This window comes from Ornithorhynchus anatinus, chromosome 2, assembly GCF_004115215.2.
Source record: "Ornithorhynchus anatinus isolate Pmale09 chromosome 2, mOrnAna1.pri.v4, whole genome shotgun sequence".
Taxonomy (NCBI): Eukaryota; Metazoa; Chordata; class Mammalia; order Monotremata; family Ornithorhynchidae; genus Ornithorhynchus; species Ornithorhynchus anatinus.
The window spans coordinates 49,176,863-49,301,737 of record NC_041729.1 but is presented as its reverse complement, the minus strand read 5'-3'; the positions used below and the strand labels follow the sequence as shown (position 1 = coordinate 49,301,737).

The window sequence follows — 124,875 nt, the reverse complement described above, 5'->3', positions numbered from 1 at the left end:
ACCTCATCATCCTGTATCTTCCCGGGGCCTTAGAAAAGTGCTCTGCACCTAGTAAGTGCTTAACAATTATTATTATTGTTGCCCTGTCCGATCTTATCTGGCTGGTTTCCTACTACAACACAACGTAATCATTCCACTCATCTAATGTCAACTTACGCACTGTACCCAAGTGTTGTCTATCTTGCCACCAACCCCTCGTTCATGACCTGTCGCTGCACTGGAACTCCCTCCCCCTTCATATTGGAAAGACCACCGCTCTCCCCCCCTTCAAAGCCTGATTAAAATCACATCTCCTTCAAGTGGCTTCCCGGCTCTGCCCTGATTCCTCAATAAATACAATTGATTGATTGATTGATTACTACTGGTACTGTTATATGGGCATAAAATGACATATATCTGCCTCCCCTGGAAGTTGTAAACTCCCTGACAGGATGAGATCTTTTATTTCATTAAATTCTCTCGAGAGCATATTCATTCTGTCGTATTTATGGAGCGTTTACTGCGTGCAGAGGACTGTACTAAGCGCTTGGGAAGTACAATTCAGCAATAAAGAGCGACCATCCCTGCCCAACAGCGGGCTCACAGTCTATCCCGCCTCCGCCGCTTGTGTGGCCTTGGGCAAGTCACTTAACTTCTCTGTGCCTCAGTTACCTCATCTGTAACCTGGGGATAAGACTGTGAGCCCCAAGTGAGACAACCTAATTACCTTGTATCTACCCCAGTGCTTAGAACAGTGCTCGGCACATAGTAAGCGCTGAACAAATACCAGCATTATTATCGAGCGCTTAGTACAGTGCTGTGCACATAGTAAGTGCTCAATAAATACGATTGAATGAACGAATAGAAGGGGGAGGCAGACAAGAAGAGAAAACAAGTAGAAAGGCATCGCTAGTGCAATTGATTAACTGATTCGTCGATTGATTCCTCTTTGAATCAGGGAGGTGATCTGGAGAAAGGGAGGGAAACACTGCAGCTTTGGGGCTAATTTATCATTATAATAATAATTATTATTGATTAATAATGTTGATATAAGGGTTAAGGCCAGAGAAGAGAGGCAAGTGTTTATAGCTGGGATTCATTCATTCAATAGTATTTATTAATAATAATGTTGGTATTTGTTAAGCGCTTACTATGTGCCGAGCACTGTTCTAAGCGCTGGGGTAGACACAGGGGAATCAGGATGTCCCACGTGGGGCTCATACTCTTAATCCCCATTTTACAGATGAGCTAACTGAGGCACAGAGAAGTTAAGTGACTTGCCCACAGTCACACAGCTGACAAGTGGCAGAGCTGGGATTCGAACTCATGACCTCTGACTCCAAAGCCCGGGCTCTTTCCACTGAGCCACGCTGCTCCTCTAATTTATTGAGCGCTTACTATGTGCAGAGCACTGTACTAAGTACTTGGAATGGACAATTTGGCAACAGAAAGAGACAATCCCTGCCCATTGACGGGCTTACAGTCTAATCGGGGGAGACAGACAAAAACAATAGTAATAAATAGAATCAAGGGGATGGACATCTCATTAACAAAATGAATAGGGCAATAAAAATATATACAAATGAGCGGATGAGCAGAGTGTTGAGGGGAGGGGAAGGGAGAAGGGGAGGAGCAGAGGGAAAGGGGGGAAAAGGGGACTCAGCTGAGGGGAGGTGAAGGGGGGGCAGAGAGGCAGCAGAGGGAGCAGAGGGAAAAGGGGAAGCTCAGTGTGGGAAGGCCTCTTGGAGGAGGTGAGCTTTCAGTAGGGCTTTGAAGAGGGGAAGGGTTTTTATTGAGCGCTTACTATGTGCAGAGGACTGTACTAAGCCCTTGGAAGATCCCTGCCCATTGACGGGCTTATAGTCTCCGCTGAGCTCACTCTCAGGCCTCAGAAACCTGTTTGATTTAGATTGGGTGAGAGTAGGGGTGGGAAAGTCTGTGTCCCAGGAATTTGCCCTGGCATGGATTCTCCAAAGCAAACAAACTTTGCGAAAGCCATTTCTGGGGGGGAAGCTCTCATGGCCACAGACGGCCAACCCCGGAGATTTCTGAAAACAGAAGAGTTGCTGCCTTATCTTCCTAATGTGGTCCTGTCTGGAGCCAGGGGAAGGTGTGAGATGACCCCCTGAACTTTCTGGGATGGGATTATCCAGTCTGTCCCATTCGACAATTACTCCCCCCACCTCCTGGCTTTCCAGGTCAGAGGCAGGTTGCAGGCCAGATGGGTGACTAGATAGATGAGATAATGTCTATCTCCCCTCCCGAACTCTAAACTCGATGTGGGCAGGGAATATGTCTATTTTGTTATATTGTACCCTCCCAAGCGCTTAGAACAATGCTCGGCACACAGTAAGCGCTCAATAAATATGACTGTCTGCCCTCTTAGGAACATCTGGGTTTAGAGAAGCAGCGTGGCTCAATGAAAAGAACATGGGCTTGGAAGTCAGAGGTCAGGGGTTCAAATCCCCACTCCGCTGCTTAATAATGTTGGTATTTGTTAAGCGCTTACTATGTGCCGAGCACTGTTCTAAGCGCTGGGGTAGACACAGGGGAATCAGGTTGTCCCACGTGGGGCTCACAGTCTTAATCCCCATTTTACAGATGAGGGAACTGAGGCCCAGAGAAGTTAAGTGACTTGCCCACAGTTAAGTCACAAGTTAAGTCACAGTTAAGTGACTTGCTTGTCAGCTGTGTGACTTTGGGCAAGTCACTTAACTTCTCTGGGCCTCAGTTACCTCATCTGTAAAATGGGGATTAAGACTGTGAGCCCCACGTGGGACAGCCTGATCACCTTGTATCACCTTGTATCCTCTCCAGCGCTTAGAACAGTGCCTTACACACAGTATGCACTTAAATGCCATCATTATTATTTTACATTCTGACAGTTTGCTCCAGAGGAAGATAATAATAATAATGTTGGTATTTGTTAATTCATTCATTCAATAGTATTTATTGAGCGCTTACTATGTGCAGAGCACTGTACTAAGCACTTGGAATGTACAAATCGGTAACAGATAGAGACAGTCCCTGCCCTTTGACGGGCTTACGGTCTAATCGGGGGAGACGGCCGGACAAGAACAGTAGTAATAAATAGAATCAAGGGGATGAACATCTCATTAAAACAATAGCAAATCAATAGAATCAAGGTGATGTACATCTCATTAACAAAACGAATAGGGTAATAAATAGGGTTAAGCGCTTACAATGTGCAGAGCACCGTTCTAAGTGCTGGGAGAGCTACAGGGTAATCAGGTTGCCCCACGTGAGTCTAGATCCACATTTTCAGATGACGGAACTGAGGCACAGAGAAGTTAAGTGACTGGCCCACAGTCACACAGCTGACAAGTGGGATTTATTCATTCATTCAGTCAATAGTATTTATTGAGCGCTTACTATGTGCAGAACACTGTACTAAGCGCTTGGAATGGACGAGTCGGCAACAGATAGAGACGGTCCCTGCCCACTGACGGGCTCACAGTCTAATCGGGGGAGACGGGCGGACGAGAACGATGGCGATAAATAGAGTCGAGGGGAAGAACATCTCATAAAAACAATGGCAACTAAATAGAATCAGGGTGATGTACATCTCATTAAATGAAATAAACAAAATAAATAGGGTGATGAAGATATATACAGTCGAGCGGACGAGTACGGTGCTGAGGGGGTGGGATGGGAGAGGGGGAGGAGGAGAGGGAAGGGGGGAGAAGAGGGTTTAGCTGCGGAGAGGTGAAGGGAAGGGGGTAGAGGGAGCAGAGGGAAAAAGGGGGGAGCTCAGTCTGGGAAGGCCTCTTGGAGGAGGTGGGATTGGAACCCATGGCCTCTGACTCCCAAGACCGTGCTCTTTCCACTGAGCCACACTGCTCCCTGTCCCACCTGGGGCTCGCAGTCTTGATCCCCATTTTACAGATGGGGGAACTGAGGCCCAGAGAGGGGAAGGAACTTGCCCAAAGTCCCCCAGCACAAAAGTGGAGAGAGCAGAATGAGAACCCTCGTCTTCTGACTTTATGAATGCGGTGGGGGGAAAATACTGAACAGATCCAGAACTCCCTGCTCCTAGTCACTGTTTCTCAGTACAATAAACTCTTTACCCTACTTGGCATTTCACCTTAGCAAATTCAAGATAATCGCCCTAACAGTGTGGCGCGGCCATTTGCGCATGCGCCCCCTGAGGAACAGCGCGTCCTCTTGGCCTGCAGAGGGCAGTGTGATTGCCGAGGTTTGCACATGCGCACGGGCGTCTGGGGGCGCCGGGCAGGGAGCGAGGCCGTCCCTAGCGCGCAAGCGCAGGGGGAGGGTGAGGGTGGGACTCGGCTTGCAGAAGGCCGCGCGATAGTCGAGGTGTGCGCATGCGCGAGGGCGGGAGGGGGGGGGGGCCCTTAGTGCGCAAGCGCAAGGGGAGGGGAAGGGGGCGGGAGTCTTCTTGGCCGGCAGAGGGCCGCGCATGCGCGTGGGCTTCCACGGGAGGGAGGCGGGCCGCAGTGCGCAAGCGCAGGGAGATGCGGGGGGGGGGGGGGGGGGGCGGGAGTCTTCTTGGCTTGCAGAGGGACGCGCATGCGCGCGGGCTTCCACGGGCGGGAGGGAGGCGACCCCCAGTGCGCAAGCGCAAGGGGGATATGGGGGACTCGGCCCGCAGAGGGCCGCGCCATGGTCGAAGTGTGCGCATGGGGGAGCCCAGTGCGCAAGCGCAGGGGGATGGGCGGGGGCGGGAATCTTCTGGGCTTGTAGACGACCGCGCATGCGCAGGGGGAAAAGGGGCGGGGCGGCCCTCAGAGGCGCGCGCACGCGCGCGGACGGGCGGGAGGCGGCGCCCCTCGCAGGGCGCAAGCGCAGTGAGAGGGGGGCGGGGCCCGGGCGGTGGGCGGCCTGAGGAAGAAGGAGCGGTGGCGGGCGGCGCGGGGAGGAGGCGGCCGGCGGGGCCATGAGGGCGGGCCGCGCCGCGGGGCCGGCCCTGCTGCTGCTGGCGGCCGCCGCCGCCCTGCTCCTCTTGGGCGGGGAACCGGCGCGGGGCTCGGAGGACATCGTGGTGGGCTGCGGGGGCTTCGTCAAGTCGGAGGTGGAGATCAACTACTCCCTCATCGAGGTCAGCGGGCCCCCCCCCCCCTCCGTGCGCATGCGCCCCGCGCCAGCTGGCAGGGGCCTCCCTCAGCCCCACCTCGTTGTCATCCTCCCTTATTATCAATTCTGATCAAGGATGATGATGATGATGATGATGAATGATCAACGATGATGGCGTTTTATTCTTCCCTCTCTTATACTAATGATGATGGGGTTTGTGAAGCGCTGACTGTGTGCGGAGCACTGTTCTAAGCGCTGGGGGAGATGCAGGGTCCTCAGGTGGGCCCACGGGAGGCTCACAGTCTTCAGCCCCGTTTTAATCATCATCATAATATTGGGATTTATTAAGCTCTTACTCTGTGCAGAGCACTGTTCTAAGCGCTGGGGGAGATCCAGGGTCATCAGGTGGTCCCACGGGAGGCTCACAGTCTTCATCCCCATTTTAATCATCATCATCATAATATTGGAATTTGTTAAGCTCTTACTCTGTGCAGAGCACTTTTCTAAGCGCTGGGGGAGATGCAGGGTCCTCAGGTGGGCCCACGGGAGGCTCACAGTCTTCATCCCCATTTTAATCATCATAATCATCATAATATTGGAATTTGTTAAGCTCTTACTCTGTGCAGAGCACTTTTCTAAGCGCTGGGGGAGATGCAGGGTCCTCAGGTGGTCCCACGGGAGGGTCACAGTCTTCATCCCCATTTGAATCATCATCATCATCATAATATGGGGATTTATTAAGCTCTTACTCTGTGCAGAGCACTGTTTTAAGCGCTGGGGGAGATCCAGGGTCATCAGGTGGTCCCACGGGAGGCTCAGAGTCTTCATCCCCATTTGACAGATGAGGGAACTGAGGCCCAGAGAAGTGAAGGGACTCTCCCACAGTCTCCCAGCTGACAAGTGGCAGCTGCGGGATTCGAACCCATGACCTCTGCCTCCCAAGCCCGGGCTCTTTAGTAATAATAATGTTGGTATTTGTTAAGCGCCAGCTGTGTGCAGAACACTGTTCTAAGCGCCGGGGGAGATCCGGGGTCATCGGGTTGTCCCACGTGAGGCTCACGGTCTTCATCCCCATTTTAATCATCGTCATCATCATAATATTGGGATTTATTAAGCTCTTACTATGTGCAGAGCACTGTTCTAAGCGCCGGGGGAGATCCGGGGTCGTCGGGTTGTCCCACGTGAGGCTCACAGTCTTCATCCCCATTTTAATCATCGTCATCATCATAATATTGGGATTTATTAAGCTCTTACTATGTGCAGAGCACTGTTCTAAGCGCTGGGGGAGATCCGGGGTCATCGGGTTGTCCCACGTGAGGCTCACAGTCTTCATCCCCATTTTAATCATCATCATCATCATAATATTGGGATTTATTAAGCTCTTACTATGTGCAGAGCACTGTTCTAAGCGCTGGGGGAGATACGGGGTCATCGGGTTGTCCCACGTGGGGCTCACAGTCTTCATCCCCATTTTAATCGTAACAGTAATAATAATATTGGGATTTGTTAAGCTCTTACTATGTGCAGAGCACTGTTCTAAGCGCTGGGGGAGATCCAGGGTCATCAGGTTGTCTCACGTGAGGCTCACAGGCCTCATCCGTATTTTAATCATCATAATGTTGGTATTTGTTAAACGCTTACTATGTGCAGAGCACTGTTCTAAGCGCTGGGGGAGATCCAGGGTCATGAGCTTGTCCCCCGTGAGGCTCACGGTGTTCATCCCCATTTTACAGATGAGGTCACTGAGGCGCAGAGAAGTGACTCGCCCACAGTCCCACAGCTGACAAGTGGCAGAGCCGGGATTCGAAGCCATGACCTCTGACTTCTAGAGAGGCAGCGTGGCTCAGGGGCAAGAGACCGGGCTGGGGAGTCAGGGGTCGTGCGTTCAAATCCCGCCTCCGCCCCTTGTCTGCTGGGTGACTGTGGGCAGGTCTCTTCGCTTCTCTGGGCCGCAGTGACCTCATCTGCAAAATGGGGATGAACACCGTGAGCCTCACGGGGGACAAGCTCATGACCCTGGATCTCCCCCAGCGCTTAGAACAGTGCTCTGCACAGAGTAAGCGCTTCACAAATACCAACATTATTATGATGTGCCAAGCCCCGTCTCTGTGCCTCAGTTCCCCCATCTGTAAAATGGGGATGAAGACTGGGAGCCCCACATGGGACAATCTGATCACCTCGTATCCTCCTCCCAACGTCCTTCGTTCTTCAGTGAACGAAGAGCAGAAAATCCTCTTTTGTCCTCCTTTGGGCCAGAAGGGCAGCATTTAATAGGGATATCAGAGCCCGGGTGGTGGTGGGGTAATAATAATAACGGTGATGGTATTTGTTAAGCGCTTGCTATGTGCCCAACACTGTTCTAAGCTTATGGCATTGTTCAGCGTTTAAGGATTGGGATGTTCCGTATGTGCCCGGCACTGTTCAGCGCGCCGGGGTAGATGATCAATAATCATAATTGTGACATTTGGTAGGAGAAGCAGCGTGGTTTGGTGGAAAGAGCCCGGGCTTGGGAGTCAGAGGTCGTGGGTTCTAAACCCCGGCTCCGCCACTCGGCAGCTGTGGGACTCTGGGCAAGTCACTTCACTTCTCTGTGCCTCAGTTCCCTCATCTGGAAAATGGGGACTAAGACCGTGAGCCTCACGTGGGACAACCCGATTATATCTACCCCGGTGCTTGGCACATAGTAAGCGCTTAAATACTGTCAATATTATTACAAGCGCTTACTATATAGCAGGCACTGTATTCGTCACCGGGGTACATAATAATAATTACGGTATTTGTTGAGCGCTTATTGTGTTTCAAACACTGTACTAAGCGCTGGAGTGGATACAAGCAAAGCGGGTTGGTGCCAGTCCGTGTTCCCCATGGGGCTCACGGTCTCGATCCCCATTTTACAGATGAGGTCACGGAGGCCCAGAGAGGTCGTGACTTGCCCGAGGTCACACAGCAGTTGAGCGGCAGAGTGGATTAGAAACCGTGACCTTCTGACGCCCGGGCCCTTGCTCTCCACTATGCCATGCCGCTTCAGAAAATCAGGTTGGACACCGTCCCTGTCCCACATGGGGCTCACATTCTTAATCCCCATGTTATAAACGAGGAAACCGAGGCACAGAGACGTGCCCAAGGTCACGCAGCACCCAAGGGGCGGAGCCGAGATTAAGCCCGTCGATTAGACCGTAAGCCCGTCATTGGGCAGGGACCGTCTCTATCTGTTGCGGATTAGTACATTCCAAGCGCTTAGTACAGTGCTCTGCACATAGTAAGCGCCCAATAAATACTATTGAATGAATGAATAATAATAATTAGAGCAGAACCCAGCTCCTCCTGACTCACAGGCCTGTGCTCGACCCACTAGGCCTCGCTGCTCCTCTGGGGGAGATACACAATAATCAGATCAGACACAGGCATATGGGGCTCACAGTTAAGGGTGGGAAGCAGAGCAGGAATCATCGCCATTTGAGGAAACTGAGGCGCAGAAATTTGGCCCAGGCGACAGCGGGCGCGGTGGCGGCCGTGGGATTAGAAGCCAGGTCTCCCGACTCCCAGGCCCGTGCTCTCTTCACCAGGCCACGCTGCTTCCTCCCGGGGCCCTGGGAATAAAGATTTTGGGGGAGTCGGAGGGGAAGGGGGAAGAAGTACGAAAGTTAAAGGATTATTCGGGAAAGGGAGCTTGGGGAGATGGTGAAGGCGGGGAGGCGGGGGGCCGGACAGGGATATAAGCGAAAGAGAGTTCCTCTCGTCGAGTCTGAGGCCCAAGCTGGGAGAGATTACACTTCGGGAAAGAGTTCTGGGCTGGGAGTTGTAGGTTCTAGGCCCAACACCATCTCCGGTGAATTACGTGACCTTGGACGGGGCCCTTAACCTCTCTCAAAGTCTGGGTTATCTCATCTATAAAACAGAGAAATGCCGCTCCCCACCCACTTCAGGGATAGGTGAGGTTATTCTCAGAGATCTGGTGAAATAAGGGAGGTTAAACACCACCCCCTACTACTCTAAAGAAAGATAGGGGTTGGAGGTATTAATTATTCACCCTTGGAGCGTGTGACCTCTGCCCTCAGCCTGTGACATCGCATCCTTATCTGTTTTGGGGAGGTGCCTTTCTGCTTTTAACGGGCTAGCCACCCCCTCTCGTAAGATCAGTCGGGAGGTTGTGTGTATTGAACGCTTGATAATAATAATGTTGGTTTTTGTTAAGCGCTTATTGTGTGCAGAGCACTGTTCTAAGCGCTGGGGGAGATACAGGGTCATCAGGTTGTCCCACGGGAGGCTCACAGTCTCCCCATTTGACAGATGAGGTCACTGAGGCACAGAGAGGTTAGAGTGACTTGGCCACAGTCACACGGCTGACAAGTGGGGGAGCCCGGGATTCGAACCCATGACCTCTGACTCCCAGACCCGGGCTCTTCCCACTGAGCCACGCTGCTTACAGTGTGCAGAGCACTGTACTAAGCGATTGGGAGAGTACGGAGAAACGGTGTTGGCTTGGGAGTCAGAGGTCGTGGGTTCGAATTCCGACTCTGCCCCTTGTCAGCTGTGTGACTGTGGGCAAGTCACTTCTCTTCTCTGTGCCTCAGTTCCCTCATCGGGAAAATGGGGATGAAGACTGTGAGCCTCACGTGGGACGACCTCATTCCCCTGTATCTACCCCAGCGCTTAGAATAGTGCTCTGCACGTAGTGAGCGCTTAACAAATGCCAACATTATTATTATTTTATTCCTCTTTGCTTCTCACTGCAGGTTGTTCTTTGAGGTTTGGGAGGAAGATGAAGGCCTCCACTGCTCGAAATGCGATAAATGCGCCGTCAGTTGTTGACTCTTCTAGGGATCTTACAAGAAATTTTTGGAAGTCATGTTCCCCAAGAGCTCCAAGTCCCGAAAGATGACATATTTTGCTGTTGATATCTTTAGAGAAGCAGCGTGGCTCTGTGAAAAGAGCCCGGGCTTGGGAGTCGGAGGTCGTGGGTTCTAATCCCGGCGCCGCCGCTCGTCAGCTGTGTGACTTTGGGCAAGTCGCTTCACTTCTCTGGGCCTCAGTTACCTCATCTGTAAGATGGGGAATAAGACTGGGAGCCCCACGTGGGACAACCTGATCACTTTGTATCCCTCCCTCAGCGTTTATAACAGTGCTTTGCACATATTAAGTGCTTACCAAATACCATCGTTATCATTATGAAACTTGTTTTCGTTATTTTGGCATGCTTTTTTTTATGCACGTGTCAACCCTCACTTAGACTTTTGAGTCTTTTGTGGGACCAGGGACCCTGTCTCTGTGATTTTTCTTGTAATTAGCCCCGTGTAGGGCTTTGCACAGCGTAGGCACTTAATGTTAGTAAGAATAATCAGGTAGGGGACTCAGTCCATCTAACATATAAATGTAACTTTCGGGAGTACTGAATAGAGAAAAAATATCTTACAGTAATAACACTAAATTTGTCCACTCAGTCCAAGGATCAAAATATATCCCTTGCGTGGTGGAACCGAAGCCCCTCAGCATAGGAATTCTGGCCTTCCTACCTCAGAACCTGGTGTAGCAGGGTCTTATTTAGCTAAGGACATCGGAGAAAATGTCCCTTCCTTTGTTTGCTCGTTCATTACTTAGTGCTCTTCTCTTCCCACTCTCACATTTTCCTCCTTTCCAGCTGTCACTCCAGAGGAGGCCTCCCACTTGCCTACTCTTAAAATCACATCCCTAATTCCTGTGCTGAGGATCCCAACCCCGCTCACCATTTTACAAAATACTTGGTCCCCTACTCCTCATTGCTATCACAATTTCTCTCACCTGGCTCTTGCCTTTCTGCCTTCAAAGGTGCTCGTGTCTCCCCCATTCCGAAAAAAAGCCTCGATCTAATCTTGCCTTCCATTTTGCACACCTCTTCCTTCACAACTTTTCCACCTCCCCTTCTTGACCCCGCTCAATCTGGTTTTTGCCCCCTTTAGTCTACTGAAACTGCCCTGGCCAAAATGGTTTCCCGGACCTTTCGAACAAGTCATGGCCCAATGAAAAGAGCACGGAATTGGTTTCCGATCCCGGCTCCGCCACTTGTCCGTTGCGTGACCTTGGCGAAGTCACCTAACTTCTCGGTGCCTCCGTTATGTCGTCTGCCAAATGGGGATTAGAGCTGTGAGCCCAGTGTGGGACCTGATTATCTTGCATTCACCCCAGGGCTTAGTATGGTGCCCGGCACGGAGTAAGAACTTAGCAAGTACCATTAAAAAAAAAAGATACCCGTTTTCACTTCCCCTTAAACCGTGAGCCCCATATGAGTCAAAAACTGTGTCCGACCTGATTATCTTTTTTAGTCAACCCCAGTGTTCAGTACAGTCCTCGGCACCTAGTAAGTCCCTAATAAATGCGACAAGTCTTACTAATTCTTGTTGGCTGTACTTAGTCCTAATCTTCCTTGACCTCTCGACTATTTTTTTACACTGTTGACATTTCCCTTTTCTTAGACCTTCTCTCTGGCCTTGATTTTACTCTCCTGGTTCTCTTCCCAGGCCTCTGTCTGCTACTTCTTGATCTCCTTTGCTGGCTCTTATTAACCATCTCACTCTTCAGTTGCAGGTGCCCCAAAGGGCCCCGAAAGGTTCTTGTTCTCCACTCCTTTCGGGGAAGCTCATCTGCTTCTGTGGCTTCAACTATCACCTCTAAGTGATTCCCACGTCCAGTTTGCCAACCCTCACTTCTCACCTGTTTTCCAAACTCGCCTTTCCTCCTACCATCAAAACATCACCACACAGATGATCTGCCAGCACCTTAAACTGAATTGGCAGAAACTGAGCGCTTCAACTTTCCTAAATTTACTTCATCTACATTTCTCGTGATGATACACAGAAATCACTGTCTTCTCAGAAGCTTGCTACCTTAGTCATCTTTTACGTCTCACCTCCCTCGTTCGGCCCCATTCCCACCATATTACCTCCGCTAAACGTGTTTCACCCTTCACTTTGGGCATCTGGGGACTGCTTTGTTCTGCCTGATGATTCAGAATTTCGAAGCACGTCGTAAAGATTATTTCTGCCGAGAAAGTCGATATTTTCCCAATTGTCCAAGAGAAATAATTGACACGGAGAGTGTAAAGAGTTCATTCGCCACTTGTTTTTTCTTCAGTTTACAAATAAATCATGTGTGATGGAGCCAGGTCACAAGGTTGAGAAAATCCCTCAGCCGCAATGATTACTGATGGGGGGGAAAAAACGTAGTGTCCTCATGATCTCGGCTCTCAGCTAGCTGCCGTACAGTAAGACTAAAAGATTTTTTTCCCATCTCACGTGAATTCTAAAATTAAGTTGATTTTGAAGGTTTTTTTTCTTATTTTGTCAGACTTCTTGTTTTCTCTTCTTGAAAAATGCTAGACTCTAAGCTCCTTGTGGGTAATAATAATAATAATAATAATGTTGGTATTTAAGCGCTTACTATGTGCAGAGCACTGTTCTAAGCGCTGGGGGAGACACAGGGGAATCAGGTTGTCCCACGTGGGGCTCACAGTCTTAATCCCCATTTTACAGATGAGGGAACTGAGGCACAGAGAAGTTAAGTGACCTGCCCACAGTCACACAGCTGACAAGTGGCAGAGCTGGGATTCGAACTCGCGAGCCCTGACTCCAAAGCCCGTGCTCTTTCCACTGCGCCACGCAAGGGACTGTGTCTGCCAACTCTGTGGTATTGTACAGTGCTCTGCACATAGTAATCACTCAGTAAATCCTCTTGATCAACTGATTGTTCCGATGCATGTGTATCATTTTAATTCTCAAATATTACAGTTGATAGTTTGCATTTACAAATGTATATATGTATTGTTTTTCTTTGTAGATTAAGCTGTATACTAAACATGGAACATTGAAATACCAAACAGACTGTGCCCCCAACAATGGCTACTTCATGATTCCCCTCTATGACAAGGTAAGAGGCCAAAGCGTGTGGTTCCTACTGCTTAGAATTACGATGGGGGTGAACAAGTTATCCAAAGACCTTTTTTCAAGCCCAGACCACCCAGGGATGGAATCTCACCAACAGTGGCATCCTCTTCAAACACGGACAGCAAAATATATGTAAATATAACACAAATATTGTATTTGATGTGTTTGCGGATACATACCAAATGGGATAGTCAGTTCTGCCGGTACACGTTTTTTAATGCCCCACTTTGATTAAAAAGCTAGCGAAAAAGTAGGACACTCTCTCCGCACAACGGGTGCCTATCTGGTTGTACTGTGATTTGTAAGTTGCTGTAAGTAGATCCATTCATTCAGTACTATTTATTGAGCGCTTACTATGTGCAGAGCACTGTAGTAGGCGCTTGGTATGTACATTTCGGCAAGAGATAGAGACGACCCCTGCCCAATGACGGGCAGTGTTGGGAGAAACAGTAGAGCGCATGTGCATGACGTTGGTCGAAGGGTAAGGATTATAATGTGGTTATAATGTGATTTTTTTTCCATTATCCATGGTTCTGTAACTACCTTGTTACAGAATTGACTTTCTCTCCGCCCCCTGCAAGCAGTGAGGCACCGAGAACTGAGTACATGAGTCAAAGCTGTTGTTCCAGCATTATTCCTTATTTATGTGACATTTGTCAATTATCAGTTGACGTTTTCTAAATTGTAACCAGAGTACAATGAGACCGACCAAACCAAAAGATCCTGATAACTTTGGATAGTGGCAAAATCATTATGAAATATCAAGGCACTCCTAATATTCTTATTATTTTATGAAATATTGAGCTTCGAGTTGCCTTTATGAAGTCAGATGATGAAAGCAATTATGTAGTAAATCTGTATCCCAGGATTCTAATGCTTCTTCTTCCTTTTTTGACAAATGTCTGTTTAGTCAGTGAGCCTTGAGTGATTTCTTATCTTTATTTTTGGCAATGCCTTTGGTTTTAATATTGCATCTGAAGATCACCAGTTAGCAGTTTCTTTTAGAATTTTGAATGAGGTTGAGAGGTGCACAGTTTTATTTGCTAAATTTTTGAATTCTGTTCATAAGCCTATAACTTGATGCCATTCAGTAGGGCATTTCATTTTCTGAATTTAATGAGAGTATTAAACAAAATAAATCCAATTGAAATGCCATCGATCTCTATTCTCTTTAATGTTTTAGGGGGATTTCATTCTTAAAATTGAGCCTCCCCTAGGGTGGAGTTTCGGTAAGTATAACATCTTTAAGGCTTTTAAATGAATAGTACGTAAGAAAAAGGGATAAATGGAATATATGTAAAATATCAGTAATTCCACAGAATTCTCGTCTACTGACTCTGTTGTACTTTCTCAAGCCCACAGTACATAGATCTTCACACAGTAAACGCTCGGTAAAGACCACTGATGGATTAATTGACATCCCTCTAAACGCTCAGCTTGTTATGGGCAGGGAACGTGTCTGCTAATTCTGTTGCATTGTACTCTCCCAAGCACTTAATACAGTGCTCTGCGCATAGTAAGCACTCAATCAATACCACTGATCGATTGATGCCATCTGGTGTGGAGCCTCAAGACTGTGAATCAGTTTGCCTACCATTCCCAATTCTCCCTCCTACTTAAGCTACCATTCCCGTGAGGACAGGGACTGTATTCGGACTGATGAATTTGCCTCTGACCCAGTGTTTTACACCTAATAACTGCTTAACAAATAACAATAATGAGGATTAAAAAAACAACTTTCTCTTGTATCTCCTTGTTCCTTTGCCTGGTCCCTTTCTTTATGTCCTATTGAATCCTCATTCCCGTCATTTTTACCTAATTTTCCCTTTCCGAGTTCCACGTCTCTGCCTTGTCAGCAAGATCTGTAATCCCACCTCCTCAAGAACTTTCACCAAATGGGAACTAAATTTTTGTTTTCCCCCGACACTCTGCTTCGAATTAGAAAGCTACAGAAAATATGTCCTGACACACGAACCGCCGCTTTCTAAAGTTTGGACAGAGTGTCAGTATTACGTCATGCGCTTTCCTTTGCATTGCCTCTTTTAATCTGTTGCAGTCGCATGTCTATGAGCGTTTTCTTTTTTGTACAAGACCGAGTCATTGTTGTTTTAAATTATAAGCTCCCATAGGACATGAATAATGCTCTGTTTACCTGCGTGTTCTGTTTAGGGCAGTTCTGTGAGCCCGGAAATGTTTAAATACTATTTGATGGCCGTGATAATAATAATGTAATTACTCCTCTCTTGTGGGTTGTTTTATTTTCTGGTGGGTTGCCAGTAAGAAATCAGGCTTCCTGATTCATTCCTGAAAAGAGCAGCATTATTAACAACATGTTTAGTTATCTGTGGCAATGGATGGGGCTCCGAGCTTATATAATTGACCTCGTGAATAGGAAAAAGCAGTTTCGCGCGCTTCTTTCGTTTTTGGAATCCCGAAGGCTCCTCCTGGGGGAGCCTCCAAAAGATAGGAAGGTTTTCCCCCAGCAGCAGAACTGGGAAGGAATGTAACAGACATTCCGTGATTTATTTCACTAAGTCTGTTTGTAAATTTATGTTTTACGTCTGCCTCCCCCGTTAGAAGGAAAGCTCCTTGTGGGCAGGGGACGGTCCCACGTGGATGGCTCAGTGGAAAGAGCCCGGGCTTGGGAGTCAGAAGTCATGGGTTCGAATCCCGCCTCTGCCACTTGTCAGCTGTGTGACCGTGGGCAAGTCACTTCACTTCGCTGTGCCTCAGTTACCCTATCTGTAAAATGGGGATGAAGACTGTGAGCCCCACGTGGGACAAGCTGGTGACCTTGTGTCTATCCCACCGCTTAGAACAGTGCTCTGCACATAGTAAGCGCTTAACAAATATTATTATTATTATTATTATTATTATTATTATTCCATTCTTTCTTTCATATTGCCAAGTCCTAGAAATGAAACATTGCACCCAGTGGGTGCTCAGAAAATTCTCTTTCTGCTACTGAACCAGAGCCATTTTGTAGATTGGTCAGTCCCAGTACTGTAGTGTGGCTTCTGGGGAAATCCACGTAGTTGCTAAAAATTGGTGGGGGAATTCTGAGAACTTCAGCTTGAGTTTCTGGGGTTTTTTTTTTTTTTCTTTCTCTCTCAGAGACACGAACAGATGTCCTCAAGTGCAGCGTGTGTCGTGGGAGGAGATGGAGAGAGAGTCTGAGCATAGTGGCGGACAGTTGGGAAAACAGCTCAGTAATTGATAGCGCAGAGGCAGCAGCCTGTCTTCAACAGGCAAAGGAAGACAAGTGGGTAGTTCACAGTTGGGTAATCGACCCTGGAACTAAGCCCTGGTGAAAGGGAGTTTGAAAACACAATATGGTGAGGTTAGGCAAATGACAGGTTACAGTATTTTTGTACAAATGAGATGTGGAAAATAGCTCAGAAAAATTCTGTTCCCTGAAAAACAGCCCGTCGATACTATATCTGTGATCTGGGTAGTCGGCCTTAGGCGTCCATCTCCTGTTTTCTTTTCTCTTTCCATTTGACTTTTCCCATTTCCACTTTAACTTTTAATGCTTTCTTCTCCCACTTGTTAGTATTATTTTTGGCATTTTTAAACAGTATGTCAATCAATCAGTGGTACTTATTGAGGACCTATTGTGCAGAGCACTATACTAAACACTTGGGAGAGTACACAGTAACGGAGTTGGTAGACATGTTTCTTGCCCACAGCGGATTTCACAGCCTAGAGGGGAAGACAGACATAAATATAAGTAAATAGATTTACGGAGATGTACGTAAGTGCGGTGGGGCTGAGGGAGGAGTGAATAAAGGGAGCAAATCCAAGCGCGAAGGTGATTCAGAAGGGAGATGGAGAAAAAGAAATAAGGGCTTAGTCAAGGAAGGCCTCTTGGAGGAGATGTGCCTTCAATAAAACTTTGAAGAGAAGGAGAGTAATTGTCGGATTTGAAGAGGGAGGACGTTCCAGGCCAGAGGCAGAACATGGAGAGAGGTCAGCGGTGAGATAGATGAGATGGAGGTACAGTGAGTAGGTTGGCATTAGAGGAGCGAAGTGCATGGGTTGGTTTGTAGTAGGAACGCGGCAATTAAGCTGCCAGGTACTGTACTGAGCACTGGGGTAGATTCATTCACTCGTATTTATTGAGCGCTTACTATGTGCAGAGCACTGTACTAACCGCTTGGAATGTACAATTCGGCAACAGATAGAGACAGTCCCTGCCCAGTGACGGGCTCACAGTTGTAATCGGTACAAGCCCACAGTCTTAATTCCCATTTTCCAGATGAGTTAACTCAGGCTCAGAGAAGTTAAACGACTGGCCCAAAGTCACACAGCAGACTAGTGGCAGAGCTGGGATTAAGATCTGGGTCCTTCTGACTCCCAGACCCATGCTCTGTCTCCCTGTATCCACTAGGCCGCCTGCTTCTCCTTAGCAGACGGTGTTTGAGAAGGTTTTGTGGCGGGGGAGGAAACGTCTGAAAATGGGATGTGTGATGGTGCCCCATATATAGAAGAAATGTGGAGAAGCAACGTGGCTCAGTGGAAAGAGCACGGGCTTAGGAGTCAGAAGTCAAAGGTTCCAATCCAGGCTCCACCACCTGTCAGCTGTGCTTCTTGGTGCCTCAGTTACCTCATCTGTGAAAATGGGGATTAAGACTGTGAACCTCACGTGGGGCAACCTGATTACCCTGTATCTATCCCAGCGCTTCGAACAGTGCTCGGCACATGGTAAGCGCTTGACAAATACCAACATTATTATTATTATCGTGGCTCACTGGAAAGAGCACGGGCTTTGGAGTCAGAGGTCATGGGTTCGAACCCCGGCTCTGCCACTTGCCAGCTGTGTGACTTTGGGCAAGTCACTTAACTTCTCGGTGCCTCAGTTCCCTCATCTGTAAAATGGGGATTAAGACTGTGAGCCCCACGTGGGACAACCTGATTCCCCTATGTCTACCCCAGCGCTTAGAACAGTGCTCGGCACATAGTAAGCGCTTAACAAATACCAACATTATTATTATTATATACAAAACTGGAGTCTTAGGTACATTTTCCAGGAGGGGAAACTGAAGCCAGAGGAGCCAAAGTAATATTCTGGCAATTGCCAGGGACTTGATCTAGTTAATTGAATTCAGTAATTTAATTTGTTACCTAACTTCCCATATTATGATTGTCAACTTATGACTTATTTTTGGAAATTTTGTCTGAAAGAAATTCCTAGGCGCCCAGGTCGTTGCTCTCCATGGAGGTTAAGCTTTGGGCAGTGGATAAAGTACTGAGGGTCCGCTTGGGGTGAGACCAGATCCGTGTTTTCCTCCTGAGTATTTTAGACATCTCTGCATTTGGAATCTCTGCGTTTGCTTAGGATCAGGACAGCTCTGCCTTGGCCTGTAGGGACTCTTCCGAGTCATTTAAGCTCAGAACAGGACATTTGTATGTGAAACCTTTTATCTTCTCTAGGGGTTGAAAAAAAAATCATCTTCATTGAGAGCCGCTAAGACAGAATTCAAGTTTTATCACTTGGGAACTTAGAAACCTAGAGGTTTGGAAGCTGTAAAAGGAGTATTGTTCTTTCAGAAGCCTTGAGAAGGTTTCATTCTGTCACAGTGAGTGGAAAATGGTTCAAATAACCACTCTCCCCTTTCTCCCCTCCCCGTCTCTGTTTCCAGAACCAACAAGTGTAGATCTTCATGTTGATGGCGTTAATGACATCTGCACAAAAGGAGGCGATATCAACTTTGTGTTTACCGGGTTTTCAGTCAATGGCAAGGTTAGATTTTTCTTTTTTCCTTTTTTTCTTTGTTTTTATGGTTGGCCCTGAAATGTCTAGCCAGTCCTTTCTCCAGCTCGGAGCATGCTTCGGAGAAGTCGTACGGCTTAACAAGAGCGCTTTGCTCTGAGTTACTAACTCTGTTCTCTGTGGCAGGTACTCAGTAAAGGGCAGGTTTTGGGGCCTGCAGGAGTTCGGGTTGCCCTGAGAAACGTGGGGAATGAAGCTAACATGCAGTCTACTGTGACTCAGCCTGGTGGAAAGTGAGTTATGTCATGTTTTATCCAATTTTTTTTTGCCCAGAAACTTTCCTGTAGATCTGAGGTAAAGAACCTTTTGAAACTGGAGCTGGGAAGCTGAGTGAATTATCTCCTGCCATCAGGAACTCAGAGTTGGGTTTCTTTCCTGTTCAGTGGACCTCTCAGAAGCTTTTCTCTAAGTGAAATCAGCTTAATCCTGCCAGTTTTCTTCCCTGAGGTGTTGTGACTTCAGTAATTTTGCAGCACTAAATGTTATATAAACATGGGGTGGTTTCATTACGTTAATTGCGAACATAAATGGCAATTTTGCCATCCAAAACAGATTCCTGTGCCATTAAATGTCTTTTTCTGACATTCCCCTGGAAATCCTTGAGGGATCAGGAGAAAAATAACCGCGTTTTTTGGTTTCCTAGGTTTGCATTTTTTAAGGTGCTCCCCGGAGAGTACGAAATCTTTGCATCCCATCCAACCTGGGCTATGAAAGAAGTGAGTATCATACCTGAACCGAAGTAATCCTGCTTTGCGTTGAGGTGAACGAGGGAGACAGATGTATTTAGGTGTTTAGGGTGGGAGGAGAGTGTTCCATTGGTGAGAAAGTGATGTGAAAATGGAGCCAAACTGAAAGCGCCACTACCTCCGAAGTAGCAGCTGATGGTACCGGGGGGCTGGTCTTGTCTTGCCGTAGGAGACCGTGAGACCACGGAAGGCAAGGAGATCCTTTAAGGCTGTTCTGGCCAACGCTCCCCTTTCTTCAGCAGCCCTGATCTATAGCTATTTGATCTTTGCCTGTCCAACATGAGAACACTTCTCTTTCTTCCCTGAATTTAACTTGGGTTTTAAACCGGGCCCTTGGGCACGTGAAAATCGGTAGCGTTCGCATTTCATTTCTTCGACAGAAATAGAAACCGAGAAAGGCGCAGGGGCGAAGATTTGGTAGCTGCTCTAAGAAAAGAGTAACGAAGGAGAGCTCAGGTGTCTTTGAGCATCTGCATTTCTTAAAATGGGAACTAGGAAATTTCAGACGCTCTGTTGTCAATTAATTCTGATAAAACATATACCTTTCCACCTCGAGGGGAAAAAATCCAAGTCACTACAGTTGAAAAATGTGGTGCTGCCCGCACTTAATGAGACATTTTTCAGCTGTTCTTTCAGGATTTAGAAGTTTGAATGTGAACCTTTCATTGGGTGACATTTGCAGATTTTTGAGCAGGCGTTATAAATACTTTCATCAATAGAAATGACAACATCCGAACATGGATTAAGCCAGGTCCAAACATGGCATCAGGGTCTCTGTGGTTGCCCGTGATTCCCTCTACCCTCAGAGAAATGTAGGACCTTTGGGGTGCCTTCGTTCCTCTTATCTGGGCTCCGGCTCTGAGCCCCGGCTCCCCAGCCCCTAATTCCACCGTAAAAATGGTGAGTGAAGGAACCAGATCGTCTCCCATTCCCAGGTCGGCTCTGAGCGGGGCAGGGACAGGAGCGTGCACATAACGCATGGTAACTCCAGGGCACTATTTTTAGAAGTTGGCCCCAAACCAGAGAGCAACGCTCAGTGATGGGATTCCTCAAGGGAGGATCCGCCCTTTACCTTAGCTTCAAGCGATGAGAAGGCAGGGTTGACTCAGAACCCTTTTTTGGTGGATCAAGAAAAAGCAGCATGACCTAGTGGAAAGAGCACAGGCCTGGGAGTTAGAGGACCTGGGTTCTAATCCCCGCTCTGTTAAGAGCTGGCTGTGTGGCCGGGGGCAAGTCACTTCACTTCTCTGTGCTTGTTACCTCATCTGTAAAATGAGGATTAAATCCTCCTCCTTCCAGTTTAGACTGCGAGCCCAGTGTGAGACAGGGACAGTTTCCATCCTGATAAACATGCATCGACCCCAGCGATTAGAACACTGCTTGACCCGTAGTAAGCACTTGGCAAATACCGTCATGATGAAGATGATGACGATAACAGAGATGGATGAAGATACGGCCTAGCGGAATGAGCCAAGGACTTGGAGTCAGGCAATCTGGATTTTCATCCTGGCTCCATCTCTTGCCTGTTGGGTGACCTTGAGCAAGTCGCTTAACTTGGTTGTGCCTCAGTTTCCTCATCTGTAAAATGGAAATTAAATACCTGCCCTCCCTTTCCCTTAGATTGTGAATCTCACGGGGGACGGGAACTGGGACCGATCCGATGGTATCTGGCCCAATGCTTAGGTATTAGTGGTATTTAGTGAGTAATTACTATATTCAGAGCACTGTACTAAGCGTTAGGGAAAGTACAATGCAAGAGAATTAGCAGACCCGTTCCCTGCCCACGACAAGCATTCAGTCTAGAATATCATCTAGAGTACAGTCTAGTCTGGACTGATCTACAGTCTAGATCAGATGCATAGATGTCACAAAGGAGAGGGATCTAGCGAAAAGAGGGTTTAATTGGAGAAGGCTTCTTAGCACATAGCGCCTAATAAATAGCGCAATTTTTAAGATGAGAGCTTGGAGAGGTGTTTTTTTTTATTATTAGTATTTTCTAAGAGCTTACTCTGTGCCAGACACTGTATTAAGGACTGGGGTAGCTACAAGCTAATCAGGTTGGACACAGTCCATGTCCCTCACGGGGCTCACGGTATTAATCCCCATTTTACAGATGCGGTAACAGGCCAAGAGAATTTAAGTGACTTGTCCAAGGTCACGCAGCAGATAAATGGCGGAGCCGGGATTAGATCCCAGGTCTTTCTGACTCGTAGCCCATGCTCTATGCACTAGGCCCCATATCCCTCAAGGCTGCAATTCTTTAGGAGGGACTCTCTCCTTTTTTAAAAATCCTCCTGGGAATTGACCTCTGTCTCCCCTGCCAGTCATGGAATGTCTCCTCAACCACAGCAGGCTGGACCATGTCCCATTAATGATTCTCTCAGACACAAATTCTGTTTGCACTGTGTCTTTGGCCAAGTGGATCTCCACTGTTGAATTTCCACTTGCCTCCTAGGCCAGTACCACAGTTCGAGTAACTAATTCTAATGCCTACGCCGCCAGTCCCCTAGTAGTGGCCGGCTACAACGTTTCCGGCTTTGTCCGAAGTGATGGGGAGCCGATGAAGGGGGTTACGTTTCTCCTCTTCTCTTCTTCAGTCACTAAAGAGGTGAGTCGGCGGCACGCGGTTCAGTTCGACTATCTTGCTTCTGTGACCGTTGAGCCTCACCTTCGGGCTCTGTGGGAGAAAGAAGTAATTGGGCTTTCTCTTCGCAGGATATTTTGGGCTGTAATATTTCCCCGGTTGATGGATTCCAGCCGCAAGATGAGAAGCTGTTCTATTTGTGCAGTGTCATTTCAAAAGAAGACGGCTCTTTCTCCTTCTTTTCTTTACCAAGTGGAGGCTACACTGTGGTAAGTAAGGAGGATTTTATGGCGCCTGTGTGTCGGTGTAATGGATCTGAGGTCCCAAAAGTAACCATTCATTCATTCAGTTGTATTTATAGGTGCAGAGCATTGTACTAAGTGCTTGGGAGAGTACAATATTAAACAGACTCATCCCCTGCTCACACGAGCACTGTTTTTTGCTGCTGTTTCAGCCCAATTCAGTAGGTGTGGACACTTCTGAGTAATTTAAAGTAACACAGAAGTTAAAAACGCACGCTTTCTTATAATATTTGAAGCGTTCCAATTCAGAATCGATTGGTTGGATTGGTGGGGTTTGTTCCCCGGGCTCTCCCTTTCCTGCCCATCTCGGGTTGTGCGAGATCGAATAGTTTAAATGGCTTCTCTGGGTTTAAATGGGTTAGCGTGAGTGTATTTTTTTTTGAAGATCAGTAGCCTTTACAAAATTAAGAGCCTTTAATCTCTTTCAGATACCGTTCTATCGGGGAGAGAGGATCACATTTGATGTGGCTCCCGCTCGACTGGACTTCACAGTAGAGCACGACAGTTTGAAAATTGAGGTGAGGCTTTCAGATTGCACCCCTGGTTGAAGGTAGAAGTATGTAGCCCATCCCCAGACGAAGATGCCACAAAATGCTAGAAAATAGATATTTCTGTTGAGGGTTGGAAGAAGCTGAATCGAGGTCCAGCATTAAGAGTTTTCTAGGATCCTCCAAGCGAAATGGACTCCTCTGTATGATTTCTTCATTAATATGAGAGCTTGAGTTTCTAGTCATGCAACCCTTTTCTGATTCTACATATGCTAAGTTAAGATTCAGAGTGTAGGATACAGTTGACAATGTCTTCAACCTGTTTTCTGGAGCTTACAAACATGGGTGTTAATAGTTTCTCTTTGAAAGTTGAAGGGTTTTAAACTTTATTTTTTTTTAAGAAAAACTTAAAACGCGTCAGCCGGTGAAAGAAGTAGATATCTATCCCATCTTCCTTACAGTTAGTAAATGATGAACTTTCTCTGCTCTTCTGTTATTTAGCCTGTTTTCCGCGTAATGGGCTTCTCAGTCACCGGCAGAGTTTTGAACGGACCTGAGGGTGAAGGTGTCGTCGATGCTATAGTGACTCTCAACAGTCAAATTCAAGGTGAGCATTGTGAGGTTTTGTAACTTCTCAGGGTCACTCTTTATCAAATGGCAATCCCAGACTGTCACATGAAAAAGAAGTTGTTACTTCAGAAAACAAAAGGAAGGTAGAAGGGGTGGGGGGGAACCTCCTTCTTCCCCCACCCAGATTTTTATCGATGTGCAGAACAGGCAGTGGGCATTCACTCAAAATCTCTTTTTTCGTTGCAGTGAAAACGAAAGCCGATGGCTCCTTCCGTCTAGAGAACATAACAACGGGAACGTATACTATTCAAGCTCAAAAAGAGCATCTCTATTTTGATACTATTACCGTCAAAATCGCCCCCAACACTCCCCAACTGGCTGACATAGTAGCAACAGGGTAAGTTTGTTATTTTGGGGAACATTTGGAGAGTTTCGAGTAGAATGACATTTGAATTTAAGAACGTTTCGGTGCTAAGGGATTATTAACCATCAAAGCCAGACCCGCGCAGGCTGAGAAATTCCAGCTGAAGACGTAAACGAGCCAAGACGTCGTTTTTGTGTTCTCTTCAAAATCGATCTGTGACCCGCCGGGTTTAAAGAATTTTCCCTCTCCAAGTGGGGCTTTTGAGAATTCGATCAAAATGAGGTTTTCAGTGTGAAAATGGAAACTTTGTGTTAATTCGGCTGCTCAGTTTTGAAGAGTCGACAGACTGTTTTGCAGACCGTTTTAATATCTAAGATGCGGGCCAATTGAGACCCGACACGCCTCCTTGGAATAGGAGCGTTTGTGGTGATATAACAGTCAAGAGGAGGGTTGAGTCACAAAATGTTCACTGGGGATAATGATATAAATCCCGGCTTCGCCGCTTGTCAGCCGTGTGACTTTGGGTGAGTCACTTCTCTGTGCCTCAGTTCCCTCATGTGTAAAAAATGGGGATTAGGATTGTGAGCCCCTCTTGGGACAGCCTGATTGCCCTGTATCCTACCCAGCGCTTACAACAGTGCTTTGCACATAGTAAGCACTTAACAAATGCCATTATTATTATATCTTCCAGTAGGATTCTTATTTAGGACCTCCCCTGTATTTGCAGAGGGTTCTGTAGGTGTGAGCCCTGTGTGAGACCGAGATTGGGTCTGACCTGTTTATCTTGCATCTGCCCCAGAACTAGTACAGTGCTTGGCACAGAGTAAGTGCGTAACAGATGCCGCAGATACTGTTATTCGATGAATAATACCCTCGTTCATGAACTTGTTGTTCTTCGGAGGAGAATGACAAAGTGATAAAAGAACCAAAAAAGAAGGACAGACAACAAGAAAGAGGAAAAGGCAATGCCTGAACTGGCCTCGGACCGCGTCTTTCTGCTAGCTCATTTTAAAGGTGTTGGATTGAAGAGAGAAATATTACCTGTGCTATCTGTGCCACATCCTGTTTTTGGAGTGTGGACTTTCCTGTGAGAGGTTCCTGTTCGGTGGAACTTTTAGAGAAGCAGCGTGGTTTAGTGGATAGAGCATGGCCCCGGGAGTCAGAGGACCCGGTTTCTAATCCCGGCTCCGCCTCCTGTCTTCGGATAAGTCACTTAACCTGTCTAGGACTCAGTTACCTCATCTGTAAAATGGGGTTAAGACTGTGAGCCACATGGAGAACTTAGCTTGTATCTACCCCAGCGTTTAGTTCCAGCACTTAGAACGGTGCTTTGCACATAGTAAGTACTTAACAAATGCTATCGTTATTATTATTACCGTGCTGGCACATGGTGCTTACAAATGCCACTTAAATACCAAAGGCTTTTTCCTTTTTTAACCAAATTAATGTGTTGAAATTAATTTTGGCAGGTTTAGTGTTTGTGGTCATATATCTATCACTCGCTTCCCTGACACAATCAAGCAGATTGGTAGATACAGAATCACCATGTCACCTCAAGACAAGGACAGGTCTCTGACTGCAGTAGAGACAGACACTCATGGAGCATTCTGCTTTAAGGCAAGAGCCGGAAGTTACATAATTCAGGTAAGACGAGGAGCTTTTGTTTTCCGAAAAATATCAGAAATCATGAGTTCTGCTGGGACTGTCATCCTCTGAATTGGGGAGTGGGTACATTTCAACCCACCTACTGCCTGAACACCTTATTCTGTTTCTGTTAGAATAGCAGTCCGTCAAGTGATCGATCAGTTGGATTTATTGAGTGCTTACTGTGTGCAGAGCACTGTACTAAGTGCTTGAGAGAGTACAATTTATACTTAGAATTGATAGAAACGTTCTCTGCCCACAATACACATAGTCTAGAGGGGGAGACAGACATTAATATAAATAAAATATGGTATGTTCGTAAGTGCTGTGGGCGGAAGGAATGGTGAATGAAGGGTGCAGATCCAAGGGCAAGGATGACACGGTGTGGGAGGAGAGGAACTGAGGGCTTAGTTGGGGAAGGCCTTTTGAAGGGGATATGTTGATAGTAAGGGTCTGAAGGAAGGGAGATGAAGAGGGATGGCATTCCAGGGCAGAAGCGAGACGTAAGCGAGGGTTTGGTGGAGAGTTAGATGAGACTGAGGTACAGTGAGTAGGTTGGCATTAGAAGAGCGAAGTGCGTGTTAGGTTGTAGTAGGCAATCAGGGAAGTGAGGTAGATCGGGGCATGGTGATTGAGAGCCTTAAAGCCGACGGCGAGACGTTTACGTTTTACGTGGAGATGGGTGGGCAAACCGTTGGAGGGTCTTGCGGAGTGGCGAAACCTAGACGGAACAGTTTTGAAGAAAAATCTGAACAGCTGAGTGAAGTGTGAACTGGAGTGGGGACAGGACAGGTAAGATAAGTGTTTGGTTTAAATGGTAACGGTCCGGATGGAGAGGAGATGCCTTGAAGGCAGGAGGAAATGTGAATCTGCAGAGGAGGAGAGCAATCAGGGCTGGAGATGGAGATTTGGGAATCGTCTACATAGAGATGGTAGTTGAAGCCATGGGAGTGAATGAATTCTCCAAGGGATTGGGTGTAGACGGAGAATAGAAGGGGATCCAGAACTGAGTCTTGAGGGTTTCCGACAATTTAGGGTGCAGGAGGCAGAGGAGGAACCCACGAAATAGATTGAAGATAGATTGAAAATGAATGGCTAGGAAAAGGAAGAGAACAAGGAGAGGACAGTTTCAGTTAAGCCAGAGTTGGCTAATGTTTCCAGGAGGAGGAGGAGGTGGTTGACAGCGTCACAGGCAGCTAAGAGGTTGAGGAGAATCAGGATGGAGTAGAGGCTGTTGGATTTGATCAGAGGGAGATCATCGGTGACCTTCGAGAGGTCAGTTTCGGTGAAGTGAAGGGGGTGGAAACCAGATTGGAGGGGGGTCAAGGAGAGAAAACGGAGGCAGCAGGTACCGATAACTCACTCAAGGAGTTTGAGTTTGGAGAGAAATAGTAGGAGGGAGATGGGATGGTAACTGGAGGGAGCCATGGGGTCAAGAGAGGGGTTTTTTAGGATGGGGAGGCGTGTACGTGTTCGAGAGCAGAGTGGAAGAAACCTTCGGAGAGTGAAGTGTTGAAGATGGCGATAGAAGAAGGGAGGAGGCAAGCGCTTTGATAACGTGTGAAGGTATGAGATCAGAGGTGCAAGTGGAGGGGGTAGATTTCGAGAGGAGGCGGGAGATCCCATCTTGAGATATTGCTGGGAAAGATGGGAGAGTTGAAGAAAGGGCAGAAGGAGGGAGAGACTGGAGAAGAGTAGGGGGGATTTTAGGGAGCTCACGTCTGATGGTTTCAATTTTCTCAATAAGTACTTGGCCAGGTCACTGGGGCAAGAGATGTGGGAGGGATCAGGGATTTTGAGGAGAGTGTTAAATGACTGAAACAACTGGCAAGGGCAGTGGGCACGGGAGTCAATAAGGAGGGAGAAATGATGTCGTAGGGCAGAGGAGAGAGCCGAGTTAAAGCAGGCAAGGATGAACTCGAGGCAGGCCTGATATCTGGCTTTCCACCAGCCGTGCCCTGCGCCTCGGGCACGGCAGCGAAAGAAGCGGTCTGTGGAGGTGATTCAGGGCTGTGGGTCAGTAGGTCGACAAATAAAGGGATAGGGGAGCGACTGAGTTGTTGAGTAGAGAGGATGGTGTTGAGGGTGTCAGTTTGGTCGTCAGAAGAAGATAGTTTGGGTATGGACACTAAATGAGGTTGATTGACAGGGAAGGTAGTTTGGGTATGGAGACTGATTGAGGTTTGTTGACTCGAGAACATTAGATGGGGTCAAAAGATCAGAGGTCTCTGTACGGGAACAGGAGAGGTTTGCGGGGAGGGGTATTGGGGAGAGAAGGCAGGTGTGGAGAATAGAAGGTATGAACGGCGAGAAGAGTTTTGATCTCCAGTTTCTAAGTCACAATGCTGGACTTTACTTACCACCATTAGCATGGGCTTGTAAATACCTAGACTAGAAAAACCTGCTCCTTGCAAAAGTTGTGGCATTTCTTTGGTTAGAACCAGGAGACTAAGATGACAAATAATCTACACAAACATATATTCAATGAAGAACAAATGAACCCAATGATGGGTTTTTTAGAGTCGTCTTTGTTATTTTTACTGGGGCTAAAGATGGGGGGAGAATTGCTATTCTCCCTATTTCTTCCCTTGCTGACTTGGAACAGTGACACCTGTTCGTACAAATCGATTTTGTTTATTGTTATGTGCTATGAAACTTGTTTGAATGCCCAGATAGGAAGGGTAAAGATAGCACCGTATTTGTGATGTCTGATAGGCTTTTTGAACTTACCTACTAGCAGCTGTGAGCCTGCTTTGAAATTAGAATCCTGGTTTTGAAAAATGACCTCTTAACGTGCTCTTCGTACTCCTGCTAACCGGGGGAATTTGTTGTTTTGTGTGTCCATTTAGGTGGTTGTTCCTGAGGCTGAAATCCGAGCGGGGCTGGCTTTGAAACCTAAAATGTTTCCCATTACTGTAGTTGACAGACCTGTGATGGATGTGATCTTTTCCCAGTTTTTGGCATCAGTTTCGGGGAAAGTTTCTTGTCTGGGTAAGATGTTCATCGCAAACCTGCGTAGCTGATTGTAATAGAAGGTCGTGGTGGGGTCGAGGAACACAGGACAGGGACAGAGTCGGGTGCAGTCGCCCTAATTGGGTTTTACAGTGGTCCGTCAGGCTGATCCAACTTAGTTTGGAGGTCCTAATGGCAGATTCTCATTCAGAAATGTGGCATTGGGGTAAGGTCTTAATATACGCCAAGCACTACGTGAAGTGCTGGGATAGATTCAAAACGATCAGGTTGGGCGCAGTCCCTATACCACATAGGGCTCATATTCTGAGAGGGAGGGAGAACAGATATTGAATCTTCATTTTGCAGATGAGGAAACTGAGGCCTAGGGAATTTAAGTGATATTCCTAAGGTCACCCAGTAGGCAAGTGGCGGAGTCGGGATTAGAGTCTGGGTCTTCTGACTCCCAGGCCTCTTTCCAGTAGGCCACTCTGCTTGCCTCAGAGCTACACAATATTTGCAGTGTGCATGGGCATTGAGGAGAGAGGGTTCTCCCCGACTGCTTACGGCGATTCCCATTTCCTGGCCATCAGGGAGGTCCCTCCATTATGGGGGGCAGAGGCAACCGTGCGCACGCATTTTCTCCAACCTGAGCAAGGAAGAAGGGCCTGTGCACGTTGTCGGTGCCCTGCAGACACCCGCCTGTAGTGTACTGATATTGGGAGTCGGGTGTTGCCAGAAATGGAAGTAACGAGCCTGTGGGTGAACCAGATGTTCACGGTTTTCCCGTAGGTCCATAATCAGAACATGCTAGCGTATGTTCCTCCATGCTCACCGAAGTTGACTCCCTTAGAGAATTTCTGTTTAAAATTTCTGCTGCCGCCTCTCTCTCCGCATTGTTCTCGTGAGATATTTTGAGAATGTTCCCCCCAGTTAATCCTTCCCCTCCTCGCTCTCCAGTGTCAGTGACTGAGGAAAGACAGAGTTTATTTGGAGTCCATCACGGTCTCCAGATCACAGCATCTGCGTTGTTTGTGGCAAAGAGAGAAGACCGTCCGAGTAACTTTGATTTAGAATCGAAACAGGAATCCTAAGAAAATTACTTTTTAGGAACTAACCTCTAAGTAATAACAGAGTAGAATACCAGGGAGATGCTTTCTGTTTCTTCTTTTCCTTATTATGGTATTTGTTAAAGGCCTTCTATGTGTCAAGTACTGTTCTGAGAGCTGGGGTAGTTAATCAGATTGGACACAGTCCCTGTCCCACATGGGTGAGCAGCCTAAACAGAAGGGAGAACGTGTATCGAATCCCCATTTTGCAGTTGAGGAAACTGAGGCATAGAGAAGTTAAGTGACTACAGCACACAGGTGAACTGGGATTAGAATTCAGGTCCTCCGACTCCCGAGTCCAGGCTATTTCCACAGGCCGTGTCTTACCTCAGGCTTGTCCAGGGAGGTTTTGTTACATTTTAAACAGTGACATACTTCTTTTCCCCCATTCCTGCAGATACTTGCGGTGACTTGGTAGTGACTCTGCAGTCCTTGAGTCGCCAAGGAGAAAAACGAAGCCTCCAGCTTTCCGGCAAGACCGACTCCGTGACTTTCACGTTTGACAATGTGCTTCCGGGAAAATATAAAAGTAAGAACCAAATGCAGTTTGTCTTTCTGGTCTTCGTTATAGAACCGGTCACAGGCAACCATTGAGCTCGTCGATAGCAAATTCAAGTCTGAACATTCAGTGACTGCTTTCTGCCTCCTGCCTCTAGCAGAGGAAGCGATGAAACAGTTTAATTTAGTTGTTCCTTTTGATCTACGGGAGGTCTTTCTCCATGGGGTGAGTGAGGCCTTTGAATCGCGGCATACCACTGCGTTTCCAAACAGCAGAGATGATGCGGTGGTTTCAAAGTTGTGCAGATATTGTGGGCTGTCCTCCCGTTCTTTTGCTAAGAGCGATAAGTGGCCCCAAAATAATTTTTATAATTATGGCGCTTTTTAAGAAAATGGTTTTCAAGTGCTTACTGGGTGCGAGGCAGTGTGCTGAGCACCGGGGTAGATACAAGGTCAGGTTGGACACCGTTCATGTCCCACAGTGGGGCTCACAGTATTCATCCCCATTTTACAGATGAGGTAACAGGCAAAGAAAATTTAAGTGACTTGCCCAAGGTCACACAGCAGCTATGTAGCAGCGCTGGAATTAGAACCCAGGTCCTCTGACTCCCAGGCCCGTGCTCTCTTTCCACTAGAACACACTCCTCATTTTGTGGTTTACACTCTGGCTTTTATTGCCTTCAGCATTTCCCCTGATTCCAGGAATGCTCTGGTATCCGGTTTTTACTTCTTATTAAAATTTTGAGTTGCTTTACCCAGATTTATGCTCCACGTCTACGCGCCGTGCCGATTGAGCCCGGTTTGCATCCTTTTGTTTTTGTTTCTGGATTCTCCACGAGTCGGGTTAATTTGGGAGGAAAAACGTATTGCTGTTTATTCAGTACTATCTTCTTGGTTTGTCTTCTCTGTAGTTAGTATCATACACGAAGATTGGTGCTGGAGGAATAAGTCTCTGGAGGTGGAAGTTACAGAAGACGACGCATCAGGGATCGAGTTTAGGCAGACGGGCTACATGTTGAGATGTTCACTTTCCCATGCAATTACCCTGGTACGTTGGGGTAAAGGGGGTAAACCATGATGAGGGAGAGAGAGAGGTGGGCCTAACTGAAACTGCAATGGGTATGGATATAGATGGATATATACAATGGATATAGTACAGTGCTGAGCGCTTAGGACAGTGCTCTGCACATAGTAAGTGCTCAATAAATGCTATTGGATGAGTATGAGAGTATTAGGTCCAGGTCTCTGCCTGATTTTGGAACCCTGGAAAATTCATTTTCTTCCCTTTCCCTAACTGTCATGTAGGGGTAATCATCCAATCAATCAATCAGTGGTATTTATTGAAAGCTTACTATGTACAGAGCACTGTACTGAGCGCCTGGGAGAATACAACAGAGGTAGCAGATGGGTTCCCTGCCCGTTAAGTTCCTACCATCAGAGGGATGTCAGTTAATCAGTCTTGGCCTTTATTGAGCGCTTATTGCGTGAAGAGCTGTGTACTGTGGGCTTGAGAAAGTACAACAGGGTTAGTAGACAAGACTTCTGTGGAATTAGTTGTTTCACGCATATTCCAGTTACCCCTTTTTCTCATGTACTATTTATTTGAAAGGATTAAGCATCTCTCTATGGTATCGCGAAAACGAACGAGATAATGAGAATATATCATTTTGTGCCCTTCAGAAAACGGACATCACAGTTAATTCAAACTATAATTATCTGGTTCTGCCTACTGTGCGTCAGTGGCTACTTTTTGAAAATACTTAAGCAGTTGTTCCCCTCGATTGGTGCAGGTTTATACTTTCCCAGTACATTATGCTGAAAGAACTGACTCCCGGAGTGTGTATTTTCTCCTTTCGACGAGCAAGTCATCTTTCGCTTTGTTAGTACGAAATGGGGAGACGTTGAGAGGCCATGACGATGTTTGTTTCTTTGATTAGCTCCAGCCTTTTTGTGGATGAGTAAACTGTGAAAAGCTAAGCTCCTGGGAAGGTGACTCTTATTCAGAACCTATTACCATAGGATCACAAGATGCCTGGAGTCTCATTAACCTGAATTTGACTAACCTTACTCCAGGAGGTGACAGCTTCCTCATTTTACATAGTGGGAACCTACAACTTGCTGTCGCTGACTGACCGGTTTTTCCAGATCGTAATAGGTCGCGGGAAGAGAATTGTAATTTCTGGTCTCCTGTTCTAGCCTCTTAATCGCATGCTCTCACATGATACCTATAAAACCTCAGAGAAGTCGCTGCAGGAGCATTCAGGTTGAGGAAGAGATACAGATGATCCAAAATAAAGACGTATTTTTGGAGGGAGTCGACAGGTGTTTAGCTTGGGTTTGACAGTGAAGTGCCATGGAGACTAATGAATACATTAGACGTATAGATCGGTGGGTGTCAAGTATAAAGGGTGGTATTCCTTCCGAGGTAACCGTTATTAATCACGTCTTGGTCAATCTTTGTCTTGGCTTTGGTTCCCCTCCCCAGGAATTTTATCAGGATGGAAATGGACCGGAGAATGTGGGAATTTATAACCTGTCCAAAGGAGTGAACCGATTCTGTCTTTCAAAGCCTGGTAAGTTTCAAGAGGATTGATTTGCAGTTAGTTGGAAAAAAAAAATCCCTTTTAACAGAAAGGTCTTCTGAGGATTGTAGGTGATTTCCTCCCCATTCTTCCCGTCGTCCTCCCGCCACTACATCCCTCTTTTTGGGTTGTATTTGAATTTCGTGTCTTACTTTCTTTGGTACTGTGTTTTCTGTTTATTCTCTCTTCCCTCCCAATAGATAAATAGAGGAATCTGGACTGGAAGGAGATTGTACTTTTCGTGCTTTTGTATTGAAGCGGAACTATGGCCTAGTTAACTGGTTTTTTTTTTCCCAGTATTTTAATTGTTCAACAGTTCTATAAGACTAGGAAAGCCAGTAATGGCATTAACCCAAAGGAGTATGCCTCAGATGAAGAAAGTTGGGTGATTTTTTGATCACTTTCCCAAGGAACCAGAGGCAGGGAAATTGATCCATAATAACTCAGATGCAAGGTGCTGCCAGGCATCCATATTTTGTTGACTCTGTTTAGAATCCGACTGTATTTTTGTGCCAAGTATGAAATGCACCCATCTGCTGAATTTTTGCCGTACAAGAATCTGCCAGGGCAGAAGCATTTCTTGTCATTTGTTGTAATGTAATGATTCAACTTTGTCTTTCTGGGAACCCTCTGGTCCACGGTATCCTGCTGGGATTTGACAGAAGGGTTCTGTCTAGGTAGAAGGCTCCACCTGCCTCTAAGAAGAATGATACTGATCCTATCTGCAGGCTTAATAAAGATTAGTGCCGTGACGGGATAGAAAGTTAATAAGTCTGTAGTCGAGTGAGTGCTTGGATTTGGGTATTGGACAAATGTCAGCTCGTGGGAATTATGCCTGGTTGGCACCTCCGGATCCATTCAGCTCCGCCTCGATTGCCGTTTCGGAGCTAGAGAAGCCGGCTTTGCACTTAGCTTGGTGGAGTGGTCAAGATGAACTTTGCTTCTGAATTTGACTCTCGACTTCCCTTCTCCAGGTGTGTACAAAGTGACCCCACGCTCCTGCCACCGGTTTGAACATGGGTACTACACTTACGACACGTAAGTTTGACCGGGTTTTGATTAATTTCGATGTGTCCCTAATAAGTCGTCAGGTCTGGAGAAAAGGAGGGCAAGGGATGAGAGGCCATTTCTACCGAGGCAGGAAGGCTTCAGGGAGCAGTTGAGGTTAGTCGTGAGGAAGTACTCTTAGGGTCTCGATGAGCTGGGATTACTTATGAGTTGTTTGTGATCTGTGAACAATGGAAGGGGCTTTTTTAGGTTTCTTTAAAGATTGCTCTTTGTCCGCGTTTTGCCTATGTTGGGAGAAGCACTGCTCTGGGAATCAGAAGAACCCGCTCTGCCAGGAGCTGGCTAAAGTGAACAGAGACCACACAAGCGTTCTGCAGTTCGTCGTACTTGGGAGCGTGATTGGCAGGAGTGAGAGATTGCAATCGATGCCGTCCCTAGTATTTTGAATAATTTGCCCAGATTCTGCGTTTTGACGTTAGATGACCAGGTCTCATCCATCATTCCTGATAGGAGGCTCCATCACCATCAAATGTTTGTGTTTTCTCTTTGGTTGTTTGAAAGTATTTTGGGCATTTGGCATCCTCTTTTAAGACGAGAGGTGATTCTTGTCTCATGCCGTCGAGTCGTTTCCGACCCGTAGCGACACCACGGACGCATCTCTCCCGGAACGTCCCGCTCTCCATCTGCAGTGGTTCTGGTAGCGGATCCATAGAGTTTGGGTAAAAATACGAAAGTGGTTTACCATTGTCGCCTTCTGCGCAGTAAACTCGAATCTCCGCCCTCGACTCTCTCCCGTGCCGCTGCTGCCCAGCACGAGTGAGTTTTGACTTGTAGCAGATGGGCTTCCACTCGCTAGCCACTGGCCAAGCTAGGAATGGAACAGACAGGCCTCGGCTCGACTCTCCCTCTCGTAGCCGAGACTGGTAGAGTGCTGGAAACTCTCCAGGTGCGATCCTGAGAGGGGAAGAGGTAATTCATCCAGAAGTAAAAGGAACTCACGTAGAATGATGATTCAGGGTCTTTCAAGCATGAGTAATAATAATAATGTTAATTGTGGTATTTGTTAAGCGCTTAATATGTGCCAGGCATTATATTAAACGCTGGGGTAGATACAAGACAATCAGGGTGGGCCCAGTCCCTGTTCCGCATTGGACTTACACTACTTCCCTGTATCTAACCCCAGTGCTTAGAACAGGGTTTTCCTTCATTCAGTCGTATTTATTGAGCTCTTACTGGGTGCAGAGCACTGTACTAAGTGCGTGTTTGGCACATAGTAAGCGCCCAACAATTACTGTGGTGGTTATTGCTGTAAGACTGAGAAAAGGTGGGTATTTTTTGGACTGCATTAAGTAGCGCCAACCTGGTTCGTCTTTCTTCTTGGGTTTCAGGTCCTCGCCCAGCATCTTAACGCTGACGGCCATTCGTCACCACGTCCTTGGAACTATCACCACCGACAAACTGCTGGATGTGACTGTGACCATTAAGTAAGGCTAAAGGGATTGTTGATTAGGCAGGAGAACCAGGCAGTCCTTCCGTGTTTCGAGTAGGAAGGAAGCGAATTGGCAACTTTTATTCTAGGGTCGGGACATTTTGTGGGGAACTGGCAGGTTTCAAGCGAGAAGAGATCACTTGCCTTTAGCTCTGAAGAGGTGAAGAATTGTCTTGGAAAATTAAAGGGTAGAATTTTGATAGCAGAAGTGATTTTTCTCCAGTTCGGTGTTATGCCCATTGCCCCCAGCACCTTGCACTGCCTCCATCCAAAAAGGGGGAAAAAAAAAAAGGTTTGATAACGTCCCTTGTTCTCATAGAGAAATGCACGTTTCTGAACGTTTTTTAAAATGCACCCCTTACTGATTTAAAGTACTGAAGAAGCTGAGGATCAGTCTGGCCTTCAATTGGACACCCTCGAAAACGTTTTAATTTTTAGGGTGACATATGTGACTTGTGTAAAGTTTAAATAGAGAAGAAAGAACCGTGTGAAAAAAAAAGTGAAACTTATAGCACATGCAAATTTATGCAGGGTGCTCCTGCTGAAATACAGTATTTTTAAATTTCAGTCTGCTGAATGTAAGACCATGCTGTGTACACGGACCCATTTAAGAGTCAAAATATTTTGTTTAAAAGAGAACTGCTATGCACATACTGAAGTTCCAGTGAATGTACACATGCTGATATGTTTAACTAGCTTTTAAGTCTAGTGCAAGAGACTTTCATGTAGAAGTTTTTTTAAAAAAACAAAACAAAATCTTAAAAAGGGCCGCCGAGGCACATATGCTCTCATATTTAGAATGCAAAAAGATTGTCTGACATGCGATATTGCTATTCAAGTGCCTCGGATTCTTTTTCTTTTTTGAAGCCAAAGATCAAGCAGAAAAAAACCCAATTGACTGGAGTCTTATGTTGAATGACAATCTTTTGAAATGGCACTTTCCTTTGATTCGCAAGGAACAATAGGTGTCTTGACACAGGGGCTTTTTTCCCAATGGGCTCCTGGTGCTTCTTGTCGCCTCAGGAAGTCCGACTACCTTTGTCAAAGCAACCCACAGTTGTCCGCTTATTCTGTAATAATTCTGTAGATATATTGGATCGTCCATGTTGAAAGTAATTCAAAAAAATAGATCAGTAATCCACCCAGGTTCCAATTTCACTCAAAACAAGTTTTAAGAATCCTAGAAATGTTTCTCAGTAGGAGACTCGTGTCAGTCCAAAAAGAGGACCAAAGGAAAAATAAAAGTAGTAAGTCCACTCTAGACTCTAAGATTCTCCTGGGCAGGTAACTGTGTCGTATTTTACACAGTAAGCACTCAGTAAATACCAGTGATGATTGTACTCTCCCAAGATTTAAGTGTTTTATGTCTGTTGCCCTCATATTCTGGTTTGAAGAACATAAAGGAATGTAGAATGAGGCTTCCTCAGAGAGATGGGTTATGCGCACCCGAGCACAGTCATCAGAAGGAGCTCAGATTTTTGCTCTGTGACAGGAGGCGAGATAAGGGTCGATGTTTCCAGAGATGATATTATGTCTTTGAGGGATTTTGGCACTCTTTTTTTTCTGGTATTTGTTAAGTGGGGGGTAGATGCAACCTAATCAGATTGGACACAGTCCAAGTCCTCCAAGGGGCTCACAATCTTAATCCCCATTTTACAGATGAGGTAACTGAGACACAGAGAAGTAAAGAGACTTGCCCAAAGTCATACAGCAGACAAGCGGCGGAGCGGGGATTAGAACCCAGGTCCTCTGGTTCCCAGGCCCGTGCTCTTGCCCTAGGTCACACCGCTCTTGTCAAGCGAAACTGGGATCTGGACAGTTGTCTCTTCGACCTTGTTTCTGTTGAAGAAGGTGTTCCTCTTGCAACCTATGTAGGCCCAGTAGCCATTGCTGTTGCCTTCATCTCAGTCATCCTTCTCTGCCTCCACCTCACTGTTCTTCCACACTTTTTACATCTCCTCACTCAGAAGACTCGTTAGGTCAAGGTGTTTTATAGAAGAGGGTGAAAAAGGCAAGAGGGAATGAATCGGGGAGTACCTCGATCCCGTCCCTCTCATCGCCGGCCTCTTGCCCATGTCCTGCCTCTGGCCCGGAATGCCCTCCCTCTTCATATCTGACAGACCATCACTGTCCACACCTTCAAAGCCTTATCGAAAGCACATCTCCTTCAAGAGGCCTTCCCTGACTAAGCCCTCATTTCCTCTTCTCCCATTCTCTTCTGCATCGCACTTGCACTTAGATTTGCTCCCTTTATTCTTCCCTCCCTAAGCCCCACAGCACTTAAGAACCTCCCTAATTTATTTTTATTTATATTAATGTCTGTCTCCCCATTTGTGCTGTAAGCTCGATACCGTGAACCGTGAATGTGTTTACCAACTCTGTAATATTGTTTCAGTGTACTGTCCTAGTACAGTGCTCTGAACGCAGCGCTCAATAAATACGATCGATTGATTGAAGTATTTGCCAAGAGAACCTTCGGCATCACGAACTTGTTAATTTAATGTGTCCCAAATTCAGTAGGCGCACGGATATGGGAGCCAGAGGACCACATTTCTAATCCCAGCTCCTCCGTTTACTGCTGTGTGACCTTGGTCAAGTCACTTAGCTTCTCTTTGTCTCAGTTACCTCATCTGTAAAATGAGGATTAAGATTGTGAGTCCTGTGTGGAACAGAGACTGTGTTTAACCCATTTATATTGTGTCTACCTCAGGGCTTAGTATAGTACCTGGCACGTAGTAAGTGCTTAACAAATACCCCCCCAAAACCCCCCCAAAATGCCAAATGTGGGATGGTTTTCTGTGAGAAAAATTTTCAAAATATAATGCACCTGTAAGTTGTCAATCATTCAATCAATCAGAGGTATTTATTGAGCACTTACCGTTTACCAAGCATTTTGCTAAGCACTTTGGAGCTTTCGACGCAAGAGAGATGGTAGACAGTGAGGAGCTTACATTCTAGAGAGGGAGACAGTCATTAAAATAAATTACAGATAGGGAAATGGGCGAGTATAAAGATTTGTCCTTCGGTGCTGTGGGCTGAGAACGGGATGAGTATCGAGTGCCCCAGGAGATTCAGATCCAAGTGCGTGGGTGACCCAGAAGGGAGGGTGAATAGGGGAAATGAGGGCTTAGTTGGGGATGGGCCTCTTGGAGGAGATGTGATTTTCGGCGTGTTTTGAAGATTGGGAGGGTGACGATCTTTTGGATATAAATGGGGAGGGAGTTGGAGGCCAGAAGGAGGACACGGGCAAGAGTTGGGCAGTGAGAAGGCCGGTTTAGAGGAGCAAAGTGTGTGGGCTGGATTGTAGTAGGAGATGAGTGAGGTAAGGTAGGAGGGGAAGAGCTGACCGAGTACCTTGAAGCTGATGGTAAGGAGTTTCAGTTCAATGTGGCAGTATGTGGGAGGTTTTTGAGGAGTGGGGAGACGTGGGTTGAATGTTAGAAAAACGATCCTGGCAGCAGAATGCAGTATGGGCTGGAGTGGGGAGAGACAGGAGGCAGGGAGATCAGCGAGGCGGCTTTTGCAGTAGTCAGAGGCAGGAAGTAAGTGCTTGGGTCAGCCTGAGAGCAGTTTGGACGGAGAGGAAAGGGTGGATTTTAGCCGTGTGCTGAACGTAGAACCGACTGGATTTTGTGACAGATGGTGCAGCTTGAACGAGAGAGATGAGTCGAGAATAACGCCAAGGTGTTCCAGGCTCTCTGATCTGGGGAGCCAGTTACCGGCCTCTACGAACCAGAATCCTCATCTGCGGGAACGGGTTGTGTGGGAAATCTAGAGAAAGCAGTTGGAGTCGCTCAATTTAGATCTCTCCTTTCTCATTTCCAGGTCTTCAATCGACAGCGAGCCTGCCTTAGTCTTAGGCCCCCTCAAATCCTTGCAGGAAATGCGGAGGGAGCAGCAGCTGGCTGAAATTAAGACCCGGAGGCAGGAGAGAGAAAAGAACGGCAAAGGAGAAGGAGGAGGCGGGACAAAGCCACCAGTCCAAGAGATGGTTGATGAACTGCAGGGGCCGTTTTTGTATGATTTCTCCTATTGGGCGAGGTACATTTGTTTCTTGTTCCACAGTATTGGTTTCAAGGTTCTTATGTTTCTGCTCAGAAAAAAAGTAATGGCCAAACTAAATGGCTTAATCGTTTTAGGTCCGGGGAGAAGATAACCGTTACACCTTCGTCTAAAGAGCTCCTCTTCTACCCCCCTTCTGTGGAAACGGTCGTCAGTGGAGGTAAAAGCGAATGCAAAGAGGTTCAATTAGGCCATCGGACTTACCGAAAGACGTGTCTGAAGGGTTTTTAACGTGAGCTAATATAATTTAGTGGCAGAATATTTAATCTTTGGCTCTGCAATCAGGTGTGCTCTAAACACCGTAGATTGATTGAAGTGGTTTAACCTTTCATGCAATTTTCAGAAGTTTCTAGTTGTGGAAAATAATTTTCCACTGTTACTAAATTAAGTGTCTCCTGAGTTCCTTATGTTTCTTATAGAAGTTTTTTAGTAGAACACAAAGGCGTATTTTAAATTGCGTAACTGCCGAACCTTTCAGTTAAAAGCAGTTTCTCTGAGTTTTACAGGTACCTAATACTTGGTGCCTTCAAGCGTCTGTTAGCATGAGTATTTTTTGAAATGGTATTTAAGTGCTTAGTATGTGCCAGGCACTGTACTAAGCTCTGGGGCAGGTACAGGCTAATCGGGTAGGACACAGTCCCTGTCCCACACGGTGCACACACAGTCTTAACCCCCATTTTACCGATGAGGGAACTGAGGCCCAGAGAAGTGAAGCGACTTGCCCAAGGTCACCCAGCAGACAAGTAATGGGGCTGGGATTAGAACCCAGGTCTTCTGACTCCCAGGCCCGTGCTCTTTCCACTAGACCACACTGCTTCCTACACGAATGTGGAAACCGTTAGCCCTCTGGAGAGGAAAGACCCTTGCACCCTATGGTGTGAACACAGTCTGGTCTGTAATCAATCAGTAGGATTCTGGGTCTACCTGTTGTGTGCGGAGCCCTGAATTGTTTGGCTGAGTACAGAAGAAGTAGATTCCAGACGTCAGTCAGTTTGCAGTCTAATGGGAGGGATAGGCAGATACAGAGCATCTATAAATTGTAGGAGCAACGGAAGGACAAATAGTAAGAGTTAAGGGAGGTGACTGACTATCTAAATTCTTATATTTATAAGTGGTAAGGGCGGCTTTGGGGTTGCCGCAACCCAAAATGTGAGCAGTTAATCTGGGAACGCCTCCTGGAGGAGAAGGGATTCTAGAAGGAGCTTGAAGACGGAGAGAGCTGTGTCTAGTGGGTTTGAATTGGGGAAGACGTTTCAGACCGGAAAACTCTCCAACCTTTCCTCCAGTATGCTGCTTGGGTTCCGGTTTCTCCGGCTATCTTGTTGTAAGCTCGCTGTGGGCGTCTACCAACTCCGTTATATTGTTCTATTGTACTCTCCCACTCGGTACCGTACCCTCCACACAGTAAGGCTCAATAAATCCTCTGGATCGATTAAGGTTTGAAGCGAAAAAGAGTAAAACTTTGCCAGTAGAAAGATATTAGATTTCACTGGTCATGTATATATTGTAGTGATTCTCTAGCGTTTAGAGAGTTTGCAGTGAAGTATATCTGCCCATTTCTCTTTTTCAGAAACCTGTCCTGGGAAGCTGATAGAGATCCAAGGAAAAGCAGGCTTGTTCCTGGAAGGTCAGATTCACCCAGAATTGGAGGGAGTTGAGATTGTTATTAGTGAAAAGGGAGCACCATCCCCACTCATCACAGTTTTCACTGATGACAGAGGCACTTACAGGTAAGAACCCGAGTTTGAAGGGCCGCCGTCTCCCTCGGCTGTAGGTTTCGCCATTCTCGTAAAGGCCACGGAGGCACAGACTTGCTTTGCCTTACTTACGTGTCCCTTGTCGGGGGGTGTGAAAGTCAGTCACTTTGCTTTGTGTTTTCTTTTGGTTTCCCTTGTGAAGTGTTGGACCCCTTCACAGCGATCTGGAATACACAGTGACCTCACAGAAGGAAGGATTTGTTTTGACTGCAGTGGAGGGAACCATTGGAGACTTCAAAGCTTTCGCCTTGGCGGGAGTAACTTTTGAGGTAAAATTCTTGGCTCCTCAGCACGGCCGCCAGGGCTCCAGTCGAACTAGATGGTCAGGTATTGGTGTGTAGAAATTTTGCCAGAGTAACGGCCTTCCAAATTCTCTGGTCACGAAGGGAGACCCGTTGCCTCGAAGCCATTTAAGGGCGCTTACTGGACAGGGCTTCACACCTTCACCTTCTAGCTACTGTTGCGAAGGTAAATCGTCGGGAGTCGGTGACAGATTGAATATGTGGGCTGTATGAGAGAGATGAGTGGAAGTGGGATTTGTGATCGTTATTAGTGACGGGAAAGACAGTGGAAGGAAAGGGTTTGGGTGGGAAGTTAAAGAGTTCTGTTTTGGACACGTTTAGTTCGAGGTGTCTATGGGGCGTCCAGGTGGAGACATCCTGAAGGCAGGAGGAAATACAAGACCAGGGAGGAGGAGAACAGTCTGGGCTGGAGATGTAGATGTGGAGATCGTCCACATGGAGATTCCAGTTGAGACCATGGGAGCAGATAAGTGGTGTAGGTGGAGAATAGAAGGGGACCCAGAACTGAGCCTTGAGAGGCCCCCCACTCTCAGAGGGTGGGAGGTAGAGGAGGAACCTGCGAGAGAGACTGTGAAGGAGCGGTTAGAGAAATAGGAGGAGAACCAGGAGGGGACAGGGTCAGTGAAACGGATAAATTTCCAAGGAGAAGGGGGGTGGTCCATAGTGCCGAGGGCAGCTGAGAGGTCTAGGAGGATTAGGATGGAGTAGAGACCATCAGTGGTCTTTGGTGGAGAGGAGTTATTGGCCACCTTAGGGCCGTTTCTGTGGAGTGAACGGGGTGGAAACCAGATTGGAGGCAATCAAGGAGAGGAAGTGGAGGCAGCGGGTGTAGACAACTCTCAGGGAGTTTGGAGAGCAATGGCAGGAGGGAGTCGTGGGCTCAAGGGAGGGAGGTTTTGAGGTTAGGGCATACATAAGCAAGTTTAAAAGTAGTGAGGAAGAAATGCAGATGTAAGTCCACCAGGCTTAATTAATATGAGATAACTTTGATTGAATAATATTGATATATCACCTCAGATTAAAGCCGAAGATGACCAGCCCCTCGCCGGAGTCCTTTTGTCCCTCAGTGGCGGCGTTTTCCGTTCCAACCTTCTGACCCAGGACAATGGCAGGCTGACTTTCTCAAACCTGGTAACCTACCCACCTATAATTCGCTAATGTTTGAGGGCTGAAGGAGGCGGAGACGTAACGGTCCGCTGTTTAGTCAGGATTTCAGTGCAGTGTCCTTAGATTCGTGGAGGATCAAAGTCAGTGAGTGTATTGTTCAAATCAGTATGTCACATTGCTGATTCAGTTCCATTGTTCACAAGCCTCTTGTTTTCTGGTCACCCATCTGTCAACAAGATGTGGTAATCAGTTACCCCGAGCACAGTTGCTTCTTTCTGTTATTTTCCATTGTTTCACAGCGGTGTTGCATTTTTTAATGATTCCTTTTGCTTGTTCTCCTGAAGTGTTGGTCATTTTCAGGTCTCTGCTATAGCATGTGTAGAACTAAACTGGAAAGGTGATTCACCTTTGACTCAGAATGCAACCCAGCAGGCAGCTATGGGAACCCAGGGCATCCAGGTTAATAGTTAATTCAGTTTCCAGACACTGCCTCTTTGTACTTTTCCCCAGCACTGAAAGTAAGGGCTTAACAACTGCCAAGAATAATAATAATAATAATAATTCATTCAACGAGAAAAAAGATAAAAAAAAATAGTGGTATTTGTTAAGCGCTTACCATGTGCAAAGCACTGTTCTAAGCGCTGGGGGAAACAAGGTGATCAGGTTGTCCCACGTGGGGCTCACAGTTTTAATCCTCATTTTCCAGATGAGGTAACTGAGGCACAGAGAAGTTAAGTGACTTGCCCAAAGTCACACAGCGGGCAAGCGGCGGAGCTGGGATTCGAACCCATGAACTCTGACTCCCAAGCCCGGGCTCTTCCCCCACTGTGCCACGCTGCTTCTCTAGCAAGGGAGGGGAAGGGGAGGTGGACGTGTCCATTTTAGACCCCAGAGAACTGGCACCATTGCCATGTTTATGGCATAGAGAAGGCCAAGAGACTTGTTGCTGAAATATTCTGTGTGGCGCTAAAGCATATTTCGGTTTCGTGGTGTCTTCTGACAGAGCCCTGGGCAGTATTACTTTAAACCCATGATGAAAGAATTTCGCTTTGAGCCATCCTCACAAATGATTGAGGTGCAGGAAGGCCAGAATCTGAAAATCACCATCACCGGCCACAGGACGGCTTATAGGTAAGTAGCGCTGGAGCCAACCAGATGGACATCCGGGAACGGGCTAAGTAGGTGTTACTGGGATTAGACCTAGAATAATTATTCTAGCTCTCCCTTTTTACGGTACTAATTAAATCTAGGATGGCAGGAGGAAAGGGCAGTCAGCAGTTCCCTGGGTCAGTTTTTGCTAAAATGTCTAATTTAAAAATGTGCCTTGGAAGAGCTTGCTTTTTTAAATTGGGTGGCCTGGATCACGGTGAGAGGAAACTTGCTTTCAGTGGAGGTGTGTGAGTGTGTTTTATTTACCATCGTTATCCAGAGGAGCGGGCTTGGAGATTGAAGGGATTCCCCAAAAACTGGATTTATGGGGCATGGGTTTGTCTTTCCTTTGGTATATAGATCACGATTTAGCAAAAAACAGCCTCACTTTTGCAGAATCTTTCAGAATGTTAACCAGAAATTTGAGGGCATGACCACTGGAAGTAAAACGGTATAAATGATTGGAAAGGCCAAATAGGAAAGAGTTGAGAAAGAATAGCTTAATTAGGATTTACCTGGGTTATTGGAAGATGGATTCCTCTCAATATGCCCTTATTTTCTAAATTATGCTCTTTGTCCCATGTGAAAACAAAAGGGCATCCGTCTCCTCGGAGGTTTTTTCACCATCTTAGAAAATCAGAAGCGCAGAGTGGTCTACTATCCTGCCCTTTCTCCTGTCTTTTGGTAGTTGTTATGGAACAATTTCTTCCTTAAATGGGGAACCTGAGCAAGGAGTTTCTGTGGAAGCAGTGGGTCAGAATGACTGCGGTATTTACGGCGAAGACACCGTAACCGACGAAGAGGGGAAGTTCAGACTACGGGGGCTACTGGTAAGCATTCAAGCCAGCGTAACTCCGGCACACGCTTTAGTCTGTGTATTCAGTTTACTGAAATGGTTGGGCATCAACTTTTGGCCGATCTTCCATTTTGTTTCCCTTTATGGCTCCGAAGTCCTAGTTGGGAACCTTAAAAAAAAAAAAAAGACAGCGCTGACCCAAATTCATATTCTTATCACTCTGTAGGGAATTTAGGCCTGGAGTTAGTTATGATCTACAGGGTATCTAGCACTAAAACCTGTGAAGAACGTGTGTAACCGGGCACCACGCCCAAGGAATGACAGACATTATCGGTGGGTCGTCGCAGTCGTAAGACGTGGGCGATATAGAGCAACTGGAACCGTGCCTTAAAGAGAAGCTCCCCTTTCCAGTGGAACAAAGCAGTGGATTTATACTTTCCACACGGCCTGTCTTGTTCCCTTTTCTCCTAACTCCTTTTCTGCTTGGTCTCAGTTATTAGTTCGGTGGCAGAAAAGCCACAGAAGCCCAGAGCTTTCAGCATAGTAGTAATTGGGAAATGGTACAGTGCCCACAGTGCAAAGTGCGTGCGCATCTGTAGACCATAAAATAAAATTGCCCCATCTCTCGCAAAAACTACAGAAACAAGTGGGGGCGGGGGGGCGTTGAAGGAAAGAGATGAGGGCTTTAGGTATTTCTGAGAGCACCTGTTTGCCATGCCCGTGTCAAGCTCCCTTTGATTAAGGTTTCTCCTTGGTTTGCAGCCTGGGTGCGTGTACCATGTTCAGCTCAAGGCCGAAGGCAACGATCACATAGAAAGGGCCCTCCCTCAACATCGCGTGATTGAGGTAAAGCGTTGAGATCTGTGTGCTGTCTGTGTCCTGGATCAGTGTTCTGTGTTCAGGGGACTCTTTGCGATCACATCATCGTCACCATAACGACGGCATTTATTAAGTGCTTACTGCACGCTGTGGGTAGACGTAGGATAATCAGGGGAGATCCAGGCTCTGTCCAACATGGCGTTCGCAATCCAAGAAGGAGGGGGGACATGGGGATTTTTTTATCCCCATTTGGCAGATGAGGAAACCGAGGCACTGGGTAGCTAAATATAATATGCCTGAAGGCCAGCGGTAGTATTGAGATCAGAACCTGGGTCTCCCGACTTCCTAATGATAGCAGTAATTGTAGTAATAGTAATCGTAGTATTTGTTAAGCACTTACTCTGTGCCAGGCACCGTAATAAGCACTGGGGTGGTTACAAACAAATTGGGTTGGACACAGTCCCTGCCCCACAGTCTTAATCTCCATTTTACAGATGAGGTAACTGAGGCACAGAGGAAATGAAGCGACTTGCCCAAAGTCACCCAACAAACAAGAGGCAAAGCCAGGAGTAGGAGCCGGGTCCTTCTGACTCTCAAGCCTGTGACCTTTCCCCAAGGCCACACTTCCTCCCCCTCGTATTCTTGAATGATTTGGAACCTCTGGAATAATGTTTAATTATTCTTCCCCCAAGGAAGAATAAGAGGGAGTTTAAGGGAAGCGGCACTTCAGCTATTTCTTCAGACAAGACACCGGAATGATTGATCTTCTATTCCCTCCAAAACCCACATCATCCAACCCCTTGTTCTCGAGGGAACTAGTTGAAAGCGGCTGCTCAGATCAGATTCAGGAAAGAGCTTAACTCTGAAGTTCTGGTTTAGGATGGCAAAGGAGCCCTTCACTTTTGCTGCGTGATTTCTTCTTATCATTAAAAGTCCAGGTTCACCTCTTCTCACTTATCTGTTGACACCCAGCAAAGGTCAATTGGCCGTCTGTTAGATGGGCAGTCTGTTGGCAGGGAAGGTCATTCTTCAAGCCGGACCGATTCTCCGAGGGCCACTACCTGCTTTAGCGAAGGGAAAAGCCAGGAATCATTCAGCGCGTGTCTCTTCCTCCCCTGTTCGGGGTTCGATCGCAAGTTAGGACATGGGGCACAGATCAGAGGAGAGGCATCTCAGCATTCTGTTTGACAGTAAACGCGCAATTGTGAGGGAGGAGACGGTGGCCCCGGATTGCCAAGTTCTCAGTCTGGATTGGGGGCTAGCAAATTCAGTCTTTGCCGGCGGCTGGGCGTTTGAAAAGAGATTCCTGGGATTGCGCCGCCGTTTTCCAAACCAGTCCGCGTTTACTGTCGTCGTGGCGAGTTCGCAACTTTGGCCAGGCTGTGGAGGAAAGCACCTCTTTGGAAATGAAGCAGATGCCAGGAGGGCCGTTAAGCAATAAAAGTTTTGTTCCCCTGTCGCTGTAAGCTCCTTGTGGGCAGGCTTCTGTTTCCCTTTCCCAAGTGTTCCCTGCGTACATTGCATTTTACTACTGCTGCTGCGGTTGCCGCTGATTGTACTGATTTTATCCAGCTCTTCCCGATCGTGTAATCATTCCTATGCCTGTCAGGTTGGCAACAGTGACATCGATGATGTGAACATCATAGCGTTTAGGCAGATCAACCAGTTTGACTTGAGTGGGAATGTGATCACTTCCTCTGAGCATCTTCCTTCACTGTGGGTAAGTCTGAGTCCACATTTTTTTTTTACCTTTATTAAATATTTGCCTTTCCTCGGCTTTCAGGTAATTGGGAGGCGGGTTTATTAGAGCCCATCTGGTACTTGTGGAGGTTCCAATTAAGTTTCAAACTGCTTATTGAAGTTGAACCTGCTGTAAAATGCTACGGTAGTTAAGGTTGAGATTTAAATAACGGTGATTCACAGCATTGTCAGAATTTTTACAACTGGGACTAGTTGCCGAACTTTTGAAATGAAACAGATCCAGTCTCAGAAGACCGTGTTTCTCAGCAGATAGTCTTCGGCCAGATGGTAAAGGGAAACTGCAGGATAATCAAAGTCGACTAGGGCCGAAAACCGCAAGTTAATTTCACGATGAATTGTTCCAAATTCGGCCTGCTTTCCTGGAAGAGATAAAGATTTGGGCCGAAATGTTTGCCAAGTGCTTTGAGATCCTCTGAGGAGTGTAGTGAAATGCAGAAAGGCCTCTATCTGAAGAGATGTGTGTTTTCTCCAGCTTTTGTCTCTAAGAGGGCAGGAGCGAGAAAGGAGAATAGTAGTGTGGGGCTTTGATGTACCATCGTTTTACCCAGTCTGTCAGTTGTATTTATTGAGTGCTTATTGTGTGCAGAGCACTGTACCGAGCGCTTGGGAGAGTACAGTATGACAATAAATAGACACATTCCCTGCTGACCAGGAGCTTACAGTCTAGAAGGGGAGCCAGACGTTAATCTAAATAGATGAATTACGGCGGGTCCAGCTCCACTGGGGGCAAGAGAGAAGGGCGGTCGTCTCCACGGGATTCTTAAGGAGGGGATGAAGCTGATGGCTTCGGCTTCGGCTTTTGAGCTCCCTGGGCGGCCCCAGCTGGCCCTTCTCCTCCACACTGGAGCCAGGAAGGACCCCGAAGTGAGCCTGGGGGCTCGGGCTGGAACCAGAACTCGGCTCTTTGGATTATTTTGCTCCCTGCTCACAGGAGACGCTCCGTAAATATGATCGATTGACTGTTTGGAAGAGAAAGAGCAGGTCCCAAGCCCCGGCCACTGTTTATCCCGGAGCGGGCTGGAATTAGAGGCGTCCGCCGCTTCTCCAGCTCAGTCACTCGCGGAAGTCTAGACTGTAAGGTCGTCGTGGGCAGGGGATCTGTCCGTCTGTTGTTCTGGTGTACTCGCCCAAGCGCTTAGCTCTGCACACGGTAAGCGCTCAGTAAATACGACCGAATGAACGAACCCCGACATCCGTTCCGCCGCGTGTCGCCTCCCACCCCCAAGAATGGCTCCCTAGTCTGGGATCTGTCACCTACAAGTTTCCCTCACCCTCATCGGGTGTGGCGTCAGGAGAGGGGTTCCTCCTCCTCACGGTCCCAGAGGCCAGCGAGGACGGGACGGTCACCAACTTCACCGAGGGGGCCCCACCTTCCATGAACAGCCGGGAGGAGGGTCCCCTCTTGGCGATGTGGGTGCCCAGACTCCAGAGCCACTGGGACCGCTCTGTAAATCCCCTGGGGCCACATGGACCGAGCGTTGCCTTCCAGCCCCGAGCCGTGGCCTCTTAGTCGGCCAGTGGCCCCGGCTCGGCACTGGACCCGCTAGAGCGTTTGGTACCTTTTCCCCTTCTCCCTGCCACTCTTTCCCTCCGTCTCCTTCTCCGTACCTCAGCTTCTCCCTTTTGTTCCCCCCGTCTCCTTTACCCATCCCCTTAAAGCTCCACCCACCTCATGGCCTTCTCCCTTAGTGCTCCACCCCAGGTTTGACCCCTTGTCAAAGCGAAAAGAGGGCACACCTGCTTTTATGGGACGCCTATCTGCGATGTCTTCGTGAATTTCGTCTTTCATTTAGCGTGATGCCTGACGCTGCTTTGCCCGATAGCCCGGACCCCCTGGAAGTGCTCTTCTGGCAACCCAGCTGGGCAGGTGCAGGGCAGAGCGTCTGCCAGGCCTCTGCTTGGATCCTCTACCCTTCCCCTATTTTCCTGAGTGTGGAAAACCGGCCCCTAGCCTCAAGAAAAATAAACTGGAAATCGTAAACCAAACTGGTTCTTGAAGCAGGGGGGAGGTTGCTCAAAGTAGAATCAGAGCACTTTTCAAGATTTAGCAAATATCGGGGGGGGATTACATTTGAACTGGTGAGCACGGGTCTGTCCGACAATCTCTGGCTTCTGTGAACTTCAGCTTTGTCCGGCCTCAGATGACCGTGTTGGATCTCGTAAATAGCCTGACTGAATCTGCAATTTTTTATTTGGCATATTGGAGCTTTTAAGGTGCTTTTCTTCCCTCGAAAATGTGAGGGACATATGAAGTATTTATCCCGTTTCCAGTTTAGAAGTGCTTCTAAATGCTTTCTTCCCTTCTCTCACATCTTCACCCTCACAGGTAAAACTTTACAAAAGTGAAAACCTTGACAATCCAATTCAGACCGTCTCCTTAGGCCAGTCTCTCTTCTTCCATTTCCCACCACTGCTTAGAGATGGAGAGGTAACGCTTATTGCTTTCTGTGCTTTTTAAAATCTCTTTTGGAAACCAAACGTAATACTAATCTGAGAATTTAACGTCACTTGTGAATTCCAATGTACTCTCTGTTAGCTTTCTCCTTAGAGAAGCAGCGTGACTTAGTGGAAAGAGCCCGGGCTTGGGAGTCAGAGGTCGTGGGTTCGAATCCCGGCTCCGCCACTTGTCTACTGTGTGACCTTGGGCAGGGCACTTAACTTCTCTGTGCCTCAGTTTCCCTCATCTGTAAAAATGGGGATTAAAAAATGTGAGCCCCGCGTGGGACAACCTGATTACCCCGTATCCACCCCAGCGCTCAGAACAGTGCTCTGCACGTAGTAAGCGCTTAACAAATGCCATTAGTAATTAATTAATGTCTCCTTCCTACCCAGCGAGGCTCGCTTTCAAAAGATTTTGGCCATCATGACTGGCTCAGGTAAAGCCTTTGACTTGCTGTCTCCACTTTTCACCCAACGTGTGGAGACCAGTGATTAAATATTTCCCGTCTTCCCGTCCTGGCCCGTATCCACACCGGCCCACTCCCCGTGGGCCTAAGCCAGCAAGGCTGCACTGGTTTTAATGTTCCTTTGTTGTCCAAGTCCGTGCGTTTCTGTTGACCGCGACTTTTCTTCTTCATTCGCAGAATTACGTGGTGTTACTGGACTCTACTCTGTCCAAATCCCAGTACGATTACACTTTGCCGCAGGTTTCTTTCACCGCCACCGGATACCACAAACACGTTACTTTGATATTCAACCCCACGGTAAGTGAGAGGGGATATTTTAATAAGCAAATCAGTGTCCGTGAGAGAATTTAGAAAGCATCAGCCGCACGGGACCCGAATTCGGTTTCCAGAAGATCTTCCAAACTGAACCTTTGGATTATAGACGGAGCGGTGTCGTCGTGGCCGCGCGGCCCAGGTGAAAGGCTTGCCTCGGGCCAGTCGGGACCACAGTGGAAGTTAATTCAGAAAAGGCAGACTGGTCCTAGCTCGGATCATGCCACAGACACTGGGGTCAAGTCCTCTTAGAGTTTCTAAATCGAGGGCCACCATGTTGCCTCCTGGAGTTACTGTGCGAGGAATGTCTAGGAAAAATGGCAGTCAAGCACTTTGCCGATTTAGATTGATGATGATGATGATAATCATACTCTAGAGAGGCAACGAACTTTTCAGGGAAGCAGCATGACCTAGTGGTCCTAGTGGGAGTCAAAGGACCTGCGTTCTGAAGCCACCTACAGCCTTCGCCTGCTGTCTCTTAACTTCTCTGGGCCTCAGTTTCCTCGTGTGTAAAATGGGGATTCAGGGCCCGTTCTCCCTCCTACTTAGACCGTGAGCCCCACGTGGAATAGGTTCATTGTCCGACCCGAGTACCTTGTAGCTGCCCCAGTGCTTAGTACGGTGCTTGGCACACATATAGTGAGCACTTAAGCGCCACCACCTTTTTCAGGCTTTAGAGTTAGATCCCTGAAGGGGCAGAAGGTGTTCCGACATCCCCGTTAGCCCCAGTGGAGTTAGGAGATATCAGAAAGTAAGGCATGTAGACGAACCGTTTTGGCCTCGTTGCGAATCCGGACCTTAGGGGAAGTGAAATAGCCCTTGATAATGAGAATAATAATAAGTGCTTACTGTGTGCCAGGCACTGTACTAAGCATTTGGATTGCTACGAGGAAGCTTTAAATGGGGTTTCGCGCTTCCTTGCCAGCAAAGCTACCAGAGAAAGGTCATTTAGATAGGCAGAGTGAGATGAGTAGAGCTGCTTTGGCGAGAGGGCTGAAGTTCTAATCCCGAGGGGCCCTCTACCTTTGAAATATCGAAAAGGTGAATAGGGCTAGTGAGGGGAAGATAAATAGTTGTCCGTGTTTAACTTCAACCTTTTCCCATTCCACGTTTATAGAGGGCTGTGGGAAACAGCGTGGCCTGGTAGAAGGAGCCCGGGCCTGGGAGTCAGAGGACCTAGATTCTGATCCCTTGACTCGTTCCTGTCCGTCCGTCTCCCCCGATTAGACCGTGAGCCCGTCAAACGGCAGGGTCCGTCTCTGTCTGTTGCCGACTCGTTCATTCCAAGCGCTTAGTCCAGTGCTCTGCACATAGTAAGCGCTCAGTAAATACTATTGAATGAATGAATAATCCCGCCTCTGCCCCTTGCCTGCTGTGTGACCTTGGGCAAGTCGCTTAACTTCTCAGGGCCTCATTTCCCTCATCTGCAAAGCCGGGATCCGTTACCGTTCTCCCTCCTGCTTAGACCGTGAGTCCCATGTGGGACCTGATTATCTTGTATTTAGCCCAGCGCTTAGTACAGTGTCTGGCACGTAGTACACACTTAACGAATATCACAGCTATTATTTGTCATTATTAAGGTTTTTTTTAAAAAAATGGAGTGGGCTGGGAGATCTGGAAGATGGCACTGGGAGGCAGAGCACAGATTTGCTCTTGTCCATGACCTTCTTTCCTATGTGGTGGCGTCAGACAAAGCAGCGTGACTTAATGGATTTAGGGAGTCAAAGAAAAAGGAACACCTCAATGTGAGGAATCCACCAGTCCATCAGGGGTATTTCCTGAGCGCTTCCTGTGTGCAGAGCACTATAGTAACGTGGCTCAGTGGAAAGAGCCTGGGCTTCGGAGTCAGAGGTCATGGATTCGACTCCCGGCTCTGCCATTGTCAGCTGTGTGACTGTGGGCAAGTTACTTCACTTCTCTGTGCCTCAGTTACCTCCTCTGTAAAATGGGGATTAACTGTGAGCCTCACATGGGACAACCTGGTGACCCTGTATCTCCCCCAGCGCAGAAGGACCCGTGTTCTGATCACACAGAGAAGCAGCGTGGCTCACTGGAAAGAGCGCGGGCTTTGGAGTCAGAGGTCATGGGTTCGAACCCCAGCTCTGCCACTTCCCAGCTGTGTGACTTTGGGCAAGTCACTTAACTTCTCGGTGCCTCAGTTCCCTCATCTGTCAAATGGGGATGAAGACCGTGAGCCCCACGTGGGACAACCTGATTCCCCTGTTTCTACCCCAGCGCTTAGAACAGTGCTCGGCACATAGTAAGCGCTTAACAAATACCAACATTAATCCCATCTCCGCCGCTTGTCGTCAGCGTGACCTTGGGCAAGTCACTTAACCTCTCTGTGCCCCGGTTACCTCATCCGTAAAATGGGAACATTTTATTTTATTGCTGTGAGCCCCAAAAGGGACATCCAACCTGATTACCTTGTATCGCCCCCAGCGCTTACCACAGAGCTTGGGGCACATAATAAGCGCTTATCTTCACTTTTCTGTGCCTCAGCTATCTCATCTGTAAAACGGGGACTAAGACCGTGAGCCCCACGTGGGACAGCCTGATAACCCTGTATCTACCCCAGTGCTTAGAACAGTGCGTGGCACATAGTGAGCGCTTGACGAATACCATCGTTATTAATATTATTATTAACAGATACCATCATCATCATTGAAGAAACAGTGTAATCTTCTGTTAAATGGGCATTATAATGTATTTTGCCTAGTTGCTTAGTTTGCCGCGGGTGAATTTATTCATTCGGTAGTATTTATTGAGCGCTTACTAGGTGCAGAGCACTGTACTGAGCTCTTGGAATGTACAGTTCGGCAACGGATGGAGACCATCCCTGCCCAGTGACGGGCTCACAGTCTAATCCGTACGGTAATGCTCTCAAAGTGCTTGTAGTCGCGTTAAATAAGAGACCTGAGTCAAAGCAGTGTATAAAATAATGACTAATGGGCCCGGTTATTGGGATTTATAGAGAAAGCTGCCTGAACAAGATATTGCCCAAGGATCCTACATCGCATTGCCTCTTACACTGCTCCTGCTGCTAGCAGGTTACAACCACGATAAGGTAGGAAAGCGACTCTCTCCTGCCGTTTCGTTTGCGCGGGTAGGGTATTTTCGAATTCCCGGTCTCAAAAGGGCGCGATGGTACGACGGATAAATCGGTCACAGCCGTTTCCGGAATTATCGTTGAATTCAGAGCCGAATCTTCTCTAGGGCCGATCCCGGGGTTTGAGCCGCGAGACCGGAAGCACCCGGGGGCCGGGGCCGGCGATGGCTAAAGCGCCCGATGAAGTGCAGGGGTGAATGCTTATTTTGGATCGTCCGTCCTCGGTCTGACGCTTAGCCGTCATTTGCCGAATGCGACGGCTGCCGAGCGGCGGGGATGGCTCTGCGGCCTCGAGGTTGGAAATAGACGAAATCGGGTGGGCCCGCGGCTTCGCGCCGCAGTAAACAGTACAGAACCAAAAGGGGTCAATGGAATACGCTTAAAATAGCGATCGTTCCGTAGACGTCCCGTCTGTCGTCTCTGTTGTGCTTTCCCAAGTCCGTACCGCACGGGTCTGCACGCGGTAAGCGCTCAGTAGATACCACTGATCGATCGATTGACATCCCCCTATAAGCTCGTTACGGGCGGGGAACGTGTCTGCTGATTCGGTGGTATTGAGCACGCCCAAGTGCTGCTTAGTACAGTGCCCTGCACTTTGCAAGCGCTCAATAAAAAACCGATTGCTAGAACCATGTGGTTTGGAGCAGAAGTCCAAACTACCGAGAGGCAGCGTGGCCTAGTGGGCAGAGCGCAGGCCTGGGAGTCAGAAGCACCTGGGTTCTAATCCCGGCTCTGCCTCTTGGCTGCTGTGGGACCGTGGGCAAGTCTCTTCTCCGAGCTTCAGCTACCTCATCTCTAAAATGGGGATTAGGACTGTGGGCCCCATGTGGAACACGGACTGTGTTCTACCTGACTAGCTTGTATTTACCCCAACGCTTAGTACAGTGCCTTGCAGCGCTTAATAAATACCATTAAAAAATAGATAATAGTCACTGAGCCTTCTCGCTGGATTTATAGGAGCTGTAAGACTGCGGATTGACTTTTTGACTTTAGCCAGAATTGCGCGTCCTCCCCATCCTCGCAACGGCCTCGTTTCAGCGGAGGCCACCTTTCACGCGGTCGCGATGGCATTTCGGCAGAGCTGTCGGGGCGAGCTGAGGATTCACTCTGACTGAATTCAGGTTTTTCCGCAGCTGGATTGCCGGATATTTGTTCGCGTTCAAACCTGCCCGCCCTTGGTTGCCGTGAGAAGCACCTTGGCTCGGTGGAAAGGGCCCGGGCCTGGGAGTCAGAGGTCGTGGGTTCGAATGCCGGCTCCGCCGCTTGTCAGCCGTGTGACTGTGGGCAAGTCACTTCACTTCTCTGGGCCTCAGTTCCCTCATCTGGAAAATGGGGATTAACTGTGAGCCTCACGTGGGGCAACCTGATGACCCTGTATCTCCCCCAGCGCTTAGAACAGTGCTCTGCACATAGTAAGCGCTTAACAAATACCATTTAAAGCTATTATTTTAGCTGTCTGAAACTGCACCACCACAGCCTCCGATGGCTTCTCGGTACCATAGCCCAGCCCCAATATATCAGCTTAGTCTCCCTGTATCTGTTTTTATCTTCAAATGTTGAGGAAGCTGGGAGTTTGGAATTTTCATAAAAGTCCCAGTTGGTATGGGGAAAGTATCACCGACGTTTGAATGTGACAGAGCGAGGTGCATTCCCGTGTATATTCGTATATTTGTATATCCCCGTATATCCGTACGTCTACGAAGGCACCCGATCGCCCCCGCGCTCAAGAATTTAGATTCTCTCCTCCGGTCAGTCTCACTCCCACGCCCTCCCACCTCCCCTCCTCTCCCTCTTTTCCTTTTCCAGCTCATTCCTCTGCTCCTACAGTTGACTAGTCGCCTGCAAGGAGTGCGCGCACTTGGACAGGCGGGTTCTGACGTTGGCGGCCCGGAGGACGCGAAGAGACAAGCCAAAAAGCAGAAGACGAGGCGAACGTGAGGCTCGAGTAGCGCGGTCTGAATCCCCGACCGAGGCCGGGCCGGAGCCCGGGGCGCTTCAGAAGACACGAGCGGCTCTTGGGGTGAAACTGTGAACTTCTCGGAGGACTGCCCCGTTCTGTTCGCTCCACTCACTCTCTGCCCTCTTCCCATTCGATTTTATACGGCATCTGCCTTCCCCACGTATCGACGAAAGGAGTAGATCCTTCTGCCGAGCACACTTTTCACAATCGAAGATAATTTATTTTTTTGTCATGGAAATATTTTAAGCTCCCTCTGGTGATGTGAGAACGAAATCCTTATCTTCAGTCATGATTTTCAAGAGAGATTCAAATAAACGTGATCCTTGATTCTTTTCAGTCCGGGGTGGTCTGTGAGGAGGGCCGTCGTCGTCCTCCCCCTCGACGTTGAGGACTCGGGACGGTAACGGCCTCCACCCGTTCTGTGGTCACGGCCAGGTTGTGTCTCATCCAGATTTTCCCTGATCCTGAATCCGTCCTCGGGCCTTCCGCCTCGGGTGGCGCCCGCAGGACGGTTTTTCCGACCGCTGTGATGACGCTGTCTCGGCTCCTTCAGCGGCGGGCCGTCTCCGTTTAGAGGCGGTAAGGGCCAGAGGGATTAAGCCGGAAAGCAGTAACAGAGAAGAGGCAAGACTGAGGATTTCCGGGTTTTAATACGACTAGCCATCGGGCCCTGCCCGGGTGTACTCGTCTCTCTCGCCGCGGATGTACGTAAGAGATTCGATGCGTTTGTTCCATGCCACTTTTTGTTCGCTTCTTAGGAAAGCCGTGAAGTCTGTTGGAAATCTAGGGACAGATGCGATGTAGGGGGACACTTTCTCAGAGTGGTTTCTGATTCTTATTTCACGCGTACACTCGGAAACAACCCTTTCAAATGTTAATGATGCTTTTTATCGGACGCGGCGGAAAGGTTGGAAGCTCCGGAAGGATACCAGTAAATGTCAGCGAGCTCTTCGGTGTCTCTGACGCTACCTTTAAGGGGCAGTGTTACACCGCGGGAGGACCTGAGATCGTTTTCTGTTGAAGGGCCGAAGGGAAGACTCCTTAAAAGAAAGCGATGTGGCAAACCACCTTTCACTCTCAAGGTGAAAGTCAACCCCGACCAGTTTGTGTGAAAAACTTCCGGCATTAGGTACCGCAGATTTCTGGGTAGAAATTCCCCGATCCTTAGACCATTTCTCCAGCAGGGCTTCGAATGTGGGAAAGTTGTACGTGCTTCTCTTTTCCTTTGCCAGTATTTTTTGATTTTTCTCCTTTAAGAAAGCTTTTTTCCTAGGATATCGTCAAGGAGCGCTATTTTTCTCATTAGTCTGAAACCCCGGTGGTTAGGTCGCTTAGCGTACTTGATTTATGGTGGCTACTCTTCAGGGACGATTAAGAATTTTCGGGAGATTTCTAATCTTGTTCTTTGCCATCTACATTCAGGTGATTTCTTCAGACGATACACCGTTCTGAGTGGTGGTGGTGGGGGCGGGGGGATGATGAAATAATGAAAATTGTCCCGCATTTGAGCTTGCAGATCTAAAACCGGGGAACTATTCCTTGTGCCCCCGAGATCTCCCTTTATAAATGCTCACATTTGGCCTCACGGGACTCTATTTCGGTAGAATCTTCTGCGGAGGAGACAGGCGAGAGACTATTCAGGCCATTTCATTTTCACTTTTCCCTGTCTCCAGCTGCTCTGTGCTGGTGGGAGGGAGAACAGGGCTGGCAGGGGAGTAAGTGACCGATAGCCACCGAAAGATGGGTCCTCCCTCGGGCTTGCGGCTTTCCTTTTACCTGGGCGGGTTTGGTCAGGGCATAGCAGGCTTTGGTATTAGAATATTCCACCTCGTCATCTCGAGATGTATAACCCCAGCTTGCTAATCCTCCTCCTAAACAGTTTGAAGTACAAATCAGCAAGGAAACGACCACGGGGGAAAGGAGTTCCTGAATCGAATGTCTCTCGGGCTTCTCACGTCGTGTCTTCTGCGGAAAGAAGTCAAAGAAAGAACCGTATAATGTGTGCTTGACTATTTTAACAACACTGAGCCTTGCTGTGGTAAAGCCCAGGACACTCTTCTGTAGGCGTGAAATGCTTTATTAATATTGAATGTTTGCAACCTAGTTGGCACGAGAGGCGGTTTAATTTCTACCGTATCTACAGTAGGACTTTGCTGTAGCAGGGGTCAAGATCATGTGTTTTCATCCATTTTTAGAAGCTTTAAATCCTAATGATTCTGGGAAATGCAGTGATCTCTCTGAAAATACTGTCTCCTGATGTGACATGATCATTAGTGGTGTTTATTGAGCACTTACCGTGGGGAGAGCAATAAAAATAATGGTGGTATTTGTTAAGCGCTTACTATGTACAGAGCACTGTTCTAAGTGCTGGGGGGGAAACAAGGTGATCAGGTTGTCCCACGTGGGGCTCTCAGTTTTAATCCCCATTTTACAGATGCGGGAACTGAGGCACAGAGAAGTTAAGTGACTTGCCCACAGTCACACAGCTGACGGAGCTGGGATTAGAACCCATGACCTCTGACTCCCAAGCCCGGGCTCTTTCCACCGAGCCGCAAGTACAATACGACAGAGTTGGCAGATAGGTTCCTTGCCCTCGATCTTACCGCGACATGGGGAAATGGCCCGTCGGCTGTTGTTCTTTTTTTTCCTCCCAGCCCGCTCAGAACAAACGAAATTATAATCTTGGAAATCTGTAGAGAACCTTAAATCCCGGGAAAGTAGAATGGCTTTATCACACCTCCCTAGATGGTTTCTAGACCCCGGATGGGCTCTGATGGACAAGCTGGAGAGGATTAGGGGGGTGTTGGAATTATTGTGGGGAACCAATCCATAGCACCATGGGGACCGGTGGTACTTCTTTGCCCGGCCTTTATAAAACTAAAGCTTTGATGAGCGACTCCCTAAACAGAAAATTAATTAGGCTGGGTTTGGGTGGGAAGACACTGAGAGGCGTTTCATCCGTGTAGCTAGACCAGATGCTCAACTGCCAGATTATATCGGATGATTTGATTTGTTTCTGATAATCAATTCTGGCGGGGTCTTTTCATCATCGCCGACGGCATACGAGACACTGGAATAGGCGCATGAGAGCATCAGTAAAATTAAGAGACACGCTCTTGCCCTTTAAAGAGTTTACAGTCTAGTGGATGTGTGGTCCGTGAAACCTTCCAGTGATTCTCCCCCCCCCCCGTCCCCGTCCCCGTCCCAAGATTTCCTTTCATGACTGGTCACTTTCCAGCAGGAGAATCTTGGGGGATTTTGGCAAACAGCCTTTCTAATCATTCCTGGGATCTTCCTTCCCTCCCTCACATCTAGACGATTAACATTTCTGAAGAGCCCTCGGTTGATCGTTTTGACACCGCCAAGAACTCTCAGCCCTTTCCAGCGAACGTGCTCAGGAGTGGGAAATATGAGGGGTTGGAAGCATGTTTCCCTTCTCTCCACGGCTGTCTCCTTTCAGTTTCATTTCCGGAAGTCATTTGCACAGACTTGTGTTTTGTAATCGTTTGCTCACATTTAGACAGAACAATTTAAACTGGGCATTTCTGGCTTCCTCCAGTCTACCCCTTTTCCCTACCATTGTATTTTCTCTTTTTTCTACTTGCAATCCCTCTGCTCATTCCTTAAGCGCCGCTTATCTCCCTGCTCAGAGAATATTTTTGAGCATTTCTGAGCCCTATGTATTCTTTTTGAAATGTAACCTATGAATACTAAGCCCTTCTTACTTTCCCTGATCCTCTTTCTTTCATTTAACAGCTTCCGTAAAGGAGCTGCCTCTTCTTCCCCCCCCTTTCAAAATGGCATTTAAGCTAATGTGGCTTAGTCCTTTCACCTGTCGATTGATCGTCTCTCAGAGCTTGTTTTGCATCTCTTTTTTTCTTAATAACTGTATTTGTCAAATCCCGCGTGATGAGCACATTGTAAGTGCTGGGGTAGATTCAGCATTTACGGATCGGACACAGTCCCTGCCTCACGTCGGGCTCACGGTCTCAGTAGTGGGGAGATCAGGTATTGAATCCCCACTGTACAGATGAGGAGACTGAGGCACACGGAAGTTAGGGCACTCGCCCGAGGTCACAGCGGACAAGTGGCGGAACTGGGATTAGAACCCAGGTCCCTCTGACTCCCGGTCCCGTGCTATTTCCGTTAGGCCGTGCTACGTCTCTACTATGATGCCAAGTTCCTCTGATCTCCGATGAACTTGCTTCAGTATTCGGTTTGACGGAAATAAACGCCGTGATTCCTATTCTCGCCTTTCTCTTTCCTCCATCACCTCGCCAAAGATATGTTTGCAGACTGTTAAAATCCAGTCAGCTTTTCTGATGAAGATTTACGGTGTTTCCCATTTTCACCTAGGTGATTATCATATAGGTATAAGAACTGTACCCCCGCCCCCAATGCTTAGTGCTTGGCACGCAATAAGTGCCCAGTACAGACAACTGAGCGATCGAAAACTCTTAAAGACTGCTTCACGAAGCCTGTCCCAATACTCCATGAACACAGCTCATCCTTTAGACTGCAAGCTCGTTGTGGGCAGGAGATGTGTCTATTTTTGAGGTGTACTCTCCCAAGCGCTTAGTACAGCGCTCTGCGCTCAATAAACACGGTGGAATAAATGAAGTAAGCACTCAATAAGTACAATTGAATGAACACAGCGAAATAGAAAATGGGGTATTAGCCAATCAGCGATATTTATGCTTACAACAGTGCTTGACACGTAGTAAGCGCCTAACAGATATCGTCATTATTGAGAGCTAACTGCAGAGCACTGTACTAAGCGCTTGGGAGGGTACAAAATGCAACAGAATTGGTAGACGCATTCCCTGCCCACAACAGCTTGCTTCCTCTCGCCCTCTCTCCCATCCCCTCAGGGGCTAAGTGGTTCATTCTCCAAGCTAGTTTGTCTTCCACGTGCCTGCTTTTCCTTTTTCGGTAGTCCAAGAAGGAATCGTAGAACCGAAGTTGTCCACCCAGCGGTTGGCACGGATTAGGAGCCCATCATTTGAAGCAAAGCAGCCGAGGAAGCCGTCCTCCCGCCTGACCGACGAGGTTTGTAGATCCGCCCCAGGTCACCCTCGTCAGCTCTCCCCGAAGTTCTCCCGGCCTCACCGCCCCAGCTGTCGTCGCGCCGAGAGTTCGCTCTCCACTCCCCGGCGCCTCGCCTGACCCCAAGGCCTTCCGCGGACCCCTCCGAGCTCGTCATCCCATCCCGAGGTCCTCGGAGCAGGTTTTGGTGACCAAGACCCGAACGAACGCAGAGCGAAGTCGGGGGGCGGCGGGTCAGGGAGCCGACTGCCGCGGGAGGCGGAGGACGAGCGGCGGGCGCAGGGGAGGCTGCCGGGTTCCGAGCTGATCGCCGAGAACGGGCTCGACGTGCCTCGTGCCGACGTTCACGTGGACGGACGGTCCCGGCGCCGGGGGGACGGTGAGGGGCCGGACCCTTCGCGGAGCCGTCGCGGTTCACAAACCGAGGAACGAAAAAGCGTGTGCAACAGGGCGAATGAAAGGGAGGGCTCTTTGCGGGCAGGGAGCGTGTCTGCCGCCTGGGACTCTCTCGAGCGCTTAGTACAGTGCTCTGTACGTGGACGGTGCTCCACGAATCCCGTTGATCGAGGTGGTGATTCGGGCCTGTCGATTTGAACGAGTGTCATTCAAGAGATGAAACTTCCAGCTCTCCCCGAATGCCCTCTTCCTACATCTGCCCCGCTGCTCACCTCTTTCTTCTTAACTACCCCCCTTTCCTCCCCTGCTCAGGGACTGCTCCATCCCAACCTACATTCTCCCCGTCCTGTCGGTCTGCCCGACCACCAAGGCTTTCTTAGGTTATTTCTCTAGCCTGGAATGCTCTTACCTCCTCTCTGTCAAACCTCCTCCCCCCTCTCCTCGGTCTCTCCTGACAGCCCTCGTTTTCCACCGAGTCTTCCCGGCCTGGCCGAATATTCCCGACCGTTCAGTCCCACCAGCCGACCCCGGACCTCTTCGCTCCCCTAAGTGCCTCGATTCCTTGACCCGTGCGTCGTCCCGTCCTGGACTTCGGTCACTAGAGATCTTACTCTCTGCGGCTCTCCGGGAGTTTGTAAATCCCTCGAGGGCAGGGATTGTGAATTCAGTTTTTTTGGGGGGTGACTCCCCGGAGGGTTCGGTGTCGGGCTTCGCGTCTACTGAACGCCGGCCCGCCGGCCGCTTGGCTCGGTGGTCTCTGCTGCCACTTGTCAGCCGTGTGACTGTGGGCAAGTCACTTCACTTCTCTGGGCCTCAGTGCCCTCATCTGGAAAATGGGGCCGAAGACCGTGAGCCTCACGTGGGACGGCCCGATGACCCTGTATCTCCCCCGGCGCTCGGAACGGTGCTCGGCGCGTAGTAAGCGCTTAACAGATACCAACATTGTTGTTGTTATTACCGACATGACTAAACTCCTGAGCTTCCAACACAACGCTACCCTCCACCCTATCCCAGAAACTATAACCTTGATATCATCTGTGGCGCCTCGTTATCCTTACGCTCTCACACTCAGTCTGTTAGCAAATCTCATCTGTCAAATGGGGATGAAGACCGTGAGCCCCACGTGGGACAACCTGATTCCCCTGTGTCTACCCCAGTGCTTAGAACAGTGCTCGGCACGTAGTGAGCGCTTAACAAATGCCAACATTATTATTATTATTATTATTATTATTAAATCCTGCTGGTTTTCTCGCCCCAGTACTTTGTGAATCCACCCTTTTCATTCAATAGTATTTATTGAGCGCTTACTATGGGCAGAGCACTGTACTAAGCGCTTGGCATGTACAAATCAGCAACAGATACAGTCCCTGCCCATTGACAGGCTTACAGTCCTTGCATTTTAACAGCCGCCACCCTGATTCAAGAGCTCATAATAATGTTGGTATTTAAGTGCTTACTATGTGCCGAGCACCGTTCTGAGCGCCGGGGGAGATACAGGGGAATCGGGTCGTCCCACGTGGGGCTCACACACTTTTAATCCCCATTTTACAGATGAGGGAACTGAAGCCCAGAGGAAGTGAAGTGACTTGCCCACAGTCACCCAGCGGACAAGTGGCAGAGCTGGGGTTCGAACTCGTGACCCCCGACTCCACGGCCCGGGCTCTTTCCGCTGAGCCACGCTGCTTCGGACCCCTGCTTGTGGTTTCCCTGCCTCGCGACCTCTCCCCTCTTCGGCCCCTTCTATACGCTGCTGCCCAGACTGTCATTCTAAATTAGGCGCGTGCCTCGCCTACTCTCCCAGACCTTAGTACACTGCACAATCCCCCACTGTGTGCAGAGCGCTGTACTAAGTGTTTTCATTCACTCAGCCATAGTTTTGGAGCGTTTCCTGAGAGCTCACCTCCTCCAAGAGGCCTTCCCAGACTGAGCTTCCCCTCTTCCCTCTGCTCCCTCTCTGCCCGCCCTTCACCTCCGCTCAGCTAAGCCCCCTTTCCTTCTGCTCCTCCCCACTCCGTTCCCCTCCCCTCAGCCCTGTGCTTATTTGTATAGATCTTTATTACCCTATTTATCTTGCTAACGAAATGTCCATCCCCTTGATTCTGTTCATTGCTATCGTTTTTGTTTGTCCGTCCGTCTCCCCCGATTAGACCGCGAGCCCGTCGACGGGCAGGGACCGTCTCTGTCTGTTGCCGAATTGTCCGTTCCGAGCGCTTAGTACAGTGCTCTGCACATAGTAAGCGCTCAATAAGTACAATTGAATGAACACTGTGTGCAGAGCACTGTACTAAGCGGTCGGGAGAGTACAGTCTAAGAATAAACAGGCACGTTCCCTGCCCACAACGGGCTTACAGTCTAGATGGGGAGAATAGAGTTAGTAGACGTGGTCCACGCCTTAAGCAGCGTGGCTCAGTGGAAAGATCCCGGGCTTAGGAGTCAGAGGTCATGGGTTCTAATCCCGGCTCCGCCGCCTGTCAGCCGGGTGACTTTGGGCAAGTCACTTGACTTCTCGGTGCCTCAGAATACCTCATCTGTAAAATGGGGATGAAGACTGTGAGCCTCACGTGGGACAACCCGATCACCCTGTATCTACCCCAGGGCTTAGAACGGTGCCCGGCGCATAGCGAGCGCTTAATGAATACCAACATTATTATTAGGGGGGGACTGGACCCCAAAAGAATTGGATAATAGTAGGAAGAACCTTCTGTGGGGCGCGCATGTTTACCTTCTCATCCAGCAGAAGCTGCTGTCGGTTCCAAGGCTACTCTCCAGCTACAGTCATCCCTCCCCCCGAACGAACCCCGTGCCTCGCTCTTGAGCCTTCCTCATTCCCTTCCCCCTGCGAAGCGGAAAAGCGATGGAGGGACTGCCGCCCCCCTCGGAACCGCTCCCCAATCCTCTCGAGTCTCTTACCCGGTCCCCCTTGGGAAAAAAATACACTACTTGTGCCAGCCTGCCAAGGCGAACCAAGGGCCCAAACCAAGATTGAAAAGAAATGCCTCCACCAGATGAAAAGAAGCAATGAGACAGGGCCGGCTCTTCTTTTTCTCGTCTCCCGTCGTCCGTCAGGCAGTATTTTTGTCCTCCGGCGAGCCGATTAGCAAGAAACCTCAGCTATAGAACAGTTCAGGAGCTGTTGGGGCGCGGCATCCGTGTTCTTCGGCCATTAAATGCTACCTTTGATGAAGCTCGGCCACTTGGCAGCTGAGTAACTGTGGGCAAGTCACTTCGCTTCTCTGGGCCTCAGTTACCTTATCTCTAAAATGGGGATTAAGACTGTGAGCCCCATGTGGGACACGGACTGTGTCCAACCTGATCCGCTTGTATCCGCCCCGACCCTTAGCGCCGTGCCTAGCGCATCCTAAGCACTTAATATGCCACAGTTATTATATCGATTAGACCGTAAGCCCGTCAAAGGGCAGGAGCTGTATCTGTTACCGATTTGTACATTCCCAGCGCTTAATATGGTGCTCTGAACTTAGTAAGCGCTCAATAAATACTACTGAATGAACTGTACCCTTCCCAGCACGCAGTATAATGCTCCGCGCACGGTAAGCGTTCGATAAATACGATCGACTGATCGACTGTGGCTGCCTACGCGACTCGGACCTGCGAAGAATCCGAACTTCCGTTCCTCTAGCCGCAAAGCCCTACCGATTTTTGGTTTTGTCCTTTTGTGGCCTTAGTGGGTTTTGGTTTTTCTTCTCTCCCTGCCCATCTGCCGTCAGTCCCCTCTCCCCCTTTCTGGTTTTAGATCGTGAGCACCCTGAGGAATAGGGACTGTTTCTAACTGCCGCCTTTCTATCCTTTCCCACACAGGAAGTGCTTAACAAATACGACTACTGCTATTCTCCGAGGTGGATTCGTTCATTCAATAGTATTTATTGAACGCTTACTATGTGCAGAGCACTGTATTAAGCGCTTGGAACGTACAAATCGGCAACAGAGAGAGACAGTCCCTGCCCATTGACGGGCTTACAGGATTAGTATCTATTGAACACCCGCAGTGTCGCATGAAATGTACAGAATATATACACAGCTCGTTCTCCGTCCGCTAAGGAGCAACCTGCACGTACTGTTAGAGAAGCAGCACTGCTGAGCGCATAGAGCACGGGCCTGGAATTGTCCATTCCAAGCGCTTAGTACAGTGCTCGGCACATAGTAGGCGCTCAATAAATACTACGGAATGAATGAATGGAAGTCCGAAGGACCTGGGTTCCAATCCCACTTGTCTGCCGGGTGGCTTCGGGCAAGTGACGTAACTTCTCCGTACTTGGGTTCCCTCATCTGTAAGATGGGGATTAAGACACTGGGCCCCGTGGGGGACCCGGGCCGTGGTCCGACCTGATTAGTTTGCCCCAGTGCTCAGTACGGTGCCCGGCACATAGTGGACGCTTAGCGAGTACCATTAAAAGAAAAATGTAGTGCGAATGCCCCGATACTAACCAGGCATTTTGCCACTGATGGTCTTCACCGTTTATGGTCGTTTCGCATTTGTTTTCCCGGTTCTTGTTTGGCAGCCTCGATGGGGACGTCGTAGGGAGTAGTCGGGTGGAGCCGAGGACGGAGTTCTTCCCAACTGTATAACCAAGTTATCGATCTCCCTGGACGGGTTTAAGACGTAGTTCCTCCCTATCTTTTTAAAGGGATCAATCAGGAGAGCGCATCCTTGGCTGGGCAGGAAACAGTTTCGTTAGCATTGTCAGGCTCCCCGGCATTGATCCACGCGGGGAACCGCAGGGCCCGAACCGTGACGTGTGTGTAGGCTACAGGAGTACGTCGTCGGCGTCCCTCGATACGTGTGACCCGAGGGGGCTGGGATTTTATCCGCCCGGCAAACGCTACTCCGTGAGTCATCCCAGAATCGCAGTTTTACTCTCCTTGATCGAGTGAGCGTCCAACGCGGTGAGTCAAACTCTCCTCCCAATCACCGCTTCTGCCCATCCCCGTAAGAACCGGGAATCCGGCCGCAGATACGGCAGGTGGGTCATACAGACGGTGTGGTCGAGGGGGAAAGGGCAGGGGCCTGGGAGTCGGAGGATCTGGATTCTAATCCCGGCTCCGCCACTTGTCTGCCGTGTGTCCTTGGACGAGTCCCTTAACTCCTCTGGGCCTCAGTTTTCTTAGATGTAAAATGGGGACTCAACGCCTCTTCGCCCTCGTCCTTAGACTGTGAGCTCCAGGTGCGACAGGGCCCGTGTCCAACCCGATTTCTTTTTATCCACCCCATTGCTTAGTGCAGCGTCTGGCACACGGCGCTTAGTAGATTCCGTTGTTTTTAGGAATGAGTACATCTAGCCTTTTCCTTAAAAGATGGTGCTTATTCCCTTCCACCCACCTGAATTTCATTCATTCATTCACTCAATAGCATTCATTGAGCGCCTACTATGTGCAGAGCACTGTCCCGAGCGCTTGGAACGGACAAATCGGTAACAGATAGAGACGGTCCCTGCCCTTTGACGGGCTTACGGTCTAATCGGGGGGGAGACGGACGGACGAGAACGGTAGCAATAAATAGAATCAAGATAGCAGTAAACAGAATCGAGGCAATAAAAGGAATCAAGAATGTGAATGTGCTGAGGTATTTTTTTTTTTTCAACTGCTGGGACCGTGGGGAAGGGGAATAACTGGAAGGAACGGGTGAAGAAGACAACTCTTTTTGGTGGAATTTAATTCCTGGCGCGAGTCTATTATCCCTCTGGCGGAGCCTCCCTCATTTTCCCGCTGGACCAACCGTGGGCTATTCCCTCTGGAGCAATATCGTCCAAAGCGGGGAGGGTGACGGGTGCCTCGGATACGATCTCAAATGGAAAGCCCTTCGAATAGATCAAAAGCAGGAAGCCAGCGAGTCAACCCACAGAGCGACTGACTCCCTCACTGTGAGGCAGAAAAGAATGAAAGAGAAGAAGAATGAGGGAGAGAAGCTTAGTGAGTACTTCAGCTCGGTCTTCAGCTTGGCTCCGTGGAAAGAACCCGGGCTTGGGGGTCAGGGGTCGTGGGTTCTAATCCCGGCCCTGCCACTTGCCAGCTGGGTGACTGTGGGCAAGTCACTTCACTTCTCTGGGTCTCAGTGACCTCATCTGGAAAATGGGGAGGAAGACGGTGAGCCTCACATGATGACCCTGTATCTCCCCCGGTGCATAGAACAGTGCTCTGCACATAGTCAGCACTTAATAAATACCAGCATTATTATCATTATCTATAAACTGGGGATTGAGACCGGGAGCCCTCCTTGGGGCGGGGACCGTGTCCGACTCGATTTGCTTGTATCCGCCCCAGCGCTTAGTACGGTGCGTGGCACATAATAAGCGCTTAACGAATGCCACGATTATTATTATTATTGTCCTCTTTTGTCTCAACTAAGTCCCTGTTGCCACAGGTGCACTCTGCAATCAACGGGACCGGGGCGGGGGGGGGGGGATAGGAGCTGAGGCAGTGACGGCCGTTGACGATGAAAACGGCAACGTTAGGGCGTCGGGTGCCGGGTCGGGCTCGAGTCTCCCATCAATCAGTGGTATTTATTGAGCGCTTACTGGGTTCAGGGCACTGTACTGAACACTTGGGGGAATACAGCGCAACAGAGTTGGTAGACACGCTTCCTTCCACCTAGAAGCAGGTGGCTTAGTGGATAGAGCCCCGGCCTGGGAGTCAGAAGGACCTGGGTTCTAATCCTGGCTCTGCCGCTTATCCGCTGGGTGACCCCGGGCAAGTCGCTTCCCTGTGCCTCAGTTTCCGAATCTGTAAAATGGGGATTAAGACCGTGAGTCCCGTGTGGGACCCGGACTGTGTCCGACCTGATTAGCTAGGATCTACCCCAGCACCTAGTACAGTGCCCGGCACGGAGTAAACGCTTAACAAATGCTATAAAAAAAAAAAAAGGAGTGATTTCCATCCTGCTGATCTGAAATCCATCTGGAGTTTGTCCCTTAATCTCCTCTATCCCTCTCCCTTTCCGCTAACCCTCTCTCGACTCCCCGGAGCTTTGGGAGGCTGAATGACATAATACCCTGACAGCCTGCTGGACTTGTGAGTTTTTTTTTTTAAAAAAGAAAACTCTTTGAGGGTATCTACTTACTCTGTCGTACTCTCCCGAGTGCTTAGTACAAGGTCTCGCTCTCAGGAAGTCCTCAATACCACCGAACGATTGATTAGTGAAATCTAGATGAGATCGAGAAAGAATACTTCCACCCTTCAGCAAGCGTTCTGCCGCCGGACTTGGCATTCAGAATCTAAATCTACATCTGAAGTCATTTCCTGCGCGACAAAGCTCATTAAGCAAATTAGAAATGCTTGTGTCTTATCTATCTTATTAGTCTTAATCATTCCCTTAATAATTAGGTTAAGTGCCAAGGTGGCAGCGAGATGCAAGGATTTGGTTTTTTTTTCCGGCCCCGGGGCTCTGGGGAATCACCTGTCTGCGGTCTCCATCCAGCCTTGTCGCTCCGAGGGATAAAATTGTCAGGGAACCTCAACGGGTTTCTCTTTTCCCTGAGCAAGAGGGCTTTTCAGAATGATGTCTAGTTACACTCCAGATCCTTTTCACTTTCCCCTTCACTTGTCTCTTCCAGGTGATGGGAATATGAACTTTTTAAAGCGGCAAGATGGGTTGTCCTCTTCCCCTTTCCTCTTTAAAAGAGGAGGGAAACGGGCCTTCAGCGGCCCGGCGGAGGCTTTCATTAAAATCGAAACACCTCATTGCCGGGGGCTTCCTTTCGACAAACTAGACATCCGAGCCACGGTGAGGGACGGGCGGTGAATCGTCTCTGCTGACGGCAGAGAGAGACTGGTGAGGTGGATGAGGAGGCTGGATTTGAGAGCTTACTTCTCCAAGCTGCAGCTCCAGGGCCACGGGTGACCCAAATCGGTGACATTTATTGAGCACCTACTGTCCGCCGAGCACTGCACTACACGCTCGGGAGAGTACGGTGCAACGGAGTTGATAGACACGGTCCCCGCTCACCGGATTTACAGTCTAGAGGGTCTTAGGGTTTAAAGGTTTCTGGACATTCTCCGGAAAGCAGCTTGGCCTAGTGTTTAGAGCACCGGTTTTGGAGTTAGAAGGACCTGTGTTCTAATAATAATAATAATAATAATAATAACGTTGGTATTTGTTAAGCGCTTACTATGTGCAGAGCACTGTTCTAAGCGCTGGGGGAGACCCGGGGGAATCAGGTTGTCCCACGTGGGGCTCACAGTCTTCATCCCCATTTGAGAGATGAGGTCACTGAGGCACAGAGAAGTGAAGCGACTCGCCCACGGTCACACAGCTGACAGGTGGCCGAGCCGGGATTCGAACCCATGACCTCTGACTCCAAAGCCCGGGCTCTTTCCACTGAGCCACGCTGCTTCTCCAAATGGTGGTATTTGTTAAGCGCCTACTCTGTGCAAAGCGACCCCAGCCCCGGCGCCATAGTAAGCGCTTAACAAATGTCATTACAAAAAAAAAAAAGCAGGGCCGCACACTCTGTCAGTGACTTGGGACCCCATTGCTGTCACCTGTATTTTATTCTGAAGGAGGAACAGAAGGAAATATTGTCATTAAATAAAAATCCGGGTCACAAGCTCAGTAGGCCCTTGGTAGTTGGCTGAAATAGTCCATCGACTCGGTCCTCTAGACCGTAAGCTGGTTATGGGCAGGGAATGCGTCCGTTATGTTGTTCTCTCCCAAGCGCTTAGTAAGCGCTTGCCGAAGCAGCGTGGCTCAGTGGAAAGAGCACGGGCTCGGGAGTCAGAGGCCATGGGTTCCAATCCCGACTCCGCTGCTCGTCAGCTGTGTGACTTCACAGTGCCTCAGTTCCCTCATCTGTAAAATGGGGATGAAGACCGTGAGCCCCACGTGGGACAACCTTATCACCTTCCATCTACCCAGCGCTTAGAACAGTGCTTGGCACGTAGTAAGCGCTTAACAAATACCAACATCATTATTATCATGGTGCTCTGCACACGGTAGACACCCAATAAATACGATTGCCTGCCTGAAGAATCTGCTCTCTGTGAAACCGCTTGAGCACACGCTGTTGGACATCTTAGGAAAACGGGAAACTGCGATTCAAGGAACTTGCTAGCCTCGAGCCGGCGAGACGGTCAAGATGGGTTGTTATTTTTACATTTTTGGAAAGAACACGGACCTGGAAGTCGGGAGACCGGGGTTCCAGTCCCAGCCTGACCACCTGCTTGCTGTGTGACACTGAGCGAGCCGCTTAAGCTCTCTGAGCCTCGGTTTCCTCATGTGTAAAGTGGAGATAAAAGAGCGAGCCCCATGTGGGTTAGGAATTCTGTCTGATCTCAAACCTTATATCGTCCCCAGTGCTTAACACACAGGAAGCACTTCATGCCGCAGTGAGCCTACCCTTTTCATACGGTAAGAACCCAGACTCCAGCTGAATAGTCTCTCGACGGTATTTATCGACCGCTTGCCACGTGCACAGCACTGCTCTAAATGCCGGAGGGTAGAATACAACGGCATCGGTAGATACGTTCCCTGCCTCTAACGGGCTATCGTCTAGAGGACGGTCTGAGTCGTACCTCCCGTTGGGACGGATAACACCTCCCGGATCGAGGACGTGAATTGGAATGAAAAGTAAAACGGAGCTGATGAGCCGAGGGAGGCGTCTGCCTCCGTCCTTCGGGTTTAGGGGAACGTTTCCCCCTCGGCCTCCTTTCCTACTCCTCGGTCTCTATCGTTCCCTTCCAGACGTTGGGCTTCCCTCTTCTTCCGCCTGGGCCTTCCTCCCTCTCTCGTCTACCGGTCTCCGTCCTTCTAACCCCGGGAGGGTCCCTTCTGACTCTGCTTCCCCCTGGCAGATTCCTGCCCCGGCGGGATTTGTTGGGCTTCTATCTCGGGCCTGTCTCTAGCCGTTGGCGGCCGTCTCTCCTTCCCCCCTCCGTTCATTTCCTTCCCTCTTCATCTCATCGTCGCGTAGAGGAGCAGCGGGGCTCAGTGGAAAGAGCCCGGGCCCGGGAGTCAGAGGCCGTGGGTTCGCATCCCGCCTCTGCCCCTCGTCAGCTGTGGGACTGTGGGCGAGTCACTCAACTTCTCCGTGCCTCGGTGACCTCATCCGTCAAATGGGGATTAGGTGTGAGCCTCACATGGGACATCCTGATTACCTGTATCTCCCCCGGCGCTTAGAACAGTGCCGTGCACATAGCAAGCGCCTAACAAATGCCGACATCATTATCGTTCGGTTTTCTTCCCCGCCCGGCCCGTCCCCCCGGCCTCTGACGGAAAAACAGACGAGATCGACATTTTTCTTTCCCCCCGTCAGTCATCGCCTGTTACTTCCCCGCCTTCGGTGGGTGAGGGGTGAGCTTCGAGGCCCAGATGCGGGACGGGGGCCGTCAGCTGGCAACAGGCTCGGAAGGGCCGCGATCCACCCCGTCCACGCATCTCCAGTCCACCGTGGACAAGACTCCCGAAGCAGGCTCGCGCTCCGGCTAGATGAGAGGAATCCAATTTATCTTCCCCGCCAAGTCACTGCCTCGCTGTCTATCCGGTCCTCGGCGGGAGACGCGATGGAACCCGCGTGGGGGGGTCGAGCGGCCCGGAGGGTCGGCGCGTCATCTCCGGGGGAGCTGCCCTCCGGCAGCTCTGCCTCCTGCCTCCTTAAATGATAAATAAATAATAACGTCGGTATTTGTTAAGCGCTTACTGTGTGCCGAGCACCCTTCTGAGCGCTGGGGGGGGACGCGGGAATCAGGTCGTCCCACGTGGGGCTCACAGGCTCGATGTCCATTTTTACAGATGAGGTAACCGAGGCAGCGAGAAGCTACGTGACCCGCCCAAAGCCACACAGCTGACGAGGGGCAGAGCCGGGGTTCGAACCCGTGAACTCTGACTCCAAAGCCCGGGCTCTTTCCAGTGAGCCACACGCGGCTTCCTCCCCGGCCCCCACCGGGAGGTCCGGCGGGCGACGAAAGCCAGTCTCCCGGGACGTACGACGAGGAAGCCGGGGTGTGTGCCCAGGGATGGCGGCCCAGGGGCTCAAAGCTTGGCTTGGCTGGAGGAACTGGAGGGACGCCCTCGGCGGCCCGGCCTCATCGGTCCTCTCCGTGGCTCGGCGGGGGAAGAGCCTCAGCTGGGGCGGTGACGGAGGGAAGTGAAGCGCCACGGGCAGAGATTTCAGGGGAGCCGTCCGGAGGAGGGACAAGCCGGGAGGCTCTGGAAACCACCGGAAGGCTGCCTCCCTGCACGTGGGACTCGCTCCGCGGAACGACTTGGGGCGAACGGATTTGGAGCGTGGGGGTGTGTTTGCGTCAGTTATATCTGTTGAGCCCTCACTGGGTGCGGAGTACAGCGCTAAGCGCTTGGAAGAGCGTGATTTAACAATATTCAGCGGAAAGAGCCCGGGCTTGGGAGTCAGAGGACGTGAGCTCCGATCCCGGCTGGGTGACTTTGGGCAAGTCGCTTCACTTCTCTGCGCCTCAGTGACCTCATCTGTGAAATGGGGATGAGGACTGGGAGCCCCACGTGGGACCACCTGATCACCTTGTATCTCTCCCAGCGCTTAGAACGGTGCTTGGCACGTAGTAAGCGCTTAACCGATACCGTCATTATTATTCATTCATTCGCTCGATGGTATTTACTGAGCGCTTACTATGTGCAGGGCACCGCACTAAGCGCTTGGAATGCATAGCGGACACATTCCCTTCGCACAGTGAGCTTTCCGTCTAGAGGGGCGTGGAGAGAAGCAGCGCGGCTCAGTGGAAAGAGCCCGGGCTTGGGAGTCGGAGGTCACGGGTTCGAATCCCAGCTCCGCCGCTTGCCGGCTGCGGGACTTCGGGCGGGTCACTTAACGGCTCTGTGCCTCAGTTACCTCATCTGTAAGACGGGGACGGAGACCGTGAGCCCCACGTGGGACAACCCGATCACCTTGTATCCGCCCCCAGCGCTCAGAACAGTGCTTTGCACGGAGTAAGCGCTTAACAAATACCGCTATCATTATGGGCACGTGCGTGTCTCAGGGGAGGGATTGAGGGGGACAGAACCTCTCTTTGGTGTCAAGGCAGGGGGGTCCCGTAGTATTAACTGTGTGCTCTGCACATGGTAAGCGCTCAATAAATACTATTGAATGAACGAGGGAATGTGATTTATTAAGAGCCGACTATGTCCCAAGCACTAGGGTACATACGAAGATGATCAGGTTGGACACGGCCCTCGTCCCATACGGGGCCCACCGTCTAAAGGGGAGGAAGCACAAGCAGTGAATTCCCGTGTGACGGACGAGGTGACCGAGGCGCAGAGAAGGGAGGCGACTTGCCCGAGATCGCACGGCAGGCGGAGGCGGAGCTGGGATTAGGATCCGCGTCCTCCGACCCCCAGGCCCCTCCTCCATCCACCGGGAAACGCTGCTTTTCAGCTGGTGGGGAGCCCAAGGTGAGGCGTCCGAGGAGGAGGGATTCGGGAAGCCCACGGAGGGATTATTAGGACATACGCGGTTCCGTGCTGGGGAGATCTATCTGCCGGGGTGGGGGGGGGGGGCCGAGTGGGAATATTTGCGTGGTGTCGAAGGATGGAAGCGGAAAGCCCGATGAGATGCCGCTCTTCGGGGTGAGCGGAAAAGGGGTCCCGCCGTAAAGGACGTAAGGGGATGCGTATCACTTCCCCCCTCAACCTTCCACGTCGACCGATCGCACTGGGACGGGGGGGACCAGATCCTGACGGACCCTCCTCCCCGTCACGTGGGGAGGGAAAGCGTCTTATGCCGTCCCCTCCCAAGGGCCTAGCGTGGGGCTCTGCGGACAGTAGGCACTCGGAAGATACGACTAACGGGCTGACTCTCCTCTGACACGGACTCTGCCCGGCTTCAAGAGCGGCCGCAGCTCTTCAAAGTCTCGTCAGCGCTCCGTACGGTGCTCTGCGCAAGGCGAGTGCTCAGGAAACGCCGCTGACCGATCGGAATCGGTGGATCCGCCCGAGAGAACCGCGCCGGGACCCAGATACCGGTTCCCTCGGGGCAGCGGCGACGTCGCGGGAGGTGCGGTTCGCTCCTTCCCGGTCCACGGGTGGAGGCGATGGACGGATCGATGGGTATCTACTGGGCACCCCCCCGTGTGCAGAGACCGTACTAGGCGCTTGGGAGAGTACGGTCTAGCAGAGTCGGTTAGAGTCGTTCCCCGCACTCGACAGATGGCCCATTCCAAGCGCTTAATACAGTGCTCTGCACCTAGTAAGCGCTCAGTGAATACTATTGAATGAATGAACGAACAAGCCTTCAGTCTAGAAGAGGAGAGACAGATATTCCAATAGATAAGTAAACCGCAGCTCCGCACGTAAGTTCCGTGGGGGTGAATAAAGGGTGCAGATCCGAGTGTAAAGGAGATAATAATGATAATGTTGGTATTTGTTAAGCGCTTACTAGGTGCAGAGCACTGTTCTAAGCAAGCGCTGGGATGTACAGGGTCCTCAGGTCGTCCCACGTGAGGCTCACAGTCTTCATCCCCATTTTCCAGATGAGGGAACTGAGGCCCAGAGAAGTGAAGTGACTGGCCCACCGTCAGCCAGCTGACAAGTGGCGGAGCCGGGATTCGAACCCATGACCTCCGACTCCCCAGCCCGGGCTCTTTCCACTGCGCCGGGCTGCTTGCGGGAGAGGGGGGGGGGGGGGGAAAGAGGAAAGGAGAGCTCAGTCGGGGAAGGCCTCTTGGAGAAGTGTTTCCCGTAAGGAGGGGAGAGCGATCGGCCGTGGGATACGAAGAGGGCGGGCGTCCCGGCTGGGAGAGGGCGACGCCGAGGACCCTTAAACGGGCCTGGGCGGATCCTACTTGGCTCACCTCATCCACCGGCGGGGATAAATTCTTGCTCCAGGAGAAGCTAGAGGAAGCTACAGCCAAGGGTGGGTCCCCGACGCCTACCCTGCTGTCTCTCCAGGCTGCCCCGCTCCTCGCTCCCCTCTTCTCCCGTCCCGCTCCATCCTGCGCCCGCCAAGCTTGTAACGGTAAGTGCGGGAGCCCCTCAGCCTGCCCGGTGGAAAGAGCGGGGCCTGGGAGTCAGAGGACCTGAGTTGAATCCCCGCGTGGCCACTCACCTGCTGGGTGATCTTAGGCAAGTTATTTAATTTCTCTGGGCCTCAGTTCCCCTACCTGTTTCGAAACCTATTCCCCCTCCTACTTAAACTGTGAGCCCCACCCGGGGCAGGGACTGGGTCCGGACAGATTGATTTTGTACCTCCGTCGGCACTTAGAACGGTGCTTGGTACATAATGGGCGCGGAGAAGCAGCGTGGCCCAGTGGGAGGAGCGCAGGCTTGGGGGTCGGAGGTCATGAGTTCGAATCCCAGCTCCGCCACCTGACGGCTGTGTGGCCGGGGGCAAGTCACTTCGCTTCTCTGTGCCTCAGTGACCTCATCTGGAAAATGGGGATCAACCGTGAGCCTCACGTGGGGCAGCCTGATGACCCCGTAGCTACCCCAGCGCTCAGAACGGTGCTCGGCACATAGTAAGCGCTTAACGGGTACCGACATTATTATAACGAGTGCTTGGTAAATGCCGTGATAATTGTTATTCTTATGTAATTGCGCATCTCCCTTTGAATCTGCCTGTTCCTCTCTCAGCTCCTCTTTATTCTTTTTTTATGGTATTTGTTAAGCGCTGACTATGAGCCAGGCGCTGTACTGAACGCTGGGATAGATATCAGTATGTCAGGTCCAACGCAGTCCCTGTCCCGCCCGGGGCTCACGGTCTTGCTCCCCGCGGTACGGACGGGGGAACTGAGGAACAGAGAAATGAAGTGACTCGCCCAAGGTCACCCAGCAGACAAATGGCGGAGCCGGGATTAGACCCAGGTACTCCGACTCCCAGACCCCTATTCTATCCCCTAAGCCACGAGGCTTCGTCGACCCCCCCGCCCGAAACCTGGGGTTCGCTTAAAAACTGATCTGTAGGCTCCGCTTTGCTGCACGAGGCCTTTCTTCTCATTCATTCATTCGTGCATTCATTCGATAGTATTTATTGAGCGCCTACTACGTGCAGAGCACCGGACCAAACGCTTGGAATGGACAATTCAGCAACAGATGGAGACCATCCCCCGGCTCACCGTCCGGCCGGGGGAGACGGGCGGACCGAAACAATAGCAATAAATAGAATCGAGGGGATGGACATCTCATTAATAAAATAAACAGGGTAATAAAGATACGAGCAAATGAGCCCGATGCTGAGGGGAGGGGAAGGGAGAGGGGGAGGAACAGAGGGAAAGGGGGGGAAAAGGGGGCTCAGCTGAGGGGAGGTGAAGGGGGGGCAGAGAGGGAGCAGTGGGAGCCGAGGGAAACGGGGAAGCTCAGTGTGGGAAGGCCTCCCGGAGGAGGGGAGCTCTCAGTGGGGCTTTGAAGAGGGGAAGAGAATGAGTTTGGCGGAGGGGAGGAGGGAGGACGCGGCCCGGGGGTCGACGGCGGGCTGGGCGAGAACGGGGGACGGCGAGCAGGTGGGCGGCGGAAGAGCGGAGCGGGCCGGGTGGGCGGTGGAAAGAGAGAAGGGGGGAGAGGTAGGAGGGGGCGAGGGGACGGAGAGCCTCGAAGCCTAGAGTGAGAAGTTTTGGTTTCGTGCGGAGGTCGGTGGGCAACCGCCGGAGGTTTTTAAGGAATGGCTCCGATTCTCCTGTTGGGCGGTGACCCTCCGTCCCTCCCCGCTCCCAGCCTGTGGGTGGTCAGCTGTCAGGGGCTTGTCAAACAGCTAATTGAGAAACACGTCCTCTCCCGGGCAGAGCATTATTAAAGAGACCGCATTTCCCAACAGCTGTGAAAAATGACTCACGGTAAAAACAGATTATGGGGGAAATCCGACGGGAGCGTGTAGCATCTGCAGAGCCGGCGTGGGGGGGAGATGAAGCCCCACCAGATAGATCAATAAAATATATGAATGGCGCCCGGCAGTAGGCGGTGATTTAAATGAAATTAGCCTAACGACCTCCAAATATCGATAAACAATAAACATCTCGGTGCGCTGGGGGCTCATTCCGTTTACGGTACTTCAGAAATAATATTGAGAACCGTCTTCGGGAATATTATTCTGGAGGAGAGGAAGAACCACAGAAAAACAAGTCACGGTAGCGTGCAGGATAGAGAGGAGCCGGGAGCCTTATGACGTCTAGCCCTCGCTGCCTTGAATCGCAATAACGTCGGTATCTGTTAAGCGCTTACTATGTGCAGAGCCCCGTTCTAAGCGCCGGGGGGGGGAGAAACAGGGCCATCGGGTCGTCCCACGTGAGGCTCACAGTTAATCCCCATTCTCCAGACGAGGGAACTGAGGCCCAGAGAAGCGATCACCCAGCTGACAAGTGGCGGAGCGGGGATTGGAACCCATGACCTCGGACCCCCTGAGCCACGCTGCTACTGTTATTCCCCTCTAGACTGTAGGCTTGTTGTGGGCAAGGAATATGCCTGTTTATTATTATACTGTACTCTCCCAAAAACTTAGTAGAGTGCTCCGCACACAGTGAATGCTCAGTGAGTACAGTTGAATGAATGAATGTATAAATGGTTTTTACCGGGTCTTATTATAGACCCTCTAGGCTCTAAACTCTTCACGGGCAGGGAATGCGTCAACCAGCTCTATGGTACTGTACTCTTCCGAGCGGTCGGCACAGCGCTCTGCGTACAGTGGGCGCTCAATAAATACCGTTAATGGATTTATCGATGGTATGTTTTGAAGGAAAATTAGAATCTCACTGCTTAAGCGCTTGACTGAAGACTAAGATCTAGGCTGTCAGCTCCCCGCGGGCACGGAACGTGCCTGCCGACGCTGACGAGTTGTTGTATCGTCCTCTCCCAAGTGCTAAGTGCAGTGCTCTGCGCTCAGTAAGTACTCAGTAAATGCGAGCGATCGATTCAGAAAAAGGAAAGCGCTATACGGATAGGAGGAGGATTGCTGTGCAGATCATTTATTTTGAAAAAAGCCGACTGGAGAGGTGAATCCAACCCAGTAGCGCTGCACGGATTAAACTCCGGAAGACTATGAACTTTTCAACCAGTCAATCAATCGGTATTATTTTCTGAATTGGTCACGGGCAGGGAACGTGACTGTTTATTCATCCGTTCATTCGACAGTATTTATCGAGCGCTTACCATGGGCAGATTAAGCGCTCGGAATGTACAAATCGGTAACAGATGGAGACGGTCCCTGTTGTTGTTATACTGTATTTTCCCAAGTGTCTAGTACGGCGCTTTACCCAGAATAAGTGTTGGATAAACACGACCGGCCAAATGAATGACTTTCTGCTTCGTGCAGAACACTGGACTAAGCGCTCGGGAGAGTACAGCGGAGTCCCTGCCCTCAGGGACTTTACGGGTCTAGAAAACCAGCGGGATTGTCAGCTCACTGTGAGCGGGGAACGTGTTTGTTATATTGTTGAGTTGTACTCCCCTCACCGGTCCGTGCGGGGCCCTGCACACGGTAAGCGCTCCACGAGGGATTTCTTTTGTTAACGAGGTGTCCGTCCCCTTGATTCTGTTTATCGCGATTATGTTGTTTTTGTCCGTCTGTCTCCGCCGATTAGACGGTGAGCCCGTCATGGGGCAGGGGTCGTCTCTGTCGCCGAACCGTACGCTCCGAGCGCTGAGTACGGTGCTCTGCGCATAGCAAGCGCTCAGTAAATGCTATTGAGTGAATGAATGAATGAATGAACAAATATGACCGATCGTACAAGAGATCAGTGGGAGATCCAGTTCCTTCCAGCGGGATAGAGGGTTGACCGTTCACAAGCGGACTGGAGAGTTGAATCACTTTCAGTTCATTGTCCCGTCACCCCCAGACTAAACTAAACGGTAATTAAGCGGCTGACAGGCTGGGAGGAAAATGAACGTCTTGATGGAGAACATTTCTCTTGAGGACTTGAGCCGTTTTGGAGCAGATGTATTTATTCATTTCCACTAATAGAATGGCATCAGAATGGCGAGGAGGGCTCGGCGGGGAAGGTGGTGGGAGTGACCGGAAGCCCGTCAAACGGCAGGGACCGTCTCTATCTGTTGCCGACTTGTTCATCCCAAGCCCTTAGTACAGTGCTCTGCACATAGGAAGCGCTCAAGAAATGCTATCGAGTGAATGAATGAGTGGTGGCTGAAGAGAAATCTCCTTTGGGGGAAGGACGGGCAGGAGAACCCGGAACGGAGCCCTGCTCGGTCCTTTCCCTTCATTCCTCTCCCTTTTTTTCCCAGGAACACTCTACGGGCTGCTGTCTTTCCTATCTTCCCCCGGGAGCATCAGGAGAGATTCTAATCGGCCCGAAATTCCTACACAGTGTGCGGGATTTCTAGATGACCGACCAGCTGACCGACATTTTTCTTGCCTTAGACTTTACGTGACCTGCTCATCCTGAAAAGAGTACCCGGGGTGTGTTGATCGGCGCTCTCTCTCCTAAAAACCAGAAAATGATTTTAGACGCAAGGGACTCTACCTTCACTCTCGAAGCAGCTCTCTCAGTGGAAAGAGCCCGGGCCTGGGAGTCAGAGGTCATGGGTTCGAATCCTGGGTGACTGTGGGCAAGTCACTTCACTTCTCTGGGCCTCAGTTCCCTCATCTGGAAAATGGGGATTGACTCACGTGGGACGACCCGATGACCTTGTATCTACCCCGGCGCTTAGAACAGTGCTCTGCACATAGTGAGCGCTTAACAAATACCAACATTATTATTATTATTATTATTCTCAGTCCTCCTCCTCTCTCCTTCCCCCTTTATGGTCCCCCTCAGTTCGCTTCCTACCACTTAGTTCTTTGCCGTGTAGAAAACATTTCCCACAACGTACACTCTGCCCCTCCCAGGTTAGGAGTTCCTGCTCTGGTAATAATTAATAATGATAATTATGGTACTTGTTAAGCGCGTTCTATGTGCCAAGCACTCCTCTAAGCGCTGGGGTAGGTACAGCTTTATCAGATCGGAGACAGTTCCTGTCCCACCTGAGGCTCGCGGTCCTAATCTCCATCTTAGAGATGAGGTAACTGAGGCCCAGAGAAGTGAAGTGACTTGCCCGAGGTCACGCAGCAGATATATGGCAGAGCTGGGATTAGAACCTAGGTTCTTCTGACTCCCAGGGCCCGTGTTCTATCCACTTAGCCGCGCTCTCTCCTCGCAGAGCGCAATGTCGGGGTCAGGGGTGGGACTCGGCAGAGTTGTTCAGCCGGTCTTGAGGCTTCTCAGAAAACTCCGATGGATGAGTTCGTTCATTCATTCATTCGGTCGTATTCATCGCGCGCTTATCGTGTGCAGGGCACTGTACTAAGCGCTTGGAATGTACGATCCGGCAACAGATAGAGACCATCCCTGCCCAACGGCGGGCTCACGGTCTGACCGGGGGAGACGGACGGACAAAAACGAGACAGTATATTCGCGAAAAATCATTTCGCCAGGGAAGAGGGCGGATTTCGGAGCTTCGGAGAGTGGGATGTTACCTGGCAGAAAGTGATTCTGACTAAGCCCGGGCCCCAGGCTGTGCTGACGGAAGTAATTAACATAATCGAAAATAGAACTGGTTCCTGTGAGGTGGGAGTTTTTATTGACGGGCTCCGATCCTCTTTTACTTTTTGGTGTGGAACGGATCTTAATGAGAACGGCCCGCAAACTGGGGGGAACGGGGAACGGAGGGGCAAAACTAGGGAATCAGTGGGCTCATGCTGGTGAAGCTGAGTGCTCTGGGGGATAGAGCACCGGCCTGAGAGTGTAAACCCATTTTGGGAAGGGATCGTCTCCCTTTATTGCTATATTGTACTTTCCTTGCGCTTAGGACGGTGCTCTTCACACGGTAAGCGCTCAATAAATGCGATTGATGAATGAGTGACAAGGCAGGACCTGGGTTCTGATTCCGGCTCCGGCACTTCGGCGAGTCACTCCCCTTCTCTGTGCCTCAGTTACCTCCTCTCTAAAATGGGGATTAGACCGTGAGCCCCACGTGGGACGCAGACTGTGTCCATCCCGACTAGCTGGCATCTACCCCAGTGCTTGGTACAGTGCCTGGTGCGTAGTAGGTACTTAAGTGCCATATTAAAAAAAAAAGGGAAAGGTTTTCCGGTCAATCCGTCGATGGCTTTATTGAGTGCCTACTTTGCACAGGGCACAGGGTGGGAGAGTACAACAGAGTTTGACAGACATATTACCTTCCCTCAGTGAACTCCCGGTCTAGAGGGGGAGAGAGATATTGATATAATTCATTGGTGTGAATGATTTACAGATGTGCACGAGTGATGTGGAGCTGAGGGTGAGGGCGGGGTGAATGCCGAATTCCCAAAGGATACAGATCCGAAGTCTCAGATGGAAGAACTATTATTATTATTAATAATAATAATAATAATAATGATAGTGTTGGTATCTGTTAAGCGCTTACTATGTGCCGAGCACGTTCTAAGCGCCGGGGGAGATACAGGGTCATCAGGTTGTCCCACGGGAGGCTCACGGTCCTAATCCCCGTTGGACAGATGTGGTAACTGAGGCCCTGAGAAGTGAAGTGACTTGCCCACCGTCACACAGCTGACAGGTGGCGGGGCCGCGATTCGAACCCCTGACCTCTGACTCCTAAACCCGTGCTCTTTCCACTGAACCCCGCTGAATGAGACAGTGTTCTCAGATGGACCTAGACGTTCCATTCTTGGATTTCTCTTTTTATTCTATGGACTACGTTAAGCACTTACTCTGTGCCGGGCGCCGTACTTGGGGAAGCAGCGTGGTTTAGTGGATAGAGCCCGGACCTGAGAGTCAGAAGGTCATGGGCTCACTCGTTCATTCGTTCGATCGTATTCATTGAGCGCTTACTGCGTGCAGAGCCCTGTACTAAGCGCTTGGAAAGTACAATTCAGCAACCGATAGAGACAATCCCTGCCCAACGATGGGCTCACCGTCTCGGGTTCCAATCCCAGCTCTGCCACTTGTCTGCTCTGGGGCCTTGGGCAAATCACTTAACTTCCCTGTGCCTCAGTTCCCTCATCTGTAAAATGGGGAATAACAATAATAATAACGTTGGTATTTGTTAAGCGCTTACTATGCGCAGAGCGCCGTTCTAAGCGCTGGGGGAGATACAGGGTCATCAGGTCGCCCCACGTGGGGCTCCCGATCTTCATCCCCGTTTGACAGATGAGGGAACTGAGGCCCAGAGAAGTGAAGTGACTTGCCCACCGTCACCCAGCTGACAAGTGGGATTCGAACCCATGACCTCGGACCCCCAAGCCCGGGCTCTTCCCACTGAGCCACGCCGCTTCTCCTAAGACTGAGTAAGACTGTGAGCCCCACGTGGGGCAGGGACTGTGAGCAACCTGATCTGCTTGTATCCACCCCACTGCTTAGTACGGTGCCTGGCACACAGTGAGCACTTAACAAATGCTATAATCATTATCATTACTACTAAGCGCTGGAGTGAAATACAAGCTAATCAGGTTGGACACATGGGTCTCACAGTCTTAATCCCCATTTCACAGATGAGGCGACTGGGGTACAGAGCAGCGAAGTGAGTTCCCCAAGGTCACACAGTCGACAAGTGGCGGAGCCGGGATTAGTCAGCTAGCACGTACGGTGTGCAGAGCACTCACTGTACTAAGTGCCGGGGAGAGTATAATGTAACAGTAAACAGTAAACAGACGCACTCATTCCTTCATTCGTATTTATTGAGCTCCTACTATGTGCAGAGCACTGTACTAGGCGCTTGTACAATTCGGCAACAGAGGCAGACGATCCCTGCCCGTTGACGGGCTTACAGTCGAATCGCTGCACACGGGGCGCTTGGACTCTAGAAGGGGAGACATCTTAATAGAAATAAAAAAATTGCAGATATGTACATAAGTGCTGCGGGGCTGGGAGAGAGGATGAATAGAGAGAGTCAGGGTGATGCAGAAGGGAGTGGAAGAAGAGAAAAGGGGGATTTAGGGAAGACCCCTTGGAGGAATTGTGCCTTTAGTAAGGCTTTGCAGTGGGGAGAGTAATCGTCTGTCGGATACGAGGAGGGAGGGTGTTCCGGGCCGGGGGCAGGACGAGGACGAGAGGTCGGCGGCGAGATGGACGAGATCTAGGTAGAGTGAGAAGGTTAGCATTGGAACCCAGGTCCTTCTGACTCCCAGGCCTACGCTTTATCCACTGGGACAACCCCTGATTCCCTTCAACTCCCGACGACTCCCCCCGCCCAAAGGATCTCAGGAGACTTGTGGCCGAATTCCTTGAGGCACGTTTCCTCCTCGTCACTGGAGTGGAATAACTGAAGGTTCCAAGGATGTAGCTCATTTGCAGAATGGAAGTTGGGGACTTGAACCCGGACAACTGAACTGGAATACTGGACTTGAGTGGGTGGTGGAAGAAGCCAACATCCTTTTTTTAATGGAGAAAAATAGCTACTCCTCGCTACAGGCTTTCTCCCTGACTCCTCGGGGAGGTGCTGCTGTCCACGAAGGAAAATCGCTGCAGGCAGGATCTAGCTGGGAGAATTCAAGCTTGAATAGCATGACTTCATACATGATTTATTTATTTCCCTGCCTTGGTGCATTTCAGTTCTTCCCCCGTAGTCTCTATTCTTGATTCTATTTATCGCTATTGTTCTCGTCCGTCCGTCTCCCCCGATTAGACCGTGAGCCCGTCAAAGGGCGGGGACCCTCTCTATCTGTTGCCGATTCGTCCATTCCAAGCGCTTAGTACGGTGCTCTGCACATGGTAAGCGCTCAATAAATACTGTTGAATGAAATACTACTGAATGAAATTCCGGTCAGAATATACTACCCTGGACAAGTGGTTAGTGACGGTCAGCCGTTGCATAGTCTCTTTCTTTTTGTACTTCCGATTTTTCCCAACTCTCGTCAGGGGCAGAGAATATAGTATCGAAACAGCAACGCACCGGGAAGGAAGCACCAATACTCCTCGGTAAATCGTCCACCTCCAGTGGACACCTTTTTTATTGGTATTTGGTAAGCGCGTACTAGGGGTCAGGCTCAGGTAGATACAAGCTAGTCAGGTTGGACACAGTCCACGACCCCTGTGAGGCCCAACAGTCTCAATCCCCTTTTTACAGGTGAGGGAACCGGAGCACAGAGAAGTCAAGTGACTTGCCCAAAGCCACGCAGGAAACAGCTGGTGGAGCTGGGATTAGAACCGAGGTCCTCTGTCTCCCAGGCCTACGCTCTTTCCAGTAGGCTATGCTGTTTCCTGGTTGCGTTTCTTTTCTGTTCCGAAAATGCATCGTGTAGGTCTTTTTTATGGTACTTGTTGAGCGTCCACGATGCGTCAAGCATTGTTCTAATTCCTGTGGGCGGCGAATTCCTTGAGGCACGTTTCCTCGGTTATTGGAGTGGAATAACTGAAGGTTTGAAGGATGTAGCTCATTTGCAGAATGAAAACTGGGGATCTGAACCCGGACAACCGAACCGGAATATTGAACTCGAGCGTGTGGCGGAAGAAGCCAACTGGGGTCTCGTCTTCTGCCCATCGACCCATAGCGACACCACGGACGCGTCCGTCCCGGAACGTCCCGCTCTCCACCTGCAATCGTTCTGGTAGCGTATCCGTAGGGTTTTCCCGGTAAAAATACGGAAGTGGTTTACCACTGTCGCCTTCCACGCTGTAAACTCGAGTCTCCGCCCTCGACCCTCTCCCGCGCCGCTGCTGCCCAGTGCGGGTGAATTTTGACTTGTGGCAGAGGGGCTTCCACTCGCTAGCCACTGGCCAAGCTAGGAATGGAACGGAAAGGCCTCTGCTTGACACTCCCTCCCGTAGCCGAGAACGGGAGAGTACTGGAAACTCTCCAGGTGCGACCCCGAGATGATGAGCACTGGGGTAGATACAGGTTAATCAGGCTCCCCGGGCAGGTGCCCGGTTGAGCCTCTCACCTCGTAGTCACACCTTCCCCAAGGACCCCTAAGGATCCCCCGTCCCTTGCACGGATCGTATTTATTCATATTAACGCCCGTCTCCTTCTCTAGACCGTGAGGTCGTCGCGGGCAGGGAACATGCCGGCTAATTCTACTGTACTCGCTCAAGTACTCGGTACGGTGCTCTGCACATAGCAAGCACTCGGTAAATACAACTGATTGATTGATCACGCTGCGGGGCGGGTAGGGCCGCACCTCTCCACTCCTCGAAGAGCTCCGTCTCCTCCGCGTTAGGCAGACTCTACTTACTCTCGACCATTAGGTCTCTCCATCTTCCATATCCTCCCTCTTCCGTCGGCAGTCCTGCCCACGCTCTGCTCTCCTTCCAAGCTCCCCGTCTGACGGTGCCTTGCTCTGGGATCTCCCACTTCTCACCTCTAGCTCATGCCGTCCCTCTGGCCTGGAAGTCCTCCCCACCCCAAACTCACCAGACCATGGATCTCTCCCTCTTTAAAGCCCTCCTAAACCCCCCACCTCCTCCAGGAAGGCTTCACCAAGACATGCTACCCAGACACCCACCCTTAGCCCGGTGTACTTTATCCCTAATCCCGGGACTCCCATTTCATTTTATTTATCTCTCCACCTGTGCGTTTAATTATTCGCTCAGCTGTTCTGTTACGATGCATTTGTACTGCTCGAACTGTGGTATCTGGTAAGCGCTTATAATGTGCCCGGCTCCGTACTAAGGGCTGGAGCGGACACAACTGAATCGGGTTGGACGCGGTCCCTGCCCCACGTGGGGTTCGCGGTCTTGATCCTCATCTCACAGATGAGGGAGGGAGGCCCCGAGAGGTCACACAGCAGGTAAGTGGCAGAGGCAGGATTAGAACCCATGACCTTCTGACTTCCAGGCCCGTGCTCTATCCGCCGTGCCACACTTCTTGGTATGTAGATTCTTCTGCCTATCCAGTCTACTCAACCGTAAGCTACTCGAGGGTAGGAAATGTCTGTCTTCGATACCGTTATACGTCCCCGGGAGCTTACTACACTGCCAAACGCTCAGTGGGCAGTTAACAGATGCCGTTGACGCCACGGGGTCAGAGGGGGGTAAGCGGGCTGCCGCAGCTGAATGTGGCAATTCGGCTCCTCCATTTTTCCAGAGGTGAGTTCATTCGATCGATGGCGTTTGCTGTCCGTCTCCCCCGATTAGACCGTAAGCCCGTCAGAGGGCGGGGACTGTCTCTACCTGCTACCGATTTGTCCATTCCAAGCGTTTAGTACAGTGCTCTGCGCATAGTAAGCGCTCAATAAATACTACCGAATCTACTGAGAGCGCTTACTATGTGCAGGGCACCCTGCTAAGCACTTGGGAGAGTACAATCCAACACAGTTAGTAGGCACTTTCCCCGCCCATCGCAAGTTTACAGACCAGAAGTCCTATCAAAAAGAAACGAAAAAGATGCTTGAAATTAAAATTCAGCTCCCACCCAGAGGAGATTCGGTGGGGAAGGTGGGGGTCTGCCAGCGGTCCTTACGTCCTGACAACGAGGGAGGGGTGGGGATGCCATCTGGCCTCTTCACGAAGGGGAAATGGGGCTGCAGAGAAGTCAGGCGACTCACCCAGCTCCGGAAGCCCTCGGACCTATGACCCCCCCCCCCCCGTCGTTCTTCAACAACTGCATTTTAAATCGAAATGTAGGTCTTAACCGATTTCCTCCCGGGAAAAATGTTAGAATTGGGAGATTGGTCTTGAACCAAGACCTCACATGAAAAGCAGCGTGGCTCAGTGGAAAGAGCCCGGGCTTGGGAGTCAGAAGTCATGGGTTCGAATCCCGGCTCCCCCACCTGTCAGCTGGGTGGCCGCGGGCAAGTCACTTCACTTCTCTGGGCCTCAGTTCCCTCATCTGAAAAATGGGGCTGAAGACCGTGAGCCTCACGTGGGACAACCCGATGACCCTGTATCTCCCCCAGCGCTTAGAGGGGCGCTCCGCACATAGTAAGCGCTTAACAGATACCGACATTATCATCACTATTTCTCCCGAAATTTCCCAGAATCGTGTACTCAGTCGATTATAGATGAGTAATTATCTTGTATCTGATGATCTCATATCTACTTCAGCACTTAGTATGGTGCTTGGCTTAACAAATACTGATTATTATCATCAGTATCAATGATTGAAATGGATGGCGGGGAACTGAAGAGGAAGAGGTTGGGTGGGGCAGGCAATTAGACGTTAACTGATCACCAAGTGGAGTCACCAGGGAGGTCAATCAATCGGTCAATCATATCTCTTGAGCACTTACTGTACTTAGCTTTTGGGAGAGTGCAATACAATAATACAACAGACACACTCCCTGCCCACAGTGAATAACAACAACGGTAACAATAATAACGATAATATAACGGCATTCGTGTGTTTATATTGAGTCGCAGAGATTCCAGGTTAGGGCAACTGACTTTTACTTCACCGAAAGTAAAACAGACCGCCTTGACGCACCTACTGTCAACACGGAGGATGGTACGGTTGTAGACCGTAAGCTCCTTGAGGGGAAGGCTCTTGACTACTACCTCTATTGAACTCTCCCCAGTGCTTTTTACAGTGCTCTGCACAGAGCAAGCACTCAGTCAATAGCACTGATCGACCTCCCCGGTGACTCCACCCGATTCATTCACCCGGTCGTATTTACTGAGCGCTTACTCTGTGCGGAGCACTGGACTGAGCGCTTGGAATGTACAGGTCGGCAACAGATAGAGACGGTCCCTGCCCTCTGACGGGCTTACGGTCTAATAACGTTGATGATCAGCTAACTCCTACCTCCCTGCTCCACCTAACCTCTCCTGTTCCATCGCCCTCACCTCCCATTCCAATCGGTCGGTCAATTAATCAATCGGTGGCATTTGTTGAGCACTTACCGTGTGCAAAGCACTGTGCTAAGCGCTCGGGAGAGTGCACTATAACAGAGGGGAGCTTACAGTCTGGAGACGCCCCCCGCTTCGGATGTGTTGGAATAGGACGTACGCTGAGAAACGCTGCGAGAATCGTCTGTCCTAAATTGAAATGTCTCAGGTCGGGGACTGCCTGAGCCCCCCCAAAAAGAGGGAGTGGCCACTGAGCTCTCCTCTGACGTAGTGAACGCCCGAGGCCCAAGCTTGAGAACTCCCCTACCTCCGAGGAAGGAAGTCTTCCTCCACCTTCAGAAAGTAAGCCACGACCCTCGAGGCCCCTACATTAAGTGGGACCATTCTCCAGACCGGGCCCGGGCTTTTGTCGTCGGGGACGGCGCTCAAGCGTGAATGCAGCCCACCAGTCTCGCTGCTCAGTGAGCACTGAGTTCTACTAGAAGCAGCACGGCAAGTGGATAGAGCAGCGTGGCTGGGTGGAAAGAGCGTGGGCTTGGGAGTCGGAGGTTGCGGGTTCTAATCCCGGCTCCTCCACTTTGGGCAAGTCGCTTAACTTCTCAGTTAAGGCGCCTCAGTTGCCTCATCTGTAAAAATGTGGGACCAGCTGATAAACTTGTATCTTCCCCACCACTTAGAACAGTGCTTGGTACACAAGTACCAACGTTATTATTATTATCATTATTATAAAGCACGGGCCTGGGATCAGAAGGTCGTGGGTCCTAATCCCGGCTCCGCTACCCGTCTCCCGCGTGACCTTGGGCAAGTCACTCCACTGCTCTGGGCCTCAGTACTTCACTTCTCTGGGTCTCAGTTACCTCTTCGGTAAAACGGGGTTTAAAACCGTGAGCCCCACACGGGACCGCGTCGAACCCGCTTTGCTTGTATCCACCCCGGTGCTCAATACAGTGCCTCGCACATAGTGAGTGCTTAACAAATATCATATTTATTACTTATGATTATTATTATTACCTCCTGAATGGGGAAAACCTCCGATCCTCAAACCTCAGAGGACCAAGGTGGGTGTGCTTTAAGAGTTAGACAAGGATCAGGAGAGGGGGGAGAGGAGTCAGTGTCGTTGATAGATAGGATGAATCGGTGCTAATGCAAATTTATCTCTCCTCCTGCCAAAACGGCAACTGTGAAATGTAACAGATTACACAAATAAACACAGCACTTGGGATATTTTCAGTCCGGTTGCTCCTCCCTCGCCGCTCAATGCAATAGCTGTTTTTCCCCAGATCCCCCTCATATTTCATTCAGACAGTCGGGTGGAACGGGATGATGATGCATGCTAATAGCCCCACCGAGAGAGGCGGAAGGGCACCCCTCATTAGTCATTCATTAAAACTTCAGATGCACTTCTAAAGACTTGGGGTACCGCGGCATCTGGAGACGGCATCAGAGGTGGGGGGAGCGCTGGGGAGAAGTTGGAGATGCTGGAGTGGGAGGACTGTTCCAGGATGTCGGACGCTTGAGAGGCCGCTGGCCTCTGGACAGCGGGTGATGGGAGAGGGAACGGGACGGGGGGGCAAATGGGAGAAGCAGAGGGCCACAGGTCTTTCTCCCATCCATCCTGGGCTCTGGGAGAATTGTGCTCCACTCACCAAGACTCTTGAGTGGAGAGAGTGTAAATAACAACTCCAGTGGGAGGAATGGAAGTCAACAAAAGGCCCTGTATCCTTCGAATTTCTTTGAAATGCTCTTGTCCGAAGGGAGGGGTACCTCCACTAACCAGACTGGAAAAGTTCCCTCTGTACCTGATGCCTCGGCCAGGGTTTCAGGGCCTGGGATGAGTGGGTACCCAAAGGGTGCTTTCACTCCCTGGCCCAGAATGAGAATATGCCAAAGTGTGGCTTTTCCCCCTGGGGACTGGGCAAATCCCCTAATATATCCTGCGGAAGCGCAACCCCACCTGAAAGTCAGGAATAATGATGTTGGTATCTGTTAAGCGCTTACTGTGCGCAGGGTACTGTTCTAAGCGCTGGGGTAGATACAGGGTGATCAGGTTGCCCCACGTGAGGCTCACAGTTAATCCCCATTTTCCAGATGAGGTCACTGAGGCACAGAGAAGTGAAGTGAGTTTCCCACAGTCACACAGCTGACAAGTGGCAGAGCTGGGAGTCGAACCCATGACCTCTGACTCTGAAGCCCAGACTCTTTCCACTGAGCCACGCTGCTTCCCCAATAATGTTGGTATCTGTTAAGCGCTTACTATGTGCCGAGCGCTGTTCTAAGCACTGGGGGAGATACAGGGTAATCGGGTCGTCCCACGTGAGGCTCACAGTCTTAATCCCCATTTTACAGATGAGGTCACTGAGGCCCAGAGAAGTGAAGTGACTTGCCCAAAGTCCCACAGCTGAGAAGTGGCAGAGCTGGGATTCGAACCCATGGCCCCTGACTCCCAAGCCCGGGCTCTTTCCACTGAGCCACAGTTCGGTTCAGGCTAGGCCTTCGCTGAGAAAATTGAGCCGGGGTAAATCCGCAGGTCATTAAATGCTTTCATTCTTTCATCCAGTTTGATTTAACTGAGCGCTTACTGCGGGCAGAGCACCGTACTAAGTGACCGGGAGAGTACGATATAACAGTGAACGGAACCCATTCCCTGACCGCGATGAACTTTCGGTCTAAAGGGGGAGACAGACATTAATGCGAATAAATAAGATATGGACATATCTTATCTTGGGGGCTGAGAGTGGGGGTGAATAAAGGGAGCAAGTCAGAGTGACCCTGAGGGGAGTGGGAGAAGAGGAAAGGGGGGCTTAATCAGGGAAGGCCTCTTGGAGGAGATGGGCCTTCAATAAGCCTTTGACGGGGCGGGGGGGGGGGGGAGCGTAACTGTCTGACAGATTTGAGGAGGGAGGCGTTCCAGCCCAGAGGGAGGATGAGCCGAGCGCCCTCGTAGGTTGAGTCTCCTTCGCTAGGATTCCCGAAGATGGGAATTGGTGATATTTATTGGGCACTTTCTGGGTGCAAAACACGGTACTAAGCGCTCGGCAGAGTGCAGTAGAGGTGGAAAACCCTATCCCCGTCCTCAGGGAGTTTACAGACTAGGGGAGGAGACGGACACTAAAATAAATTAGCTATAGGCAGGGAGCGTGAGTTATTTCGTATTGTATTCTCCCGGTGCTTAATTGATTGACTGATATGGGAAGTAACAGAATGTAAGGATTTGTACAGAAGGGCCCTGGGAGTGGAAGTGGGGTGACTATCGGCGCGGCTCAGTGGAAAGAGCCCGGGCTTGAGAGTCAGAGGTCATGGGTTTGAATCCCGGCTCTGCCACCTGGCAGCTGTGGGACTGTGGGCGAGTCACCTCATTTCTCTGGACCTCAGTCATCTGTCAGATGGGGATGAATTCATTCGTTCATTCAATAGTATTTATCGAGCGCTTACTATATGCAGGGCACTGGACTAAGCGTTTGGAATGGACAAGTCGACAACGGATAGAGACGGTCCCTGCCCTTTGACGGGCTCACGGTCTAATCGGGGGAGACGGGCGGACGAGAACGATGGCGATAAATAGAGTCGAGGGGAAGAACAGCTCATAAAAACAATGGCAAATAAATAGAATCGGGGTGATGTACATCTCATTAAACAAAATAAACAAAATAAAATACGGTGATGAAGATATATACAGTCGAGCGGACGAGTACGGTGCTGGGGGGGGGGGGGGCGGGAGAGGGGGAGGAGCAGAGGGAAAGAGGGGAGAAGAGGGTTTAGCTGCGGAGAGGTGAAGGGGGGCGGGAGAGGGAGTAGAGGGAGAAGGGGAGCTCAGTCTGGGAAGGCCTCTTGGAGGAGGTGAGTTTTAAGTAGGGTTTTGAAGAGGGGAAGAGAATCAGTTTGGGGGAGGTGAGGAGGGAGGCTGTTCCGGGACCGCGGGAGGACGCGGCCCGGGGGTCGACGGCGGGACGGGCGAGAACGGGGGACGGCGAGGAGGTGGGCGGCGGAGGAGCGGAGCGTGCGGGGTGGGCGGTGGAAAGAGAGAAGGGAGGAGAGGTAGGAAGGGGCAAGGTGACGGAGAGCCTCGAAGCCTAGAGTGAGGAGTTTTTGTTTGGAGCGGAGGTCGATAGGCAACCGCTGGAGGTTTTTAAGAAGGGGAGTGACATGCCCGGAGCGTTTCTGCAGGAGGAATAGACTGGAGTGGGGCGAGAGAGGAGGAAGGGAGATCAGAGAGAATTAAGAGATTGAGACTGTGAGCCTCGTGTGGGACAACCTGATTACCTTGTATGTACCCCAACGCTTAGAACAGAGCTCTGCATATAGTAAGCGCTTAACAAATACCAACATTATTATTATCGGCGCTTAGAACAGTGCTTGGCACATAGTAAGCGCTTAACGAATGCCATCGTTCTTATCAAAGTGCCAAGCAAGGGCGTAGGTGATGCAAAAGGGAGGGAGAATAGGGTGGGGAGATGAGGGGCTAATTGGGGACGACCGCCTGGAGGAGGTGTGTCTCAAAATTCCGCTGAACAGTTCGGAAGTGTTAGGCCCTTCCTCCATCCCAACTGAGTCATCAGAGGGATCAGGCAAGGGGCTTCAAGTGCTTACAAGGGAATTACGGACCACACGCAAGCCACCCTCTGGATGAAGAGTTTAGGTAAACTCGATGACACCCTTGGGCACGGCCTGGTGGTTGGGAGTCAGACAGACCCAGATTCTAGTCCCAGCTCTGCCCCTTGTTGGCCGTGTGACCTAATGTGTGGCCTAATGTCTAGATCGTGGGCCTGGGTGTCGGAAAGACCTGGATTCTAATCCCAGCTCTGACACTTGTCTGCTGTGTGACCTTGGGCAAGACACTTAACTTCTCCGTGCCTCAGTTACCTCATCTGTAAAACGGGGATTAAAGCTGCGAGCCCCGTGTGGGTCAGGGGCTGTGTCCGACCTGAATATCTTGTATCTACCCCAGACCTAAGGACAGTGCCTCACCCGTAGTGGGCGCTAAACAGACACCAGAAAAAAAAAAAAAGCTAATGTTGAGTTTCAGGACCGTTTTCCTAATAAAGATGGCGGAACTCGACCCAGTGGGCAGTGGTATTGTACATTCCAAGCGCTTAGTGCGGTGCTCTGCACATAGTAAGCGCTCAATAAATACTATTGAACGAATGGTAAGGGGAGAGGGGTGAGGGCTTCTGTTTATACGTATGGATGTGTTCAAGTGTACCAAACATTAGACTGTAAGCTCCTTGAGGCGAGCAATCGTATTCTGCTTTTTCTTTACAATATCCCTCTGTATCTAATGCCATCATACTTAGCGGCTGCTAAATGCATAGCCTTACTTGGAATTGGAGCACGGCTCCGTTGATGGTGAGATACTATCCATATGGTGCTTAATTTGGACTGTCGAGTCAAGGTGTCAGTTCCTTTTCCCAAGACTCGGGGCAGGGAAAACAATTTTCCCACAGTAAAGTTGGGAAGGATATGCCTCTTGCCAAAATAGCCCAGCTCAGTCAGGCCCGAGCAGTGGAATATTAAAAGCAGCAGGTGATTAGTCTGCAGTGAGAGTCTGTGAGACAGAATGTCATCGGCTATTTTCCTCCAAAATGCTAACTAATCTCAGTTTGGGAGCAGGAAATAGAAAGAGCGTTTAACAGACAGATGGATCTTTATTGAACTGTCATTTTCCCAGAACCTTTCCGGCTTTTGCTGAAATTCATCGTGGCTTTTTGGAGTCTACATTCCCCATCTCCCTCCGTTACCCGACTCCCACCCCACAGACCTTCTCTTCCCTGCGCTCCTCACACTTGACCTCTGGGTTTTCAGCTGGAATAACCAAATTATTTACTTTGCCTCTGAGGATGGTCCTTCAGGATTCTTCACTATATAAATAGCACCCAGTTGGAAGAGATGTCACTGTAAATAAACTCAACTCATTTGGGTTCTGTGTCATCTTCTCTGAGATGTCACCTTGTTACTTTATTTTCATTTTTTTTTTGGATTCCTCATAGACCAATCAATTAAATCTACTAGTGCTTCAGTGCATTCATAGAGACATTACCAAATATCCTGAGAGTGTCGTTTTGAGAAATGGGGATACTTATGCTTTATGGTCCTGAGATGGAGCGCTCAGCTCAAATTAATTATTGGTCTGCTATGCTCTTTTTAATGAAATAATGAAATATATTACCCCTGGCTAACAGTTTCCAACGGACCAAAGGTTTCTCAAGACCAAAGGACCCTCTTTGGACTCTTGCTTCCGAGGCTGTCACTGGTCCTTTTTCCTCTTTGAGCCTGGCAAATCCTCGCTCACAACCTCCCACCTACCTGGAACTCCCTCCCACTTCATAGACGACAGTTCTCCCGTCTTTAAAGCCCTCCTGAAGTCATATCTCTTCCGGGAAGCCTTCCCTGACTAACCTCTTATCTCCCCACTTCTCTAACTCCGTCATCATCATCATCGATCATACTTACTGAGTGATTACTGTATGCAGAACACCGTACTAAACCTCCCTTCCACATCACCGTCGCCTTTGAGTCCAGATCCCCTAAATCTTGGCACCCACCCCATCCCTCCCGCCCAGCCCGTAAGTCCATATCCTCATAATCTGCCGCTTCCCCTAACTGCAATTTATTTTAATATCCATCTCCCCCTATAGACTGTAGTACAGTGCTCTGCACACAGTAAGCGCTCAGTAAATACTATTGAATGAATAAACTCATTGTGGGCAGGGAAGGTGACCACCAACTCTGCTGTACTTCCCTAAGAGCAATAAGTGCTCAGTGAATGCCGGCGATCGATTAATTCACCAGTGATGTGCCTCTTTTCTGCTGCAAAAAAAATCTAATGATGCGACATTCATTCTAAACCGTCTCTAAATGATTTTGACTGTGATTTCAGGGGGTTTGCTTCAGGGGCTATTTTATAAAGAACAAATGTTTGGATGTCTCCTTCCCTCCTCGACTTCGCCCATGTAAATGTCAGTTGCCCAGTCACTGAGGGTGAGTTACAATTTGGGCAAGGGACAGAATGTGGGCGGGGGGTTGGCGGTGAGAGAGAGGAGGTTGTGGTACAGTGAGTAGATTGGCATTTAGAGGAGCGACGGAGCAAAGCACGCAGGCTGGGTTCTAATAAGAAGTCAGAGAGGTGAGGTAAGAGGGGGCAAGCTGATCGATCACTTTAAAGCCGGTGGTAAGGAGTGTCTGTTTGATGTGGAGTTGGATGGGCAACCACTGGAGGTTCTTGACAAGTGAGGAAACACAGGCTGAATGTTTCTGTAGAGAAACGATCCGGGAAGCAGAATGAAGTGTGGACTGAAGTAGGGAGAGGCATGAGGAAGGGAGGTCAGCAAGGAGGCTGATGCAGTAATCGAGGCGGGATAGGATAATTGCTTTGATTAACACGGTAGCGGTTTGGATGGAGGTGAAAGGGCGAATTTTAGTGAAGTTGTAAAGAAAGAACAGGCAGGATTTAGGGATAGATTGAACACGTGGGTTCAGTGAGATGAGGGTAACGCCAAGGTTATGGGTTTGTGAGGCAAGGGAGGATGGCGGAACTCTCTACAGTGATGGGAATGTCAGGGGGAGGGCAGGGAAGATGTGCAATTCTCTTTTGGATATGTTGAGTTTGAGATGGCGGGACATCCAAGTAGAGATGTCCCGAAGGCAGGAGGAAAAACGAGACAGCAGAAAAAGACGGAGATCAGGATGGAGATGTAGATTTGGGAATCATCCACGTAGAGATGGTAGTTGAAGCCACGGGAACGAATTCATTCTCCAAGGGAGAATAGAAGGAGGAATTAAATGACTTGGTCACGCAGCAGGCGATTGAAGGAGAAGAGATTAGAAACCAGGTCCCCCCGACTCCCAGCCTTCTATCTTGCCCCAGGTAGAAGAAGGAGCGGGGGAGTTTGTTGTAGAACAGGGGAGGGGCTCACGTTAGCAAGCGGAGCTGAGCCCGCTCCCGTGGAACCCCCATTCCTGCCTGTCACCAGTAAGTGGCATGTCTCCTTCTGTGGAAACTGAGCTCCGGCCCGTGGTCTGTCTCTCTGTGTGAGACAGAGGGTATTATAGAAATTTGAAGGTAAAGAGAATTGATTTGAATAACCATGGTAGCAGTCACCAGAGCAGCTTGCGAGGCTCAGAGACAACGCCTTTGGCAACTCTATTAAACCTAGTGTAGAAACAGCAGACCTCAATCCAATCTCCCTCTTCCTTCCCCCGCCCCCTGCCTCCACCTTGTCTTTCTTCCTTCCCTCTTTTTATCCTCTCTGGGTCCTTTTCCCTTCTCCCCACCTCACTCGTCACACCTATATTCTAAAGGAATATAGAGAATCTTGTCCTTGATTCACCTCCCCTCTGGGATCTCTCCACTCAAGGGTTTATACTGCCCGTCATTCAGTTAGACAGTCATATTTATTGAGTACTTACTGAGAGCGGCGTACTAAGCACTTGGTAGAGCACAGTATTACAGAGTTGGCAGACATGTCCCCTGCTCACGATGAGTTTAAAGTCTCGATAATAATGGTGGTATTTTTTAAGCGCTTACTATGTGCAAAGCACTGTTCTGAGCGCTGGGGGAATACGAGGTGATCAGGTTGTGGGGTTCACAGTTTTAATCCCCATTTTACAGATGAGGTCACTGAGGCACAGAGAAGTGAAGCGACTTGCCCAACGTCACACAGCTGGCAAGCGGCGGAGCCGGGATTACAACCCACGCCCTCTGACTCCCAAGCTCGGGCTCTTGCCACTGAGCCACGCCGCTTCTCGATGGGGAGACAGATATTAATTCTACATAGATAAACTACAATTATGTACGTAAGTGCTGTGGGGCTGAGGGAGAGGTGAATAAAGGGAGCGATTCAAGGGTAAAAGTTGAGAACAGTTGGTCTTTGTCTGCGTAGCCAGCCCCTGACTTGAGGAGGATAGAATAAGATTTCTCATGGCCGGAGTGTATTTACTTATCTTTTGAATGAGAGGATTCCACTTGTGGTGAAATTTACCCATAAATGCTTATGGGCGGCTAAAAAGGTCGAGGAGAGGCCCACGCTCCTGGCCACACCACACCCATATAAAGCTGTGTCTTGTGCGTGGTCAGGTTTGGCCTTCTCTTTCGGACACCATTTTCTATTTTGCCCCCTCGATTCTATCATAGTGAAGCTTTTTCTTCTTCAGTCGTTCATTCGATCATATGTCTTGCGTGCTTACTGTGTGCAAAACACTGTACTAAGTGCTTGAGAGAGTACTATATAACACCAGTCAGACACCTTCCCTCGGGCTCACATTCTAGAGGGGTCTTGTCTGTGCTGTCGAGTCAACTCCGAACCACAGCGACACCAAAGACACGTCTCTCCCAGAACGCCCCGCCTCCATCTGCATTCGTCCTGGTAGTGGATCCAGAGAGTTTTCTCGGTAAAAATACGGAAGTGGTTTACCACTGCCTCCTTCCGCGCAGTAAACCTTCACACCCTCGACTCTCTCCCGTGCCGCTGCTGCCCAGCACAGGTGAATTTTGACTTCCACTGGCTAGGAATGGAATGGGTTTGCCTCTGCTTGACCCTCCCTCCCATAGCTGAGACTGAGACTGGTAGAGTCCTAGAAACTCTCCAGGTGCGGTCCTGTGTAGGGCTCTGGAAGGGTAGACAGACATTAATGTAAATAAATAAATTACAGATATGTACATAAGTGTTGTGGATCTGGGAAGGGGGATGAATAAAGGGAGCCAGTCAGGGTGATGCAGAAGGGAGTGGGGCAGGAGGAAAGGAGGGCTTAGTCAGGGAAGGCCTCTTGGAGGAGATGGGCCTTCAAAAAGCCTTTGACGTGGGGGAGAGTCACCGTCTGGCAGATGCGAGGAAGGAAGGCACTTCGGGCCAGAGGCGGGACGTGGGTGAGAGGTCGGTTGGCGAGACAGCCGAGATGAAGAGCTGCTCCCGTCCCGCTAGCTGGAGTGTGCTGTTCTCAGAGCAGTGACCCCCAAGTAAGGCCACAGGTATTAAATTCCAGGGCCTTGGGTTTGAAATTCCAGTGCTCGGTCATTTGTCAGGAGAGCCGGGCTGAGTTATTATAGCATGTTCCCGCCGGTGCCGGGTCGTGCAAATATTTACGGTGAGCATTAAATAATAAATGGAACAGTCCGCGCATTTGTAAATCTGTCATGTTTGGTTTCAGTCGGGAGCTTCGATGGCTCCGGATCACCGTCCGATCAGTTGTCTCCTGCCCTCCGGAGGGGAAAGACGTGACACGCTGTTTGTGAAGGGAGAAATCGGCGGGCCTTATTTAGAGACCTGGAAGCCTCAGAGAGGTGCGACCGCGCAGAGCGAGAGGGAAAAAAGCCGTTCGGTTAGATGCGAGGTGCCGGGGATCCGAGCCGATCCCATTCCACGCTGCGGAGGGTCTTCCACATCGCCCTTTCGCCTCAGAGATCTTTGGGGCCGAGGTCAGTCACACTCCAGGAATCCCTTGTGACTTCTTCCTAGCCGCCCCCCACGCCACCAGCTCGTTGGTAAAGTGTGGCCAGAGTGTGTTTCAATGTCCATAGTTTACTTCCTTTTTTATGGTATTCGTTAAGCACTTACTTTGTCAAATGCTGTTCTGAGCGCTGGGGTAGCTACAGGTTAATTAGGTTGAGCACAGTCCCTGCCTTGCACGGGCCTCACAGTTTAAGTAGGTGGGAGAATGGGCATTTAATCCTCATTTTACAGTTGAGGAAACTGAAGCACAGAGATGCTGAGTGACTTATCCAAGGTCACACAGCACCCAAGTGGCAGACCTGGCATAAGAACCCAGGTCCCTCTAACTCCCAGGCCCATCCTCTAGCCACTAGGCCGCGCGGCTTCTTTGACCTGGCTTTCTCTGGGCAGGAGATTCCTTATCTTCCCGAAGAGACTCAGCATTATCATCTACCTGCAGAAAGAAGGCATGTATCTCTATGCACATATTTGTCTTGCTTTACTTTTCAGTGAAAAACTCACCCCGAATCCCAATTTGCAAAATCCAGGACTGTGCCTGAAGAAGAGAGGAAATTCAGTCCTTTGGCTCTTACCCCATCCTGAATTTCCTGAAAGTTTGGACCCGTTCAGGTTTCCTGGGAAAGGCAGTGTGGTCTAGTGGAAAAGGTGAAGGTCTGGGGGTCGGGGTTCCCTGCTGGGCAAAAATACGCTATTTACTTCACTTCTGCTGGGAATTGGGGTGGAACGGGGGAGGAGGTTGAGTGCCTCAAAGCCACTGATCAGGAATTGGGCAGAGGCCTGGCCCACGCTACCTCACGCGTCCATTCTAGCTCCGTGATCAATCGATCACTCATGTTTATTGAGCACTTATTGTGTGCAGAGTACTGTACTAAGCATGTGGGAGAGTACAATATAACACAGTTATGGTGGAGAAGCAGCATGGCCTGATGTACAGATCACGGGCCTGGGTGTCAGAAAGACCAGGATTCTAATCCCAGCTCTGACCCTTGTCGGCTGCGTGACCTTGGGCAAAGACCCTTAACTTCTCTGTGCCTCAGTTACCTCGTCTGTAAAATGGGGATTAAGACTGTGAGCCCCACGTGGGACAGGGACTGCTGTCCAACCTGATGAACTTGACTCTACTATCTACCCCAGAGCTTAGAACAGTGTCTGGCACCTACTAAACACCTTACAAATATCATTAAAAAAACCAAAAACAGACAAGTTAGCAGACGTGTTCCCTGCCCACAACGATGTTACCATCCAAATGCTTTGCACTCAGTAATCACTCTCTAAGTGCTGCTGACTGATTGATTTGCAGGCATCAGAGTTAGTCCTCTGCGGACAAAATCTGCCGATGGCCCCGGGTCTAGGTAAAATATTGCTTTTTGTGATATGATGGCGTGCGACTTGAAAAGGCAGCAGGACCCAGCAGGAATTTTCCGTCTTTAAAAAATTTCGGTCTCGTTCCTGCTTTGAGCGAAGGGACTGTTTTGATAACGTCCTATCACTCGACTGAGATTTCAACTACTCCGAAGCCAAACGGACCTATTGTGAATCAACACATTCTGGCCCTGAGCCCATTTGATTTCTGTTTTGCTTTTTGGGTAAAAATAAGTTCAGAGAGAGAAAGGGAGAGAGAGAATTGATGCTTCTATAATATCTTTGCCCTGCAGCGCTCTGGGCTGCCCGTCGAAACAGTGCCAGCAGCTGAACACATGGAGAAATTCAATCATTTCATTTCTGACTCAAGGTTGGTCCCCTGGGAGCCGAGCTTCCTGAACTCCTCCCTAGCCCCCGACTCCTTCCCCCCAGCCCCCCGCTGCCCCTTTTTCTCGACCCCTCTCTTCCCCATTTTGTAGCTTATATCCAAGCAAGTCGTGCTACATGTCAGTAGGATTTAATATCGCTTTTCACCCCGTTCGCATCGGCTTTCCGGTTGGAACTGGAGCCCGGCGACCTCAGGAAGGTTTTCTGCCTGGAAAACAAAGGACTGAAAAAATTTGACAGGAAAATTCTCTTCCTATGACACCCCCAGCCGCCTTTGACAAGCACCGACACGGTCACGTGTTTATCAGGCTAACTCCTAGACTATTGACCTTTGCTGGTCATCCATCGCTGATATTCACAGTAAAACCAGGACTAGCAAAATAGCCAAGCAGATTTTTGGTTGCTGCAGAATTTTTTTTAAAAAAAAAAATCCGATCCAACCATCAGGGCTTTTGGGAATGAAAATTCCCCGTTAGTCTAATGGGTGCCCCCCGGCTCCCTGTTCTAATAAATATTGAAAAGAAGCTTTTCCCTTTTATCCATTTAAAAAATAAACCTACGGAGCATCCAATACAGGCTGTGTTCTCTCCTGCTGTTGCTGTTCCTGGCCGGCCTGAAGTAAGGGATTATGTATTATCTGGACCACAGAGCTGTGTTGCACGCCTGCATTGATGATGCCAGCTGGCAGCGGAGGGTGTAGTCAACTGCTTTTCAGAGTTGAGCTCGGCTGAAAAGAAGCAGTCCCTGGAAATATGTTGAGTTTTTTCTTCCCACCTCCATTGCTCCCAGATAATGCCCCCATCTCACCAGGCAGGCGTGGGGTTGAAAGTAAAAATTCCCACCCTGACATCCTCTGGGGGAATCCGTTGGAATTGTGGAGGACAAAGAGGAGGAGGGCGTGTGAGCTCCGGGAGTTAGGTACAGGACTTTTAGACTACAAGCTTCTTGTGTGAAAGGATCGTATTGGCCGACTCTCTTGTACTCTATACTCCCAAGTGCTTAGTAGAGTGCTCTGCGCACCGTAAGAGCTCAACAAATGCCATCCATCGATGGACTGATTGTGCAGGCAAATGCTCTGGAAGGTTTACTCCCGCCCCGCGGAAGTATTTCCACTCTGCACGTTCTTATCCTACTTTTCCAATCCTGGTGCCTCCAAAGCCAAGCCTAACCATCCTATCACCCCTGGGGAAAGGAGGAAGGAGACTGCCATCTTGCAGGCCTATGGGCTTTGTGTTTGGGAAGAGACCATTTGAAATGCTTTTAAACATAGTGGCAGGGGTTGACGAAGGGAGATGTGGAGTTAATCAATAAATCAATCAATGGCAAATTTATTGTGCACTTACTCTGTGCAGACCACTGTACTAAGCACTTAAGCGGGGAGGAAACTATTCTAAGGGAAAAGGAAATTTGCTCTTAAAAATGCATCCCAACTCTGATGAGAAGAGCTGGTTCCGGTTCCTGAGTCTTCCGTCCAAGGGAGAACAGAAAGCCGCCGGAAGGGTGAATCGGAAAGATCCAAAGCTCACCAACCCATCGATCAATTAATGGCATCTATTGAGTTCTTACCAGGTGCAAAGCAGTCTACTAAGTGCTTGGGAGAGTACAATAAAACGGAATTAGCAGACACACTCCCTGCCCATAATGAGCTTACAATCTAGAAGGGGAGACAGGTATTAATATGAATAAATGGGGAATTTATAATACATGATTTAAAGCTGAGTGCATAAGTGCTGTGGGGTTGGAGGTGGAGCGAACATCAAATGCCCGGAGGTCACAGATCCAAATGCACAGATGATGCAGAAGAGACAGTGAGCTGGGGACAAGGGGACTTGTGGGGAAGGCCTTTTGCAGGAGATGTGACCTCAGTCGTACTTGGAGGGTGGAGAGAGTTGTGGTCTGGCATTCATTCATTCAGTCATATTATTGAGCTCTTACTGTGTGCACAGCTCTCTACTAAGCGCTTGGAAAGTACAATACAGGAATGAAGAGAGACGATCCCTGCCCACAATGGGCTGACAGTCTAGAGGGAGGGAATATATGGAGGGGGAAGGAGTTTCAGGCTAGGGGAGAGTTAGAACAACCCCACCAAGTCCTTACCAGGTAGGTGCTCAGCATATCGAGTAGATGCTCCCGCTCCGATCAGTAGAAGGAGACCCAAAGGCTCTGAGAAGTGGCTGGGAGACCAAGCCCCCAAGGGTCTACGGTGAGTCTCCATAGCAGGGGGTAAACGGCACATTTTTAAAGACCGTGTCAGTCTACTCTAAAGGGGACTTGGCGGTGAGATTTACGCGCACGTCGATAGAGGGGCGGAGGTATCCTCCCTACCAAGTCCTGTATTTTCCCACGGTCCAGATGTTCGGGGTTGTCCTCGGTCTATGATTTCTAACTCCCCTCTTGGTGAGATAAGAGCTGCACCCCTGAATTTGGGCCGTTCAGCCCCTGGGGTAGGGATGTGGATACTCCTTCTTCATCAGAGGTTTTCCTCCTCCCAGGAATGTGCTGGTTCCACTGGATCATGTTTAATACCATTGTACAGAATCTAGGGGCCGTAGGGCAAGTAAGAAAGGCTTCCATCTGGGCCTGGGGGTTCTTCAAGCCCTCTTGCCCATCCCACACCTTCAGACCAAAACAGAGTTCTCCCATCAGCAAGTCAGCGTTTGACCGATATCGTTATTATCATTACTGTTAGCTATAATAAAGTACATTTCCTGCTCACGAAGAGTTTCTGATCTATTGCCGACTACCATCTTCCATCAGCAACATACCGGTTTTCTGGAAGTCCTTTCTCCTTCACATCCGACAGACCGCAGCGTGGCTCAGTGGAAAAGGAGCCCGGGCTTGGGAGTCAGAGGTCATGGGTTCGAATCCCAGCTCTGCCACTTGTCAGCTGTGTGACCGTGGGCAAGTCACTTCACGTCTCTGTGTCTCAGTTCCCTCGTCTGTAAAATGGGGATGAAGACCGCGAGCCTCACGTGGGACAACGTCATTCCCCTGTATCCACCCCAGTGCTTAGAACAGTGCTCTGCACATAGTAAGCGCTTAACAAATACCAACATTATTATTATCCACGCTTAAAGCCCTTCTGAAACCATATCTCCTCCAGGAAGCCTTCCCTGATTAATTTCTCATCTCCCATCCCTCTTTGTCTTACAACTGCCCCTTCGCCCCATCCGTCCTTCCTAAGCACTCGGGTTTGTACACGCTCTCACTGCATTTCTTACACGTCTTTATACTCGATTGATTGTTTGCTGTAAATACCATCCATCGTTGGCTGTAAACTCGTAAGCTTATCCTCCAGACTGTAAGCTCACTGTGGGCGGAGAGTGTGTCTACCAACTCTGTTACGTCGTACTCTTCCAAGCGCTTAGTAGAGTGCTCTGCATACAGTAAGAGCTCAATAAATACGATTTACCGACCGTGGGTTGTATGGGGAGTGTATATTATGGAGCTCACCACGACAGTGCCTGCCCCAACCCACCACAGTTTTTCTGACCCAAAGTGCCGTGATCATAAGCCACATCCTTGTTCTGTTCCTGAAAAGGAGTGTGGAAAACGTGAGTCAGTTGAATAAGTGATTCGGCTAGCGGGACTAATCTTCCTCTCGATTTTTAGGTTTCGAAATCCCCTTGAAGTTGGAAGGGGTAATTCAAAAAGGAAGGAAGACTACAGGTCCGCAGACCAATCAAGGTACAGAAGCTCAGGGAAAATGCAGGGTTCTGCCGCGGGGAAGACAGGAAATGTGCAACCCACTCGGTTTGCCGTTAAAATGGCATTTATTATTGAAATTGGCATTTATTATTGAACGGTGTATCTTTGCAAGTGTAAAACGATTACGAAGCCCGCCGCAATTAGCCGCTCTAAATTAGCATCTAGCTCCAGCTTAGACTGCCCTATTTTCTCATAAATTGTTTGGGCATTCCTCCAGAGTGGAGAATCTGCGAATTCTGATGAGGAGAATAAATCACTTCTGCTGCTCTTCAAAGGTGATACTCCCATAGAGAGCCAGTTTATTTAATTCACCACCTCGGCTGCCTCTGCTTCAGCACTCAGATTTGGTGGCTGTATATCACCGGACTAATCTTTCCATAAGACGTATTTATTAAAAATATGTGAAGTTCCTCCATCTCCGTCTCGGTCGCTTCCCGACTCTATATCGTTTGCCTGAGACTCCATTTTAAATTTTGGAGAAAGTGCATAGATTAGATGAATCATGTTTTGGAACCTAAGAGAGGCCACCTCAAGAAAACATGATTTTTTAAAAATCTAATCTTGTCAGAAGGGGTCCCAAGACTAAATAAAAATCCATTTGCAGGCATGTTGCAGTTAGAATTATTACCTTCCTCTCTGGTTGCTGCCTGCCTTTACTGTGTTTAATATTAGGGTCCACAGGGGGACGTAGAGAGTTTATAAAGACCCGAAAGGGATTAATGCCTCGGAAGATGTATTGTGCATAAACAGGAAAGCCCCTATATTTAACTGCCAAGTAAGCATCAGTGCCTGAAACCTCCACATCCTATGAAAAAGAAAAAGACGGGTAGCACGGCTCACTTAATTAGACAAGATGGCGACACCATGGATTGTCGCGGTGCTTCTCCCCTCTTAAATGGAACACCCTCTCCAGTAGTTAATTATTCAAGATGGCTTCTTTCCAGTTTTCCCATTTGGATGACTTCTCCTACTTCAGGAGTCACCTTCGGGATTTAGCTTGAACTCGAACCCAGGGGCTTGATTTTAATTGAGAATCTGCCGCTGCTCATTTCGGATTCTCCCGATGATAACTGAGCAGGGGAGCAGGTGCTAAGTGAGAGCTGTTTCCATATTGGAGAAGAGCAAAGCCGACTTCTCACTTCCTTGGCCCACGCCGAGGAAACCTACCGGCTTAGAGTGATATATGGGCTTGAAAATCCGGGTTATCGTCGGGTAAACTGACCCTATTCTTTTTCCGTTCGAAGCCAAGGCATCATGGCGCCAACTCTAGTCTGAATGCCTTCCTCGTCTCTCTTGGCAACCCGGAGAGCCGGAAAGAGTGAGTGGCGGTGGGCAAGGGAAATAGGTAATAGAAGACCGCAGGTATTTTGACCCGTCTGTATGCCAGCCCCGGGATGAGTAGACCTCGTCGGGGCATGGACTGAGCTTGTGCCAGCCCCGATATGAAAGTCGAAGACTTCGAAGTGGCTACGCGCGGCTGGAGATGGGTGCAGGGTGGACTGACCGATTTAATCAGGACAGCCCCAATATGGGACTCTGCTATGCTTTTCTAAATTGGTCCGGTCTGCCCGATCAAAAATCTGACACCGTCCTAGCTGAACCAGACCGAATGGCCTCTGTCGGTCTCATCTCTGGGACTAACGAGCACCGAAGGGTAATTTGCTCTCTTGAGCCGAAGTGCAGAATTTTAGGCAAGAAATCAGAGGATGATAGAATTCTTTAGATTCACTCTGAGGGGAGACCTTCCCCTATTTTCCTGAGAACACAGTCCAGGCTTCACCTTGCCCCTTCCTACCTCGCCTCGGTACTCTCCTACTACACCCCAGTCCGCCAACTTCCCTCTTCTAGTGCTAACCTTCTCGCTGTGTTTCGATCTCTTCTATTTCAACGCTGACCCCTTGCCCACATCCTGCCTCTAGCCTGGAACGCCCTCCCTCTTCACACCTGACGGACAATTACTCTCCCGGCCTTCAAAACCTTACGGTAGGCAGATCTCCTCCAGGAGGCCTTCCCTGATTAAGCCCTCTTTTCCTTTTCTTCCACTCCCTTCTGCCTTACCCTGACTTGCTCCCTTTGTTCATCCCCCCAACCCAACCCCACAGCCCTTATGTACACATCTGTAATTTATTCATTTGGCGCAGTGGAAAGAGCCCGGGCTTGGGAGTCAGAGGTCATGAGTTTGAATCCCGGCTCTGCCACTTGGCAGCTGTGTGACTGTGGGCAAGTCACTTCACTTCTCTGGGCCTCAGTTACCTCATCTGGAAGATGGGGATTTAACTGTGAGCCTCACGTGGGACAACCTGATTACCCGGTATCTACCCCAGCGCTTAGAACAGTGCTCTGCACTTAATAAGCGCTTAACAAATACCAACATTATTTACATTATTATTTAATGACTGTCTTCTCCTCTAGACTATAAGCTCTTTATGGGCAGGGAACAGGTCTCTTCTATTGTTGTATTATACTCTCCCAAGCGCTTAGTACAATGCTCTGCACACAGTAAACTCTCAATCAATATGATTGACTGACTGACTGATTGCTTCTTCAGTGAGCACCGCTTTGAACAACTGTGTTGTTTCCCCAGAAGAGAAAATAGGGGTTTCTGATGATCTCTTGGATTGTATATAATGATATTTTTTTTCAACTCATCTATCCTTTTTGATTGATTTTCAAAAGCAAACGGCATATTTAGTCAAAATCAATCAATTTGTTGACCTCGTTTCTGTCCGTGAACGATTTCTCCATCCGCTGAACTAAAGGATGTGTTTTGTTGTCTTTTTTAACCAGAGAGAAGTTTGTTGGAAAAACCTACCCATCCCTGAGAGTTGGAAATGATCGATCCGAAGGCAGCAGCCGAGCCACTTCAACTACTTGCTCGGGGACCGGAGGTATTAAAGGGGAGGGGGCGAGAGGTGGGTGTTGCAGAGAGATAAGTGCTCCGACAGTGAGGATGAAAAGAAAAAGCTACACAAGAGCAGTCCCAGGCTTTAATAGGGAATATTTAGAGGAAAATAGCCTTCACGAAACTCTTCTGTACCTTATGGTCAGAGATGTCTCCTTTAGACTCTCCCCACCTTTGAAGCCTTATTAAAAGCATATCTCCTCCAAGAGGCCTTCCCTAACTAAGCCTAAAGTCACACAGCAGACAGGTAGTGGAGCCGGGAACAGAACCCGTCACCTTCTGACTCTCGGGGTTGTGCTCAATGACTACACTATTAAGCCCATCAAACGGCAGGGACCGTCTCTATCTGTTGCCGACTCGTTCATTCCAAGCGCTTAGTACAGTGCTCTGCACATAGTAAGCGCTCAATAAATACTAGTGAATGAATGAATGAATGAATGCTTTCCAATTTAGAGACGTATAAACCCTCTCTTTGGCTTCTCTGCCTCCAAGAAGTCACTTGATATTATCCTGGTGGTCACGGACTCTCAATTTTCTCCACTTGCTTCAACTCCGGCTCTGAAATCTCCTTGATGTGTTCTGGGCAGGACAGAGAAACACTTATGAGCCCAGGTCATTTAAACCTGATTCTCCTTCCCAGACCTTACTAGTGGGGCATTTGGAAAGTGGAACATTTTAAATTTCCCTGGTGGCCAGAGTATAGCATCTTTGGTTGTTTTCCCAAGGGTCAAATCCTCATGCAGGGACTGACAATCGGGTTCTTTCATCATCTTTTGTCCAAACAAATTGCCTATGTAAATACGATGTATTGACTTCAGTTAATGCGTTGTATAATTAATTTAACGCAGAAGGTTTAATGTGCATTTCAAATGAGGCTGATTCTTTTACCAGTAGATATGAGCACACCATGCGGCAAATACGACCAGAGCAATTTCCTTGGGGCACCGAGATGAATTATCGCTGCTTCAATCACTTCTTGGAGCTTTGAGGAGACTTTTAGGCCAACCCATATGATCAGTTATAAAAAAAACAAACACCCAAAAACCCAATGAGAAATCCACGGGGGAAGTGGTGGAGAAGAGTTGGGAGGGAGACTTCCGGAATAAAGTGAAACGAGCCAGTATTGGAAAATGACATTTTTATTTTCTTTACAAATGGAGTTGATATAAGGTGGATGAATCTCAGAATGTGATAAAGTACTGTGCTGATCAGAAAACCCTAAGCCATTAATCCTTATAAAGCTACAAAGTGTCACATAAGTGGATTCGATTCCATCTGAGTTTACTATTCTTGCCTTTTGTGTTAGAACTGCGAGATTTAGGCCACTAACTTAGCAGATGATACTAATTAGCTTTAGTCCTTGGCAAAATACATTCATTTCTTTTTCTTCCAAAAACGGGGGTGATGCTCTAAAAGCAAAAATGTTTTCTCTAGCACTTCACTTTTTGGAGGTTCATGTGACTCAATCATTATTTTAGAGAATCAGAGCTTTTGAAAGGACTTCCATCATCCAAGAAGCCCTATAAATTGGAAAGCACTGTTCAACATTTTTTTGCGAACCTAATGTCATGTTCTGGGCACCTCTGCGGTAATTTCAGTGCATCGTTTTGTTGACGGGCCCTAAAATGCCACGTAGAGATATAATCATGAGAGGTTTTTCCTTCGGGAGTCTGCATTATCGTTCAAGGTGCTTCTGACACAACCTCGGGGATTATTTTAGCAGTCTCAAGCAATGTTTCATGGCAGGGGTCTGTTGACAGAGACACATCTGCAGCAGAAAGACTAGCCTGGAGAGAAGAGATGGGGAGAGAGGTTGCTCTCGGAGCAAATGAGAATTGAGACTTAAGGAGACAGAATGGACAACAGAGGCAGTCCCAGTGTGACTTAGCACCCCAACTATAATAATAATGATAATAATAATAACGATTGTAGTATCTGTTAATAATGATGATGATGGCATTTGTTAAGCGCTTACTATGCGCCAAGCACCGTTCTAAGCGCTGGGATAGAAACAAGGTAATCGGGTTGTCCCACGTGGGGTTCACGGTCTTCATCTCCATTTTACAGATGAGGTCACTGAGGTCCAGAGAAGTGAAGTGACTTGACCACAGTCACACAGCTTGATAAGCGGTGGAGCCGGGATCAGAACCCATGACCTCTGATTCCCAAGCCTGGGCTCTTTCCGCTAAGTCACTATATGCCGGGCACTCTACTAAGAGCTGGGGGCAGATACAAGGTAATCACGTTGGATAGAGTACCTGTCCCACGTAGGGCTCACGGTCTTAATCCCCATTTTACAGATGAGGTGTCTGAGGCCCAGAGAAGTGAAATGATTTACTCACGCTCACACAGCAGACAAGTGGAAGAGGCAAGTTTAGAACCCAGGTCATTCTGACCCCCTGGCCCATCCTCTACCCACTAGGCCGTGCTGCTTCTCGGTCAAGATCTAGCCTTACTTGTAAACAATACGGAAGAGGGTATAGATCCTGTGTTGGTCTTTTCAGTTACACTGCTTTTTTATGGAATTTGTTAAGTGATTATTATGCCTCGAGCATTGTTCTAAGCGCTGGGTAGATTCGAGCCAATCAGGTTGGACATACCCCATTAGACCGTAAGCCCATCAGTGGGCAGGGATTGTCTCTATCTGTTGCCGAATTGTACATTCCAAGCGCTTAGTACAGTGCTCTGCACATAATAAGCGCTCCATAAATACGATTGAATGAATTTTACAGGTGAGGGAACTGAGGCACAGATTAGGTAAGTGACTTGTCCAAGGTCACACAGCAGACAAGTGGTGGGGATGGGATTAGAACCCAGGTCCTTCTGACTCTGAGGCCCCGTGCTCTATCCACCAGGCCATGCTGCTTCACGCTGCCTGCAAGTACTGCCAGATAAAAATGTAATGCAATTATATAAAGACACTGTAACACAGTTCTTTCCTTGGCTTGTGTCCTTGGCAAAAAGGGAAAAAAAAACACATAGTTTTTTTTAATGGCATTTTTGAAGCATTTGCTATGTGTCAAGGCCCTGTATTAAGTGCTGTTTTAAGTAAATACAGGATAATTGGGTAGACAGAGTCCCTATCCTCCATAGGGCTCAGATAGGGCTCATATGGGGCTTGCAGTCTTAATCCCCATTTTACAGATGAGGTAACTGAGGCCCAGAGAAGTTAAATGACTTGCTCAAGGTCACCCAGCAGATTAGTCTTGCTGGTGTTAGTCTGGTGATCTTTCAGGAGTTAAAGCAACTATTCATTTTTTCCAACTATTAGCGCTGCTGAAAAGAGGAAGGCCAACCATTCGACTGCTTTGAGTTCCGGACTTCAAAAATTCCATTTCCGAGCATGGGAAGCTATGATCTCTACTTCCATTAAACCTGAGAGGAGGGGTGTCTTACGGGCCTGGACAGAAGACGGAGACCCCAAGGATCTGAATTGTAACCCTGTCTTTCCTTTTCACGATTTCTCTACACCTCGGATACGTAACTGATAGAATGGAGTAATTTTATAATTGCGGTATTTGTTCAGTATTTACTAGGTGTCAAGCACTGAACTAAGCACTGGGGTAGACACAGTATAATCAGATGAGACTCAGTCTCTGAACCATATGGTGCTCACAGTCTAAAGGGGAAGAGGAGGAGGTATTTTATCCCCATTTTAAAGATCAGGAAACTAAGCCACCTAGAAATTGATTGACTTGTGGGCAGAGAACATTTCTACCATCATTGAGCCCGTCATTGGGCGGGGATTGCCTCTGTCGGTTGCGGAATTGTACATTCCAAGTGCTTAGTAGACTGTTCTGCACATACTAATAAATAAATACTACTGAATGAACGAATGAATGAACTGTATTCTCCCAAGCACAGTAAGCACTCAATAAATATGATTGATCAATCAATGGATCAAGATCACACATCAGGAAATTGTAAGACTAGACTAGACTGTAAGACTAGACTCTAGGCTCTTCTTCAAGTCTGGGAATTTTTAAAGTGGCATTTGTTGAGCGATTTCTATGTGTCAAACACCGTTCTCAGGGCCGGGGTAGGTCCAAGTTAATCAGATCGGACACAGTCCATGTCCTCCAGGGGACTCACAATCTAAGTAGGAGGGAGAACAGGAGAACTGAGGCACAGAGGTGTGAAGTGAACTGCCCAAGGTCACCCAGCAAGGAGTTGGCAGAGGCAGGATTAGAACCCAGGTCCTTCTGACACCCAGCCTCGTGCTCTCTCCAGTAGGCCACATTTCTTCTCATGAGTCTACCAACTGTGTTACAGTGCACCCTCCCGATCACTTAGTTCGGTATTCCGCACACGGTAAGCTCTCAATAAATACAATTGATTGATTGAAGTGGTGGAGCTGGCATTAGAACCCAGGTCCCCCAACTTTCAGGCCCTTATTCTTTCCACTAAGCCACGCTGTTGTTCAGAAAGGGATCCCAGAGGTTCCTAGATGTCCCCTGATGAGAGCCCAATCTTAATATAAGATCGGAACAAAAAAGTTGGTCTGGCCCCTGAGCGATTATATCAGTGAAATCAGACCAGAGATCAGTGACTGCTTCTGTCAGCTTGCCAGATTCATGGGTGACCGGCAGGTCCGGCTTCACATGGTAAGCAAGGGTCGGCAGATGGGCAACTCAGCCACGATGGTGATCGTTTGGGCCTCTCAAGATGGTGCCTGAGCCAGACACTCTATCTAGAAGACCACCTGTAAGTGCGTCCCTCTGCCTCATTTTGTGGCAGTCATCTTAGGTTTGCTTTTTGCCCTCCACTGACAGCTCCACCCTTCTGCTCCCTGAAATGAAGGATGTTTCAAAAATGGCCTGACACTTGATTTTTCTTTCTCCTCTTCCTACTTCCCCTTCATTCTTACTTCTCTCTTCGTTTCCTTTCCTCTCCTCTCCTCTCCTCTCCTCTCCTCTCCTCTCCTCTCCTCTCCTCTCCTCTCCTCTCCTCTCCTCTCCTCTCCTCTCCTCTCCTCTCCTCTCCTCTCCTCTCCTCTCCTCTCCTCTCCTCTCCTCTCCTCTCCTCTCCTCTCCTCTCCTCTCCTCTCCTCTCCTCTCCTCTCCTCTCCTCTCCTCTCCTCTCCTCTCCTCTCCTCTCCTCTCCTCTCCTCTCCTCTCCTCTCCTCTCCTCTCCTCTCCTCTCCTCTCCTCTCCTCTCCTCTCCTCTCCTCTCCTCCCCTCCCCTCCCCTCCCCTCTCCTCTCCTCTCCTCCCCTTGTCCTTGTCCTTTCCCTTTCCCTTGTCCTTGTCCTTGTCCTTTCCCTTCCTTCCTTTCGCTTCCTTCCCCCCTCCCTCCCTCACTCCCTTCTCGCACTGTCTCTCTGCCCCCCTCTTCCTCTGTTTCATCTTCTATTTCTCCTTTTTTTCCTCTCCAAGCATTCGAGCCCGGAATCTGTTGTCTTCCCTGTCCAAACTCTGCCTTTGGTCCTAGATGGGAGATTTAGGGAAAGGAAAGAGGAAGGGAAATTCCTGTTTTGCTGCATAGCAAAACAACCCCCTTTGATGACACCACCCTATTGCTGTGTGTTGTACCGTGAACTGTGGGGTGAGAAGTGGCACTTGGAATTCTCAACTCAGGGCCTCCCACCCCCTAAAGCCGGCAACTGCCTACAACAAACCCGACAGCGTGGCAAGGCAGCTGATTGATTGATTGATTGGACAGCCTTTGTGCAGGTCACAATCCCGGCTCTGCCACTTGTCTGCTGGGTGATCTCGGGCAAGTCACTTGACTTCTCTGTACCTCAGGTCCTTCATCTGCAAAATGGGGCTTCAATACCTTTGCTCCCTCCTATATAGAATGTGAGGCCCATATGGGACCTGATTATCTCGTATCTACCTCCATGCTCAGTACAGTGTTCGGCACATCGTGAGCGCTTAACAAATACCCCAATTATCATTATTAGAATGCAGCTGTCATTTGTCTCAGTGCGGCCAAAATGCTGAAGCTTCGTAATTGGATACGAGGTCGGTGAGTACATCCTGCTTAGGGCTTCCAGTTTAGGTGATGGAGCCTTGTGATTTCTCTAAAATTGTTTTCTTTTCCTTGTTTCCTCCTATTCCTTTCACCCAATTGGGTTCATGGAAATTCATCTGACAGGAGTCATGTAAATGCTGACAAGATTCAATGACAGCCTCCATGCGCCATTACATTTTCACATGTCAAGTTCTTCCATAGCTTCTTCAGCTAGAACTAGAATGACAGCATACGAAAATCAAATTGAACAGGGACAAGAGAGAGAACTAAAAATGCCTCCAGCTTCTTTAAAAAATAATCAGATGGGACCCATTCCTTGGCTCTGCCTGGATTTAAAGAACCTCTTTCCAGTTGACTCCACTGTCAGAGTCCAAGGAAAATTAAAAAATGAAACAAAAAGATATCGATGTGAAATGGCTAATTATTCTTGGAACCTTATCCTCCACCTAGTAATAGTTGCAGTAATGGTGGTTTTTGTAAATCAGCCTATCAAAGGTATTTATTGAGTACTCAATCATATTTATTGAGCACTTGCTGTGTGCAGAGCACTGTACTAAGCGCTTGGGAGAGTACCATGTAAGGGAGTTGGTAGACAAAATTCCCCACCCATAGTGAACTTACAGTCTAGAGGGGGAGACAGCCATTAATATAAATAAATGAATTACGGACATGTACGTAAGTGTGGGGATGGGGGGGGGGGGGCGGTGAATAAAAGGTGCAGATCCAAGTACAAGGGAGTGGGAGAAGATGAGTTGAGAGACACTTCGGAGAAAGCCTCTTGGAGGAGAGGTAAGACTTTGAAGGCAGGGGGAGTGATCGTCTGTGGCATATGAAATGGTTGGAGACAGGATGTGGGCCAGAAACTGGCGATGTGGTAGATGAGATCAGAGTCCTGTGAGTAGGTTGGTATTAGAGCAGGGAAGTGGGTGGGCTGGGTTGTAGTAGAAAATCAGAGAGATAAGGTAGGAGTGGGTAAGGTGATTGAGTGTTTTACAGCCATGGTAAGAAGTTCTATTTGACGCGGAGGTGGATGGGGTTCATGAGGAACTTACTATGTGCAGACTACCGTATTAAGCACTTGGGGGATTAGCGGTCCCGTTTCCTGTCTCGTCTAAATCTCCCTAAAATCTCCCCTGCTCCTCTTCAGTCCCTCCCTTCTGCTTCTTTTTCAACTCTCCCGACCTTCACAGCAATATCTCGAGGCGCGATCTCATGCCTTCTCTCAAAATTCACCTCTTCACCTGTGCATCCGACCCCCTCCCTTAGCACCTTATCAAAAAAACTTACGGCCTCCCTTTTTCCCTCCCTGACCACCATCTTCAATTGTTGGCTTTCCAGTGGCTTCTTCCCCACTGCTTTCAAACATGTTCATGTCTCCCCATCCCTAAAAAAACCTCTCCCTTGACCCCATGACTCCCTCCGGTTATAGCCCCGTCTCCCTCCTACCTTTCCTTTCCAAACTCTTCGAGCGAGTCGTCGCCTCCAATTCTCTCCCTGACACCTTCCAATCTGGCTTCCGTCCCCTTCACTCCACATAAGCCACCCTCTCAAAGGTCACAAGTGATTTCCTTCTCGCCAGATCCAAAGGCTTCTACTTTATCCTAATCCTCCTCGACCTTTCAGCGGCCTCGGATACTGTCGACCACCCCCTTCTCCTGGAAACACTACCCAATCTTCACTGACTCCGTCCTCTCCCGGTCTCCTCCTATCTCTCTGGCCACTCATTCTCAGCTTCTTTCTCAGGCTCCTCTTTCGCCTCCCATCCTGGAACTGTAGGTGTCCCTCAGGGTTCAGTTCTTGGTCCCTTTCTATTCTCCAACCACAGCCACTCCCATAGAGAACTCATTCGCTTCCTTGGCTTCAACTACAGTCTATGCGGTTGATTCCCAAATCTACATCTCCGGCTCTGATATTGCTCCCTCCCTGCAGTCTCGCATTTCCTCCTGCATTTCAAGACATCTCTACGTGGATGTCCTGCTGTCACCTTAAACTTAACATATCCAAAACAGAACTCCTTAATTTCCCTGTCTCATAGCTGTAGACAGCACCGCCATCCTTCCCGTTTCACAAACCCGTTATGCTTGACTCATCCCTCTCATTCCACCCACATATTCTAAATCCTATTGGTTCAACCTTCACAACATCGCTAACATCTTCCCATTCCTCTCCATCCAAACTGCTACCATGTTAATCCAAACATTTATCCCGCAACACCTCCATTACCATATCAACCTCCTTTCTGACCTCCCTGCCTCCTCTCTCTCCCCACTCAAGTCCATACTTCACTCTGCTGCCGGCATCGTTTTTCTACAAAAAAGTTCAGCCCGTGTTTTCCCCAGTTCTCAAGGAACTCCAGTGGTTGCCCATCTACCTCCACATCTCTGTGCCTCAGTTACCTCATCTGTAAAATGGGGGTTAAGACTGTGAGCCTCACGTGGGACAACCTGATCACCCTGTATCTACCCCAGCGCTTAGAACAGAGCTCTGCCCAGAGTAAGCGCTTAACGAATACCAACGTTATTATTACTGTCAAACAAAAACTCCTTACCATCGGCTTTAAAGCACTCAAACGCCTTGTCCCCTCCTCCTACCTCACCTCGCTGCTCATCTACTACATCCCAGCTTGCACATTTTGCTCCTCTAACGCCAATCGACTCGCTATACCTCGATCTCGTCTATCTCGCGGCCCACCTCTTACCCTCATTCTGCCTCTGGGCTGGAACGCCCTCCCTCTTCGTATTCCAAAGACAATTACTCTCCCCTACTTCAAAGCTTTATTGAAGACACATCTCCTCCAATAAGCCTTCCCTGACTAAACCTTTTTCTTTTCTTCCACTTCCTTCTGCGTCTCCCTGACTTTTTCCCTTTATTCACCCCCTACCCAGCCTCACAGCCCTTATGCATATATCGGTATTTTATTTAGTGGAAAGAGCATGGGCTTTGGAGTCAGGGCTCATGAGTTCGAATCCCAGCTCTGCCACTTGTCGGCTGTGTGACTGTGGGCAAGTCACTTAACTTCTCTGGGCCTCAGTTCCCTCATCTGTAAAATGGGGATTAAGACTGTGAGCCCCACGTGGGACAACCTGATTCCCCTATGTCTATCCCAGCGCTTAGAACAGTGCTCGGCACATAGTAAGCGCTTAACAAATACCAACATTATTATTATTATTTATTTGTATTAATAATAAAAATTATAATAATAGTGGTATTTAAGTGTTTACTATGTGCCAGGCACTGTACTAAGTGGTGGGGTAGATAAAAGATAATCGGGATGGACACAATGCCTGTCCCACATAGGACTCATTGTCTTAATCCCCATTTTACAGATGAGTGAATTGAGATACAGAGAAGTTAAGTGACTTGCCTAAGTGGCAGACCAGTGGCAGAGCCCGGATTAATAATAACAACAATAATAATAATAATGATGGTATTTGTTAAGCACTTACTATGTGCCAAGCACTGTTCTAAGTGCTGGGGTAAACACAAGGTAAGCAGGTTGTCCCACACAGGGCTCACGGTCTTAATCCCCATTTTACAGATGAGGGAACTGAGGGACCTCTGTGTTAAGGAGAGTACAACACAACAGGTTGGGTAGACTCGTTCCCTGCCCACAAAGAGCTAACAGACGAGGGAGGAGGTAGACGTTAAAATAAATTAAAGATATGTACATAAGTACTGAGGGTGGGGGAATACCAAGTATGGAAATCCTCTCAAACATGGCTTCTATTTGGGAATTCATTTAGTTTGCAAGGACTGTAGTTGCTCTGATTGTATTAGTGTCACCTGGAGGGGCATGAAACACTTGAGAATTTTTCCAAGGATTCCGGGCCTGGGAATTGCAGGCCCAGCAGAGGTCAGAAATAGAGACTGAAGCTGCTAGCTCAACCAGTCAAAAGGCAGAACGGGCCAACTCTTCAATCATGAAATCAAAGCTGCTATTGGCTGTGGATGTGGGCTGGCAACCACACCTGCTCCCAGTTCCTCACTTTGGTCCAAGGCTTCCTCTAGTGGGCTTCTGTGTCTTGACCAGCCTGAGAGTGGTTACGATGGTCTGCTTTTTTTTAAAAAAATGGTATTTGCTAAGTGCTCACTATGTGTCAAGCACCGTTCTAAGCACTGGAGTAGATACAAGTTCATCAAGTGGAATCCAGTCTCTATTCCCCATGGGGCTCACCGTCAGGGAGGAGGGAGAACAGGTATTGAATCCTTATTTACAGCTGAGGAAATTGAGGTAAAGAGCAGTTAAGTGATTTGCCTAAGGTCATCCAGCAGGCAGGGGGTGGAGTCAGCATTAGAACCCAGCTCCTCTGGCTCCCGAGCCTGTGCTTTCATCCACTAGGCCATGCTTCAAGACAATCAGTCACATAGGTGAGTAGAGAGATTCTGTCTACTTTCTACCTTGTCTGCCTTGACGTGGCATTGTGCGCTTATATCGGCTATTTTTATTTTCAAGTCCCCAGCCTTTAGGAAGTGTGCCTTATTGTCATCCTTAGCCAGTGTATGTCATTTATTTGATGCTGAAGCTACCCAATTTCTGGGAATTTTCTCCAATGATTTTTTTGGACATATCTTTTTGGTATCCTTATTCCTGTCATGTAAATTATATTACATCTGTTGCTTGTGTTCAGAGCAGTTGAGAGTTTCAAAATTTACAAATTTATGAATGTCACAAGGAATGGGAAGATGCATAAGAACTAGTCATTCCCACAATGTAAAACTGCACTGTTTTTTACCGTTTGGTATCTTTAACAGGCTCATTACTATTAATATTATTCTTGATTATGACTGTTGTAACTCGCATCAGGATTATTATTCTTTGCAAATGACTGTTATAAATTCTTTTACATAAGAGGAGATTATTTGTTAGAAAAAACACTCGAGAATGTTCTTGAGGGATGGGGGAATTCAGCACTCAGTGTTATAGATGTGGTAAATACACTCTTCTAGAGGTAGTAAATGTTTGAAAAGTGAGAATAAGAGGCCCAGCCATGCTACAGCCAATGTTTAAAATTCCATGGAGCTGCGAGGTTTCAGATGAGGCCTAGCTATGTCAAGAGGAGGGAAAGCTCTGAGCAGGAGCTTTTGAATTAATCTAGAATTTTTCTAGAATGTCTGTTTTGCCCTTAGAACTGTCATCCCTTACTGATTCACACATAGTCTGCTCCGATTTTTCTGCTTTATTTAAAGAGAGCGTGTTTGTGCTAGCAAATTGTGCCTTCTTTCTGGGTCCCCCTTGGTAGTGGTTAATTTTCCCCTAGATTCTGAAATGAATTATACTTGCTGGACTCTTAGACCATTAATGTTCCAGAAATCAACCACCTGCAATCTCTTATGAGGCAAGAACATAGCCTCCTCCTAAAGGTGATCAGGAAGTAGTTTGTCTTTCCATTTCAAAAGATGAAGGATTTCATCTTTCCTTGCTTTCTGTAACAAAGTTGGCCTGTTATAGAACAGTCTCCTAAAAAATTGCTATCTCTAATAGGCCCTTTTCCCTGGTTTGTTCTGTTGATTGGACAGAGAAAGCACTAGTAAGATGTGGAAGACTTAATGATATCACAAAGGAAAGGTATGATCATGACACATTCATCATTGATATTAGCTAGTAATTAAGTCAGCCAATTTAAATGGAGGTGGATTAATTAGTTAAAATACCAGGCAATCTAATTTACTTAGCAATTTATTCTTAATCCAAGTAGAGAAGATTTTTTTTTTAATGAAGGTTTCTATGAAGCTTGTGGGAACCAAGCCAGATTTCATTCTGCCTCTGTGTAATGACCCATATCTATCAGGTTTCATACTTGCTATAATTTACTGATTATAAATAGATGATAATCCTAATGTTGAAGAGCCCAAGTGAATAATTATAGATTTGATACTTTCTTGGGCAGCAGCTTGGCCTAATGGATAGAGATGGGGAGTCAGAAGTACCTGGGTTCTAGTTCCAGCTCTGCCACTTGTCATCTGGGTGACTTTGGGGAGGTTGCTTCACTTCTCTGTGCCTCATTTACCTTATCTGTAAAACAGGGATTAAAATTGTAAGCCTCATGTGGGAGATGGATTGTGTCTAACCCGATTAGCTCGTATCTACCCTAGTGATTAGAGTACAGTGCCTGGCACGTAAGGGCTTAAGCACCATGGAAATAAAAAGCATATCTATTGATATTCATACTTCCAGAGGCTAGGACCTTAAATGGAGTCATTATGGAGGGAAATAAACCGTGAAAGTAGGTCTGGCCCGTAATCTAATAATAGTCGTATTTATTAAATACCAACGTTGTGGAGAGTGCTGGAAAAAAGTATGCAGGTGAGAATTCGCCAGTATCCCTGGCTCTCCAGGGGGCTAACAATTGAAGAGTAAGGTGGGGAAGTGTTTGGCAACAGACTCTGAAATAATATAAATACAAAAATAACATAAAAGGCAAAGCTCAGAGCCCAACGAGTCTGCTGTCCGAGGGGGTCAGTTGGGGCCTCAGGTTGGAGCGGCCGTGGTCATCGCAGTCCAGTCACAACCAGAGAGTCTCAAGGTTACAAAATGTGTAGAAACTATTGCAACTTAAATAACGTATCTCGTGACATGTCAATCGAGCAGTTGTACTTATTGATAATAGTAATTGTGGTGGTTGTTAAGTGCTTACTATGTACCAGACACTGTACTAAGTGCTGTGGTGGGTACAAGCGCAGCGGGTAAGTCACTGTCCCTGTCCCAAATGGAGTTCACAGTCTTAATTTCCATTTTACAGATGAGGACATAGAGAAGGCTAACTGACTTGCCCAAGGTCCCACAGCAGACGAGTGGCAGAGCTGGGATTAGAACCCAGGTCCTTCTGACTCCCAGCCCTGTGCTCTATCCACTAGGCCATGTTGCTAATTGAGCACTTACTGAGTGCGGTGTATCGTACTAAGCGCTTGGAGGAAAACGCAATACAAACAGGGTTGTTTCACACGATCCCTTGCCATAAGGAACTGACAATCTAAAGGGAGGGAGGGTCCTGGCTGGTGTGGTCGAAGGACTAATATCACTCAATCATTGGTATTTATTGAGTGCTTACTATGTGCAGAGCACTGTACTAAGCACTTGGGAGTGCACAGTTTATGCCAGACTACTTGTTTTCTTTTGTTCTGTTTTGATTTGCTGTCTCCCAGTTTAGACCGTGAGCCCGTTATTGGGCAGGGATTGTCTCTATCTGTTGCCGAATTGTACATTCCAAGCGCTTAGTACAGTGCTCAATAAATACTATTGAACGAATTAATACAATAGAATGGAAATGCAGACATGTTCCCTGCCCATTTCTAGCTCACAGTCTAGAGGGGCAGACAGACATTAGTAGGACTAAATAAATATTTTACAATTTGAAAAGACATACCTAGGTGCTGTAGGGAAATTGGGTGAAGAGTTTTGTGACAATTAGCAGCAGGGCCAAAAGAAATTGTGTTCGTGGGTGTGTGTGTGTGAGAGAGAAAGACAGAGAGAGGCAGGCAGGCAGTCACACACCTCCTTTCTGTTTCCCTTTGGTGGTTTTCAGGGGGAGCTGGTTTTGGTGGGTCAGTCTGAGTTACCTTGCTCAGATGTTGCTTGTGCTCTCCAGGCAAGTGAAAAGGGAGCAGGAGGAAGGGCTGATTTTTGGGCCCACAGAGCTTTTTTTGAGGACTGATGGAATCACACATTTTGTAGACCAAATTTTGGTGTCCTGACGATTGTTAATTAAAAGTCATTGCAAGGCAAAGAAACCTCACATTTTATGGTTTTTTTTAAGTTTTGGGACACTGGACACGGGGCAGAGCATGGCCCAGTGGGAAGAACGTGTACCTGGGAGTCAGGGGAACCTGGGTTCTAATCCTGGCTTGGCCCCTTGCCGGCTTTGTGACCTTAGGCAAGTCACTTAACTTCTCTGGGCTTCTGTTTCCTCAACTGTAAAATGGGGATGAAATAACTGCTCTCCCTCCCTCTAAAACTTTGAGCCTCTTGTAGGATAGGGAGTGTGTCTGACCTGATTAACGTATATTCTACCCCAGGACTTAGGGAAGCAGCGTGGCCTAGTGGAAAGGGCCTGATTTTGGGAGTCAAAGGACCTGGGTTCTAATCGCCGCTCTATCAGTTGCTTGCTGTGCGACCTTGGGCAAGTCGCTTGACTCCTCTGTGCCTCAGTTTCCTCACCTGCAAAATGGAGAAAAAACACCTGTTCTCCCTCTTACTTAGACTGTGAGCCCCATATAGGACAGGGACTGTGTCCAACTGGAAGAACTGGTACCTACCTCAGTGCTTAGAAAGTACTTGATACACAAAGTAAGGACTTAAAAATGCCATTATTGGTAATAGTAGTGCTGTGTTTGGCAAAAACCACTATTATTATTATTACTGGGACAACGGTAGGGAGGGTCCTAGAGCTCTCACTGGGCAGGAGGGGAGAGAAGGCACCCAGGACTGTTTCTGAGGAGGAGTGGGTGCTGATCAGCACTTCCACTCTTCTTCCCCAGAAGCAGAACATCCCTCATCCTTTCTGCTAAGGTCACTTACTTGGCATCCCATAATAATTTTGGTATTTGTTAAGCGCTTCCTATGTGCCAAGCACTGTTCTTAGTGCTGGGTAGATACAAGGTAATCAGGTTGTCCCACGTGGGGCTCACAGTCTAAATCCCCATTTTAACGGATGAGGTAATTGAGGCACAGAGAAGTGAAGTGACTTGCCCAAAGTCACACAGCTGATTAGTGGCAGAGCCGGGATTCGAACCCACAACCTCTGACTCCACGTCCCCATCAATCTGGGGCAAGTAGATGCCAATGATGTCACATGTTGTGCTGGGGGCAGGGCGTGAGGCAAAGCTGTCGTGTGCCTTTTGGGAGACGTATTCTGTGATATCCCAGCAATTTTTCTGGGGGCTTCCCAGAACCAGAAGCAGCCTGGCCTAGATGGGAAGAGCACGGACCTGGGACTCAGAGAACCTAGGTTCTAATCCCAGCTCTGCCACTTGCCTGCTGTGTGACCTTGGACAACTCAACGTCTCTGCGCCTCAGTTTCCTCAACCGCAAAATCAACCGATCTCCCTCGTACTTACACTGTGAGCCCCGTTGTGGCCCGGGGACCGTGTCCAACCTGATAAACTTAGAACTATCCCAGAACTTAGACAAGTGCTTGACATATAATGAGCACTTAGCAAATACCATTAAAGCAAAACAAACAGAAACACCTAACTTGCTGAGAACTTTTGTGATTCCTCTTCCAGGCCTGTTGTGTGAATTCTGGCACCGCGTTTAGGGTATGGAAGTGGGCAGTAGAAGCCACAGCTGAGGGAAACTCGCTGCTTAAAATAAACCAAAATCAAAAAAGCACCTGGTTCTGTAGTAGTAATAATATTTGTTCAGCACTTACTATGTGTCAGGTCTAAGCACGGGTTATCCCCCATTAGCCAGAAGGAAATGGATTTGGGGGCCTGAATGGCTTACTCTTGCTCGGCCCAGTGAAAGAAAAGATAAATGGGTGATATCTAAGGTGGCCAGTTTTATATCAGTTGGCAGCTGGTCTGTCCCTTGCCTGGTACCATGAGAGGCAGCGTGGCCTAGCGGATAGAGCAAGGGCCTGGAAGTCAGAAGGACCTGGATTCTAATCCCGGCTCCGCCACTTGTCTGCTGTGTGATCCCGGACACGCCACTTTACTTCCCTTTACCTCACTTACCTCATCAGTAAAATGGGAATTAAGACCTTGAGCCCCCGTGTAGGACACCGACTGTGTCCAACCTAATTATCTTGTTGTTTATCCTGGTGCTTAGTTCGGTGCCTGTCACACTGTAAGTGCTTAACGAATACCATAAAAATAAACGCAAAACTCACAATCTGGAGGCCAAATATCCAATAGCAGTGCAGGTGATCAGCCCCCAAGGAAGACTCCATCCCGTGCCCTGATCTAGTCGGCCGACAGATTGGGAGGTATGTCGTCTTTCCCCTCTCTCGGGATTGCGCCTGGAGAATTTCCAGTACTCTACCAGTCTTGGCTACAGGAGGGCGAGTCAAGCAGAAGCCTAGCTTGGGCAGTGGCTAGTAAGACATTCAGCTACAAGTCGAAACTCCCCTGTGCTGGGCAGCAGCGGCAGAAGAGAGAGTCGAGGGCAGAGAATCAAGTTGACTGTGTGGAAGGAGGCAGTGGTCAACCAATTCTGTATTTTTACCAAGAAAACTCTGTGGATCCACTACCAGAATGATTGCAGATGGAGGTGGGGCGTTGTGGGACAGACGTGTCACATGGAGTCTCTATGGGTTGGAGATGACTCGTCGGCATAAGGCAAGATTTCCCCCAAATGGAGTTGTGTAATGCTGAATGGTGTACGCTGTCCCCGCTCCCACACCCAGAAAACGACGCGGCTTTGGGGCCCGTTCTTCAAAGGGACCGTCGGGGAAATCACCTTGTCACGCTGCTCTGGTCTGGTATTTGCATAACTCTAGACCACTGCTTTAAATGTATTTTACATAAATGACCTCCTGACAGGCTGCTTTCGTCTGGGCTAGGGGCAACTCTGATTATATATCGAGGTTTCAGGGCGATGGATCATTTACACTGATTACTGGTGTGATTGAGACCCAACGGGCCTGAATGACAAAACGATCGTCAACAGAAATAAGCCTTGTTTGAGAGATGATTTCTGCCAAATTAGTAATCAATTGTGGAAATGTTTTGACTGAAGAGAGCGGCTCTTTTGTGGTCTGCCGAAAGTGACGGGAGAAGATTGCGTGTTTCAGTGGGGCACTTTTGGACCCTTTGAAAGGCTACAAAACAGTCCAGGATTGAATAAATGTTTCTTGCTCTTTATAAAGGGTCGGCAATGAAGTATCGAGTTAGGTGGCGTGTTCTACCGCTCTTCGTTTGCTACTCTCACTTCTTCCTCCTCTCTGACATTCCCCCCCTCTAGCTGCTCATGATCGGGGTACACGTTCTGCCTCACCACGCTGCTCACTGCGATTAATGACCGAGCCGTTTTCAACGTTATACATATTGTATTCTCCCAAGGGTGTAGTACAGTGTTCTTCACACAGTAAGCGCTCAATAAATACCACTGATTGAGTCTCTCTTAGCATTTAACCTCCTGGCCGATAATGTTCTTCCCCTCACATTGCTGTCGTTTCTGATCGTGTTCCTTCTCAGCCAGCTTCGACGCAAGAGCTTGCTCTCCTTCCTGTCCCATTCTTGCTTTTCCTTTTCCTCCTCCTTTTTCTACTCTTCCTGTCATTTTTCCCCTTCTCTCTCTGGCCCTTTTATAGTACTAGTAATGACGGTATTTGTTAATCGCTTACCATGCGCCAAGCGCTGTTCTAAGCGCTGGGGTCGAATCAGGTTGTCCCACGGGGGGCTCGCAGTCTTAATCCCCATTTTCCAGACGAGGTAGCTGAGGCACAGAGAAGTGAAGTGACTGGCCCGAAGTCACACAGCTGATAGGTGGCAGAGCCAGGATTAGCACCCACGACCTCTGACTCCCAAGCCCGAGCTCTTTCCACTAAGCCACGCTGCTTTTATTTTCTGGGGATCCAGTACATCAATCTGTGGGATTTATTGAGTGCTTACTATGTGCAGTACACTGTTCTAAGCACCTGGGAGAGTGTAATACAAGAGAACTAGCAGACACGTTACCCCTGTAAGTGCAGCCAGGAGGGGATGGGCTGGGTTAGGCCTTCACGCCCAGGATCGACTGTCCCACTGCCCCTTCCCCTCTGATCTCGTCCCTTCTCTGTGTCCCACAGAATTCTTGGACAAACTGAACAAGCCATCCATGGTATTTTTTGAACACGCGCTATGGGCAGAGGACTGTATTAAGCTGCACGGCTCGGTGGAAAGAGCACGGGCTTTGGAGTCAGAGGTCATGAGTTCGAATCCCAGCTCTGCCACTTGTCAGCTGGGTGACTGTGGGCAAGTCACTTAACTTCTCTGGGCCTCAGTTACCTCATCTCGGAGAAGCAGCGTGGCTCAGTGGAAAGAGCACGGGCTTTGGAGTCAGGGCTCATGAGTTCGAATCCCAGCTCTGCCACTTGTCGGCTGTGTGACTGTGGGCAAGTCACTTAACTTCTCTGTGCCTCAGTTCCCTCATCTGTAAAGTGGGGACTAAGACTGTGAGCCCTACGTGGGACAACCTGATTCCCCTATGTCTACCCCAGCGCTTAGAACAGTGCTTGGCACATAGTAAGCGCTTAACAAATACCAACATTATTAAAATGGGGATTAAGATTGTGAGCCCCATGTGGGACAACCTGATTCCCCCGTGTCTCCCCCAGCGCTTAGAACAGTGCTCTGCCCATAGTAAGCGCTTAACAAATACCAACATTATTATTATTATTAAGTCACTTAACTTCTTTGTGCCCCAGTTACCTCATCTGTAAAATGGGGATTAAGACTGTGAGCCCCACGTGGGACAACCTGATTCCCCTGTGTCTACCCCAGCGCTTAGAACAGTGTTCTGCACATAGTAAGCGCTTAACACATACCAGCTATTATTATTATTTATTATTATTATTATTATTATTAAGCTCTTGGGAGAGTACGGTACTGAGAGGACTTCCCGGACTGAGCCCCCTTTTTCCTCTGCTCCTCCTCCTCGTCCCATCATGCCGACTCCCTCCCTCTGCTCTATCCCCCTCCCAGCCCCACAGCACTTGCGAATATATGTACATATTATTCTATTATATAAACGATGTGTATATATCTATAATTCTATTTATATCGATGGTATTGATGCCTGTCTTTGTCTGTGACCCTCCTTCTAGACTGTGAACCCGTTGTTGGGTAGGGATTGTCTCCGTTGCTGAATTGTACTTTCCAAGTGCTTAGTACAGTGCTCTGCACACAGTAAGCACTCAAAAATGATTGAAGGGAGTACAGGAAGAAGGTTTACTTATTTATTTAGAAGTATATGTCCTCAGTGGCATGCCTACTATTAGAATGGGAAAAGATTCTGGGTTGGCGATCTCCTGG

The 124,875-nt window shown here is 49.0% G+C and overlaps 1 protein-coding gene, 1 long non-coding RNA gene and 2 other non-coding genes across 6 annotated transcripts; 2 read left to right on the top strand and 2 right to left on the bottom strand.

Moving 5' to 3' along the window:
• The first annotated feature begins 4,882 nt into the window (after positions 1-4,882).
• Positions 4,883-60,394, top strand: LOC100087236 (nodal modulator 3). 3 transcript variants are annotated; one of them, XM_029058224.2, is made up of 31 exons: positions 4,883-5,059; positions 12,844-12,933; positions 14,134-14,179; positions 18,593-18,693; positions 18,850-18,956; positions 19,367-19,439; positions 21,925-22,077; positions 22,185-22,322; positions 22,784-22,873; positions 23,345-23,450; positions 23,660-23,810; positions 25,247-25,421; positions 28,271-28,412; positions 29,877-30,008; positions 30,889-31,025; positions 32,463-32,550; positions 33,534-33,597; positions 34,956-35,051; positions 38,882-39,097; positions 39,196-39,278; positions 40,689-40,848; positions 41,018-41,144; positions 42,195-42,308; positions 43,288-43,415; positions 44,122-44,263; positions 44,992-45,075; positions 46,658-46,768; positions 49,136-49,237; positions 49,893-50,012; positions 53,002-53,094; positions 60,033-60,394. In XM_029058224.2, exons 1-31 carry the CDS (start codon positions 4,898-4,900, stop codon positions 60,048-60,050), a joined length of 3,549 nt encoding a protein of 1,182 aa, XP_028914057.1. In that variant the 5' UTR covers positions 4,883-4,897; the 3' UTR covers positions 60,051-60,394. The 3 variants fall into 3 exon arrangements, with proteins under 3 accessions (XP_028914057.1, XP_028914056.1, XP_028914055.1); XM_029058223.1 differs by lacking the exon at positions 60,033-60,394 and adding an exon at positions 56,976-57,422; XM_029058222.1 differs by lacking the exon at positions 60,033-60,394 and adding an exon at positions 54,943-55,432.
• Positions 34,394-34,531, bottom strand: LOC114809626. The gene has a single exon (XR_003757402.1). It is a non-coding gene; the product is annotated as a small nucleolar RNA SNORA7 (small nucleolar RNA).
• A 23,714-nt stretch (positions 60,395-84,108) lies between the features above and the next one.
• LOC114809387 lies at positions 84,109-84,246 on the bottom strand. Its single transcript, XR_003757174.1, has one exon. It is a non-coding gene; the product is annotated as a small nucleolar RNA SNORA7 (small nucleolar RNA).
• A 21,596-nt stretch (positions 84,247-105,842) lies between these two features.
• LOC120639025 lies at positions 105,843-109,379 on the top strand. Its single transcript, XR_005661140.1, has 2 exons — positions 105,843-105,938; positions 109,224-109,379. It is a non-coding gene; the product is annotated as an uncharacterized LOC120639025 (long non-coding RNA).
• The last annotated feature ends 15,496 nt before the right edge of the window (positions 109,380-124,875 follow it).

Coding starts and splice junctions, on each gene's coding strand:
- LOC100087236 (XM_029058222.1), top strand. CDS start 4,898: ATGAGGGCGGGCCGCGCCGCGGGGCCGGCCCTGCTGCTGCTGGCGGCC. Junction 5,060..12,843: donor TCAACTACTCCCTCATCGAG/GTCAGCGGGCCC, acceptor TTTTCTTTGTAG/ATTAAGCTGTATACTAAACA. Junction 42,309..43,287: donor GGCTGACTTTCTCAAACCTG/GTAACCTACCCA, acceptor GTCTTCTGACAG/AGCCCTGGGCAGTATTACTT.